Here is a 142,999-nt window from a genome sequence, read left to right on the forward strand (position 1 = left end):
ACCCATATTTTCCTGACAATTCAGGAATGACAACTCACACGTAGGCCTGTCAATGGACCAGATCTGATCCGGATCCGAATCCGATAACGTCGATCCAATAATCCGAATTCGGTAATCCAAATACGGATCGGATCGGATCGGATTAAATCCGTTATCGATCCGAATCCGAACTTTATTTTTTTTTAAAAACAATAAATTTTTTATTTTGAAAAAAAAAAGTTTAAGAAGTTGTATTTTTATTTTTTACTTTTTGTTTTAATTTTTTTTGGAAAATATTTTTTTTTGAAAAAAATTGTATTTTTTTGAAAAATATAGTTTTTTTTTTCTAAAATTTTTGAAGTAAAAAAGTTTTCGGATCGGATCTGGATTTTTCGGATCCGGATTACCACTATCGGATTCGAGTCTTATCGGATTCGGATCGGATTTGGGTCTTATCGGATCCGGATTTTTCGGATTTCGGATCCGGATTACCACTATTGGATTCGAGTTTTATCGGATTCAGATCGAATTTGGGTCTTATCGTATCCGGATCGGATCTGGCCCATTGACAGGCCTACTCACACTGTATCCTAACTGGGTCACCAAATGTGGTCACCATAGTATTGTTGTTAGAAAATACTAAAAGGATTGAAAGCACGATATTGTCGATTTGCTGACAACGTAATTTACAGATCGAGGGTGACTTCATGCTAAATTTTGCTGTCTTCAGAATAACGTCAAAATACCAGTTGTTTTCAGTAAAAATTCCAAGGTGCATCTAAATGGTATTTTTGAACCTTCCATTTTGACAATTCAGACAAGATCTAGTCTTCACAGTGTAGACAAGAAATCAAAAATACCATTTTACACGAGTTATATGTATTTATTTCACTAAGATGAAAATTAAAAAGATTTTAGGGCAAAGTCTACTTTTATCCTCTGTGGTTATCGCTATGTGCGGATTTTCCCTCATGGTTCAAAACTGACCACATAACCTACTTGTGGTTTTGAAAATATGCGGATAGACTCTTTACCGTCATGTTTTCCATCCATATTAATGGAGGTATATCTCATACACTTTTAGAATGTAATTTGAGTCGTTCATAATGTATTAAATTAAAAATAGAGTATCTCTGTAAAAAATCATCTCGATCAGGCATCAATAATCCAGTGATCTAATTTTTAGTAAATTCAAATTTGAAATTTTAATTTCATAACAAAATCGATTCGACCATGAGCTTTTCATTTTTTGATTGACTTGAATTTTGGCATAGATGTAGTACTCGTCAAAATTTACAATATCAATGGTTTGGATTCAATTTTTGATATAGGGGATGGTGTGGTTAGATTTAAAAAAGAAGAAGAATCAAGGGACATGATGAGGGTATATCAGTCTTTTAACCTTGTGTCCGTTAATATGGAGGAAAACATAACGGCAGGGGGGTTATCCGCACATTTTCAAAACCACAGGTAGGTTATGTGGTCAGTTTTAAACTATGAGAGAGATATCCGCACATGACGATATCCACATGGGATCAAAGTGGACTTTGCCCAAGATTTTAATCGGGTCGTGACGAGAAATAGCTAGGCATACATCACAGCCCATAGGTGGAGCGTTGACCCGCAAAGCTCCAAAAACTAGTTAGATTCGCGACTCGTGTAGCACGGATCTTGTATCGGTCAATGAAAAACACATGCATCATACAAATCAACTGCATTTCAACCACACATTTTAGAGCAAGCCGTGCGAGGGAGGGCACGTACAAGTTGACAAGCCTTGGCTCAAACGTTTTTCTCGCGGATGCATCAAAAACCAAAATTTTCCAAACTGATGTTACATTGTATTTGACGTTCGATACTAGTACAACACTCCCAATTAATAAGGGACATCAGAAGCCAGAACGTAAGATAATATTCTCCTGTGTATAGGTTCATTACATTTTGCAAATCCCCATCCATCTTCACACGTGTACAAATAGCTACCTGGGAAAAGTGAGATACGAGGTTTGCTCGGAAACACGTTTGAAAGCAATGGATAGTGCTATACTTGTAGCTCTACATGCAGGAAGGACAAGCTGCCATTTATCAATCTGAATGAAAATTAAGGTTCCAATTTGGGATACTATTTGCAGGAGTTTTGTGGGTATAATAAGGTGGTGTTCCAGTTTCTTCTGAAAAAACCTTCTTTTTGAAAAAAAATGTAATTTCAAGTTAAAGAATTATGTGTTTACGCAAATAATTTTACTATCAATATGAATCTTGTTTAATAGATCTCATTGGGATCTTTTAAACGGTGCAAAAAAATTGAAAAATTATTTTTCATTTTTGTTATATTTGATTTTGAAATTACCTTCTTTTTGAAATAGAAAATTTTGAAAGAAAGCGGAACGGGGCCTAAATCAGTCGGCCACGTTTTTCGTGAGGAAGTAATTATTCATTGATTTTGGGCACCAATAAGCAATGCCCCAACCCCATTTTCTACCATACATTACTGTAAGCCTATAAGATTCAAGTATTTATAATTGGGTCTCGCAAAAATGTGCGGTGCAGAAAAGTTGTGGGTCACCGCCACAACCCTAAAAAAATTTCTTGGAGGTGGGTGAATGGGGATGGAGAGAGTTTGAATTCTGGTTCTTTTGTTTGTACTGTGGTTGGTGCGGAATATCAATTCTAGGTAGACTTTTGTAGACTATAATTAAGACGAAATTTGTTGGGACACGTATGGTACTCCTTGTTTAACTTTAAGATAAGACAAAATCGTTAGTACCGGTAGAAACTTATTATTCACGGCTCCTTTCGGCCGTCCATTTCGATATTGGACGGTTCAGATTTAAATAAAAAAAATTCAAAAAAGAGTTTAATTATTAACATCTTGACCTTCCAAGACACTTTTAGACGGCTACGACTAGTGCCGTATGTGGGGCTTCATTCCAAATGATTCGCTCTTTTAGACCAAGGGTTTGAGATCTGCTCCTACCCTCCAGTGCAAGAGTCAGTTCACTTGCAACGAGAAATTAAGAACCAAGAGTTAGGGTTTTTCTGTGCATACCTCTTCCAAGAAGGTATAATGGGATATTTATAGAGAACCTCTTTGCTTGATCTCCAAGATTGCACCAACGCTCAACATGCGTCGGCTGATGTCACCATTACGTCATATTTAGGGTTTTGTAACCGTTTGTAGGATGAGCTGGCAGTTTCACGTGCCCCTATCCTTATCCCGATAACCGCTCGGATGACGTCACGAACGTCACCACGAACAAGGTTGTTGTTCCCATGCGGGTGAGCTGGAATGATGGCCACGCTCATTCGGCACCGAGCGTGCTGTGTGACCATTGGAGGGTTTGCAATCGAACGTGTTTCCCGTCCGTATGGGGGCCGGAGGCCGAGGCGATTAAGCGAATCATAATTAACAGGGCCCTCGGCTATGGAGGTCGTCAGCATGCCGAACGTTGAGGGTAAAATGACTTAGAGTTGATTGGACCACTGGATCATGTTCGGAAATGGCACGAGCTATTTCGCTCGGCCTGCTACAACAGCCCCTCAACTCATGCCGAGGCCCTATGCTCGGTATGGATTGAACTCAGATCAAGCCGAGCTTCGACCCAGATAAGGATCCTCTTTCGGAAGGTGCAACGGTCGAGTTCGAGCCCCAATGATTGAGTGACAGATGTCGAACATTCAAACGGGCTTGTCAGTTGAGAGGACGTCCTGGTAGAGGGAAGGACGGTTGGCACGAAGAGCGCTCTGGGAGGCCACGTGCATACTGCAATTGGCCAATGGTTCGGCGATGGAATATGGGTGGGAAATTTGAAATGGCTGCCCCGCCTATAAATATCGAAGAGGGAAAAGAGAGAACGTTCTTTACGTTTTCTCTCTCTTCCATCTCAGAGCTTCTCACTCTAGGATCTTCTGTTCCAGCTTTCAATCGCCTTCTAGATCTTCATCTCCAGGCTTGATTCAAGCAGCAAAACTTCAAGTAAGTAATCGTTTATCATCATTCTTCGCTTTTCATGCATTTTCTGGGATTTTTGGGACGATTTTGGGTTTTTTTTTGTTCTAAATGAATAGTGGAAACTAGAGTTGAATAGTGATGTTCATCCCCAAATTCAATCTGTTCTTTCGAGCCCCAATGGGGTGCTAGAGACTATCTGAATGACTTCTTTTGATGGGGATAGATAGCCGAACGTGATCCACTTCTAACTGTTTGACCGAAAGTAGAACGACTTTTAGGAGTACCGAACCCCTTCTAGGATAGCTGTAACTCATGAGCCGATAGGACGAGCCGAACTTCTTGATTATTTTCTCTGCCGATGCAGATTTCGACTGCTTATCTCCCTTTTGTTCTTCTCCTAGGTCTGGCTCAAGAGGTCATCGACGTGTCTTCAGACTCAAATTGCTCGGAGACAGAATCTAATCGACAATTCATTAACGAACTTCTTGAGCAGCGTAGAAGGAGGAGCGGCCGAGCGGTCGAATCTATTTCTACTAGGATGTCGGCAACTTCTCCCGCATTCGATGATTCGAATGCTGAGCGTGATCATGAATACGCCGCGGATGACTTTTTGACTGACCCCGAGATCAACTTCACTCCGGAGACACAATCTGAAGCTGAACCTCAGATGGGCCACGAGGCCGAATCGAGGTTCCTGTCAGGTGTCGAAGCTTCGACGTTGGCTCCAAGCGACGTCAATCTTTTTGATAAGGGTTTGCTTTGCCCCTACGCTCATTACTTTAGTGGAGTTCTTAGGGAGTATGAGGCGTTTTGCCTTAAGTACCATATCCCTGATGATGTGCTGCGTCATTGAGTCAGGAGCATGGAAATTAAGGATAAGAGGGAACACCGACCCGAACATATTACCGTGCCCCTGATGGCCATCTGCGAGGCTGGGCTCTGCTTTCCCCTCCATCCCTTCCTTAGGGAAATAATTTGGAGGTTCAATTTGGCTTCTCATCAGCTGGCGATTAATAGTTACCGAATAATTATGTCGGTGATCGCCGTAATTGAGAGTCAGGATCTCAACTTTACAGCGACGGACCTTTTCTTTACATGCGCCATGTCTCGGCATGGCAAGTCAAGCCATCGGTACCTCATGACGCACCCCAAAAAGAGTCCTTTGATAGACGGCTTGTCTGACACGGATAAGTGGGCCGACTTTTATCTCAAAGTTCATGGGAACTATGAGTTCGGCGATGGTTTGCGTCGGTTCTCCGTTCCTAAAATTAAAGACACGAGAGGTCATACCGAACCTTTATCTCTTCTCTGAAAAATATCTTTCCGACTTGTCCTTTTGTTTCTGATGCTTTCACTCTTTTTTTTTTTTTTTTTGCAGAGCTCGGTCCAATTTCAAAGGGCCTCAATACCAATTCCCGGGAAAAAGCCTGTGATACGCTTCTCGCCTATGTTTGCCGACATGCCCCAACCCTTCTCGATTATACACCCTCATACAAGGGTGTGCTTAGGAGGAAGGAGAGGAGCAAAGAGGTTGTGCCGAGAAAGAAAAAGATAAGTGGCCACTCGAATACCGAAGCTATTCGGAAAAGAAAGCAGCTTCAAATGCAGAAGGCATTCGGAAGAAGCGGCAACAGGGGATAAGGTTGCCGAAAATTGGATTTACTGCCGAGGAGTGGCTTACACCGCTCGAATCTAACGACGTAATCGAACCTGCGGTCCCAGGCTTAATCGTACCACTTCAATTCATAGATCCTACTGCCGAGGATACGTCAAGAAGAAACATTCCTAGGCCGGTGATCCCAACGAAGACTGCTAACCCAGCTCGGTCAAGGGCTTCATCTGACCAATTGCAATCTAGGGAGAAGAGGCAAAAGACCTCCGAGGATGCTCTCCCTCCAAGCGTCTCCGATCACACTCCTTCCGGGAATGTCCAAGCCTCTCCTGCGAAGGAAAAGAAATCAAAATTGATCCTGAAGTCAATCTTCCCGACCCTCAGGCAAACATGGCTATTCTTGGGGAGTTTAGCCCTTCTTACACTTTTCCCGATGGCAGGGTCGTGCTCTTAAAGGACTCTGTCAAGGAGGAGCCGAGTCTCGCTGTTACGCTTCTTAGAGGGCTGGCTCTACCAAGGGATGTGGATCAAGTGCCAACAAATCTTTTCCTAGGGCTCGGTGAAATGTGCTCGCACTTGGTGCAGGTATTCCTTGTACTTAGTTTATTCCTTATAACCCAGCCTTAGAATTTTCGTGGTCATCTCTGACTTCGTGTTTTGTCAGGCCAGGCAAGCTGCTTTGAATGCCTATGACAAGGCCACCAAAGTTTCCGCCAAACGTGAACGATATAGGTCTGACCGAGATTCCTACCGAACCAAATGGAGGATCTCAGATCAGCAGGCTAAAGATGTGAAGGCTGAGGTAGATATGTTGAAGAAGGAACTTGCCAATGCTAGAGCTGCTGCTAAAAATGCCGAGGCCAATGCGAAAAAGATGAAGGAGGAGGAGAAAGAGAAGCTTAGGGCTACTGATGCCAAAGGTTATGAGGCTGAGATCAATCGAGCCGCTTTGGAGTACACCCAAGTAGCACACAAGATGGTGAATGACGAGCTTGAGGCTCGGCTTCCTGATTTTTATAAGCTTGGGTATGCTGCTGGTGCCGACGCGATGGCTAGGGTGATGGCTATAAAGCCAGATTCTGGTTTTCTTAAGCAACTTCTTGAGCCAGTGGTGCCTGATCACGAGCTTCCATATACAGAGGAGGAATGCCAGCCACTGCCTCCTGAGGATGATGATGAGGAGATGGCCGATGCTGATCATCAGGAGAAAGTTGGTGATCAAACAACCGAACTTCAAGAGAAAAATGCCGAAGGTGATCATTTTCAAATCGACTAAGGTGAACAAGTTTAAATCGGCTGCCGTTGATGAAGATCTTTAACTTTTGAGGAATTTCTCTCAAGTCTTTTTGCTTTCCAAATGCTTTGAACTTTGTTTTGGACTGGATGGCTCCGAACATTAGGAGTTTACCATGCCAGATGTAATAGTTTGAAGGGGGACGGCATCAAACGATTTACCACGCCGAGCCTTCTTGCTAGGATTTTCTAAATTCTCTGTATATCTTCAATGCTTTAGAAAAAATCTCAAATGTGTTGCTTTGTTAAATATTCCTCTATGCCTTAGAAATATTTTCTCAATTTGGCCAAAGGTCAAGCAACCTTGGCTTGTTTCCAAGTTTTTGTTATTTACTCATAACAGCCCCTACGTTGGTATAAGGCTCGGCTCAAATGCCAGTCTTAAGCCAAGGTAACATGTTAAGTAAATGTTTCAAGTGGCCAATTAGTTCAAGTCAAAGTATGAACATAGCCGAGCCAAGAGCAAACTTGTAAGTTTGTTGATCGTGTTGTGGCTGGACGTCAAGTTGTCCGAGCCACGATGTGTTTTGTGGATGATTGATCCGAACGTAGTTGTAAAGGCCAGAAGGCCGAGCTTAAGTGATCGAAGTTTGAACAATTCAATCGAATAATAAAGAACATTGATGCTTCAGAAATAGGTGGGACTTCTCATTAAGTAAAGAGTTGACCAAAATAGGTACAAAATTTTGCTAAGTAATAAACTGGTAGAGGCCGTGATAGACCAAAACTAAGCAGAAACTTCATAGGTATGCCTTCCTGAGGTTTAGAGCATTCCAGGGTTCTCAATCTCCCGTCTGTCTTTGTCTTCCAACTTGTATGAGCCATTGCCGACCTCTTTGACCACCTTATAGGGACCTTCCTAATTAGGTTTGAATTTTGTCTTCTGGTTGGCTCGGACAACCTTCCTTCAGACCCAAGCGTCGATTCTGAACTTCTTGAGCCTTACGTTCCGATTGTAGCCCCGAGCGACTTCCTGCTGATAATTAGCTAGTTTGAGCGGGGCATCGTCCCACTTTTTTTCGGCTAAAACAAGCTCGGTAGCTACTGCTTCATCATTAGTTTGTGGATCAAAAGTTTTCAGTGCGCAGGGTTGGGAACCTGAATTCAAGTGGAATAACAGCCTCCATGTCGAAGGCCATTGCAAAGGGAGTTTGGCCAGTGGAGCGTCTTGGGGTTGAGCGATAGGCCCAGAGAACCTGAGGCAGTTCCTCGGCCCATCTTCCTCATTTGGAATCTAGCCGACGCTTGATGCCAGCACATACTGTCTTGTTTGTGGCTTCAGCCTGGCCATTGCTTTAGGGATAGGATGGGGTAGAGTTAAAAAATCGAATGCTGAACTCAGCACAAAGTCCTGTTAACTCCTTGCCGATGAATTGAGAGCCGTTGTCCGAAATGATTGCATGAGGTACTCCGAACCTTGTTACTATGTTCCTCCAAATGAATCGCCGAACGTCTGCTTCAGTAGTTGTGACCAGGGGCTCGGCTTCCACCCACTTTGAGAAATAATCAGTTGCAGTTATCAAAAACTTGAAGCCTCCGGGGGCAATGGGTAGTTTGCCTACTATATCCAAGCCCCATTGAGTAAAGGGCCAGGGGCTGGTGATAGGCTTGAAGGCCTGAGCAAGCTGCTTCGGTATTGGAGAAAAAAGCTTGCAAGGTTTACACTTCTTGACCACTTCTTCACAATCCTTCTTCATTTCTTTCCAGAAGTATCCTTGACTTAGAGCTCGCTGATAGAGGGAACGACCACCGGAGTGATAGCAGCAGCTTCCAGAATGGAGCTCGGCCAATATTGATGGTACTTCGTCAAGATGGATAACACAGAGGTACGACCCCGTGAAGCTTTTTCGGTAGACTTGGCCGCCTTCAGAAATCCAGTAGTAGGCCTCTTTGCTTCAAATTCGATGGGTTTCTTTCTTGTCCGAGGGTAGCGTATCGTTTTTACGGCAACTATCTCGTCTATCCAGCTGGGACCGAGACTAATGCTAAGAATTTCCTCTGGGACTTCAAAGCTTGGCTGGGAGATCTCGCCGAGGTTGATGCTTCTGTATTCAGATGCTTTGCTTGCCGAAGCTAAACTTGTAAGGGCATTGGCATGAGCATTGTTCTCTCAGTTGATCTGTTCAATGTGGAATCCCTTAAACCTTCGGATTAGCTCAAGAGTTGTAGCCTAGTACTTTAGTATCCTGGGGTCCCGAGCTTCATAACCGCTTGTCACTTGGTTAACAATTAGTTGAGAATCACAGAAAATATGTAGGTCTTCAACTTGTAAACGTGCAGCGGCTTGGAGCCCAGCGAGCATTGCTTCATACTCAGCCTCATTGTTTATGGCTGGAAAGTTGATTGTGATAGCACTTTCATGAAGGACGCCACAAGGAGTTACAAGGACAACCCCTACACCCGCATCGTTGTTGTTTGATGCTCCATCAACGTGTAGCTTCCAGATGTCTCCACTAAATAGGTTCCATGTTTTTCGAGCCCCGTGTTATTCCAGCATTCCATAATTAGGCCTAACCAAAGCTTCTTCATCTGGACTTCCTAGAGTGAATTCAGCAATGAAGTCTGCCAACACTTGGGCCTTGATCGCGGTTCGAGGCTCGAAATGAATATCAAAGTTTGCCAATTTGACTGCCCATTGGGAGACTCGGCTTGATAGATCGGCCTTCCTTAAGAGGTTTTTTTTAGTGGAAACTCCGTGAGGACGATGATGGGATGCTCCTGAATATAAAGGAGTAACTTTCGAGCAGCTGTAACCAATGCTAGAAAAAGCTTCTCCAACGGTAGGTATCTGGTTTGAGCTGGGAGTAACGTTCTGCTAGTGAAGTAAATGGGTTGGTCCTCAGGGCCTTCCCATCGAATAAGTGCGGAGCTAACAACATGTGGAGAAAAAACCAGGTAGAGGTACAACGTTTCAAAAGGCCTTGGTTTGACGAGGAGTGGAGCCGAACTAAGATAAGATTTCAGCTCGGTTAGGGCTGCGTCGCATTCTTTTGTCCATTTGAATCTTCGTCGGCTTTGCATTTTTAAGGTTTGGAAGAAAACATGGCATTTATCCGAAGAGCGGCTAATAAACCTGTTAAGGGCTGCGGCCATCCCTGTCAGTTTCTGAATTTCCCGAGGAGTCAATGGTGGCTTTAACTGCTAAATTGCCGAGATCTGGTTCGGATCCGCTTCGATGCCCCGCCGAGTGACAAGATAACCTAGGAATTTTCTGGAGCTAACGCCGAAGGCGCATTTTTCGGCGTTAAGTCGTAACTTGTACTTCTTCAGTATTGCAAAGACTTCGGCAAGATGAGAGGGGTGGTTCTCAGCTTTGAGACTTTTGACGACCATGTCGTCAATATAGGTTTCCATGATTTCACCGATGAGCAGGCCAAACAAAAGGTAGACCATTCTTTAAAATGTGGCCCTTGCGTTCTTCAGACCGAACGACATAACAAGGTAGCAAAAGATGCCCCTGGGGGTGATGAAAGCTGTTTTTTCCATGTCGTCTGGGTCCATGGCTATTTGGTGGTAGCCTCGGTAAGCGTCGGAAAAACTAAGCCAAGCATGACCCACTGTTGCATCGACCAACTAATCTATCTTCAGAAGGGGAAGGCAGTACTTTGGGCAAGCGTCATTCAAATTGGTATAGTCCACGCAGACCCTCCATTTTCCATTTTTCTTCTTTACCACCACAGGGTTTGCAAGCCAAGTGGGGTATTGCACCTTTTTGATAGCACCTGCTTCAAGGAGCTTGCCCACTTCTTCGTTTACCACTTCGGCGTGAATGGCTGCCAATCGTCGAGGCTTTTGAATCACCGATTTTGCCGACTTGGAGACATTGAGTGAGTGTTGGATGAGCTTTGGATCGATACCTGGCATGTCGTACGGCGTCCAGGCGAAGACTTTAATGTTGTTTTTCAGGAACTGAATCATTTTTTCACGCTCGGCTTCCGACAGACCTATGCCGAGCATGAAATATCGTGATGCATCTTTGTTAAGTGGGAATTTCACAAGGTCTTCAATTGATTTTTGTTCGGGTAGAGATCCGACATCCTCTAGAATCGGCTTGTCTGGGACTTCAACCTAATGTACTCGTTTGGAGCTTGGTGTCTTTCCAATGGCTGAAACATAGCATTGTTTGGCCTGTAACTGGTCTCCCAACAGATCTTCCTATCGGCTGTGAGCACCGATGTATCAAACCACCTGGTGGTAGGTTGAGGCGACAGCTTTTATAGAATGGAGCCAATTTCGGCCGATGATTGCGTTGTAGGGACTCGGGGCGTCCACGACGACGAACTCCAAGTTAGAAGCGACCGAGCCTGTGACAACGGGAAGAGTGATCCTACCGAGCGGCCAGACAGGCGTTCCACTGGATCCAATTAAGGGAATCTCGGCTGGGAGAAGGGATGACTATGAGATTTTAAACTCCTTGAAGAGGGATAAGTACATCACTTCTGCCAAACTTCCCTGATCTACAAGCACCCTTTTGATTGAGTGAGTTGAGATCTGCACTGTGACCACCAAAGTGTCATTATGGGGTGTTTGAATTCGTTGAAGATCTCACTCGGTGAATGTGATTAACCAGGAACGCTCAAGCGTCTTTAGCCGTTTAGGAGCACTGCCAATAGAAAAAATGTGGGTAAGTTTCTGAGCTTTATCAAGTTCTGAACGAAGCTGCTTTGGTGCTTCTTTTGTTGTTGATCCATGAATAACGTTGATGACTCCGACCAGACGAGGAATAGGGTTTTGTCCACCGGTGTTCGGTTGTCTTCTCAGCATTTTGGTCCAGTCAATATGATCATCTAGAAGCCCTTGGGCGGCCAGATTCTCCAATAGGGCTTTGTATGGAGTGCAAGCCGTAGAGTAATGCCCAAGCTCGTTATGGTACGAGCACCTCTTCCGATTATTATCGTTCCCATCTTTAGTGTTAAGCTTTGGAGGGTTCGGCCAAACAACGAACGGCTCTCTCTCAGCTATGTAGTCGTGGGCTTTGGGAACCTTCTTGTTTGCCACCTTGACTGTATTAACTTGTTTCTTCGGCTGGGCTGCAACCACAAGCTTAGGGGCTACTATTTAGGGAGTAGGGATATGAAGGCTTTAGGGCACGGTGGAATTTTGTCCTCCTTGGAGTTCTCGTTCGGCGAGGAACTGTTCGTAGGAACAGAACTGTTCGACCGTCCTCATTAGCTCGTTCATGCCATGAGGTGCCCGAATCGCCAGTTCGTCCAGAATTTTGCTTCTTGTCTCCAATCCATTTTTGAAGTTCCTTGATGCCCAGTACTAATCAACACTAGGTATTTCGTTAAACAATTGCCAGTAACGCTCGGCATACTTCCGAAGTGTTTCACCTTGCCTCTTCCTCATCTGTGCCAAGGCATCTTCTTCCTTGGCTTGCTTGTTGCCTGTGATAAACTGATAGTTAAAAGCTCTTTCGAGCTCTTTGAAGCTATGGATCGACCCTGCTTCCAACTGATTAAACCACAATAGGCCGAGGCGTCCAAGGCTTAAGGGAAATGCCTTACACATAATGGCGTCTTCATTGGTTACGCATGAGATAGTGCTTCGGTAACTGATGAGATGGGTGTAAGCCTCGGTTGTGCTGGGGTTGAACTTCTACAACTTCGGGAGGTGGAGCCCGGGCTTCGGCAATGTGGCTTGACAAAACGCGTTCATGGTGTCCTCCAAAGATCTCCGCGGAGGCGGTGCTTGTTGTGGCTGAAACTGGTGCTGCCCTTGAAATTGACCCGGTGGAATGAATCCTGGCGGGCCCTGAGGCGCAGGGAACCGTGGTGGGCCTTGAAATTGAGGTTGCCGCCAAGTCTAATTTTGATTAGGAGGAGGAGCTTGAGCAGTTGACGAAGTGCCTGCTTCATTCTGATTACCCCAACGAAAAGCCGGATTCGACCGCAACCCCGGGTTATAAGTATTAGAATATGGATCCCAATGTTGGTTCATAGCGTACACCTCTTCTGTGGGGAGTTGACTATAGTGGTGTCGGAGGGCGGGAATGGTATGGCAATTGTCGGTCGAATGGCCCACAGTCTCACAAATGACGCACACTTCCTCCACTTGTCGAACTTCTTTCACCTCTTTCACTTCTTTCACCTGGACCGAGTCTAATTTCATTTTGTCCAACTTCAAAGATAATTCATCCAACTGTGTCTCAAGACCGTTATGCTCGTTCAACGAAAACTTACCGGAGCCTCTCGGACCTTGATTCCTCATTGCTTATTCGCCTGGATCAATGTATTGCCAGGTTTGATCCCTTTCCGCCAAAGCATCTAAGAACTTCCAAGCAGCATTGGGATCCTTCCCCATAAAGTCGCCGCTCCCCATAGTATCAAGAAGCTGATTGGACTCCCGATCACAACCCAAATAGAAGTAGTTAATCACAAGGTACATGGGAAAATTATGGTGTGGGATAGCTGCGAGTAAATCCTTGTAACGCTCCCAATACTTATAGAAGACCTCCCCATCTTTTTGCTTCAAATTCTGAATTTGATCCATGAGAAGCTTGGTTCGGCTAACCGGGAAGAACTTGGTGGTGAAAACATCTTGGACGTCAGCCCAAGTTAGCAGGGATCGAGGCTTCAAAGAATGGAACCATTGCTTGGCCTTGTCTTTGAGCGAGAAAGGGAATAACTTAAGGCGAGCTTGATCGAGCTGTCCCGGTCCTGTCACAAAAGTGCTAACAATGGTCTCAAACTCCCGAATGTGAGCATAAGGATCCTCAAGTTCACGCCCCCGAAATTTCGGTATAACTCGGTGATATTCTGGTTTGAAAGCGAACGCATTAGCGGTAGTGCAATTTGAAATAGCAATCGGGGACACATGTGGACCTCTCTCCGGAGTTAAGTAATCACGTAAAGTACGAGCTGGTTGTTCTGCCATTGGCCTTGACGGAGGTGATAACTCACGCGGGGAAGAATACAATTGAATAATACTATGAGTCCTTGGAGGAGAAGCAGACCTATGCAGTCGATTGGAAAAAGGGCTACGATAGATGTTGAGCATATAACCTGCACACGTTAGTCAAACACACTAGAGGGGCTATGCCACCGCCTCGTTCTCAAACAGTCTCGTGGGGTTATGCCACCGCCATGGCTATATAAAAGCAATAAAAACAATAAAAAGACAATTGATACTCAAATTAGCTTCTTTAAACCTCAAGTCGAATTGGTGGCTCAGTTAGAGGTATCCGCTAAGTTGAGTTCAATACACACAAAAGGAAAAAAAAATGGGGTACTTACAGTGGTTTGTCGATCCTCCAAATATGCTTATAATAAGAAATCCCCGACAACGGCGCCAAAAATGCTTAACCTCCGAACCTCGCCTTCAAATAAGGTTGAGAAAAATCCCAAGCGTAGGGCTAGATCGTCGGTAGCATAATAAACCGGTAAGACCTGGATCGTACCACAGGGAATTCGAATATAACTTAATCAGATTGTAGGTTTTATATGATGGTTTGTGGCATTTAAGATGGCCAACTTGGTTTTGCTTTGAATGGTGGAAAGGCTAAAGCAACAGATTAGAAAAGAGCTTTATAAACTAAAAAAGACAAGTCTTGGGATCGTCTAACCCTTGACTTAGGCCGTTACTGGTTCTCGATTATAACTCAGGCAAGAGTCACGACCACGTGCTCACGCCCGGAGAATTTAGCTTTAATGACTACGTTTAACGAAAGATGTGATTAAACGGAGATGAACTAACTTATTTTTAATATTTGTCGAACACATAGGAGGCCACGAGCCCTCGGTAAGCTGCTTGCCAAGACCGCTTGACTAAACATCTTACCAAGGAGTTAACACCCATTGTTTAGACCAAAAATGCAAGTTAAGCTCTATTCCGAAAATCATGCTTTTAAGCCCGATGATTCAAGAACCAAATGACAACCTAAGTCCTCGAGAAAGGGTATCCCGAGACTCAGCCTAACGACTACTCACACATATTTAAAGCATAGAAGAAAGCATAAAAACAAGACATGAAATTTAACCGAAGAAATAGAAAATAAACTTGATATTACCAAGGATCTAGTCCGTACAAACAACTTTTGTAATGCCCCCAATTTTTGGGTACGTTAAATAGACAATTTTATTGAATATCTAAATAGAGTCTGGCTCTTTATTAGATCACAACCTCCGTAAGAGTACTTTCATTACACAAGGAAAGGAAAACTAAGGTTCCTAACTACAGCTCCGCCTGTTCTTCCATCTTAGCCAGCTCTTTGGCTCCAAAAGCCTCCAAGGTGTACAGCTCACCCTGTTCATCTACAAAGTCTGACACATTATACCAGCGTCACCGCCGATATAATATGTCAGGGTCACCAAAGGTAACACCATGGGCTACAAAAGCTCAATAGAATAACCTATACCCACTAACCCTTAGCTTACAAACAATAGATCATAAAACTAACAATTTTCACATAGATCATGCATACATAATGAAATGGTTAACAATGACACATTCACAGTCAATATTCAACTAACGTTGGTGTCCAAGATTCTCTGTATTTCTCCTACGCGACTCATCGTAGACCGTGTCACTGGTTTCACCTTTCATTTACCAAATCAACATTTTCAAATTCGTTTTAACACACCCAACCTCGGTTCCACCGTTCCGGTCTCCCGAGTATCCTCACAATGGTTCTGTCGTCCCAGGTTCCCATTAGCACACAAAACTTTGCATTGGCTCCTCTCCGCGGATAACCAAGCCATATTACCAATGAAGCTACCACGTCCGGCCCCATTGGCAATCTTCACAATGGGCTACCATGTCCGGCCACATTGCGGTTTTCACAAACATTAAATTACCTCCAATGAGACTACCACGTCCGGTCCCATGGCAACACACACCACACAATGGGCTACCAAGTCCAGCCACACTATGGTTTTCAAAATCCTTACATACAATGGGCTACCATGTCCAGCCACATTGCGGTATCGAAACACATCTTTTCATTAACCACACCCTAGGTGTCATGTTTTTACTTTCTCGATTTCCGTGTCTCGTTTTCATGCATTGACTCCGCGGTTGGACTTTTCACGTACGTAATCATAAATCATTCATTGTAATCTTGAAACTAAACTAGCAAGATCATCCAACTCTATATTAATCATCATGCTCAAACCTCAACTCAAAGCATAACGCCGCATGTACGGACGCCTTTGGAGTGAAGATCACTTATGCTTTACAACAAGGCAAGTAATACAAACAATTCATAATACATGTTCATATCCATCTTAAAGATCAAAATACGAATACTTCCATGCATTTCGATATACAAACAACATACAATATACGTAGAGTAGGTAAGTAGAGGTATTGTACATATACTTAGAGATAGGGGATGAGAATAATCTACCGTTCTTCTTGGCGGTAGGACGGCTACGGAAAAGTAAGTCGGCTATCGGACGGAGTGACTTCCTACAGTAAGCTTTCGGTAGCTTTGAAAGAGAAAGATTTCTCTCGAAACTAGTTCTTGACTAAAAACTACTAACTTTTGGATCAAGAGGGTGGTTGGGTGGCGGTTTAGTGGCGGCTTGGGATGAGTTTCAAGAAGAACTTCAAGAAAAACTCAAGAACACCAAGAACAAGAAAGAACAAAGTAAGAACTCAAGAATTTCTAGAGAGAGAAGTTGAAAGGTTGGAAGGTGCGAGTTAAATGGCAAGAATGGGGTGCTATTTATAGCAAAAGTCTTGGCTATTACCCAAGGGATAAAATTTTCCCTAGCAATTATTGTCCAATGGGTATAGATTTTTCTAGAAAAATAATAGGCCAAAAGGTACATGTACCCATATATATATATATTTGTGTACTTAGAAAATCTAGTAAAATACTTTACAAGGTACTATATAATCTTTTAAGACTTCCTAGGCCAAGATTTTCCTAATAAACTAATCTAATAAGCACATGTTCTTATTATATTATTATATTAGAGTACTTTAGTACACATATTTATATAGAGTACTGCTATGGGTACCGACGGTACCCATAGGGAAAATGCACCGACGGCCACCGGACGGCCGTCTCCGGTCACCGGACGGCCGATCCGAGCCGTCCAAAAATTTTAAAAAATAAAACCGAGTGGCCTTACGCGAGAATCAATGGCATCCGAGGTGTGTAGGGTACTTGATCCGAGCACCCATTTTTCGTGTATATTTGTATATACGTGTATATACACGAAAAAGGGGTACTCGGATCAAGTACCCTACACACCTCGGATGCCATTGATTCTCGCGTAAGGCCACTCGGTTTTATTTTTTAAAATTTTTGGACGGCTCGGATCGGCCATCCGGTGACCGGAGAAGGCCGTCCGGTGGCGTCGGTGCATTTTCCCTATGGGTACCGTCGGTACCAATAGGATTTCTGTATTTATATATAACAATATCTTTAGAAAATCTATGGCAATAGATTTATAAGGTACATATACATATTTTTAAAGATATAATCACATGAAAAATCTAGGAAATGACTATTTAATAAAATCCTAGTACTTATTGGTAGACTAACCTTATTATCCAAAGGGTAATATTTATCCTAGCATGTATTGACCAATGGTTAAAAAAAAGATAAGACTTGAATGACTACATGTCCTTTTAATCAAATATATATGTAGGTACTATTAGGTACCATATAATCTATCAAGATTTCCAAGTATCCAATAAAAAATTATAAGATCAAAATCCCTTATTAAAATAATCTAAATTAGCACATGTTTCTTATTAAAATATTAAATTAAGTACTTTAGGAAATCTAGGCTTTAATATAATATGATATATATATATATATATATATATATATATATATATATATGTACCCATGTCCACATATTCAAATATATAAGTAGGTACCAAGGATCCAATAAAAAAAATTATAAGATCAAAACCCCTTATTAAAATAATCCAATTTGACACATGTTTTCCTATTATAATAATGGATTTTGTACCAAGAGAATCCTAGGGTATTTTATTATAAAGTACATACACATATATATTATCTCATGGGAAATCTAAAAAATGATTTATTAAATAACCCTTGTACTTATTGGAAAGACCAATGCTATTATCCAATGGGTAATAATTTTTCTAGCGGTTATTGACCAATGGATAAAAGGGTGAGGTACTTTATTCATTAAAATAATACCATAGTCCTTTAAGCATGTGTATATATAACAATATATAACTATATATATGTACCTTTAACAAATCTAGTAAAGTACTCTTGGTAGAAATCTAGATTTAATCTATTGTCCAATGGATAAAAGTTTTCCTAACTTTTATCGACCAATGGGTAAAAGTTCATCTAGGGTTAGGTTCTTCAACTAATTGGTTAGAAACTAATTCTGTTTGCCATGTAGGATTTCTAGTCAAGAAATATAATTTTAAAAATATTATTTACTCACTTAGGAAAATACACAGATGCTTTTACAAACATACTTGTCTTTAGAAGATGACCATATTGTCCGTGCAAAAAGATATAATTTTATAAGTCTCAAATCTAATTATGACGGATTATTAAAATTAAAAAAGAATTTCAAACGCAATCCAAGTAATTAAAAATAAAAATTTAAATTTTTAACGAAATTTTTATTTACCAAAAATCAGGGTTGTTACAACTTTAATAAACGAGAAAAGAACAAACGAGAAGTACTTACTAGTGTTCTTGAAGAAATGAACTAAGAAAGCTTGGAGACCATTAATGGAGTTCTAGAAATTAAAAAATGACTTAAAGTGAAAAATGACAAGAAAGATAAAGAGGAGAGAGGGAAGCCTTAAAGTGAAAAATGACAAGAAAGATAAAGAGGAGAGAAGGAAGCCTTATTTATACAAAGATACCTCTTCTCTCTCACAAAATATCTTATAAATATCCTAAAAGTAGTCAAAAGTGGAAAATATCCGAAAAGTGGAAGGTTGAAAAAGGTAGCAAAACGTGGAGAAATTCTGCAACATGAACCGGTAATGGCCAAATCCCAATACCGGTACAAGGTCTTCAAAAACTGCCAATAACAAAACTCTAATCAGCACGTACCGGTATTGGCCAAATCCCAGTACCGGTTCATAGTCTCCAAAACTTATATTTTGGGCTTCCCTTGGTCTTATCAGCCCGACGACGACCCGACGCTCTACCCCTTCTCCAGTAATCACCCGAGGGGACTTAATGGGGCGTCGCCACAAAGCCTTGGATGCTTGGAAACTTCCGTGAGCAATCCTTAGCTATAAAAACCGCTTTAATGCCACATATTTCCTAAAACTATCAAAACACAACCTTACGTGCAAAATGGAATAAAAATAATAAAGTAAGAAAACAAACGCTACAAATCAAAGGATTTTAAGCGCCAAGACTTTACAATCTTGGCCGCTTATCAGCGCCGTCCCTGAGAGCCGGAGTGGGAGGCCGCCGGGCGTTCATTGGCCTTGATTCTTGCGATCTCCATCTTGAGAATGGCGACATCAACGTTGGTTTGTTCCTGCTGCTATTCTAGCATTTGTACGTATGCTAGAGTGTCTTCACTTAAACCAACCGGACGCTGAATGGAAGCGCTTACGCCCGGTAGAGCAAATCCAGGGGTGGGATGGGGAGGCGGCGTTGATACCGGTTTTAGAGGTGATGTGTATAGAGGATCCGAGGGGTTGAAAGAGAGAAGGTGGTGGTGCTCCGCCCATTTTTATTAGGGGGAAAATGGTGGAAATTTGGTGGAAAGAGATCTATGGGACAAAAGAGGTGGAGGACACGGAGGAGCCGCCGTGGATCTGAGAAAAAGGGTTCACGTCGGGTTCACCAAATTGTGGGGCTCCATTCCAGATGATTTACTCTTTTGGACCAAGGGTTTGAGATCTGCTCCTAGCTTTTCTCTTTGCCCTGCAAAATGAAGCACGGCTAAAGACCACACCGGAGGTTCTCCGGAATGGCCCTCCGGTGTAAGATTCAGTTCACTTGCAGCGAGAAGTTAAGAACTAAGAGCTAGGGTTTTTCTGTCCATACCTCTTCCAAGAAGGTATAATGGGATATTTATAGAGAACCTCTTTGCTTGATCTCCAAGATTGACCAACACTCAACACACGTCGGCTGATGTCACCCTTACATCATATTTAGGGTTTTGTAACCGTTTGTAGGATGAGCTGGCACCTTCACGTGCCCCTATCCTTATCCCGATAACCGCTCGGATGACGTCACGAATGTCACCACTAACAAGGTTGTTGTTCCCATGCAGGTGAGCTGGAATGATGGCCACGCTCATTCGGCACCGAGCGTGCTGTGTGATCATCGGAGGGTTTGCAGCCGAACGTGTTTCCCGTCCATATGGGGGCCGGAGGCCGAGGCGATTAAGCGTATCGTAATTAACAGGGCCCTCGGCTATGGAGGCCGTCAGCATGCCAAACGTCGAGGGTAAAATAACTTAGAGTTGATTGGACCACTGGATCACGTTCGGAAATGGCACGAGCTATTTCGCTCGGTCTGCTACACCGTAAACAACAATTCACGGCAAAACCATGAAAAAGAATTTCTCGTACCGATATAGTATCATAGTTGTAAAACACCAGATAAGAGCAATTAGACTTGTGCTTCTGAGCTACCTCCATCGGAGAAAGAGAAGGGCATTTTACTATTGCACAAAGAAAATTCTTCATAATCATTCATAATTGTTTGGTCACAAGAAAAATACTCCACAATCCTTCATAATCGTTCTTGTACAGTCCCCGATACGCGTACTTGTGAAACGCAATGTAGTACACAAGATATTTCCACAACAGCTTGGGGAGATCATTTGGCAACCGAAAGAACCCGGATCCTAACATCATTAAACCTTGAATTCCTCCACCTGCGATTATGCCCATGAGGAAGTTTGGCACGATGCTCGCTACGGTCATCATTAGGCTCTCGACCAGCATCATGAAGGTGAATAACACCAAATCAAAGCACACGAAGTGTTCAAATCCTCTTTGGAGTCCGGTTAGGTAATAGGCTAGTGCTCCGGGAATTAGTGAGATCAGGAGCAAATATGGCACAGAAGAGAGTGTGTTGCCCTTGACAAACGCAGTGGTGCCATAGTGACCATTTAGTCTTTCCACTTCAAAAACCTGGATAGATTTGGGGAAAGTTTATAAGTAACAAGAAAAAGATACAGAATTCGTGCACATGACACTCCCAAGGCATAGGGGCTGCTGGCCACAGAACCATGGGCTTACACCGTTTGAGTTTTCTTTTAATTTTTACTAGAGCCGTGACAAAACTTAGTTGAAGATAAGGTCGCGACATGCATGACATTCAACTAATTTGGAACCATACATTACTAGTACAACTACGTAAGAGAGGGGATCGCGATCTTTTCCTACCTTCATATCTTCCACGAATGAGGGGAAGCCACCAATTGCCATGAAATTAAGGAATGAAGCTAAAAACATGAGGAGCGCACATCTGGGCTGAAAATAATCACAACCATACTTATCAATATTGCCTTTCTTGTTGCAAAAATCTGTAAAAGATGGAATCACACATTCTATTTGTTGCATCCTGTTTACACCATATTTCACCGCCTGTCGATGATCGACCGAAAGGTGGCAATTATGAGAATGCTTCCTATTTTATTATTATTAAGTATTCGTATTAATATTAGAACTAATATTAGTATTCCTTTTATTATTATTTGCATGCAGGACACTTGGCTTGCTCCTACACATGTGGAAGTTAAAAGGACACTTGTCATGCTCCTACACATTTGAAGGGAAGTGGGAAGTTATTTTGACAAGTGGAAGCAAAAGATTGAATGAAGACTAGTGGAGAAGTTAGGAAGTTATTTCCTACGTTTGTTGTTTTCTATAAATAGTCTTTTAAGACTTCATTGTAATTCCTCTCCAACAAATCAAAGTCTATCTTTATTTGTCTTAATTTTTGGCATTACTAACCCATTCGGGTTATAATTAGGAGTAGGAGTAGAATTTCATATTCTAAGCTTAACTTAGGATCTTCGATGTGTCGCTCACGGCGATAAATCAATCGTTGAAGATTGATGGAAGTCTCTTCTATTTGTCTTCAATTTCGTTCTTAATCTCACATTTGACTCGACTGCCATTTCTCTTCCGGTGAAGTCCTGAAATACGGCGTGGAACCACGGATCCGTCTTGTGGAGACATGGCCGCATTCGCCCTTATTTTTGTTGTTGGCTTTGTTTCCCAAAATCTCCGTCGATTTCGATTGAGGAAATATTGGTAAACAATTTTGGCGCTAGAAGGAGGGCATCATTACTAAATCAGAAGTAATGGTGAAATCATATGTGAAAAGAAAACCTTAAAGGTTTTTGACATTTTACGTAATAGATAAACGGCCATTTGTTGGCCAATTGGAACAGTCAGGTTCCGGATCAAATGTAAAAATAATAATTTTCAAGCTTTGCATGATGGGCTTGAAAGCAATTTATTGTTCAAAAGAAGCCGGCCAATTGTTGGCCAACTGTTTGAGGGATTTGAACCATGTCTCTGCCTTTGACAAAAAGGTTCAAAAGAGACATTGATTTGCCTCGTAAAGAATTTGTCTTTGCTTCTTGTTAAAATTTCAGCCTTGTATGAAGGCTTGAACGAATGTGAAATGTGTCATTTGTAAAGAAGATTAAATAAACAACTGGCCATGAAGTAAATCCTTTATTTAGACCCAAATGTGAGGGTCTCCAATAAAATTTAATTTGCCATAAACATGGAGGCTTCGATAATCTTTTGTAAAAAAGGCCATTAGTGAAATTTGTCCCTAAATTGGAACAAATGTAACTGTTAATTTGGCCATTAATGTGCACAGAAAGTCTCGTTGGTAAGAAATAGTGCAGGAGACTATCATATGGCTTAATACGTTAATCCAATTTTGGATTAGTGTTAGCCTTTTTAATTCAAACATTAAATGGAGTGAAGACCTCATTCAGGTATGCATAAAGCCACTGTGATTGGCTGTGTTGCAATTGCTCCTCGACAGGGTACATGGCTTTGTTTGTTTCGAATATGAACCCAAATTAGAGGGTTCATTATAAACAAATGTAAGAGATGAAAAATTCTAGCCTAATACAGAGGCTACACTAATTTATGTGTTTAAAGAATGTCATCCAATAGGAAGATTAACCTTATTAAGTGGGACAATCTGTGAATTCTTGGCATCATTGAAAGGCTATACCCATGAGTCTTGGGGGGCAAAATTCGTCCCTCTTTTCGATGATGAATTTGGGGGGCAGAAATTCAACTTTGGATATATGGCAACAATTGGTTTGGTTGCTTGGTCTAGTCGACTTTGAACACTTTGCAGTCGATAATGGACATGTAGAGACTTGTAATTTTGGGCGCCACCTGTGTTCCTAAAGGCCTTCATAGTTTATGATTTTCAACTGTTTTAAAAAGAGGCCATGGTTCATCGTTGGCGACTGGAAAATTTTCAAAGGTCTTGTTGGCATCTATGTCTCCTTCATCCAGATTTTAGTAAGGATGATTGAAATGGATGATTGAAATGAGAATTAGCCCTCTTTTGATATCGAGTTTGCAAGGGGGGCAAACTCATCTTTAGAAGAGCCAATTAGGGGCTCGAAAATTTGAAACTCAAGCAAGTCGAATCATGAAAATAGTCATTCGACTAGAGTTTTTCAATTTAGACCATAGATGGTTGACGTAGAAAATGATCCTCCCATTCCTCCGTACTGGTTAAGAAGAGTAATGGTGAAAATTTAACCATGGAGAATGTTTTCAGCCAAACATGGCTATAAATACTCTGCGTATTGATTTCTGTCGATCAATATACATTTTTGGAGGACACGGAAAATTAGTTTTTGATGGAGTTGGCTAATAGATGTTGGTATTTGGTATTAATGCATATATATAGTAGCCAACGTGTGAAGCCAAATGATGCCTATTAATTGGCTGTTGTTTGTGACTTTAAAATTCATTATTGTGGGGTTCATTATTGTGGGGATTAGGCAAGGCTCATGGCATATGCGTAGTGCTCTGATCGACTAACCATGTTTCGACGTTCCCGGTTTCCTTCCTGTAGGAATCAAAGCCTAAGGGAAACTAATCGACTGAGGCATGCCACCATTCGACGGTGGTTATTAAGCCTTGAAGGCTTTATGGTACCAGTCGAAAAATGAAAAGATTGGTGTAAAATTTATCAAAAACTCTTCGAAAGTTGGGGGCATAAATGTTTTCACTGTAAAAGGTTATTACTTGCTTTTGGCCCTTACTCTTGTTTCAACTTTGTTTTCCGAAATCTCGGATGAATTCGATAGAGGGAATGTTTGTCGTTTGCTACGAGCGTGTTTTGGCCTTTTCTTTATTGAAAGAATCTCAACTCCCATAATTTGATCAAGGGGAATGTTTGTCGTTTGCTACGCGCGTGTTTTGGCCTTTTCTTTATCAAATGTTGGGGGAGAAATTAAGTAAACAAATGCTTGTGCTTGATTAAGGCTCATGGCATAAATCCTTTTATCGATATGCCATTCGTAGAGTTTTGATATATAGGCCTTTATTCGATAGGCCACGTATGTCCAACATGATCTGTTTCTGGTATCAATTGATTGCCCAATTGAGTTGGAGGGCATAAATGTTTACACCATAAAGAGTTATTACCCGTCGATATCGACAGAGGGGTGATTTAAAACTAGTGAAATTATTCACTTGGGTTACGTTAGCTCTTCACCCAAATGAATAAGGGGGGCATTGTTTACACCATATTTCACCGCCTGTCGATGATCGACCGAAAGGTGGCAATTATGAGAATGCTTCCTATTTTATTATTATTAAGTATTCGTATTAATATTAGAACTAATATTAGTATTCCTTTTATTATTATTTGCATGCAGGACACTTGGCTTGCTCCTACACATGTGGAAGTTAAAAGGACACTTGTCATGCTCCTACACATTTGAAGGGAAGTGGGAAGTTATTTTGACAAGTGGAAGCAAAAGATTGAATGAAGACTAGTGGAGAAGTTAGGAAGTTATTTCCTACGTTTGTTGTTTTCTATAAATAGTCTTTTAAGACTTCATTGTAATTCCTCTCCAACAAATCAAAGTCTATCTTTATTTGTCTTAATTTTTGGCATTACTAACCCATTCGGGTTATAATTAGGAGTAGGAGTAGAATTTCATATTCTAAGCTTAACTTAGGATCTTCGATGTGTCGCTCACGGCGATAAATCAATCGTTGAAGATTGATGGAAGTCTCTTCTATTTGTCTTCAATTTCGTTCTTAATCTCACATTTGACTCGACTGCCATTTCTCTTCCGGTGAAGTCCTGAAATACGGCGTGGAACCACGGATCCGTCTTGTGGAGACATGGCCGCATTCGCCCTTATTTTTGTTGTTGGCTTTGTTTCCCAAAATCTCCGTCGATTTCGATTGAGGAAATATTGGTAAACACATCCTAACTTCTGTGAATTCTTTACCTCTCCAATAATGACGAATGAATGAATTAGTAGCTAGACAAACTTTTTCAATGAAAACACTTCCAGGATGTATACATGGAATTTCCTTTGCTCTTACCTCATTTGTTGTGCTAGCAGGGCCAAAGTACACCACTCTACCCAAAGACAAGAGACAAAGGTTGTCGAACAGTTCAAACACTTCACTGCTCGGTTGATGGATGGCCGCGATGATAGTCCTCCCCTCTCTTTGCTCTAGTTGGGTGATTCTACTCATGACATAGTAGGAAGCTGCACTATCTAGTCCGCTTGTTGGCTCATCGAGGAAAAGAAGCTTTGGTCATTTCAGGATCTCGATGCAAATGCTCACCCGCCTCCTTTGGCCCCGGCTGAGGCCCTTGGTGCCCCAGCCTCCAATTCTCGTGTTCATACAATTGTGCAATCCCATTTCTCGTATCGTGATTTCTGCTCTCTCCTTTTTCTCGGATTTGGACATGGAGTTCGGTAGCTGAAATTGAGCAGAGTAGTAAACGGCTTCTATGACCGTTAACGTTGCAATCAAGGTTTCATCTTGAGTCACATAAGCCTGATTTGATGACAAACAGGAAAAAAAAAGAAGTAGTTATTGAAGGGATTGGAGTTTTTAAATAAGTTGAGGAATTTTTATTTATTTTAAATCCTTACTGATGTTCCATAAGCCAGAGCCTGTTTGTGACCATTAATTAGAATATCACCAGTGTGTCTAGTGTTGGCTCCCAATCTCCCTGCAGTTTGTGATATGTTACTAAATATACCAAGAGGAGAAAAATCTTGTTTACGGACTCAATCGTGACCGTCCAAAAGTGTTCTGGACGGTCTGGATTTTAATGAAACTTTTCCGGGAAAGTATATGAGATATACTTATTTACGGAGGTGCCGTAAACATGCTGTTTACATCTCCGACCAATCACAGCTGTTCAGAACACTTTTGGACGGTCAAGATTGAGTTTGTTTACAGCACCTCTGTAAACAAGATTTTCTCATAAGTAAATACATTAACGCATAAGTTGTGACATTTGAAAAAAAAAGAAAGGGATTCTGACATTGGTTTTTATCGGTGCATCCAGTGGCGGATCCAGGAATTTTCTTAAGATGGGTCACTTCTTTAGAACCAGCTCTATACATTTGAAAGTTGTAGGTGAACTCACATCAATTTTTATTATTCAATTTGAAAATGAGTATATAATATATCACATATTTTTTTGTTAGTGTTAATTAATTTTGAGCTAACATAAAAAATAAACAAACAGTAAAATATTAAAGTAAATAAGCATTTTTGTTCATTTTTACGTAGAACTTATAGTTATCCTAATTGATTTGTGTAACAAATAACATTAATTTTAATGGGTTTGTGGTACCAATGCTACATATGTTAGTTTAAATTTAGGTTCGAGTTGCAATAGACTCAAAATTTTGGGGGAGAAGTGTGTTTTTTAACTTCTGAAAAGACAAAAACAAATTTGTAAGCACTGGGTTTCGAACCTCCACCGTGCATGCAGAGGTGCCATATTTTACCACTGGAACAATAGAATAGGCTTGTGTAGTTTTCAGGAGATTAAATATACTCCATATTACCTCCTCAAACTTGGGGGCCCTCCTTTGCAGCCCTATTTTCAGTTGGGTCACGTGACCCATCTAGGCTTATACTATATCCGCCCTTGGGTGCATCGCACAGGAGATACGTGCACTTGTTTGTTAGTATCAGAGTGTATATCATTGTCCTGAAAATGGGAAAATATTACACGTACCTGCTAAGGCATCGAGTAGGGTAGTCTTGCCACAGCCGGAAGGGCCCATTACGGCCAAGACCTCACTGGGCTGCGCGTAACCCGTAAGGCCTTGGACGATGGGTCTCCGTCTACCTTTTATATCTGAAACCGTGACCCATAAATCCTCCCATGTCGTCGTCCAACAGAGGCTCAACTCTAACGTCCTCGTGATCTACCATTACTCCATGGTACTCTGGCAATATTGGACTAGTGCTGGTTTCCACCTCCACTGAGTGAATCTTGATTTTCGTATCGGTATGTGTGTCTGATGAGTTGAAGTTGATCAGTTGAGAGGTACCCACATTAGGTTCCATGGAGTGTTGAAGTGTGGACATTGTTCTGTCGTGTGTATTTAAGAGAGAAAAAAGAAAGAGCTGGTGAGGGCATGCAGTGACAAGGGAAGGCAGAATTCTGCTTATATTAACTTATGCTCGGTTATTGAGAAATCTCAGTTATTGAGATTTCTTCTTGCATTCAGTGCGGTTCTTTATTAGTCGGTAGGTGCGACGGTGAGATATCACAATCTGGCCCGAACACCTAAGTTATAAACCAACAGTTAGAAGATTTTCCAGGACTAATAGATCTCCGATTTATGTCTACCACGTTATTTGTGCAGTGAGCCACAGAAGTCCAATTATTTTTGGCCCTGTTCTGATTGTTCTAAGGTTGGTGCGAAGTATAAATTCTCGACAGCAGAATTAATGTAATTTGTATTGTTAGCATTTATGTTTATTTATTTATTAAATCGAACCCACAGATTAGGCCTAGATTTTCCATTAATGGGTTGTTAACTTTTTAAAATTGAACTAAAAGAGAGTTTGTCCTTGATCTCCAACTTTCTGATCAATTTAAATGTAATATAGTTATTGTTAGCATAATACAGTATTATGAAAGATTATTTTTTTGAAGGTATATTATGAATGATAATCTTACCAAGTTAGGTCTAGGTTAATAATGGCTATGTCTTAATACAATGAATGAATGAAGTACTTGACAATCGATTTTTTTTTTTGTTAACAGTCATAAGAATGCACATAACTGGGGAAATATATACATCCTTTTCATTTCGTTGTGTAGGGCTTCTGTTTAGTTGCTTATTTCGTAGGCTTAACCCTTGAAATTGCTAAGTCCTCGCTCATTGAGGCAAAATCACGAACCATCACTATGATTTAGCCCTCAGGGTCGCAACACTCTCGCTCAGGGTCAAGAAGTCAGAAAAAGGGCATCCAGTCCTTTACGTTAGACGCGACAAGTCCAGGCATGCTCGTGCTCAGTCCTTGAGCCATTTTGTGACCAAACAGGTTCCACCATCACTTGTGAGATAGGATATAATTAGTATATAAGATTGAATGTAAACTTAGATATGCGCCCATGGCAGTTTCAATTGGAGGTAAAATGCGAAAAACCAGAAGTAGATCAGTCAACACACTCACAAAAACACAGGTTTGGCTGCCAATTGTAGGTCTCTAGAATAACTTGAGATCAAAGTCTAATCGAAGATGAAACCTACGAACTTAACTATATAGAAAAACGCAAGTGCAATGACTACATATTTAGGTTGATGATTACATGAAAACTCAGTAAACGCGGAAAAGGGAAGAAATGGTGAGAAAAGCTAGTTCATGTGAATTGGAGTAGCAGTGGGAGTCTCCATCACTTGTATTTTCTGCTTAGGCTTCACATACATGAATTTGCTAATGGCAGGCTTCACATTTTCCACAATCTTGATTATCGCCAAAACAGGACCTTGTACAAAATCACCATACCCAGCAGTATCCCAAGATCAACCCACTTGGAATACCCCATTTCCACCTGAAATTCATTTTTCAAAATATATTCACCGGTTTTACAACAAAACGTCCCTGTAGCTCCTCGGTTCTTGGAGGTTTAGGGGGGCCACTTTTTCAGTGGTATTCTGAGAGCAGTCACTTTGTGCATATATTGCCAAAGGTTAGGTCTGTTTTCAATCATCCCCCGCCCATACCCCCAATGATTGGGGACTAGATGGATTATGTTATGTTGTTGTTGTTGTATATTCACCGGTGATCACGCCCCTTCGCCCTGTTTGGTTACTTGGAAAATTCAGTCCTTGAAATTCGTTCTTGTACATCCCTTGATACGCGTACTTGTGGAACCCATTGTAGTGCAAAGGGTATTTCCAGAACGGCTTGGGGAGATCGTTTGGTAACCGGAAAAATCCTGCTCCTAATGCCAGTACTGCTTGGATTCCTGCACCTGTGATTATGCCCATGAGGAAATTGGGCACAATGCTCGCGACGATCATCATTAGGCTTTCTACAAGGACCATGCAGGTGAATAGAACCAAATCAAAGTACAAGAAGTGTTCGAATCCTGGACGAAGTCCGCTTAGGTAATAGGCTAGCGCTCCGGGAATAAGTGAGATTAGAAGCAAATATAGCACGGCAGAAAAGATAGGTTTTAAAGGTATTTGCTTCGTTACTTATTTACATATTTCAGAAACTTGTCTTTTAACTTCTTGGTAGCCATCAGAAGATTTAAACGATGTTAACGAGAATTTCGATCACTTCCTCTGTTGCTCTCTTTCCTTTCGAACCCTGTTCTATGTCCTGGTATAATATCACATGATCTAGTATAAAATATACTGCATAAACTTGCATACTAATAAGAAATTGAAATGCAATTAAAACCAAGTTGCAGTACTAATTGGTGTGTTACCTCGTCAAAATCCTTGTTTATTGTTCTAAGGAAGTGGTCTGATGGATTCTGAAGAGTTGGGCAAGGGAAACCATTCGATGCAAAAAACTACATCAATCAAAATCAAGACCAATTAGTCATACCAAATGGTTCGGAAAAAAAAAGTATGCCTGCAATTTAAGGAATTCTCTGTGCTTTTACCTCATTTGTCGCGTTAGCACGGCCAAAGTACACCACTCTACCCGAAGACAAGAGACAAAGGTTGATAAACAGACCGAACACTTTGCTGCTCGGCTGATGAATGGACGTGATGATAGTCCTCCCTTCTCTCTGCTCTAGTTTCGTGATTCTGCTTATGACATAGTAGGAAGCTGCACTATCTAGCCCGCTGGTTGGCTCGTCGAGGAAAAGGAGCTTCGGGCGTGTCAGAATCTCGATGCAGATTCTCACTCGCCTCTTTTGGCCCCCGCTGAGGCCTTTGGCTCCCCACCCTCCGATTCTCGTGTTCATGGAATCCTGCAATCCCATCTCTCTTATCGTCGTCTCCGCCCTCTCCTTTTTTTCAGATTTCGTCATTGAGTTTGGGAATTGGAGCTGAGCGGAGTAGTACACGGCTTCCTTGACCGTTAGCGTTGTGATCAAAGTTTCGTCTTGAGTCACATAAGCCTTGTTTAATGAAATGCAAAACAAGTACTATGTTCAAGTGATGGTGAGAATTATAAAGATTACGGACAATTAATTTTGAGATGCTGATTTTCGCGTTCCTTTTTTTTTTTTTTTTTTTGGCTAAACAAAGCACTCCACTTTAGCATGAAGTGAAGCGTTTGCATACAAAAGCGAAGCGCAAAAATCAATTTCCTTGATTTTGTTAGTAGGTTTATATTTTGCTTACTGATGTTCCATAAGCCAAAGTCTGTGTGCGACCATTAATCAAAATATCACCCATAGTTTTAAATCGTGGTATCGGTCATTGTCGCGGTATCGGTCGTGGTATATCGGTATCGGGACGTATCGGTGATACGTCGCGAGAATCGGGTGTCGCGGTCATGAATTTTTAAAAATCATCAGCAACATGTATAAAACTTGAAAAATATACTTTTGCCCCCAACATTGGCTTAAATTATCACATTTTAATTAATTTAAAACATGTAATAGCCCATTCTCTTCATGTGAAATATCCGATAATTTATCAAAACCCGCAAGTCAATAAGATTTTACAAATATGAGAAAAATGCAACATTATGAGTTTCGATATAATTGACATAAATATCAAAAATAAGATGAAGACATTAAAATAAACACACCATAGAGGTTTTACATTACATAATCGCTAGCCACAACTAGTTTCAAGCTCATAGCTTTTAAGTCATACATAATTTTGCCCCGCACATTCATAAGTCACTAACGTACTAAACTACTTTTTTTTAAAAAAAATTATATAATAGTTGCTCCGGTCCTTGACAGAGGTGGTGAATAAAGAAATTGGTTTTGTAACTTTTACTCTCGTGAGTCGTGCCATGCAAAATCAACAATAGAAGAGAATATAGAAAATCTATTACTCTTGAGCCACGCAAAATTGGTAGCCGCGGCTCTCTCTCCTCCCCGCTCCGGTCCTTGACAGAGGTGGTGAATAAAGAAATTGGTTTTGTAACTTTTACTCTCGTGAGTCGTGCCACGCAAAATCAACAAGAGAAGAGAATATAGAAAATCTATTACTCTTGAGCCACGCAAAATTGGTAGCCGCGGCTCTCTCTCTCCCCCCCCCCCCCCCCCCCCCCCCCCCCCCCCACAAACAAAAAAAACCCCAAATCAAAGTATCAGGGGAAAGAAATACCTTCAAAGTTCTATGTACAACCATTCATTTCTTCTCCTCTTTCCGCTTACTTCACCAAATCAGCAATTGAGCACCAAATGCTCTGCATCAGCAATCAATACCATCCGTTTCTCAAGAATCTTAAACTATTTTTTTGGAATTTTTTTCCTTTCTTGAAATATGTTGAAGAGTGACTTGTTGAAGAAAGAAATTTGTGAAAGAATGAAGATAGAAGAGAAGATAAGAAAGCCACGGCAGGTAATGATCGGATTTGGGTTTCAACTTTCAATTGCTGTGTTATTTACTTATTTTCCAAGACAAGATCCAAAATTTTAGGGAAAAAGCAGTGAAAAGTGGAAGGAGTTGATGTTTGATGCTCTGTAGAAGGAGCTCTGTTTTTTTTTTTTGGCCGAACCGGTTCACAAATCCGTTACATACCGATACGTATCGGGAATCGGCCGGTTCACCTGTGATTTTCAGTCTCCCCGTTATACCGGCCTATATTCGAACCGGAACTCTCAAATTTCGGTACGAACCGGCCGATATGGTTCGTACCGGCCGATATTAAAAACTATGATATCACCATACTGTCTAGTGTTGGCTCTCAATCTCCCTGCAGTTTATCAGCAGATTTCAACAAACAGTTCCTTAATTATTTACTAATTTATCAAAATTTGCACTCTTAACTGATTGTTTAGTACCTACTAAGGCATCAAGAAGAGTGGACTTGCCGCAGCCGGAAGGGCTCATTATGACGAAGACCTCACCTCACCGGGCTGAGCATAGCCCGTGAGGCCCTGAATGATGGGTCTCCGGCTACCCTTAGCATCCGGAACTGTCACCCATAAATCTTCCCACGTCAAGGAAATGCCGTTGTCGGCATTCCACGGAGGTCCAACTCCAACAACCTGATGAGCTGCTTCTCCATGGTTTGGCATTGGAGTGGTTTCCATCTCTAGTGGGTTAATTTTCATTTCGAGGCTACTATGTGTGGCTGATGAGGTTGAGTTCAGTTGAGAGTCAGCAACATATGGTTCCATGGATTGATGAAGGGAAGCCATAGCTAGGTGTATTCACAAGATGTAGAGGGGCTATATATGGAGAGAGAGAGAGAGAGAGAGAGAGAGAGAGAGAGAGAGAGAGAGAGAGAGAGAGAGAGAGAGAGAGAGAGAGTTGCTTGTGGCTTTGAGATGGCGCGCAGAGTTTATATAGACTTAGCTTTGGAAAGGAAGTGCGTACATGCAGAACATCAAAGAGAAATTTCCCATTACTTCCTAGGTTACTGGAGGATAAATAGAATAGCATATACTCAGTTTTAATTTTAGTTGGTAACACCACCTAGGAAGGAAGTTCGTCTTTAGAAATTTTAGAAATCTGCAGAACATAATTCACACAGGATTTAGGGAATCAATAATGCTATGGTGACTATGTTTTTGGATACATTGCGAATTGTCATAAGAAAAAATTATTTTGTGCTCAAGAGCATTGCTCTAGAGTATCGGATAACCTTTATGTCTTTTGTGCATGGGTGGAATACAATGAAATGTGCCCCACCCACATTTTCCTTACAATTCGGGAATGACAACTCACACAGTATGCTAACTGGGTCACCAAATGTGATCTCCATAGTATTGTTGTTAGAAAATACTAAAAGGATTGAAAGCACGATTTTGTTGATTTGCTGACAACATAATTTACAGATCGAGGGCGAGTTCACGCTAAATTTTGCCGTCTTCAGAATAACGTCAAAATATCAGTTGTTTTCAATAAAAATTCCAAGGTGCATCTAAATGGTATTTTTGAACCTTCCGTTTTGACAATTCCGACAAGATCTAGTCTTCACAGTGTAGACAAGAAATCAAAAATACCATTTACATGAGTTATGTATTTATTTTCACTAGGATGAAAATTACAAAGATTTCAATCGGGTCGCGACGAGAAATAGTTAGGCATACATCGCAGCCCATAGGTGGAGTGCTGACCCACAACGCTCTAACAACTAGTTAGATTTGCGACTCGTGTAGCACAGATCTTGTATCCGTCAATGAAAGACACATGCGTCATAAGAGCAAGCCGTGCGAGGGTAACAAGATGGCAAGCCTTGGCCCAAACGTTTTTCTCGCTGATGCATCAAAAACCAAAATTTTCCAAACTGATGTTACAGGTGTACAAATAGCTACCAGGGAAAAGAGAGATTCCTCGGAAACAAGTTTTAAAGCAATGGATTCTATATTACTTTTGGCTGCCATTTATCACTCTGAATGAAAATTAATGTTCCAATTTGAGATATATTTGCAGGAGTTTTGTGGGTATAAGGTTGTGTTCCAGTTTCTGGAAAAACCTTCTTTTTAAAATAGAAGGTAATTTAAAGCTAAAAAATTATGTATTTACGCAAATAATTTTATTACCAATATAGATTTTGTTTAATAGATCTCATTGAGATCTTTTAAATGGTACAAAAAAATTGCAAAATTATTTTTTATTTTTGTTAAATTTGATTTTGAAATTATCTTCTTTTTGAAAAAAAAAAAAGATTTTGGGAGAAAGCGGAACAGGGCCCTAAATCAATCGGCCACGTTTTTCGCGAGGAAGTCATTATTCATTGGTCTTGGAGCACCAATACGCAATGCTCCAACACCATTTTCTACCCTACATTACTAAGTATGTAAGATTCAGATACTTATAACTGAGTCCCGCATAAATGTGCGATGCAGAAAGATAGTGAGTCACAACCACAACCTAAAAAATTTTCTTGGAGGTGGGTGAGGTGTTGGAGAGAGTTTGAATTCCTCTCCTTTTGTTCGTACTGTGGTTGGTTCGGAATATAAATTCTGGGTAGACTTTTGTAGACTAATAAGACGATGGGACACGTATGGTACTTGTTTGACTTACAAAAACGATAGTACCGATAGAAACTTACAGTATTATTCATGGCTACATGTGATTCCGGCCGTCCGTTTCGATATTGGATGGTTCGGATTTAAATGAAACTTTTTCGAGAAAAAATTTAATCATTAACATTTTGACGGTCCAATGGATGGCTACGACTAGCGCCGTAAACAGCCATTCACGACGGAACCGTGAAAAAGATTTTCTCGTACCAATATGGTATCACGGTTGTAAAACACCAGATAAGGACAATCAAACTTGTGCTTACGAGTTACGTCCATCGGAGAAAGAGAAGGGCATTTTACTATTGCACAAAGAAAATTACAACGCTCTGCTCTCGCCTCAAGCTCTCAATCGCTGCAAGTTCTTACCTTAAATCACAAGACCATACATTATGCTTGCCACTAAAAATTTGAGTCAAAGGCTCTGCTCTTGAATCCCCGATGTGCCTCAATCCATCTACGGAACATCCTCGATAACTTAGAGATTATACCAATAAACGCGAGACACCTGATCACTGGAATCAGTATTTTTTTTTCTTGGCAAAACATACTTGAATTGTTTCTTTGCTTCTTTTCAACTTGAGGCGTGTCACTAGCTGTCTCTTTTATCAATAGCTCGGACCAGGCAGCCGTCGACAATTTGGCCCATTGCAGGGGAACGTCCATTGTCATGGACATGACTTCCTAGCTAGGGCGCAAGGAGCCCTAGCTACCTCAAATTCCTCAAAATGAATAGGACCCACCAGCCTTTGGCATTGTTTTCTACATGGAAAACCCAAGTGCGTATCACATTCTATACCATTCTAGAGTGTTCTGTTTTGTTTTGTGATTCTAAGAGAAGATATTTTCTAGTCACATGTATGGTGCATCAGAAATATTAAGAATGTATATAATTATATGGGATTTCAACTCGAATTCAATTTTTTAAAAGTTCATTCATTCAAAAGTGGCACTCCTATCGCAATTGTTTTCTTAATTGACCTAAAAAAATAGAAAAACAAAATAGTTTCAAAGATTACATATAAACAAGTAAGGAGTAGAGTTTGAAACTCTATCTACCCAAAAGGCTCCAACAAAAAACTTATAATCTTCAATCTCAGACAGAAACTCTAAATCATCTAAACCAATAGCTCAAGTTATATTGAACAACAATTTTGTTCTCATACCTATTAGTTGAAAAGAAAAAGAATCTGACGCAAAGAATTATTATTGACCGCAAAAAATTACTTCTTACTCATGATCTCAAAATATTACTGCTGGCCACATCGAATTACTCCTGCCGCAAAGAATTTCTCTTAGCCGCGAAGAATTACTCTTGGCCACTACGAATTACTCTTGGCGTCAAAGAATTGCTCTTGGTCGCATCGAATTGCACTTGACCGCGCAGAATTACACTTGGCCGCAATCCACAAATAATTGCGGCCAAGTGCAATTTGATGCAGCCAAAAGTAATTCGAAAGGGCTAAGTGCAATTCGATGCGGCCAAGTGCAATTCATAGCAGCTAAGTGCAATTAGATGTGGGCAAGTGCAAGTCAATGCAGGCACGGGTAATTAATCGCGGCCAGGAGTAATTTTTTGGGACTAGGAGTAATTCTTTGCGGCCAGTAGTAATTTTTTGTGAACTTCTAATCTTAGCCATTGGCTTCAATGGTTGAGATGGAGTGTCTTTTTTGTGTCCCCGGAATGCTCCTTTATATGTATATTCTTCAAATTAGAACAGAATTTGAAATTTTTTGGTATTCTTCTCTCTCTTTTTTTAAAAATCATAAAGACATTAATGTACAGTTGTTAGGTATAAATAAATACACACGACAATTGTTTAATATGTGCAAAAAATGTGAGCGTTTTACTCAAAGAAGGAGAATGAATCTAAACCATTAGATCAAAATAATCATGCATTGCAATAACTTGTCTTTTGTTAAATATGGATGAGCCCTACACCCTTGTGTTATGTACTATAGAAAATTGTGTTAAATAAGAAAATTAACTTCAATGCGAAAACACAGGCACGTGTATATTTTCGTTGACTTCAACTTTCAACCTAATGAAGGCGAAGATGAAAATATAACTTAGAATCAAGATGCAACAAAATCAATACACTTGCCGCCACCAACATATTGCAATGAATCAAATAACCAAATATATAATTAATCAATTTTTTTTCTCTCAATCACTCAACCAACTAAATATTTAGCAATCTGAATACATTTCAAAAAATAACAGGGCCATATATATATATATATATTAAATATTTAGCAATCTGAATACATTTCAAAAAATAACAGTGCCCATATATATTGTATACAGTATATACTGTATACCAGAAAGCTTCTAATGTAGACGTCCGCATCCAAGCAAAGTGCGGATTTCTTTTTTGAGCCGTTGGATCTCATCCAACGGCTAGGATTTTAAAAGAGATCTCGCGGGTCAAAATCGCCCATGGGTCGGGTAAAATGGTTTCGGGTCATACCAGGTTTACCCACGCGCGGATCCTCCTATTTCTTTTCCAGCTTCCAAAACACGCTTGACTGGAGAGAGAAATACCTTCGACGAAGACGACGACGACTGGAGAAATACCTTCGACGACGACGAAGACGACTGGAGAAGAAGAAATCCACTAAGAGCAAGGTTTCTCTCTATCTTTCCCTCTCTCTCTCTCTCTCTCTCTGTTTTTTTTTCCTTCAAATCGACTAAGAAATCAACTGGGTTTTTTTTTTTTCTTCAAATCGACGAAGAAGAAGAGGACGACGACGACGAAGAGAACGATTGAAGGTATTTATCTCATTCCCTCTCCCTCTCTGGCTTCGAATCTGTATTTTTCGTGTTAAGGTTTTGCAACTTACATGGTACGACATTTTCTGCATTCTTAGGGCTCGATTACTGAAGATTAGGGCTCCATTACTGCTCGATTTGAAGGTCTCTCCCTCCGAATCTGGTTTTTTCTCTCTGAATCTGGTTTTGGATTAGTTAACTTACGACTAATCCCTATGGACGGAGAGTGAATGTAAGATCAATGTTCAGTGTTATGCACGGAGAGTGAATACCAACCACATCTATCAAACCAACTATGGAGTAAATTATCAACAGCGAGATAAAATAGTGGAAAAAAAAATACCCTTAAATGCTCCTAAACCAAGAAAGAAAGCGAGAAAATTTCAAGAAATCATTTACACGTCCAAATTTACAAGTAAACTGGAGTAATTAATTTAGACACAGAATATGAAATGGTAAAATGCTAGAGACACCAGCATAGTTTGTGTTTGAGACCTTTATTTGTAGAGGGATTTATGGAGATGGAGGGTAAATGAAAGACACTTAGTCTGTGTTTGAGACCTTTATTTGTAGAGGGATTTATTTGTGTTTGAGACCTGTGTTTGAGACCTTTATTTGTAGAGGGATTTATGGAGGGTAAATGAAAGACATTGAACAATAAAAGAAGTTAATTGATGAAGAGAAGAAGCTCTTTTATTCGATCCTCGTCGGTTCCTTTCCCTTTATAGAAGAACCGCCCATAAATTCATAATCCAAACACAGCCTTAGAGCAATGCAGCCTGATAGAAACTTTTCTCTTCTCTTCTCTTCCAAAATAAATTTTTTTTTTAATTGGGGAAAGTCAATATTGTTAGAATAGTTAGATTAGCACCTTAGAAGATGAGTTGAACTCTCAACCTCCTTTCTCCTAGTACCTAAGTGTGTTCTTGGCGTGAATTCTGAGATATTGCTCATAAGACTATTACAGAGTTTGTTATTAGCAAGGTAGTAACTTAGATTTTTCAAATGTTTGTTGCAGTGGCAATAGTTTGAGAATCAAAGAACCCATTTCCTCCTTTTTGTCCCCGTAATGATGCATTCAACCACAAGCAATTAATACAGCTTAGTTTTATGAGTCCCATTGATACAATTACATACTTCACCTGAAATATACAAAAGAAGATTGCAAGAAGAAACATAACAGTACAATTACTGCTAAATTGCACACTTTATATTTCTATGGAGAAGATGAGTGGGTACTTGTATTAGCCTACTCTCTCTCTCTCGAGATAGATGGGTGCATAGAAACAGAGCATGCGCATGTCTTCGTTTAAGAAATGCGTCTGATCTTCTCCAGCTAGTCTTATCCAGTGCGTTTGGACCTCCAACGAAATGTTGACATGTAGGCGTAATAGAAGCGGGGAGGATTTGCGTTTCATGTTTTTAGGTTATTGGTTCGTTTTTTGGTTTATTTTTATTGAATTTTTTTGAGTTCAGATTAAATATTTTATGATGTAGAACACGTGTAAGTCCAATTTTATAATTAATTGAACCGGTCGAAGTTTTGAAAGCCCAAACGATACTTAATTGCAAAAACGGGCAAGCTCGCATCAGGCCCAAAATTTGTGGGCTGACTTATCTTTCGTGCTGAGGTCAATACTCACGACCCTAATTCATGCAGATGTAATTTTTGCGGACTAATTCCCTCGTTTAGGTCATCAACTTCTTTTGGTTGTATTTGGTTGAGAGTTTAGTTTAGTTTAGTTTAGTTTTGGTAGTGGATGGAGAGAGAAATAGAATAATGATTGGAGAGAGATAGAGAGAGATGTGAAAGTTATAATTGGAAAAATAGGGTAATGATTGGAGAAAGAATTAGGGTAATGATTGGAAAACAAAACTAAAATGGCAAACGAACAAAGCCTTTATTGTTCAGTGTCTTTCATTTACCCTCCATAAATCCCTCTACAAATAAAGGTGTCAAACATAGACTAAGTGTCTTTCATTTACCCTCCATAAATCCCTCTACAAATAAAGGTCTCAAACACAGACTAAATGCTGGTGTCTCTAGCATTTTATCATTTCATATTCTGTGTCTAAATTAATTACTCCAGTTTACTTGTAAATTTGGACGTGTAAATGATTTCTTGGAATTTTCTCTTGGAATTTTCTCGCTTTTTTTCTTGGTTTAGGAGCATTTAAGGGTAGTTTTTTCCCTCTATTTTATCTCGTTGTTGATAATTTACTCCATAGTCGGTTTGATTGATGTGGTTGGTATTCACTCTCCGTGCATAGGACTGAGCATTGATCTTACATTCGTTGTAGGTACTATGCATTCAGAGGGCTACCAATGGCATCTACATTCTGTAACCTAATAAGCATTGGATCTGGTCAAAAGAAACTTGGCCATTACCTTTTGAATCAGAACAACAATGCAAGGCAAGTTTCACTCGCTTGTATGCCAATTCTTACAAGACATGGATTCGGATGTCAATGGTGAAACACGGCCACTTTAAGCATCTATTATCTTTGTTTGGCCCTTTTTTACAGTTTTTAGGATGCGTACTTCAATAGAGAACTAAGCTTTACTATGACTAACTGGTTTATAGATAGTTAAGCTTTATACCTATGGGATGCTTTTGGAATCCACAATAAATTAGGGAATTTGCTTCATGTCATCTACAAGCATGAGGTTAATTTCCGTTGCCATTTTTTTTTTTGGTCAAACGGAAAGTATTTCCATTGCCATTTGATTGTTTGTTTGGTTGCATAATGTCTGGAGAAATTCAATCTCAATAGGTGTTTTTGTTATGACGTTTGAATTTCCAATCTGTCCTGTCATAGCATATATTTTGTAATTAACATATGACCTTACTTTCTGGAATGCATATTTTTCTTCTCAGGCATTGTCACAGAGTCCCTTCGTCGTATGTTGTCCAAAGGTCATCTTCTTGTCACCACAAAACAGAAAGCTGTCTGAATAGAACTCATAAAAGACGACTGGCAACGCGGTGGCGTCAATGTAGGTGCACTTCCTTCAAGAATGGAGAAGAACATCTTCAAACTACTTCTGAATTGAAGACGGAGGAGTACATTTCAAGAGCAACCTTGATATGGAGGGCGATCAAACTACCAATTTACTCTGTTGCCCTGGTTCCTCTCACTGTGAGTTTCTTTCTAACACTTGATAGTGTTGACGAAACAAGAAAGAAGCTTATTTGATGTTATCATATAGATTTAAGTTTGTGACGAACTAGTGCTGCAATTCACATTGGTTGGACGCTTGTGAATACGAATCTATCTTTGTTTTTCTCCGCAACCAATCTTCTCATTTATGCTCAATATCTTCTGAAACCTTTATAGAATGAATCTCTTTCTATAGAAAAATAGAACGAGAAGTCTTTACTAGGGATTTTAAGGCCAAGAATCAGCTGCAATTCACATTGGTCGGACGCTAGTGATTGATTGGGAGAGAACACATTTTATAGTTGGTCAAAGTTTGAATTGACTAATGGATAATGATTGCCCCCTTGTGCGTTCTTCTACATTGCTTTTCCTAGAAAGCACATTGGACATGGCTGCTTTCTTGTGGTAGATAGCAAAATCATCATTTTCAAGCATTAAATTCAGCATGTTAGTCATTTTACCGTGTTAATTTTTGCCAAATAGCTTAGTATCTTGAACGGAAACTCTTCAAATCAGTATTCTCTTAACCTCACATGGTTTTCCACCCACAATCTGAATGACACGTGTAATGTTTTTGCTTCATTCTCTATTGTTTGTACCATAACAGGTTGGAAGTGCAGCTGCTTATTTGCAGACTGGCCTGTACTCAGCCAAACGTTATTTTGTGCTCTTGGCTTCTTCAGTTCTCGTCATTGCTTGGTTAAATTTAATGTCAGATGCCATATCATTTCATGTAGTTCAGTCTATGATGTCTTGCTATTTATTGGGTTCCCTCCCTCCCTGAATGTTTGCTATTTGCTAAGTGCTAACATGTCAACAAGGCATCATCAACAACTGTTGACATCTTCATACCAGAATTATTTTTCACTTTAGTTTTCTTTTCCCATAATTTGTGCAGCAACGACGTTTATGATTATGATACTGGTGCAGATACGACCAAAAAAGAGTCAGTTGTAAATATGGTTGGCAGGTAGGGCTGTTGGAAAGTTTCATATTTCTATACTAAACGACTTCTAGTTATGATTTGTCTCGATTTACGGAGAAACTATTTGGCTAACTGTGTCATGTATTGCATTTTTCGAAGCCGGACGGGAACTCTACTTGCTGCCTGTATGTTACTTGCTCTGGGTTTTGTGGGACTGGCTTGGGTTTCTGTGGGGGCTGGAAATGTGCGTTCGATGTTATTACTGGCTTGTGCAATCACTTGTGGTTATATATATCAGGTACTAAACATCCCTGCTGGAGCTGGTTAATAGGTGACAATGTTAGGATTGCTGAAAATATATATCACTCAGTCCTTTCTCCATTTATCTTATGCCTGATAGCTATGAAGCACCGACACCTCTAGAGGTCGACGTATTGTAGTGTCGGACACGGGGACACGTATGGGACACGCCACGTGGCATGTCCCATAATTTAAATTAATTTTTTGAGAGGGACACCGATGAGGACACGGTGGGGTCAAAGTGTAATTTTTTAAAAAAATTGGGGGTTAAATTGCAATTTTGTAAAAATTTTGGGGGCCAAACTGTAATTTTTCAATAGGGTTGTAGTGAACTTATGGATGTCTTGTTTTGTTTGAATGGTATTGCAACTATGGATTTTTTTGTTTTGTTCTCATTTAAACTTGGAAAAAATTGAAAAAAAATATAAATAAATATACATGTGGCGTGTCCCCCACCGTGTCCGTGTCCTCATTTTTTTAGAATTCCCATGTCCCCGTGTCGGTGTCCTTGTCCGTTCATCACAGCCTGATAGTCTGATACCAACATCACAGCCTATCCTTGCCTTTGCACCCTAATGGTACAATCCTCCCTCCCCCCCCCCCCCCCCCCCCCCATCTTTTCCAGAAGACCTTCGTTATCCGAAATGGGTATACTGCCGGATTTGTGTTGGGTATACTGTGGGGTAAACCCATCACTAACTATCCTAGCAAGATCTATTTCTTGTAAACTTGACTCTTCTCCATATATTTCTAATGGTACTGATGGGATTTGTACTTTAAGCTTCTGGTTTTGTGACACTCTTCTGGTCAAAACATGAACTACACAAAGTTCCTCACAATGTAATGAAAATTTCTATGACTTAATGGTTTTGTACACAAATCAATGTCTCCAAGTTTTCGTTTGACCAAATTTAAAAAGAAAAAATGAATGTCTCCTATTTGAATATCCTTAAGAGGACTCTCAAGCCACGTCATTATAACATCTTTTAGTAGTCCTACGAGCAACAACTACGAGTGCTTCCAAGGAGTCATTGCCATCATTTTGCTTGGTGAAAATACCCATCAGGTTTTGGTAATGGAAGAGACCCGTTTTGTGTTTTACCAGTTTGAAACTGTCATTGTTGCAGTGCCCACCATTTCGGTTGAGTTATCAAGGATTTGGGGAACCCCTGTGCTTCACAGCATTTGGCCCGTTTGCTACGACTGCTTTTTACTTACTGCAGAGCAGCACAAGGTTGTAGGCTTGTAGCTACATATTACTTGATAATCTTAGATTTCAGGTCACAAACCTTTTGTGAGTTGATTTTGGGTGATTGATACAGTGAGCTTCCCATAACTGGCACAATCCTTTCTGCATCACTCCTTGTTGGCCTCACCACAACCCTAATCCTCTTCTGTAGTCACTTTCATCAGGTAACATTTTTTTCTTCTGTTTTCCTCTCCCCCCTTCAGTATATCCACATCTTCAGGCCATCTTTGTATCAGGTAACTAAGTGATGTACAACTCAGGTAAAAGGAGATAGAGCTGTCGGAAAAATGTCCCCTCTGGTAATTACCCCTGCGTTGAAACTGAGAAACAAATCCGCATGTAATTTTTGTTCACTGTTTGAAATTTTTGAATTGTTACCTGTGTTCAGGTTAGGCTTGGCACAGAAGCCGGTTCAACAGTGGTAAAAGTGGGTGTGGTGACCCTATATTCACTTTTGCTTATCCTTGGTCTTAGCAGAGCTCTTCCTTTTGCTTGCATGGTAAGTTCTCTCATTTCGCAGGGTATTGTTCAGTACAAAAAATGCTTAATTTAGTGGTTATATGATCCCCTAGCCCCTTACTATTCTAAATATGATCATTGCTGTGTTTCAGTTTCTCTGTTCCCTGACCTTGCCCTTGGGAAAACTAGTGGTCAGCTTTGTTGAGGAGAACCACGAAGTGAGTAGTGACATACTAAGCATCAAATCTTAGGAGTGGTTTGAATTACTACAATGCTGTGTTGTTGAAAAAATGTTAAGTAAACAAATAAAAGGATCATTTTTGCTTCTCAACGCAACCAAAGAGCGCCTCTGGGGCAAACTCTGAATGAAACCATGAAAGAACTGTGGAACTACAAATTATATGGTTATGGACACAGCTTCTTGTTCTTTCATAGCAGAATCAATTTTCTTCTTTATAATGGTGTTGGGACTTCATTCTTGTAGGACACAACAAAGATCTTTATGGCGAAGTATTACTGTGTGAGGTTGCAAGCTTTATTTGGAGCTGCTTTGACAGCTGGGCTGGTAGCATCCAGAATGATCGTTGAGAGATCCCTGTGATTTTCCGGATACATGGATTGAAAGTTTTACCAGGTGAGAAACCAGAGTGAATGTCATTAGAAAAGCTTTACTTCTACTGGTCACTATAAATCTCCAAAAATTAGGACAACTTTGTCCCAGTACCAAACCAGTAAATGATGCATTTTGGGTATTTTTACTGTTTTTTATTTGGGTATGCGCGCACAGGTTGTATGCCTAAGCTGCTCAACCCAAGAGATAGTTCAAGTTGACATTTTTCTACGAATCCTGAATGAGGAGCTACTGATTCTTAACGTTATGGTATTTTGGATGTATTTCCCAAAGAGAAGCCGACACTTGCGCTCCAAAATTTTGAATGACGAAACCCTTCATAGATGGATGAGAATTCGAGGTTTACTTTCTGCTTCTAGGTTAAAGGACAACACTCTACAGTCTCTACTTGGAAATTTGATTATATGGGTACTAGTTATGTTTCCTACCATTTTTTTGCTCAACAATCACTCCAGTATCCACATTCGATGTATTGGAGGATATAACTGAGACTTGGGGTCCAGATACTCCTACATTTTTCAACCTTGTTGAAATCACTTTACAGGATTGTCTAGTGTTTTGTTATCTTTCCTTGCAGGATTGATAACCTGTGTTGGCACTTTTGAGACACAATGTTGTTTGCATCTTTTGGAGAGAGAGAGAGAGATGTGCATTGCTTTAGTTCCTGCACTAATGACTTTCCACATTATGCTTGCATAATCTTTTTTACCACTACTACAATATGCCTGACCCACATAATATTTACCCTTTGAGATCGACTATTGTCATCAACTGAACCAGAAAAGTGTTTGGTAAAGCCGGTTCTAAGCGTCCCGCAGAAAGAGTAGTAGTCATGAAACTTATGGACCATACCCATGCCCTTAACTGCAAGCCTGTCCTATCAGAACTCTAGGTCCTAAAGAATTGAAGGAAGCACGGCCTTGGCACATACGGGAGGAAGCCGGTCTGCTCTAAGTCCGATTGCTCCTTCGGATCTTTCCAGAGGAGACACAGTACTTATCCAATTGATGAACTTCTTGGTGTCATTAGACTCTTTGTTTTGGTTGGTTAAAGGTTCAATGCGTCTACTAGCTCTTATAGACGGCAACCGGGATATATGGATCCTTTTTCATGTGTCACATATCAAGGGCAAAACAGTCAACGCGATCCAAAACGGACTTACATATTCATAATTATTCGGAATGGCAGTAAGTCCCTACATGTAAAAATGACAGTCTGGCGAAAAAATCAAATGTCATCAAGTTTCTTACTTAATAGTCCGTATCTATTTCGTTATGTCACAATCATATTGATAATACATGACCAGTAGGGAAAAAATTGGATGTACCATTGGATGGATGGATGCATGCCACGCGGTCTTCCAAAAAAATGAAGCCTCCCACGCGGTCTTTTTCCGTTTGTAAATTATGTTCAGGAGCTCATATTAAATACGCAAAATGACAAATTCTTATGCGAACGATTTTAACATTTTGAAGAAGTATTAAACAATTTTAACATTTCGTTCTAATGTTAATGCATGAGAATTCATATTGTTGATCAGATTTTATAAAAGAACATAATCAAATCATATTTCTAGGTCAATTGAATCGGGCAAGCTTTTTTTTTTTTTTTTTCCCCTTCTGATAACATAGTCCGAAAAATGAATCATCATTCCTTTTAAAGTGGGTCACATGCTCCAATTATAAGGGCCTTATTAGTTTTTCTTTTTCGTAGTCAGACATCTGTTTACAAGAAAAATGAATCATTTTCCATTTTTCATGCTTATGTTTTCATCATTGCATTATGTAAATTACCATTATTACCCTTTATTCCATTTTATATACAAATATTGTGTGTATATATATATATATATATATACACACACACACACACATTTATAGAGAGAGAGAGAGAGAGAGAGAGAGAGAGAGAGAGAGAGAGAGGACGGATGAAAACTGTTTCCTAAATCTATGAGAATAGATTGGTTGAATATGGAAGCACCTATGGAATTAGGTGAGATATAACAAGGGAAGAGATGAGAATTTTCAAATTTCCGACAAAGAAAATCCCACTGATTTCTTGTTCCATTTATATTCCACAAAGCAGATACCCAAAGCCCTGTTCATCATGAATCGTTCTAGTGATTCCACTGCGCAACATGTATCAAATACGTACATGAACGTTCATTACAGAATATTGTTAATCATGTTACCTACATGGTAAATTAACCATGTTACCTACAAGTTTTGGTGGTAAATTAACCATGAAACGTTGGCCAATACATGGTCCCGAGCCAAGCATATTTCATAATCAGTTCCCCATATCTCAAATGCCCACAAACAAATTAATACATTCTGAATGCCAATCAAAATAGTAGTGAAACAACTACACAAAACCACCTGCACATATTATATTATACCAATTGAAAAGTATCAATCCAAAAGTTAATGGACACTCCAGTTAGGTACATGCAAAATATGAAAATAACATCCAAACTTGCCCGATATGCTGTCTCACGTATTTCTCCCTTAAATCTTGCCCGTGTCTTCGAGGACCCTTCCACATCAAGATTTTCTTGGTCTTTCAAACATTTTAAATTATTCTTCGCTATCTTCGAAGGTGGCGTATCCTCAACTATTGCATCATCTAGAATCATTTCCCTTCCACATTACGAGGCGTAACTCCTGAAATAAAGTAACACAAACCATTAAGGTTTCATGACCACACAAGACCGTATAATTCAGGAAACATGGACAATTTACAATCAAAACTGGTATTGGCCAAACTTAGTCAATCGCCATGGATTATTTTGCAACAAAATGGGTATTTGCCATTTTTTCATGGTCAGTTGTCAATATTATGCAAGAATTGATTAAGTTGGCCATCCAGGCATGGTTAACTGTCCATGTTTAAAGTGTCCATGATAAAATGACCATGTTATATGAAATACTTACCATTCAATATTGGATAATTTTCAATTAAATTGCTTATGCCCAATTTAAAAAGAAAAATATACCAGCAACTAGCATCACTTGGCAATGATTTCTGGTTTTCAAATTCATATCATGGAACACGGAATATATAGAATCAAAACTCATTGCTTGGTATAACATGATAAGTTGACCACAACTTCACATGTTTTCTCCCTTTATCATCATTTTGGCCAACCACACAACAAAAACTGATACTTTCCTTTGATCTTTAAATCAAGGAACGTGGCTAAATTACCATCACAAGCGGAAAAAACATGAACAACATTACATGATTAAATTACCATGACGAATACAACGTTTCATGACCATTCATAATCTACCTTCAAACGGATTATAATAACATCACATACTCAAACAATATAGCATTGAAATCATAGAACGTAACCCGTACAGTTGAAGATTTGATTTTTTATAAAAACATGACATATCTACTACATTACGAAATCATGAATTGATGAATACAGGCATCAAATTTGAATAGAACACACAGGAAGACATTTTCCAGAACATGGTTATATTATCAGCAAGAAAAGCAACCAATGTAATTAAAAAACTAAATCGAATTCATGAATTGAAGAAGATCGCCATGAATCTCACTGAATCATGACATGCAACTTATTAAACAACTGATTCATGACTTATTGCAACACACAGTATCAAAGTTAGCACAATGGCCACAAACAAATCAGTTTTATAAGCATAACCTATCTCCAACCTTCAAATCCAAACCAAAAAAACGAAAAAAAAATCGGGGGTTTGACAGATAAACTTACGAATTTCGGCCATTTCAGTTTCGTCCCCTTCTACTCCGCCAATTGCTTCAACCACGAAGGACTTGATCGATATGTGGCATCGCATTTTTTTCTGCAAAAAGCCCCATTCGGAAAGGACGGGGGAATGCATACACAGTTGTTCGCCGCCGAAAATCGCAACAATGGACGACGGGATTGAAGGTTGGGTTTTCCAACTGGTGTGGGTTTTGAACGACTAGGGTTTTACAAAAAATTTGAGCTCCAAATTCGAATGGAGGGGTTCGTTATAGGTCGATAGGATCGATTAATATCTTCCACGCCAATCTCCGGATATGATCGCGAGATTTCCGCAGGACAGCCAGATGGTTGAATCGAGATTTTCGGGAGGACGGAATGGATTAGGAAATCGTCCCAAATTTTGACGCTATATATATATATATATATATATATATATATATATATATATATATATGTGTGTGTGTGTGTGTGTGTGTAGCAAGAATATAAGGGCATCACGGGTATAAAAGATAGTAGGAGGACGGAAACATAAGTACTTTAAGAGGGCAGGATGAAAACATAAGTGTGTAGGGGTTTTAAGACGATTTATTAAGCCTCCCTATTAATAATTGTGGTGTGAATTTATATGAAAATTAATATTGTTAATTTAGAAAAAAATTAACACTGTTAATTGTGGTGGCGGCAGCGACAACGACGTGGTGGTGATTTTTGTGGCGGCGGCGTAGTGGTGATGGTGGAGTGATGGTGGTGGTTGTGGTGGCGGCATTATGGTGGTGGTGGTGGCGGCGTTGTGGTGGTGGTGGTGGTGGTGGTGGCGACATGGTGGTGGTCATTGTAATGGCTGTGGTGGTGGAGTGGTGGTGGTGGCGGCGTGATGGTGGTGGCAGCGGCGTGGTGGCGGCAGTTGTGGTGGTGGCGTGGTGGTGGTGGTGGCGGCGGCATGGTGGTGGCGGCGGTGGTGGCTATGGTGGTGGCGGCGATAGTGGTGGCGTGGTGGCGGGGGCGGTGAGGGTGGCGTGGTGGTGGTAGTGGTCATTGTGGTGATGGCGTGATGGTGGTGGCGGTGGCGGCGGTGTGGTGGTGATTTTTGTGGTGGTGGCGTTATGGTGGTGGTGGCGACGTGGAGGTGGTCATTGTGGTGGCGGTGGCGGTGGTGGTGGTGGTGGTGGAGTGGTGGTGACGGCGGTTGTGGTGGTGGCGTGATGGTGGTGGAGGTGGTGGCGGAGACGGCGTGGTGGTGGCGGGGGTGGTGGCACGGTGGTGGCGGCGGCGGCGGTGGCCGTGGTGGTGGTGGTCATTGTGGTGGTGGTGGCAGCGGTTGTGGTGGTGGCGCGACAGAGGTGGTGGGGGCGACAGCGGTGGTGGTGTGGTAGGGGGTGGGCTGCATTCATTTAAAACCCTAAATGATAGGCTGTGTTTATTTGTTGTTATTTAAAGTGGGGTAAAAAAGTAAAATTACACCCACAGAACTTAGTGAGCATTGCACTTTTACCCTATAGCACTTGGTGGGCTATCCAATGTTAGGACCGGCCCAGAATTAACTCAAGGTCTTTTGTTGCTTTGGGCTATTGTTTTGCAGGCCTTTTGCTTTAGTTTGGGTACTTTCTTGCATTCTCATTGGGAAAAATGACGGCCAACGATGTGTTTTGATAATTACTGCCCGCTTAGGACATTTTCAGCATTAACAAATGTTTTCAGTATGTCCTTGACGGGTATTAATTATCAAAACACGTCCTGAACCGTCATTTTCGCTTCTCATTGTGGCTTCAATCTGCTTCTTGCACTTAAATTCATCTTCCCATCTAGTGATGTTCTTGTATTTTCAACCAAGGAAAAGAAAAGGCACAGTGGACAAATTATTTGAAGAAAGGAATATTGTGCTACTATGTTTTCAAAGCCGAGTTTTGATATTTGTCTAAGCTAGAATTTTTTTTTTTTTTTTCAAAAAAGTGTGCTTTCTTGTGGGTATTTTCTTGAAAGTTTCGATTAAGTGTTTGTGATACAAATAGAAACAAAATTGTGTACCAATCATTCCCACAAAAACCCAGAACTTATACAGAACATGAACCAAACAAGGCCTAAAATACCATAATTTATTTGAAGGAGTTTGAAAGCTTCAAGTGATTGAACCTATTTCGTAAGAGAATATTGTTGGGAAATTTGTTTTAGCTTTCTCAGAAAGCAAAGAACAATTTATCTACAGGGGTGAAAAAAAGGTGGTGGAGGTATGATACCTAGTAAAGTGATGGTGATGGTGGTGATCACGGTAATCAAGTGGTGGTGGAGGTGTGGTGATAGTTGTGATTAATTATGGTGGAGCAAGGCCGGCTCAAAAGTTTTGGAGGCCGAAAGCGAATCTTTTGAATGAGGTCTCCCTATATTTTTCATACAAAAGTTGGTCTACAAAGAGTTTCATAAAAAAAACTATTACAAAAGATTTATCATTGCAAAATATAAGTATATAGTTATCCCAAAAAATGTAACCATTATAATATCTCAAAATCTATCCTTTGAAAATTAATCTTCTCAATTCCATTACATGCATTGTCAATTCCATTCCATTGTCTATTCCATTCTATCGAACTAAACATACCCTAATGGGTTATGGCCTATGGGAGTTGATAATCAGTGTATTCCATCGTTGGGCTTATTTTATGGTTCCTAAATTTCAATTGGCCCTATTTTGTGTAAAGGAGACTAGGAGCAATTTTTTTGGGGGGCCATATATATATAGGGGTCCTAGGATTTTCTTGGGGCCCCAAGCACATGCTTCTCTCGCCTATCCTCTAAGCCGGCCCTAGGTGGAGGTGGAGGTGGTGGTAGAAGTAATGAGATGGTGGTTGTGTGGTTTGGTGGTGGTAGTAGTTGCAGTGGAGGTGTGGTGGTGAAGTGAAGGTGGTGAGGGATTGGTGGTAGAGGTGAAATGATGACGTTGGAGGAATTGTGGTTTTAGTAGTGGTGAAATGATGGTAAATGGTGGTGGTAGAGGGGTAGAAATGGTGGTGGTAGGGTAGATATTAGGGTGGTCGGGTTGGGGGTGAAGTTTTAGGTGTTATAACAATAATGTGTTGCGTTGTCACGATAATTCCCTTTTGTTATCACCTTTTCAATCCACTGACTATCCACCGAGGAGTTTACCATGCTGGGATTACAAATTTAGTGGAACCGCGGGCCTCCAAGCAATTTCTTATAAATTTATTTTTCAAAAAAGAAATGATTTTGATAATATTTATCTTGAGATACTTTTACAAGAAAAAAATGTGTGGGGCTAATTAAAAGATTGTGAAAGGTCTTGAATTTGCTTCAATTGTTCTTCGTCTTAATTCTGGGCCAGTCCTAATATTGGATTTCATAGCCCACCAAGTCCTATGGGGTAAAAGTGCAATGCTCACTAAGTTTTGTGGATGTAATTTTACTTCTTTATTCCACTTTAAATAGCAACAAATGAACACAGCCCATTATTTAGGGTTTCAAATGAATGCAACCCACCCCCCACCACGCCGCCACCACCACCACCACCACCATCACCATCACACCACCACCATAACCGCCGCCGCCGCCGCCACCACAATGACCACCACCACCACGCCACCCTCACCGCCCCCGCCGCCACCGCATGGCTACCACCGCCGTTGCCACCACCACCACCACGCCACCACCACCGCCACCATCACCACCATCACGCCGCCACCACAACCACCGCCACCACCGCCACTCCACCACCGCCGCCGCCGCCACCACAATGACCACCACTACGTCGCCACCACCACTCTACCACCACAACGCCGCCGCCACAACCTCCACCATCACCACTACGCCTCCACCACAAAAATCACCACCATGCCGTCACCGCCACCACCACCACCACAATTAACAGTGTTAATTTTCATATAAATTCACACCATTATTAATAGTGTTAATTAACAGTTGGCCGATATAACCTCATACACCATCACCGCCACGATTAACAATGTTAAATTTTGTCTAAATTTATAATTAACAGTGTTAATTTTCATTTAAATTCACACCACAATTAACAATGTTAATTTTCATTGTCTTCATTTCTTAGCCAATTATCAATTAAGGAAAGGATAATATATGAAAAAATCAACGGTACACATCCCTGTATATAAATGATTATTAAATTTGGACAGAATTTAACACTGTTAATTGTAAATTTAGACAAAATTTAACACTGTTAATTGTGGCAGTAGCGGTAGTGGTAGTGGAGTGGTAGTATAGGAGGTTATATGGGCCAACTGTTAATTAATATTGTTAACTGTGGTGTAAATTTATATGAAAATTAACATCTGTAATTTAGAGAGAAATTAACACTGTTAATTTAGATAGAGGGCGGCGGCGGCGTGGCAGTGGTGATTGTGGTGGCGATGGTGGTGGCGGTGTGATGGTGGAGTGGTGGTGGTGGCGGTGGTGGCGGTGTTGTGGTGGTGGTGGTGAAGGAGGTTATATGTGTCGACTGTTAATTTAGACAAAAATTAACACTGTTAATTGTGGTGGTGGTGGTGGTGTAGGAGGTTATATGGGTCGACTGTTAATTTAGACAAAAATTAACACTGGTGGTGTAGGAGGTTATATGGGTCGACTGTTAATTTAGACATGGGTCGACTGTTAATTTAGACAAAAATTAACACTGGTGGTGTAGGAGGTTATATGGGTCGACTGTTAATTTAGACAAAAATTAACACTGTTAATTGTGGTGGTGGTGGTGTAAGAGGTTATATGGGTCAAATGTTAATTTAGACAAAAATTAACACTGTTAATTTTTTTTTGAGGGAGGGCAAGAAGGTAATGTCACATACCAAACTCATCTAGGCAATTGCTGACTAGGGAGAGGTAGAGTGAACCCTTTAAACACACACACAAAAATCCAAACTCTCGATGTGGGAGCCAACCCAACTGACGCAAGCCCAAGAGTCTCGCCGCGAAATGCAGCACAACGACAGCGGGCCCAAGTGGCATACACTAGAGGTCGGATCCCTCCACAAAGAATGGGCACGACTTTGTTTTTTTTTTTTTTAAAGGAGGGTAAGAGGGTAATTTCACATACCAAACTCACCTAGTCAATTGTTAACTAGGGAGAGGTAGAGTGAACCCTTTAAACACACATACACAAACCCAAACTCCCGATGTGGGAGCTAACACTGTTAATTATGGTGGTGGCGGTGTGGTGGTGGTGGCGACAACATGGTGGTGGTGATGGTGGCGTGGTGGTGGTGGCGGTGGTGTTGGTGACATGGTGGCGGTGGTGTTGGTGGCACAGTGTTGATGTGGTGGTGGTGGTGGCGGCGGTGGTGGTGGCGGTGTGGCGGTGGTGGTGGTGGCAGCGTGGTGGTGATGGCTGGATCGTCTCTCTCCAATCGTTTTTTTTTACGAGGGGTATTTTTGTCAACAAAATAATGAAGAGGACTTACTGGGCTATGGGCTATTTGGGCAGGACCTAATAAGCTATTCTTCACCGAGACAGGACCGGCCAAGAAGTACCCCTTGTTCTTCTACTTGAAATGGAGGTAGGCTAGGTCCAATCGAGCCCAAGAAGCCCAATTTCTGACCCAAGATCTAACATTACGGCCATGACATACGACTTTCGGGCTATATGGTTCAAAAGTTGCGTCATGATAAAACACTTTGCATCGTCCAGGTTGTTAAAGTTTGCGGTTGAAATCTCCATATAAAAAACCGTCTACACTCTTCCTTCCTCATCCTCTCTCCTCTTCACTTCTCCCACCTCCACCTATCATCCTCCACGTCTATCTCTCTCACGCCCCGCCCCTGGGAGTTCAAGGCAGTAGTTGACCAGCTTGAGGGCGGTTAGGAACTGTGCGGAGCTGTTTGACCGGTGACGAGAGGGGTCAGACGAGATGGTCTCACATCGCTTGGTGAAGTGTGAACTGCATGCTATAAAATTATAAATAATATTTAGATCGTCGTCCTACCTTGCACAAGACTTTTTTAAGTCGTGACGGCGTTAAAATCCATTGAAACTATTTAGTTAAACATGCTCGTCAAGGGATAATAATATTGTACTGGGCGGAAGCGGGTTCTTACACTCTCTCTCCTCCTCCTCCACCTCGACTCAGAGCCAGTGCGGAAGAAGAACGTCCCATAATGACTATTTGGCGAAGAGACTTCAAAGTTGAAGAAACCCTCATTCAACGGATTCTCGGTAAAGCTTCCATCTTTCCATTTCTGAAAGTTCTATACGTACATCTGTGTGTATGGACTGTTAATTTGGGTCTTTTTTGCTACTTTTTGGGCTCATGAAGAATTTCTTGAAGGAAAATTGTGAGTCTTTGGTTTTCCAGGAAGCCCCGTTCAACAGATTGTCTGTTGATATTTAAATTCAACAATATGTGAAGAATGTTAAATTCGGCAATTCTTTGTCTTGGAAAATATTTTACATCGATCGAAGAGCCTGACTCAGGGCTTGTTCGGACAAAAAAGCCATTGGCTTTCCCGCCAAAAATAAGCTAAACAAACCCATATAAAAACAAAAATAAGCCAATAAGTCACTTTTTTCGTTTTTATTCAAAAAAATATTGGATTTCGATCAAAATTTTATACTTTTTAGATTCCTCTCGTCATGAAGATGCAATAATCCCCAAAAAAATGAGAATAAGCCAAGTGATACGAAAAAAATTTGAATAAGGACAAAAAATAAGCCACTTTGGCTTATTTATCCGAACACCTTCAGTCATTCTCCTTGCTTCACCCTACTTTTTAGGTGCATAACTGTACATGCAGATAATATATTGCCCATGTAGCATGACCCACTTATGTCGGGGCTGAAGTCAAGGTTTCATTACCTGCTACTATGCTTGAATTCAAGCACCAATTGAGCGAGAAACTCAAATACTTATCCATTCAACTAACCACTTGGTTGTGTTGCTTCACCCCAGATGCATGCTGTACTTAATTCCTTCGTCTTCTCTGTGAAAGTTCTTGAATTTTCAAACGATAGTAAAACGAGAGACAACGATGAGATAGAGTACCAATAAACGTCCAAGATCAATCCCAGGACTAACTGTGTAAGATTACGAAGTACAAGTACAATAAACGTCGGAGACGAACAGGTGAGAAAGTTGATCAATTCATGTGGATTGGTGTTTACACCATATTTCACCGCCTGTCGATGATCGACCGAAAGGTGGCAATTATGAGAATGCTTCCTATTTTATTATTATTAAGTATTCGTATTAATATTAGAACTAATATTAGTATTCCTTTTATTATTATTTGCATGCAGGACACTTGGCTTGCTCCTACACATGTGGAAGTTAAAAGGACACTTGTCATGCTCCTACACATTTGAAGGGAAGTGGGAAGTTATTTTGACAAGTGGAAGCAAAAGATTGAATGAAGACTAGTGGAGAAGTTAGGAAGTTATTTCCTACGTTTGTTGTTTTCTATAAATAGTCTTTTAAGACTTCATTGTAATTCCTCTCCAACAAATCAAAGTCTATCTTTATTTGTCTTAATTTTTGGCATTACTAACCCATTCGGGTTATAATTAGGAGTAGGAGTAGAATTTCATATTCTAAGCTTAACTTAGGATCTTCGATGTGTCGCTCACGGCGATAAATCAATCGTTGAAGATTGATGGAAGTCTCTTCTATTTGTCTTCAATTTCGTTCTTAATCTCACATTTGACTCGACTGCCATTTCTCTTCCGGTGAAGTCCTGAAATACGGCGTGGAACCACGGATCCGTCTTGTGGAGACATGGCCGCATTCGCCCTTATTTTTGTTGTTGGCTTTGTTTCCCAAAATCTCCGTCGATTTCGATTGAGGAAATATTGGTAAACAATTGGAGTGGCAATTGGATTCTCTATCACTTGTGTTTTCTGCATAGGTTTCGCAGACGTGAATTTGCTAATGCCAGGCTTCACATTTTCCACAATCTTGATTATCACCCAAAAAAGGACCCTATACATTACCACCATACCAAACAATATCCCCAGATCAACCCAACCCACTTGGAATATACCCCCTTTCCACCTGAAATTCATTTTCCAAAATATATTCACCAGTGTCTCTCCCTGTTTGGTTACTCGGAAAAGTTTGTCCTTGAAATTCGATCTCGTACATCCCTTGATACGTGTACTTCCGGAAGGTATTGTAATACATAGGGTATTTCTAGAACGGCTTGGGGAGATTGTTTGGTAACCGGAAAAATCCTGCTCCTAATGCCATTACCGCTTGGATTCCTGCACCTGTGATTATTCCCATGAGGAAATTGGGCACGTTGGAATTCGTCTTTTTCTTTGTTTGTATCACCGATACACCCACCCGAAGGGCCGGTCATATGTACCTTGGGAGGCCCGCCCCATTCAAATAAAAATAGAACTAGCACCTATGACTAAAGGGAATGGAATGTCGACCACAAGGGAGATAATCTTCAAATACGAGGGCGAGTGACTGGTAAAGTCATTAAACTTAAGCATTTTGAGAAAAATGGCTGCAAGTGGACTGGGTTTATTTGGTTAAATGGACTACGACCAAAGTTGTGGCTACTTCAACCAAAATAAGGGTGACTCCCTATTCAAACCGAAAGAAATACCTCAACTCACTTACGAAGAAGTAGTAGGAGCTGGGCTCCGAACTATGAGAGTTTGCTTTTGTTTCATGTTTCTAAGCCATTGTTACTGCGCCCGCGGAAGCGTACACACTTTTTTTTATTGTCCTGAATGACCAGTTCATTGGCATCGAAAGTTAGAACGCATTTGTTATCCTTAGCAAACTTCTGAACAGAGATGAGATTTTTAGAGGGTGGAGGCACATAAAGAACATATTGAAGTAAAAAGGTGGAACATAGAGTTGGGAATGGCATTATCAGTATTTTGAATTGGAAGAGATTTTGTCCATTGCCCCCTGCCACTATATTAGACCCTTGATATAGAGAGAAGCTGCTATCAATAGAAGGTGGGTGGAAGAGTTTATATAGACAGCTCGACAGTAACGGACTTCAACTCAGAATTAATAGAAATGGATAAACAGTTTATTGATGGGACTGCATATACTTAGAAAAGGACAACTAGAAGACCGTGGTATGGTATGTGATGGGGAAGAGGCCCTATTTTCAGTCCATAGTTCCGGGATTGTTTCAACTTAAGATTGTGATTGATCAGGTGATAAGTAATGTTATGAGGGTACCACGACTTAAGCGCTAGGTCTGGCCTAGTCTACTTGAAGTTAAATAAAATTGACAAGGAGGTGGGAATTCGATGAAATTCAATTAGATTAAACACGATTCAGAGTTAGTGAACTAAGGAAGGGGGCTACTATGTTGAAGGAGAGTGCGCGCTTCCCTTTACTGATAAGACGGTGCAGACGTTAGACTTTCAGTAACATCATCTTCTCGTCTGCATCTGCTTTTCGGACTAAAAAAGTGTCTTCCCCGCTTGAAGGTATCTCACGACGTGGATTCGAACCAATCAAGCTACTTCCGGTGAACAGCTGATAACGGCTGCCGGATAGGCGGAAGCACTAAGCCTGGAATTACTTTCGATATATGGAAATTTTTCGATAGAAAAGAAAAGTGAAAAAGTTCTGATATAGGACACCGCAAGGAAGATGCTCAAAAAGGCTTTATAGCTTGCTTGCAACGATCATCATTAGGCTTTCTACGAGCATCATGGAGACGAATGGCACTGAACCAGAGTACAGGAAGTGTTCGAATAGTAATAAGAAACATAGGTACACAAGAGAATCACCTAGAACTAGCATAGTGGGAACTAGCATAGTGGCCTTCCCAGGTACAAACACCTGGACCACTATTATCTCTCCTTGCCAAAGAATGAGTCATCCCATTCCTACTCCTACTCGCAAACGTAAACTCACACTGATTAAAATCCAAACACCCATAGCAGCGAGGCCGACAAACGTATCGATATGATTAGTCATAGGACCGCCACCACCATCGTCTTCCTTCGTAAGGGAAAGACATTGAGATTAATGATTATGGACAAAAGATTAACTCATGTGATTTACCAGGGGAAATAAAAAAGATCAACTCATGTGAACTGCAGTAGCAGTTGGATTCTCCTTCACTTGAGTCATCTGTTGAGGCTTCACAGAAATGAATTTGCTAATGACAGGTCACAGGCTTCACTTTTTCAACAATCTTGATTATAACCAAAAACAGGACCTGGTAAACCACCACCATTCCCAACAATATCCCAAGATCAACCCACTTGGAATACCCCATTTCCACTTGAAATTCATCTCTCAAAATTTCTTCACCGCTGATGATCACAACGAATCCCCCTGTTTGGTCACTAGAAAAATACAATCCTTCATATTCGTTCTTGCAGACTCCCTGATACGCATACTTGTGGAGCGCGATGTAGTACACAGGGTATTTCCACAACAGCTTGGGGAGATCATTTGGCAACTGAAAGAACCCTGATCCTAACATCATTAACCCTTGAATTCCTCCACCTGCGATATGCCCATGAGGAAGTTTGGTACGATGCTCGCAACGGTCATCATTAGGCTCTCGACGAGCATCATGCAGGTGAATAACACCAAATCGAAGTACACAAAGTGTTCAAATCCTCTTTGGAGTCCGGTTAGGTAATAGGCTAGTGCTCCAGGAATTAGTGAGATCAGGAGCAAATATGGCACAGAAGAGAGTGTGTTGCCTATGACAAATGCAGTGGTGCTATAGTGACCATTTAGTCTTCCACTTCAAAAATCTGGATAGATTTGGGGAAAGTTTAAAAGTAACAAGAAAAAGATACAGAATTCGTGCACATGACACTCCCAAGGCATAGGGGCTACGGGCCACAGAACTATGGGCTTACACCGTTTGAGTTTTCTTTTAATTTTTACTAGAGCCTTGGCAAAACTTAGTTGAAAATTAGGTCGTGACATGCATGACATTCAACTAATTTGGAGCCATACATTACTACTACAACTACGTAAGAGAGGGGATCACAATCTTTTCCTACGTTCATATCTTCCACGAACGAGGGGAAGCCACCAATTGCCATGAAAGTAAGGAATGAAGTTATAAACATGAGGAGTGCACCTCTGGGCTGAAAATAATCACAACCATACTTATCAATATTGCCTTTCTTGTTGCACAAATCTGTAAAAGATGGAATCAAACATTCTATTTGTTGCATCCTAACTTCAGTGAATTCTTTACCTCTCCAATAATGACATATACACATCGAATTTTCATTGAAAACCTTCTACATTGCATAAGTTCTGATGGCACGCGTCTTTTTAGCAACAAATGCTATCCTACCTTCACAATATTAAGTGTTCACTTTTTCAACAACTACAACAACAAAACCCATTAGTCCCCAATCATTGGGGGTATGGGTGGAGGGGGATTGGAGATAGACCTGACCTTTGGCAATATGCACAAAGTGGCTGCTCTCAGAATACCATTGAAACAGTGCCCCCCCCCCCCATACCTGTTTTGCTGCGGAATTATGCCCCCAAATCAAAGCCAAATGGTATCAAAGAGGGCAGGCCTAAAAACTCAAATCAATTTATATGCACGTTACCATACTTCCTTTGGCAATATGCAAAAAGTGTTCACTTTTTCAAAAAAGAAAAAATGGTGAAATTGTTTTGCTCCTCTGTTTCTTTCTTGGATTGAACTGTAACTCGTGCCAACGTCATAGTAGAGAGTTCCCAAACTGACAGCCAAAGCGATATAGATTGCTGGGCGCAGCCAGTAATAACCAACATAGCGAGACATGTTGATAGAAGACCTTTTGGTGAGAACAAGACATTGAGTAGAGAAGCTAGCATGGCTTCTGTTCGTCTCAAGTGATCCACCTCCCTGAAATACTCAGGAACAGTTGCCGGTATATTATGTCCATCAGATTCACAACAAAAATGATAAATTCCAAGTTTTACTTTTTTCCTGAGTTACCTTTTTGCATATGTCAGAAACTTGTCTTTTAACTCTTTGATGGCTATCAGATGACTTATAGGATGCTACGAGAATGTTGATCACTTCCTCTTTCACTACCTTTCCTGTAGATCCATGCTCTATGTCCTGTTAAAATGTTCAATCTTATCTAAGTACGAAGTTTTTCCGATAATTAAACAATTTATTAGAAAGATCAAACACTAAGTATGAAGTTGAATACATCAAAACAAAGGTGCAGTTCAATAAGGTTGTTACCTCGTCAAAATCTGTGTTTATCATTCTAAGGAATTGATCAGATGGATTCCGAAGAGTCGGGTAAATGAAGCCGTTTGATGTGAAAAACTTCAACGAATCAAAATCAAGAATGAATGAATTAGTAGCTACACAAACTTTTTTATGAAAACACTTCCATGATGTATACATGGAATTTCCTTTGCTCTTACCTCATTTGTGGTGCTAGCAGGGCCAAAGTACACCACTCTACCCAAAGACAAGAGACAAAGGTTGTCGAACAGTTCGAACACTTCACTGCTTGGTTGATGGATGGCCGCGATGATAGTCCTCCCCTCTCTTTGCTCTAGTTGGGTGATTCTACTCATGACATAGTAGGAAGCTGCACTATCTAGTCCGCTCGTTGACTCATCGAGGAAAAGAAGCTTTGGGCGTGTCAGGATCTCAATGCAAATGGTCACCCGCCTCCTTTGGCCCCTGCTGAGGCCCTTGGTGCCCCAGCCTCCAATTCTTGTGTTCATACAATCGTGCAATCCCTCGTATCGTGATTTCTGCTCTCTCCTTTTTTTTGGATTTGGACATGGAGTTCGGTAGCTGAAATTGAGCGGAGTAGTAAACGGCTTCTATGACCGTTAACGTTGCAATCAAGGTTTCATCTTGAGTCACATAAGCCTGATTTGATGACAAACAGAAAAAAAGTAGTTATTGAAGGGATTGGAGTTTTTAAATAAGTTGAGGATTTTTATTTATTTTTAATCCTTACCGATGTTCCATAAGCCAGAGCCTGTTTGCGACCATTAATTAGAATATCAACAATGTGTCTAGTGTTGGCTCTCAATCTTCCTGCAATTTTTGATATGTTACTAAATCTACCAAGAGGAGAAAATCTTGTTTACGGACTCAATCGTGACCGTCCAAAAGTGTTCTAGACGGTTTAGATTTTAATGAAACTTTTCCGGGTAAGAGTAACTCTTCCCCGGAAAAGTTTCATTACAATCTGTTGGAAATCCGGTCTTCAGAATGATGAAAGTAATGTGATCGTCTCTTCAAAATCTGGAAACAAAAGAATCCATTCGAGTCGCGTTGAAGAACGTTTTCCTAAAGACAGTATTTGTCCCCACCAGAAGGTGTGCACTGGGTTACAGCAAATCCGCCTTCAAGATAAATCGAATTCGAACTCTAGGTTCTTTCTGTTTGCGTTTGCACAAACGAAGACAGACAAAATATCCACTTAGCGAACGTATAAGAACCAAGGACTAATATTCTATTTCTGTGGAATAATAGAATATCGGTTTGTCATTTTAGGAAGAGAATGTGTAGAGAGAAATAGATCAATTCAGCATGGAATTTTTCCGATGTCTCGAATGACTTTACAAATGGCCTATTTATAGACTTATAGGCACCCTTGTATGAAAGGTTGTGTGTTTTGGAAGAAACACACATTAGAATAGTCATGTCTTTTAAAGACACTAGTTAGGAAAGGTCATGTCTATTGAATATATTTAATTAGAAGGAAGCATGTCTCTTGGTAGGCACCATTTCATGAAACATTTAATTAGAAGCTAGGGTCATGCCTCTTGGAGGCACCCCCATGTTTCACATCATTTCCCAAACGTACAAATCCTAATTTAATGGGTGTTACAACCATTTACATAAAGTCACAACTCATGAGAAAATATGTAGCAACTTTTCACAAAAATCTCACTCAGCACCTTTCCAAAAATTCCAAACTAAAATCCAATTTATTTTGAAAAAAAACTCCAACAAAATCTGGACCATCGAGAACACTTTTGGATGGTCACAATTGTTTACAGCACCTCCGTAAACAAGATTTTCTCATAAGTAAATACTTTTACGCATAAGTTGTGACATTTGGAAAAAAGAAGAAGCGATTCTGACATTGGTTTTTATAGGTGCATCGCACAGGAGATACGTGCACTTGTTTGTCAGTATCAGAGTGTATATCATTGTCCTGAAAATGGGAAAATAGTACACGTACCTGCTAAGGCGTCAAGTAGGGTAGTCTTGCCACAGCCGGAAGGGCCCATTACGCGGCTAAGACCTCACCGGGCTGCGAATAACCCGTAAGGCCTTGGACGATGGATCTCCGTCTACCTTTTATATCCGAAACCGTGACCCATAAATCCTCCCATGTCACAGAAATGCCTCCGTCGTCGTTCAACAGAGGTTCAACTCTAACGTCCTCGTGATCTACCATTACTCCATGGTACTCTGGCAATATTGGACTAGTGCTGGTTTCCACCTCCACTGAGTGAATCTTGATTATCGGTATGTGTGTCTGATGAGTTGAGGTTGATCAGTTGAGAGGTACCCACATTAGGTTCCCTGGAGTGTTGAAGTGTGGACATTGTTCTATCGTGTGTATTTAAGAGAGAAAGAGAGAGTGGTGAGAGGACATGCAGTGACAAGGGAAGGCAGAGTTCTGCTTATATTGACTTGTGCTCGGTTATTGAGAAATCTCATGCCTTGTTAATTTGGATCACTTCTTAGAAAATTATTTTTCAACTCAAAAAAAACTCATTATCTATACTTTCAATCATTATTCTAATTTCTTTCTCATTTCTCCAATTATTTTTCTCATTTCTCTCTCTATCTCTCTCCACTCACCCTACCTTCAATCATTACTTTAATTTCTCTCTCTATTCATTACTCAAAAACCAAACTCAAAAATTTTCAAAATATCATCCAAACAAAACATCAGTTATTGAGATTTCTTCTTGCATTCAGTGCGAATCTTTATTAGTCAGTAGGTGGGGTGGTGAGATATCTTCTAGTATTAATCGAATTCGATGTAAGTGGCCCGAACACCTAAGTTATAAACCAACGGTTTGAGGATTTTCCAGGACTTGTAGATCTCCAATTTATGTCTACCACGTTTTTTGTGCAGTAAGCCACAGAAGTCAATTATTTTTTGCCCTGTTCTGATTGTACTAAGGTTGGTGCGAAGTATAAATTCTCGACAGCAGAAAGTGCTCCGCTTACTTTCATCACCTTGGGGCAAACACAAAGAACAAATTTTATTTTTAGTTTTTTATATCGAACCCACAGATTAGGCCTAGATTTTCCATTAATGGGTTGTTAACTTTTTAAAATTGAACTAAAAAAGAGTTTGTTCTTTATCTCCAACTTTCTGATCAATTTAAATGTAATATAGTTATTGTTAGCATAATACAGTATTATGAAAGATTATTTTTTTGAAGGTATATTATGAATGATAATGTTACCAAGTTAGGTCTAGGTTAATAATGGCATGCTAAGGCTATGTCTTAAGTAATACAATGAATGAATGCAGTACTTGACAATCAACTTTTTTTTTTAAGAGTCATAAGAATGCACATAACTGGGGAAATATACACATCCTTTTCATTTCGTTGTGTTGGGCTCTAGCCTGCTGGTTGGCTCGTCGAGGAAAAGGAGCTTCGGGCACGTCAGAATCTCGATGCAGATGCTCACTCGCCTCTTTTGGCCCCCGCTGAGGCCTTTGGCTCCCCACCCTCCGATTCTCGTGTTCATGGACTTCTGCAATCCCATCTCTCTTATCGTCGTCTCCGCCCTCTCCTTTTTTTCAGATTTCGTCATTGAGTTTGGGAGTTGGAGCTGAGCGGAGTAGTACACGGCTTCCTTGACCGTTAGCGTTGTGATCAAAGTTTCGTCTTGAGTCACATAAGCCTTGTTTAATGAAATGCAAAACAAGTATGTTCAAGTGATGGTGAGTATTATAAAGATTACAGACAATTAATTTTGGGATGCTGTTTTTGGCGTTCCACTTTTTTTTTTGGATAAATAGGGCACTCCACTTTTAACATGAAGTGGAGCGTTTGTATATAACAGTGAAGCGCGAAAATCAATTTTCTTAATTTTGTTGGTAGGTTTATATTTTGCTTACTGATGTTCCATAAGCCAAAGTCTATGTGCGACCGTTAATTAATCAAAATATCACCAGATTGTCTAGTGTTGGCTCCCAATCTCCCAGTAGTTTATCAGATTTCAACGAACGGTTCCTTAATTATTTACTAATTTATCAAAATTTGCACTCTTAACTGATTGTTTAGTACCTGCTAAGGCATCAAGAAGAGTGGACTTGCCGCAGCCGGAAGGACCCATTATGGCCAAGACCTCACCGGGCTGAGCGTAGTCCGTGAGGCCTTGAATGATGGGTCTCCGGCTACCCTTAGCATCTGGAACTGTCACCCATAAATCTTCCCACGTCAAGGAAATGCCGTTGTTGGCATTCGACGGAGGTCCAACTCCAGCAACCTGATGAGCTGCTTCTCCATGGTTTGGCATTGGAGTGGTTTCCAACTCTAGTGGGTTAATTTTGATTTCGAGGCTACTATGTGTGGCTGATCAGTTGGATTTCCGTTGAGAGTCAGCAACATATGGTTCCATGGAGTGATGAAGGGAAGCCATAGCTAGATGTATTCACAAGATGTAGAGGGGCTATATATGGATGGAGAGAGAGAGAGAGAGAGAGAGAGAGAGAGAGAGAGAGAGAGAGAGAGAGAGTTTGGCTTTGAGATGGCAGAGTTTATATAGACTTAGCTTTGGAAAGGAAGTACGTACACGCAGAACATCAAAGAGAAATTTCCCTTTACTTCCTAGGTTAATATACTCAGTTTTATATGCTATTTAATTTTAGTTGGTAACACCACCTAGGAAGGAAGTTCGTTTTTAGAAATCTGCAGAACATAAATGTTTTTGGATACATTGCGAATTGTCTTAAGGAAAAATTATTTTGCGCTCAAGAGCATTGCTCTAGAGTATAGAATAACCTTTATGTCTTTAGTGCATGGGTGGAATAAATTGAAATGTGCCCCACCCATATTCTCCTTACAATTCAGGAATGACAACTCACACGGTATCCTAACTGAGTCACCAAATGTGGTCACTATAGTATTGGTGTTAGAAAATATTAAAATGATTGAAAGCAAGATATTGTTGATTTGCTGACAATGTAATTTACAGATCGAGTTTATAGATCGAGGGCAAGTTCACGCTAAATTTTGCCGTCTTAAGAATAACGTCAAAATACCAGTTGTTTTCGGTAAAAATTCCAAGGTGCATCTAAATGGTATTTTTGAACCTTCCATTTTGACAATTCGGACAAGATCTAGTCTTCACAGTGTAGACAAGAAATCAAAAATACCATTTACATGAGTTATGTATTTCACTAGGATGAAATTTACAAAGATTTTAATCGGGTCGCGACGAGAAATAGTTAGGCATACGTCGCAGCCCATAGGTGGAGCGCAGAGCTGCAATGCTCCAACAACTAGTTAGATTTGCGAATCGTGTAGCACGGATCTTGTATCCGTCAATGAAAAACACTTGCGTCATACGAATCAACTGCATTTCATTCACACATTTAAGAGCAAGCCGTGCGAGGGTAACCAAGATGACAAGCCTTGGCTCAAACGTTTTTCTCGCGGATGCATCAAAGACCAAAATTCTCCAAACTTGTTAGGATCGTCATACACGCACGATATACGAGTATAAACAGTAAAAAAATCAACACAGAGATATATGTGGTTCCCCAAAATCGGGTACGTCCACTGGAGCGAGAGCGACTGCTGTTCGTTGTTATCACAGTATGGAATAGGGTTTACAACATAGAGTATTTATACCTACTCTATTCTAACCCTAACCGGATTTGGCCTGTATCTCAAAAATACCCTTGTACGATACCGTACCATACCGCGGGAGGCGTAGCGCTTTGCTCGACTCGTTAGCGATGAGCCAGATGTAGTCGCTCCTCTACGCTCCACTCATTGCGCTTCGCTCTACTCGTTCCGCACTGACATCTGACCTTCTTTTTAGAACTCTTTAGTATCTCTTCATATTTAACATATGAGCCATAATTCTAACACTGATGTTACATTGTATTTGTTCGATAATAGTACAACACGCCTAATTAATAAGGGACATCAGAAGCCAGAACGTAGGTTCATTGCATTTTGCAATCCCCATCTTCACAGGTGTACAAATAGCTACCAGGGAAAAAGAGAGATTCCTCGGAAACAAGTTTGAAAGCAATGGATACTATACTTGTAGCTCTACATGCAGGAAGGACAAGCTGCCATTTATCACTCTGAATGAAAATTAATGTTCCAATTTGAGATACTATTTGCAGGAGTTTTGTGGGTATAAGGTGGTGTTCTAGTTTCTGGAAAAATATTCTTTTTGAAAAAGAAGGTAATTTCAACCTAAAAAATTATGTGTTTATACAAATAATTTTTTACTAATATAGATTTTGTTTGATATATCTCATTAAGATATTTTAAACGGTGCAAAAAAAAATTGAAAAATTATTTTTCATTTTTGTTATATTTGATTTTGAAATAACATTCTTTTTGAAAAAGAAGATTTTGGATGAAAGCAGAACGGGGCCTAAATCAGTCGGCCTCGTTTTTCATGAGGAATTAATTATTCATTGGTCTTGCGACACCAATACGCAATGCCCCAACACCATTTTCTACCATACACTACTGTAAGTCTGTAAGATTCAAATACTTATAACTGAGTCCCACATAAATATGCGATGCAGAAAGGTAGTGAGTCACCGCCACAACCCTAAAAAAATTTCTTGGAGGTGGGCGGTGGGTGAATGGTGATGGAGAGAGTTTGAATTCCGGCCCTTTTGTTCGTAGTGTGGTTGGTGCGGAATATAAATTCTGGGTAGACTTTTGTAGACTATAATTAATACGACGAAAACGAAATTTGTTGGGATACGTATGGTACTTGTTTAAAGTTAAGACAAAAACGATAGTACCGATAGAAACTTATTATTCACGGCTCCATGATATTTCGGCATCTGTTTCTATTGGACGGTTTGAATTTAAATGAAACTTTTCAAGGGAAGAGTTTAATCATTAACATCTCGACTGTCCAAAATACTTTTGGACGGCTACGACTAACGCCGTAAACAACTATTCACGGCGGAACCGTGAAAAAGATTTTCTCATACCGATATAGTATCATGGTTGTAAAACACCAGATAAGAGCAATCAAACTTGTGCTTCCGAGCTATGTCCATTGGAGAAAGAGAAGGGCATTTTACTATTGCACAAAGAAAATTACAACGCTCCCCTCTCTCGCCGTAGCTCTCAATCTCTACAAGTTCTTAACTTAACGGCCCGTTTGGATGCGGGGAAAGAATTTGGGGTATTAATTAATAAGGGGATAAGATAGTAGGGGATATTAGTTAGTAAGGGATGATCCACATTGATGTGATGTTTATGAAGGATGTATTAAATAATAGGTTATTTGGATGAAGTATTAGAGAATAGGGATTAAATAGTAATTCGTTTGGATGGAGGATTAATAGGGGTATAAGAAAGGTGGATGATGCAAAAAGCTGTTAAATGACTATTTTTCTCTTGTGCAGTATTAAATTAGATTATTCATTAAATTAAATATATAATTATAAAATTCAACTTCTATTTTTTTTCACACATGATTAATAAAAAATTATTTAACTAATATAATAATTATATAAAATATTAACATTTCGTTTTTTAAGTGCTTTATTATATTTATGTTATACTTTTAAAAATTATGAAATTTTAAAATGTTAAATTACATACCTATTATATGGATAAAATAAATTCAGTTTAAAGAGGTTGAAAAAAAATTTAACTATTTTTTTTAATATATAAACTGTCTAAAGAGGTTGGAAATTAAGTGTTCCAAATTTCAATCCGTTTGAATCGGTGGAAAGATTTTAGTTTTCTGATCATTTTATTCTAAATTGTCATAATTAAATTTTGACTCTATAACTCTCGTTAATTAGCCTCTAAGAGATATTTAATTCTACAACTTTCTTAGAGCTAATCAATGAGAGCCCCAAAGTCAAAATTAAATTATGACCATTTAGGATAAAATGATTATAAAACTAAAATATTTCAATTGATTCAAATGAATTGAAATTTGAAACACTTAATTTTTTTCTCGGCTTTTCCCACACCAAGCCTTACGGTGTTCATTTTAATTTTTTTCCGGTCAAACTGTTCATTTTAATTGATTAGTGGTGGGGCACTTTCCTTTGTTATTTTCTTTGTTCTTATCGCCAAAGCCCAAGAGGGAGAGAGAAAGAGAACGGCGGCAGCAGCAGCAGCAGCAACAGTAGCAGGAGGAGGAGGAGGAGGAGAAGAAGAAGAAGAGAGAACGGCTACGACACACTCCCTCTCTCCGATCCCAGGTGAATGTCACGACCAGATTAGTCCTCCCTCTCTCCGATCTACTGTTCTTTTTCTTCCTGTTCTTGTTTCGCTGTTCATTGTCAAACTCAGGCGGGTTGGGGGAGGGGGATAAAGAGGGGTAAAATCGTTCAATTTGCAGGGGTATTGGGAGATAACTTAATAACACCTCAAACACCATCCATGACTTGGACCCCCGAATCCCCCCTTCTCCGGTCTTAGTTAAGGAGGAGGATAAACCAGTACCCCTCAGTTTGTGGCATCCAAACGGGGGGTAAAGCGTGGGCTCCAGGTCTTATACAGAGGTGGAAACTAATCCCTCCTCCTATGGACGCATCCAAACGGGCCATAAATCACGACACTATACACATTATGCTTGACACTAAAAAATTGAGTCAGAGGCGCTGCTCCTGAATCCCCGATGTGCCTCAATCCATCTACGGGACATCCTTAATAATTTAGAGATTATACCAATAAACGCGAGACACCCGATCACAATGTACTTTTTTTTTTCTTTCTCTTAACACAACATACTAGCTTTGAATTGTTTCTTTGCTTGTTTTCGACCTGAGGCATGTCACTTGCTGTCTCTTTTATCAATAGCTCGAACCAGGCAGCCGTCGACAATTTGGCCCACAGCAGGGGAACGTCCATTGTCATGGAAATGACTTCCGGGGAGAACACAGAGCAGCCATACGCAAGGAGCCTTGGCTACCTCAAATTCCTCAAAACGAATAGGACCCACCAGCCTTTGGCCTTGTTTGCTACATGGAAAACCCAAGTGTGTATCACATTCTACTATTCTAGAGTGTTCTGTTTTGTTGCGATTCTAAGAGAAGATATTTTCTAGTCATATGCATGGTGCATGGTTCTCTTTTCCTGAGGCCCCGATTTTAAATTGTATCCTTCAAATTTTAGTAACAGTCAGAATCTTAATGCGTGTATGATATGTATACCTCTTGAATCATCTTGAATTCATAATAAGTTGCATAGAAATTTATACTATCACTAGAAATTGTCCGTGCCTAAAAGCACGGCGCAATGCTTTCTAAACATAGTCTAAATGAAGTATCAAACCCTATTTTTTTTAAGGTTTTTTTTTTGTGTGGATACAACGGAAAAAGATGCTATCTCACATGAGGTGAGTTTCAGATATGCGTATGGTCCCACCTTATGTGAGAGGAGTATTACAAATAACCGTGAATTAGAAAAAAATTTCCTTCTCCCAACAAAATCTACTTCTTGAAAATTTTCATTTTGAGAATAAGCTTCAAACATGGTGCATCTAACCAAATTCATAAAATAGTCTAACACAATAAATATTACCAAATCTGTTTAATCCGTTAGTTGCATTCAAGGATAGCATCAGAGATATTAAAAATGTATAATCATACGAGATTCCAACTCGAATTCAATTTTTTGAAGTCTACTCACTCAAAAGTGACACCCTTATCGCACTTGTTTCCTTAACTGACCTAGAAAAATAGAAAATAGTTCCAATATTACATATAACCAAATAAGGTGTAGAGTTTGAAACTCTATCTACCCAAAAGAACGAAGATGGAATCACCAACGAGGGGAAGCCACCAATTGCCATGAAAGTAAGGAATGAAGCAATAAACATGAGGAGTGCACCTGTGGGCTGAAAATAATCACAACCATATTTATCAATATTGCCTTTCTTGTTGCACAAATCTGTAAAAGATGGAATCACACATCTATTTGTTGCATCCTAACATCTGTGAATTCTTTAGCTCTCCGATAATGACACATATACACATCGAATTTTCGTTGAAAAGCTTCTACATTGCATAAGTTCTGATAGTGTGCGTCTTTTTAGCAACGAATGCTATCCTACCTTCACAATATTAAGTGTTCACTTTTTCAAAAAAGAAAAAATGGTGAAATTGTTTTGCTCCTCTGTTTCTTACTTGGATTGAACTGTAACTCGTGCCAATGTCATAATAAAGAGTTCCCAAACCGACAGCCAAAGCGATATAGATTGCTAGGCGCAGCCAGTAATAACCAACTTCGCGAGACATGTTGACAGAAGACCTTTTGGTGAGAACAAGGCATTGAGTAAAGAAGCTAGCATGGCTTCTGCTCGTCTCAAGTGATCCACCTCCCTGAAACACTCAGGAACAGTTGCCGGTATATTATGTCCATCAGATTTTCGAAAATGATAAATTCCAAGATTTACTTATTTCCTGAGTTACCTTTCTGCATATGTCAGAAACTTGTCTTTTAACTCTTTGATGGCTATCAGATGAGTTATAGGATGTTACGAGAATGTTGATCACTTCCTCTTTCGCTACCTTTCCTGTAGATCCGTGCTCCATGTCCTGTCCAATATTACACTAAGTATGAAGCGAAACGAAGGTGCAGTTCAATAAGGTTGTTACCTCGTAAAAATCTGTGTTTATCATTCTAAGGAATTAATCAGATGGATTCTGAAGAGTCGTGTAAATGAAGCCGTTTGATGTGAAAAACTTCAACGAATCAAAATCAAGAATGAATGAATTAGTAGCTACACAAACTTTTTCAATGAAAACACTTCCAGGATGTATACATGGAATTTCCTTTGCTCTTACCTCATTTGTTGTGCTAGCAGGGCCAAAGTACACCACTCTACCCAAAGACAAGAGACAAAGGTTGTCGAACAGTTCGAACACTTCACTGCTCGGTTGATGGATGGCCCCGATGATAGTCCTCCCCTCTCTTTGCTCTAGTTGAGTGATTCTACTCATGACATAGTACGACGCTGCACTATCTAGTCCGCTCGTTGGCTCGTCTAGGAAAAGAAGCTTTGGGCGTGTCAGGATCTCGATGCAAATGCTCGCCCGCCTCCTTTGGCCCCCGCTGAGGCCCTTGGTGCCCCAGCCTCCAATTCTTGTGTTCATACAATCGTGCAATCCCATTTCTCGTATTGTGATTTCTGCTCTTTCCTTTTTTTCGAATTTGGACATGGAGTTCGGTAGCTGAAATTGAGCGGAGTAGTAAACGGCTTCTATAACGTTGAAATCAAGGTTTCATCTTGGGTCACATAAGCCTGATTTGACGACAAACAGAAAAAAAAAAAAAGTAGTTATTGAAGGGATTTGAGTTTTTAAATAAGTTGAGGAATTTTTATTTATTTTTAATCCTTACCGATGTTCCATAAGCCAGAGCCTGTTTGCGACCATTAATTAGAATATCACCAGTGTGTCCAGTGTTGGCTCCCAGTCTCCCTGCAGTTTGTGATATGTTAGTAAATATACCAAGAGGAGAAAATCTTGTTTACGGACTCAATCTTGACCGTCCAAAAGTGTTCTGGACAGTCCGAAACACTTTTGGACGGTTGTGATTGGTTGGTGTTGTGAACAGTATGTTTACAGCACCTTCGTAAATAAGCATATCTCATTTACTTATTCATATAAGTATATCTCATTTACTTATACTTATTTACGGAGGTGCCGTAAACATGCTATTTACAGTACCAACTGAACCAATCACAGCCGTCCAGAACACTTTTGGACGGTCACAATTGAGTGCTCCATAAACAATATTTTCTCATAAGTAAATACTTAAACGCATAAATTGTGACATTTGGAAAAAAAAAAAAGGATTCTGACATTGGCTTTTATTGGTGCATCGCACAGGAGATACGTGCACTTGTTTGTCAGTATCAGAGTGTGTATCATTGTCCTGAAAATGGAAAGTAGTACACGTACCTGCTAAGGCGTCGAGTAGGGTAGTCTTGCCACAGCCGGAAGGGCCCATTACAGCCAAGACCTCACCGGGCTGCGCGTAACCTGTAAGGCCTTGGACGATGGGTCTCCGTCTACCTTTTATATCTGAAACCGTGACCCATAAATCCTCCCATGTCACAGAAATGCCTCCATTGTTGTTCAACAGAGGTTCTGTTATCCAAAAGTTTCAATCGGGAATCCAGAATACAAATTCTATTGCATTTACACAAGAATTGAAATACAATATAATGAAACTACAAAACCGAAATGAGAACCGAAATACTGAATATGGATTTGTGAACCGAAACCCGTGTTGCACACGGTGTCCTTAAAACAGATTCACCGCCTACCGGAGGGTGTTGAGATTACTCGGCGTCTGTCTCCCAGGATTGATCCGGCTCGGACCACGAACGTCGGAACACCACCGAAGAACGTCTTGGCGAACTAACTCAGCGTCTATCTCTCTCTCTCACAATATCAGAATGCTAGTGAATTCTTGGGTGAAAACTTGTGTTGAACAATGCTGTGAAAAGCTCCTTTTATAGGCAGAGCATGACCCTAATAATTCTGGCAGCCTTCAATACGTGGAGTAAATGGCATAATGAATGGGGGAAAAACCGCCACAATGAATAGAGGTAACCCCCACCATGAATATGGGGAAGTAAAGGCCTCCCAATCCATTCAAATTTCCAACAGGTTCAACTCTAACGTCCTCGTGATCTACCATTACTCCATGGTACTCTGGCAATATTGGACTAGTGCTGGTTTCCACCTCCACTGAATGAACCTTGATTTTCGTATCGGTATGTGTGTCTGATCAGTTGAGAGGTACCCACATTAGGTTCCGTGGAGTGTTGAAGTGTGGACATTGTTCTGTCGTGTGTATTTTAAGAGAGAAAAAAGAGAGAGCTGGTGAGGGCATGCAGTGACAAGGGAAGGCAGAATTCTGCATATATTGGCTTATGCTCGGTTATTGAGAAATCTCAGTGCGGTTCTTTATTAGTCGGTAGGTGGGGCGGTGAGATATCTTCTAGTATTAATCGAATTCGAGGTACGCGCAATCTGTGTTGGTAATCCGGTCTTCAATAAGATGAAAGTGATGGCGTCGTCTCTTCAAACTTGGAACGGTAGAAGCATTCGAGTCACGTTGGAGAATGCTTTTCTAAAGACAGTATTTGCCCCCACAGAAGGTGTGCACCGGGTTACAGCAAATCCGCCTTCAAGATAAATCGAATTCGAACTCTAGGTTCTTTCTGTCTGCGTTTGCACAAACGAAGACAGACAGAATATCCGCTAAGCTAATGTAAAAGAACCAAGAACTGATATTCTATTCCTATGGAATAATAGAATTTCAGTTTGTCATTTTAGGAAGAGAATGTGTAGAGAGAAATAGATCAATTCAGCATGGAATTTTTCCGATTTTTTAATGACTTTACAAATGGCCTATTTATAGACTTATAAGCACCCTTGTATGAAAGGTTGTGTGTTTTTGAAGAAACACACATTAGAATAGTCATGTCTTTTAAAGACACTAGTTAGGAAAGATCATGTCTATTGAAGACATTTAATTAGAAGGAAACATGCCTCTTGGTAGGCACCCTTTCATGAAACATTTAATTAGAAGGGTCATGCCTCTTGGAGGCATCCCCATGTTTCATATCCTTTCCCAAACGAACACAGCCTAAATTAATGGGTGTTACAACCATTTACATAAAGTCACAACCCATGTAAAAAAGTGTAGCAACCTTTCACAAAAATCTCACTCATCACCTTTCCAAAAATTCCAAACTAAAATCCAATTTATTTTGAAAATCTCCAACAATCCCCCACCATTTTTGAAATAAGGAAAAAGAGTTCTTGGTTCTTTCAAAAGGCTTGTGCATATATGAATAGTGTCTCACGACTTCAACCATCCACTTAGTAAACCATGTCAAAGCTAGTCAGGCAGCATAGTAGACATATGTTTGAACTAGTTGTCCTATAGTGACTAATCGGACTTGTCTCACACACAACTCTCCAAATAATGCAGATATCCCAATCGGTTGACCCGTGAACTGGCCTTGGGTCTTTATCTTGATTTCATGAGCGCTTTAAGGTCTAGCCCCCTAGACCTATAGAAAGCTGCACCACTTCCACACTCACATAGGTAGATTCTTACCGGTGCCCCTGTAACAACGGCACCTAAAATCTATTAAGAGCTAAGTAGTTCATCCTCCTTTATTTACACATTACAATTTCCAAGCACTCTACCGTGGGATGAATAAAATAATATTTTAAGTGCTTACAATCACGACATATGATGTAATTTCTCATTGAACTCAAGAGATTGAGAGCATCAACCAGCTGAGTTGAGTTTCCACCAGGAGTGATCAAATTAAGTGGGCAAAAGTCTCATCCCCTTTGATGTCATGTCTTCCACACCAAATCTCTTGCAAGAATAAATAAACCCATTGCTGTGAAAGCAATATTTTCCATAGCTATATCAACATAGTTTATGACGTGATTAACTTGTCCGGACTACCACCACAGTCATAACTATTAACCCTCTTTCTTAAGTGACTTACTGAGAAACATATCCGTGACAAAATACCATGTCACTCCATCTCATCGTAAAATCCTCACTTTAATCCAAGAGAGAACCCCCCACACGTACAAAATAGACATACTCCCTCCGTCCCTAAATGTTTGGCACTTTCATGCTTTTTATTGTCCCATATTATTTGTCCATTTTGAAAAGTCAAAAACAAAATATGGTAAATTTCCTATGTTATCCTTTTCTTTTGGGCACCAAATTTCAAATTCAAATTTTCAAGTACTATTTAAAGTACACTAGAAGGGTAAGATTGGATACTTGATTTTTGCACAATACAATAATATTTGTTCCTTAAAAGTTAGAACTCCCAAAAGTACCAAACATTTAGGGACGGAGGGAGTACTATTTATCTATGGTTTCCATACTTAAATTATATCAGGCGCCTTTGTATCCATCATAACGGACGAATACCAATTACAAGCATATAAACCAACTCCACCAAATAAACTAATTTGGATTTTATTAACTTGTGGGCCATAATTGTTTGGAACAATTATGCAACCAAAATAATAGTAATTTGTCATTCCACTCCATATCTTTGTTTAACCTCCAATATACATAGGAGAACATCTGACCGAAAGGCCACATAATCAACATTCCTTCCAATGAAAATCATATTTCATACTTCTTGGAATAAACATGACTCTTCATTTTAATCCAAACACCACATCCTTTGGTTATCCTCCAATGGGCACACCATTTAGTCTAAGACCAAGAGCCACACCTTTTGGGTTACACCCCTTGGTTAAATCCTTAAACCTCCATATATATACATATATACATGTATATATCAAAGTGTATTTTGGTAAAGGGCAACAGAAGAGTCCCGTCCGTTTTTATTTTCTCAAAAAACAAATTCATTCATATAAAGAATTCACAACACCCACCATTTTGATTACCTTATGCAAATAACATGCATATAAATTATGATGGTATGTTCAATTTTGGAAATGGCTTCCAAAACTAGGATTTCAGAATACTCTATATCTAGCAATTTGCATAAAGCAAAACATTCGAGATAATTTAAATAGCCCCCAATTCGGTTAACCACCGACCACGTGTTCAACAGTACTGTAACCTTGTACTTTTCCAAACACGATTCTATCAAGGCCGTCAAACACCGCTCATCAAGGGCCACATAACGAATTCCCGTGTTACCGAAACACTACCATGAGACAAATACCATGTCAGGCATCACCTTCGACAGGCCACATAAACCTTGGCTATAAAAATCTATCCAAAACTTTCATGAATAAAACCTTATACCCATGCATATAAACGAAACATTTTAAATAAAACCGTTGTATATGCACGGTCAGTTTACTCCTCCTCAATGGTCCAAAACCGAAACCATTCAAACGGTGCAACAATTTAAATATTAATAAAATATCAATAAAAGCCACCGATTCATATAAATTGAAATAACCGGAAAAGTACACTATTCCATCAAATCTCATCAAAGATCTGATACAAGCATTGCAACAATATCTCCATAGATATTAAAGGAGTAATGCAACAATTAGATAAATTTCTAATTAATACTTCACGAATAATCAGTCCCGAAACTATCAAAGTTCTGAACCACAACGAACTCAAACAGTTAATTATCGATTGATAACTACATAAAAAGTAGCAATAGCCGTGATTGTTCAGACAATCACACCGTTTCTGACTGTTAACAAATATGTTTTGAAACGGAGACAAAACCATTTGTCTACCCATGTGTCATCCTCACATTCACAACAACATTAACAATACTAACAAGCCAATAAGAGCATCCCTACTGCATGCCAATTCAAACGTCAAACATGATTCGGTGCGGTGGGAAAGAGCCAACTGAATCGTGTTAAGAGACAATGCAGTAAATTAACCACCAAGTGTCCATAATTATGAAATTACTATTCTAGTCATACCCAAATCAAAAATATAATCAACTCCATAATTGTGGACTCAAAATTATGCATACACCAACTAACGAATCATAATTGCCAACTTAACATCCTTTATTTAAGCACAAGAGTACACAACATACATCTCCAAATAAAAGAAATGTGGATCAAACCTACTTAGCATGTGGATACATAAACTATCACACATATTTCAACACCCTAATCAACCAAAAATTTAATCTTCTTTAAAGATCCAGGACAAGGAACGCTCTTGCGTGCCGTCCGCCTAATTATCGGCCCTTTATGACTAAAAACATCATTATGTTTCTTTCTTGCCATTTCCATTGTCTGCAATCCACACAAAGGAGTCAGAGCAAAAACACACTCGTTCACTCCTTCAAAACCTAGCGGAGGGAACAATTCACTGTTGACACCGTCAAGCAAACCTCCCATCGCTGCCATAGACTCATCGGAATCCTCCATATTTTCCAATGGAGCCATCTCCTTTGGACTATGAAAATCATCATACGCGGATGAATCCTTTCCAATTTCCTGAGACCCATGTTCCGATATTTCCTTAACCGGATTAGCCGCAATGTTTTGGACTGCTTGTTCTACCACAAAAGAGTCCTCTTCGTCAGAAGAGATATCAATCATCACCGGTTGACTCTCATTCAAGAGGCCTCGCCTTGCAAAGAACTCTTTCCATTCTTTAAACCAAAGAATATCCTCGGGACTTGGAGGTGTTGAAGAGTCTCCCAAAACGATGTTAAACGATGGAAGAAAATGAGCCGAAAGGCGTATGATGTTCAAGGGAATTTCGGAAGGCATTATTGTCGGTAAAATTCTATCCACTCAAATGGGTTTGTCGGTAACTCACACAAACAAGAGACAATTAGTGCTCTCGAAAGAATACTAATTAACATAACAGAGAGTATGTGAACACTTTTGAAAAAGATACTTTACATATTGAAAAAGCAACTGTTCCTAACCGATTAAGAATTCGAATTTTAGTAATACCGGCTGCTTCTAACTGTTCAAGTGCCGTTTGACCAAGAAGATGCCAATACCATGACCAAGAGGTGCCACATGGTTGCTTTTTAATCCCAAGCAGTGCCAATTCAGCTTCCCACCAAAGGGGCCATAAGACCTATGGGTCCAATTACTTATAATCCAAACGGTGCAACGGCACAGAAGATAAGCAACTGCTAATAACGATTTGTAACCAATATAAAACACATATCCTAGTAAAACCACATGTCCCTTTAACACATATCTCCAGCATACAAGTCATGCATAAAAATAAATACCAATCTGTTTGTACCACAATTAAGATTTCTATTTTTACCCGTCGATCAGGTGACACGTGGCAGGGGTAAATATGAGCAAATGTGAGGATAGAGTGGACTTAACTTAATGATTCAGAGTGGAGGTGAATCGATGGTGAAACTATAAAAAGTCTTGTCCATCGATTGGCCTACACGTGGCGTATTCTTGTGGCATTTTGGACCGTCGATCGGGTGACAGGTGTCAAATGGACGTGGATCCCATGTTTCCATGATTGAAGAGGATGGAAACCGCAATCAACGAGACAATTTTCTCAACGTGGGCATGATCGGGAGTTGAAGGAAGTTCATAATCAGAATCCGAGAAGTTTTCAACTGCCACTTTGGGGGGAAAGTTTTGAATTCAAATGTAATGTAAGGAGGCCTATTTAAGTACAAGTTAGTAGCAGTTTCAAGGACACACAAACAACGCCAATCAGGCCTTTATCTTTTCTTTTCTAGGAGTAGAATTAACTTGTAATTGTTCACTCAATCATCTCGATTGATTGTTCTTCTACTTTGAGGGTTAATAAAGTCCATTTTGTTAATCTTCTTCCATACTTCACCCACTTCATTGTTTGTTTCTAAAGAAGTCCTGAAATACGGCAAGGAACCAAACTCCACTTTTCACATCCACATTCCAGCAAGCTTTACAATACGATTTCCCGTCGATTCTCCGTCGATTGGAAAGAAAACAGGAATTTTGATAACACAATCCCGCACCATATACTCAAATTGCAATTAACTGAAGAACTATAATATGCATATTGCATTTTACTAATTCAAACCAATGTCGTAACTGTCCACACCCACTCATTTCACCCAAACGAATACATGGACCAACACCAATCCCGTGGATTGTCCGATCATGATCAACGACAACGATCGAATCATCCTAACCGGCGCACCAACCTGTATGACTTCCCCGTCACACGTACGCCCCGTGGTTTCTTCGTCAGTGACACGTCACCGCCAAGTCATTGGATTATTAGTTGAACCATAATCACAATGCCAAAATTGTCTTTTGTTTTGACAATTCTCCCACGTATTGATGAAACTATGAGTTTGCATTTCGAAAACTATAGTCTATAGGCATGACAAAAAGAGATTATAGTGTACCTTGCACCTTGAGGAAAAATAGTAAGGGTTTACGGCTCACTAGAAAATGCAGCCCCAAAAGTTAATTATTATTATTAACCCCTTTTGCCTTTAAGACTCCAATCACATCTATCCGTCTTCGTCATAAGGACCCATACCATAATCAATCCACTTTCATCTTTGCAAAAATACTGTCTTTAGATTGTTGGTAATCCGGTCTTCAATAAGATGAAAGTGATGGTGTCGTCTCTTCAAACTTGGAATGGTAGAAGCATTCGAGTCACGTTGGAGAACGCTTTGCTAAAGACAGTAGTTGCCCCCACAGAAGGTGTGCACCGGGTTACAGCAAATTCGCCTTCAAGATAAATCGAATCCCAACAACGGGACCCATCGCGCCGGCCAGGGAGCGTTGAAGAAAGAGAGAAAGGAAAAATACAAGTATTTAGTGTAACTAATTTGTCGTTACGTTTTTTTTCCAAAATATATTCATGAATTACTCTTTGCTGGTTTTATAGGCTTGAAATTAGATCACGGATCTGTGATCTGCTTTATACATGCAGAATTGTTGACGGTGATTTTAATTTTTGGTGATTGATTAGGTCATGCGCGATTTTAGATGGGGTGTTCTGTGCAGACCTCTCTTTTTTTTTTGTGAATTCACACTTCTTCTTCTTCTTTTTTGTAAATTCTTTTTTTGAAGGTGTGAATTTTGTTTTTTGAATGTGTGTGTGTGTGTTTTTTTTTTTTAAGTGTGAATTCTTTTTTTCCTGAATGTGTGAATTCTAAATTTGGTGTTGTGAATTCTGTCTTTTTCGAAGATCTGAATTCTGCAAAAGTATATGAAATTATGGGGGAGTGAATTATGCAAAAGATGTGGAAATGACTGTTTGTAGCCCCAAGAATTCACTTCCAGAATTCACACTCGCCAGAGTTGTACCGGGGCTAAATTCGCACCAAGAATTCACAGTTTGTGAAGTGTACATGGGTGTGAATTTTGAAGGGGGTGTAAATTATGCACAGGGTGTGAATTCTGTACATGGGTGTGAATTTTGAAAATGGTGTGAATTCTGCACAGGGGTGTGAATTCTCAGAATGTGAATTCTAGGGGGCATGAATTTTGCACTTGTAAATTCTGTACAGGGGTGTGAAATCTAGGGTGTGAATTCTGTAAAGGTATGTGAATTCTGAAAAAAGATGTAAATTTTGAAAAGATGTGTATTGAAATATTGTGTGAATTTTGGGGTGTGAATTCTGCAAATGGGTGTAAATTTTGTAGGGTGCGAATTCTAGAGTGTGAATTCTGTAAAAGTATGTGAATTCTGAAAAAAGATATAAATTTTGAAAAGATGTGTATTGAAAAATTGTGTGAATTCTGGGGTTTGAATTCTGCAAATAGGTGTAAATTTTGTAGGGTGTGAATTCTTGCAAAGGGGTGTGAATTCTGCAACGGGTGTGAATTCTAAAATGTGTGAATTCTAGAACTGGTGTGAATTCTTAGAGTGTGAATTCTTGATGTGTGAATTTTTCAAAGGGGTGTAAATTCTGGAGGTGTAAAAAGTGACAAGGACAAAATAGTAAAAGCATCTTAAAAAGGGTCTTGAGGGGATAGCAAGACAAAAAAGGGTTGGGATGGAACCCCAACAAAAAAATGGGACTGGCCTGTCATTTCCCGTTCCTTTTTTTTGGTGGAGCTAATAGGTAATGGGTCATTTGACTTGGTCAAATGGCCATGTGACAAATATTCCCATCAACTCGTTCTCTTTCTTCTTACGAGACTTCATCAGATTCATAACAAATCATGATATGCCTTTTGAACAAATTAACATGTACAAGGCCTTGTCCTCGTAATTAAATTAGTTGGGCCTCGTTTTGATCTTTACAGAATATTGCCCACAGCCCATAATTCCAATCTCTCGACCGAAATGGATTAAAATTAATCGGACCCAATTAATACTATCTTGGCTCATTAATTTTAGCCCAATACATCTCTATTTTTCGGCCCAATTTAATCAAATTCCAATTAAATGGCCCTACAGCGCTTGTCTAGGTCTGGGTGTCAAAAACGGATGTAAACAGTTGGGCTTCTGTTTAGTGGCTTATTTTGTAGGCTTAACCCTTGAAATTTTTTTGGTGCATGATGGGATATGCAGATTAGCAGATAGGATAATGTAGGTGTAACCATGCTCCATTTATATTGTCGGGGTAAGAGCATTGAAAAATATGTTTAGCTTCATCAAGTAGCTATAGAGACTTGAACCCTAACTGTGTTCGAGGAACTCAAATATTTACCTATTAGTACAATCACTGCGTGGTGTTGCTTCAACCTACATGTACTTGAATTCCGTATTACTGACCTCTATGATAATCCAGAATTATAAGGTCTACACCCTTTAAATATAGGAGTCCTCGCCCTACCTGAATTCTGCCTCTCCTTGGGTGAATCCTGGTTCTGTCACTGGCTCCACCCACAAACTTGAGACGAGCAATGCTACATCCGTCTTAAAAATTCTCTCAGAAGTGATTATAGGACCCAAGATACCGATTATAGGTTCCACCATCACTTGTGAGATAGGATATAATTAGTATATAAGATTGAATGTAAACTTAGATATGTGCCCATGGCAGTTTCAATTGGAGGTAAAATGCGAAAACCAGAAGTAGATCAGTCAACACACTCACAAAAACACAGGCTTAGGCTTGGCTTAGATCTCTAGAATAATGTGAGATTGAGGTCTAATCGAAGATGAAACCTACGAACTTAACTATATAGAAAAACGCAAGTACAATGACTGCATATATAGGTTGATGATTACATGAAAACTCAGTAAACGCGGAAAAAGGAAGAAATGGTGAGAAAGCTAATTCATGTGAATTGGAGTAGCAGTGGGAGTCTCCATCACTTGTATTTTCTGCTTAGGCTTCGCAGACATGAATTTGCTAATGGCAGGCTTCACATTTTCCACAATCTTGATTATCGCCAAAAACAGGACCCTGTACAAAACCACCATACCCAGCAAGATCCCAAGATCAACCCACTTGGAATACCCCATTTCCACCTGAAATTCATTTTTCAAAATATATTCACCGGTGATAACGCCCCTTCGCCCAGTTTGGTTACTCGGAAAAGTCAGTCCTTGAAATTCGTTCTTGTACATCCCTTGATACGCGTACTTGTGGAACGCTATGTAGTGCAAAGGGTATTTCCAGAATGGCTTGGGGAGGTCGTTTGGTAACCGGAAAAATCCCCCTCCTAGTATCATTAAGCCCTGGATTCCTGCACCTGTGATTATGCCCATGAGGAAATTGGGCACAATGCTCGCGACGATCATCATTAGGCTTTCTACAAGGACCATGCAGGTGAATAGAACCAAATCAAAGTACAAGAAGTGTTTGAATCCTGGACGAAGTCCGCTTAGGTAATAGGCTAGCGCTCCGGGAATAAGTGAGATTAGGAGCAAATATGGCACGGCAGAAAGTGTGTTGGCTATGACAAATGCAGTGGTACCATAGTGCCCATTCAATCTTTCCCTTTCAAACACCTGCGGTCATTTGGAGGGAAGTTCATCAGTAAAGCGATTTCTATGTTCTGAATTCTGATTCTTTTTTAGTCGGTCTGACTCACAAGACACTTCAAAGCTAAACCGGGGAAATATCGAGCCCTCACCCTCGCGGGCGTACTGAACAATTTCTGTGCATGTAGCACAACTGAAGCATCATTGGGTAGAAAAAGAATACTACTAATCACTAAGGAAACTGCGTAAAATAGTGGGCACATTTCACCAAATTTACATATGCACCACAAACTTTTTTAGTTTGAGCAAACCTTTTGGGTACTTGGAATGTCTGATCAATGGGTTCCACGAAATGATTCATTTGAGCAAAAGATAGGTAGAAGGAGGATTGTGATGCTTTATACCTTCATATCCTCCACAAATGAAGGGAAGCCACCAATTGTCATGAAAGTGAGGAATGAAGCAATGAACATGAGCATCGCACCTCTGGCCTGGAAATGATCGAAACCGTCATTATCAGCTGAAATTTATTGGTTGAAGTCTGTTTGTTTCAGCAGAAATTTAATGCTACCTGGATCGAACTGTTCCCCGATCCAATGTCATAGAAGATAGTGCCGACGCCTAACGACAAGGTGACATAGATTGCAAGACGCAGCCAGTAATAACCAAGATCGCGAGACATGTTGACAGAAGACCTTTTGGTGAGAACAACGCATTGGGTGAAGAAGCTAGCATGGCTTCTGCTCTTCTCAATTGATGATCCAGTACCACCCTGAAGTTATCCCACAAACAATAAGTGATCATTGTTTTAAGTATAGAAACTAGATTGAATTCACGACAGAAAAGATAGGTTTTAAAGGTATTTGCTTCGTTACCCATTTACATATTTCTGAAACTTGTCTTTTAACTTCTTGGTAGCCATCAGAAGATTTAAACGATGTTACGAGAATTTCGATCACTTCCTCTGTTGCTCTCTTTCCTTTCGAACCCTGTTCTATGTCCTGCTATAATATCACATGATCTAGTATAAAATATACTGCGTAAACTTGCATACTTATAAGAAATTGAAATGCAATTAAAACCAAGTTGCAGTACTAATTGGTGTGTTACCTCGTCAAAATCCTTGTTTATTGTTCTAAGGAAGTGGTCTGACGGATTCTGAAGAGTAGGGCAAGGGAAACCATTTGATGCGAAAAACTACATCAATCAAAATCAAGACCAATTAGTCGTATCAAACGGTTTGGAAAAAAAAAAGTATGCCTGCAATTTAAGGAATTCTCTGTGCTTTTACCTCATTTGTCGCGTTAGCACGGCCAAAGTACACCACTCTACCCGAGGACAAGAGACAAAGGTTGGTAAACAGACCGAACACTTCGCTGCTCGGCTGATGAATGGACGTGATGATAGTCCTCCCCTCTCTCTGCTCTAGTTTCGTGATTCTGCTCATGACATAGTAGGAAGCTGCGCTATCTAGCCCGCTTGTTGGCTCGTCGAGGAAAAGGAGCTTCGGGCGCGTCAGAATCTCGATGCAGATGCTCACTCGCCTCTTTTGGCCCCCGCTGAGGCCTTTGGCTCCCCACCCTCCGATTCTCGTGTTCATGGAATCCTGCAATCCCATCTCTCTTATCGTCATCTCCGCCCTCTCCTTTTTTTCAGATTTCGTCATTGAGTTTGGGAGTTGGAGCTGAGCGGAGTAGTACACGGCTTCCTTGACCGTCAGCGTTGTGATCAAAGTTTCCTCTTGAGTCACATAAGCCTTGTTTAATGAAATGCAAAACAAGTATGTTAAAGTGATGGTGAGAATTATAAAGATTACAGACAATTAATTTTGGCTTTCCAATTTTATTTTTTTTGGCTAAACAGGGCGCTCCACTTTTAACATGAAGTGGAGCATTTGCGTACAAAAGTGAAAAACGAAAATCAATTTCCTTAATTTTGTTGGTAGGTTTATATTTTGCTTACTGATGTTCCATAAGCCAAAGTCTGTGTGCGACCGTTAATCAGAATATCACCAGACTGTCTAGTATTGGCTCCCAATCTCCCTGCAGTTTATCAGCAGATTTCAACAAACAGTTCCTTAATTATTTACTAATTTATCAAAATTTGCACTCTTAACCGATTGTTTAGTACCTGCTAAGGCATCAAGAAGAGTGGACTTGCCACAGCCGGAAGGGCCCATTATGGCCAAGACCTCACCGGGCTGAGCGTAGCCCGTGAGGCCTTGAATGATGGGTCTCCGGCTACCCTTAGCATCTGGAACTGTCACCCATAAATCTTCCCACGTCAAGGAAATGCCGTTGTTGGCATTCGACGGAGGTCCAACTCCAACAACCTGAGGAGCTGCTTCTCCATGGTTTGGCGTTGGAGTGGTTTCCAACTCTAGTGGGTTAATTTTGATTTCGAGGCTACTATGTCTGGCTGATGAGTTGGAGTTCAGTTGAGAGTCAGCAACATATGGTTCCATGGAGTGATGAAGGGAAGCCATAGCTAGATGTATTCACGAGAGAGAGAGAGAGAGAGTTGCTTGTGGCTTTGAGATGGCAGAGTTTATATAGACTTGTTAGCTTTGGAAAGGAAGTACGTACATGCAGAACATCAAAGAGAAATTTCCCATTACTTCCTAGGTTACTGGAGGATAAATAGAATAGCATATACTCAGTTTTAATATGCAATTATGATAAGTGAAAAACAGAGTTACCTATGCTATTTAATTTTAGTTGGCAACCCCACCTAGGAAGGAAGTTCGTCTTTAGAAATTTTAGAAATCTGCAGAACATAATTCACACAGGATTTAGGGAATCAATAATGCTATGGTGACTATGTTTGTGGGTACATTGCGAATTGTCTTAAGGAAAAATTATTTTGTGCTCAAGAGCATTGCTCAAGAGTATCGAATAACCTTTATGTCTTTAGTGCATGGGTGGAATAAAATGAAATGTGCCCCACCCACATTTTCCTTACAATTCAGGAATGACAACTCACACGATATCCTAACTGGGTCATCCAATGTGGTCACCATAGTATTGTCGTTAGAAAATACTAAAAGGATTGAAAGCACAATATTGTTGATTTGCTGACAACGTAATTTACAGATCGAATTTACAGATCGAGGGCGAGTTCACGCTAAATTTTGCTGTGTTCAGAATAACGCCAAAATACCAGTTGTTCTTGGTAAAAATTCTAAGGTGTATCTAAATGGTATTTTTGAACATTCCATTTTGACAATTCAGACAAGATCCAGTCTTCACAGTGTAGACAACAAATCAAAAATGCCATTTACACGAGTTATATGTATTTATTTCACTAGGATGAAAATTACAAAGATTTTAATCAGGTCGAGACGAGAAATATTTAGGCATACATCGCAGCCCATAGGTGGAGCGCCGACCCGCAACGCTCCAACGACTAGTTAGATGTGCCACCACGTGTTGCACAGATCTTATATCCGTCAATGATAAGCACACGCGTCATAGGAATTAACTGCATTAATTTCATCCACACATTTAAGAGCAAGCCGTACGTGCGAGGGATCGAGGGTAACAAGATGACAAGCCTTGGCTCAAACGTTTTTCACGCGGATGCAAATTTTCCAAACTGATGTTACAATGGTATTTGTTCGATAGTACAACAACACTCCTAATTAATAGGGGACATAAGAAGCCAGAACTTATGATTAAGATATTCTCCTGTGTATAGTTCATTGCATTTTGCAAATCCCCATGACCCCATCCATCTTCACAGGTGTACAAATAGCTACCAGGGAGAACAGAGATTCCTCGGAAAATTAAGATTCCAATTTGAGATACTATATGCGGGAGTTTTGTGGGTATAAAAAAGGTGGTGTTCCATTTTCTTCCGGAAAAACCTTCTTTTTGAAAAAAAAAAAGGTAATTTCAAGTTAAAAAATTATGTATTTACACAAATAATATTACTACCAATATGGAACTTGTTTAATAGATCTCATTGAGATCTTTTAAACGGTGCGAAGAAATTGAAAAATTATTTTTTATCTTTGTTATATTTGATTTTCAAATGGGAAATGATAATGCCAAAACTACTTTTGTTCCTACCAAAACTCATTCATTACATGACTTAATTGCCCACCACTACACCACTTACTTTACAAAAATACCCCTTAAAATCTCATAATAATCCTCTGGATTTGAAAGGGCATTTTCGTAAAGTAAGTTATGTAGTAGAGGGCAATTAAGTCATGCAATGAATGAGTTTTGGCATGAAAAAAAAGGGTTTTGGCAGGAACAAAAGTGGTTTTAGCATTATCAGCTCCCTTTCAAATTACCTTCTTTTTGAAATAGAAGATTTTGGAAGAAAGCGGAACAGAGCCTAAATCAGTAGGCCACGTTTTTTCGCGAAGACGTAATTATTCATTGGTCTTGGGCACCAATAAGCAATGCCCCAACCCCATTTTCTGCCATACATTACTATAAGTTTGTAAGATTTAGGTACTTATAATTGGGTCTTGCAAAAATGTGCGTTGGAGAAAGGTTGTGGGTCACTGCCACAAACCTAAAAAAATTTATTGGAGGTGGGTGAATGGTGATGAAGAGAGTTCGAATTTCGGTTCTTTTGTTCGTACTGTGGTTGGCGCGGAATATAATTTCTGGGTAGACTTTTGTAGCCTATAATTAAGACGAAATTTGTTGGGGCACGTATGGTACTTGTTTAACTTACTTGTTTAACTTTAAGATAAGATAAGACAAAAACGATAGTACCGGTAGAAACTTATTATTCATGGCTCCATGTGATTTCGGCCGTCCGTTTCGATATTGAATAGTTCAAATTTAAATAAAAAAATTTCGAAAAAGAGTTTAATCATTAACATCTTGACCTTCCAAAACACTTTTAGACAACTACAACCAGTAACGTAAACAACTATTTACGACGGAACCATAAAAAAGATTTTCTCGTACCGATATAGTATCATGGTTGTAAAACGCCAGATAAGAGCAATCAGACTCGTGCTTGAGCTACGTCCATCGAAGAAAGAGAAGGGCATTTTACTATTGCACAAAGAAGATTATTTCAACGCTCTGCTCTCGCCTTAAGCTCTCAATCTCTACAAGTTCTTAACTTAAATCACAAGACTATACACATTATGCTTGACATTACAAAATTTGAGTCAGAGGCGCTGCTCTTGAATCCCCGATGTGCCTCAATCCATCTACAGGACATCCTCGAAAACTTGGAGATTATACCAATAAACGCGAGACACCTGATCACAATAATGTTTTTTTTTTTTTCTGAACAAAACATACTTGAATTGTTTCTTTGCTTCTTTTCAACTTGAGGCGTGCCGCTAGCTGTCTCTTTTATCAATAGCTAGGAGCCTAGGACCAGGCGGCCGTCGACAATTTGGCCCACAGCAGGTGAACGTCCACTGTCATGAAAATTACTTCCTGGAGAGTACAGACCAGTCGTACACAAGGAGCCCTAGCTACCTCAAATTCCTCAAAACGAATACGGCCCACCAGCCTTTGGCCTTGTTTTACATGGAAAACCGAAGTGTATATAACATTAATCTAGAGTAATTCGCAGCGGCCGCCGAAAATTACTCCTGGCCCTCTTGGCCGCATCGAATTGCACTTGGCCGCCAAGTGTCAATCGGTGCGGCCAAGTGCAATTCGTAGCGGCCGAGTGCAATTCAATGCGGCCAAAAGTAATTCTTTGCCATGAATAATTCTTTGAGGCCAAATGTAGTTCTTTTCGGTCAAGAGTAATTATTTGCGGTTAGGAGTAATTCTTTGCGGCAAATAGTAATTCTTTGTAAATTTCTAATCTTAGCCATTGGCTTCAATGGTTGAGATGGAGTGTCTTTTTTGTATCCTCAGAACGCTCCCCTGTATGTATATTCTTCAAATTAGCACAGAATTTGAAAAAATTTGGTATTCTAATCTCTCTCTTTTTTTGAAAAATCGTAAAGACATTAATGTACAGTTGTGATGAGTAAATAAATCCACATGACAATTGTGTAATATGTACAAAAAGTGTTAGTACTTTACTGAAATGAGGAAAATGAGCCTAAACCATTGGATCAAAGTAATCATGCATTGCAATAACTTATCTTCTGTTAAATATGGACGAGCCCTACACCATTGTGTTATGTACTATAGAAAATTATGTTAAATAAGAAAATTAACTCCAATGCGAAAACACAGGCATATGTATATTTTCATTGGCTTTCAACTTTTAACCTAATGAAGGCGAAGATGAAACTATGACTTAAAATCAAGATACAACAAAATCAATACATTTGTTGCCACCAACATATTGTAATGAATCAAATAACCAAATATATAATTAATTAGATTTTTTTCCTTCAATCACTCAGCCAATTAAATATTTAGCAATTTGAATACATTTCAAAAAATGACAGGGCCCACATATATATATATATATATATATATATATATAGAGAGAGAGAGAGAGAGAGAGAGAGAGAGAGAGAGTGCACTAAACGTATGTGTGTGAGAGAGGAACCAGTTTTGGATTCAAAATTGGAATTTGTTTTGGAATTAACGTGTGAGGGAGAGAAAGACAACCCTAATATTTTTTTACTGATAAATGTTGTTAGAAAAGTAAGGAAAAATCGAAAATAAGGAATCATAATAAGATTATGAAACATTAATTTTAGTTTTTCATTCAAATATTTATTTTTTTCAAGTATATTTCTAGTCTTACTACTCGTAAATTTCAGCTATAAAAAAATATGTACAAATCTGATGGTTCAAAATATAGAGAATTCAAAAATCGCTGCTCCATATTATATAGATTTGCCTAAAGTTCCTCTGTTACCAAAAAAAAAAAAAAGAGTTCATAATTTTAAAAACAAATACCCATACCTAATTCCTCCATCGAACCCTAGACCCTCGAATTCTCATACCCAAACAGAAATAAAATGAAGAGGAGGAGGAGGAGGTGGTGGGCGACTGTAGGGAAAATGGTATGGTGAGAGAGGGATGGAAACTGAGAGACACATGTCTCTCGGGTGTATGATTGATGGGTAATTATTCAGCATTCTCGAGTACCATGTGGCGTTGCTTACATGATACTCACATCCATTTACGTAGAGAAAAATTATTCAATAAGATATCATTCTTTTTTGTTTAGTGATTGCGAAATAAAGAGTAACCCACGAGGATCTATTATTTACAAAAAGTACACATAGCGATGTCACAGAATATTCAGAAGTAAATAAATCATAGAGGAGGGCAAGCTTTGATGAATCCCATTAGTTGGTGACATGGCAAAATTCAAGTTCATGTTCCCAAAGGGCCAAACCCAAGGATTTATTAAGGAAATTGATTTTTGCGTTTCACTTTTTATTGATGGCGATCCAATTTTAAAGTAAAGTTACTAGTAACTTCATAAACAAAATGGAGCGACATCAGTAAAAAGTGGAGCGCGAATATCAATTTCATTTATTAATATCTATAGGAACCGTGTTATGTATAGGAGAAGGGAAAGGGTCCTGTTCAGCTGTTGGACTCCCAATCGGTTCAGTCCAGTTTGGACCCGTTTGTGGGTCCTTTATGGGTCCGATACAATGATAATAGTTCATATTTTAGAGTTCATCGAGAACATTGACCACGCTAAAAATTATGTTAATCGGATATCGTTTGATATGGTTTCAAAATACATTTATCTTCGGCGTCAAGGAAAAATAAAGCCGAAAAATAAATAATTCTGAAAATTGGAGAAAATGCCAAAATTGCAAATGAGAAAGAAAATTTCCAAAAAGAACCAATTAAAAAGGAATTACCAACTCAGAGTTATTAACGTTTCAAAACTTTCCTAAAACGGTAAAAATATCAAATTAAAGACCTAAATGAGAGAATTAGGCCGAAAAATTACATCTGCACGACTTAGGGTCGTAAGTATTGACCGAATTGCAAAACATAAGTCAGTCCACAAAGTTTGGGCCCAATCTAAACTTGCCCGGATTTGCAATTAAGTATCGTTTCGGCTTCCGAGACTTCGACCGGTCCAATTAATCATGAAATTGGGCTTTCACGTGTTCTACGTCATACAGTAAAATATTTAATCTGAACTCAACAAAATTCAATAAAAATAAACCAAAAAACAAACCAATAACCTAAAAACATGAAACGCAAATCCTCCCGGCTTCTATTACGCCTACATGTCAACATTTCGTTGGAGGTCCAAACGCACCGGATAAGACTAGCTGGAGAAGATCAGACGCATTTCTTGAACGAAGACATGCGCATGCTCTGTTTCTATGCACCCATCTATCCAGAGGGAGGAGAGGAGAGTAGGCTAATACAGGTACCCACTCATCTTCTCCATATATAAATATAAAGTGTGCAATTTAGCAGTAATTGTACTGTTATGTTTCGTCTTGCAATCTTCTTCTGTATATTTTAGGTGAAGTTTGTAATTGTATCAATGGGACTCATAAAATTAAGCTGTATAAATTGCTTGTGGTTGAATGCATCATTACGGGGCCAAAATGAGGAAATGGGTTCTTTGATTCTCAAAGTATTGCCACTGCGACAAACATTTGAAAAATCTAAGTTACTACCTTGCTATTAACATACTCTGTTATAGTATGAGCAATATTTCGGAAAAAGGAGGTTGAGAGTTCAACTCATCTTCCAAGATGCTAATCTAACTATTCTAACAATATTGACTTTCCCCGATAAAAAAATTATTTTGGAAGAGAAGAGAAGAGAAGAGAGAAGTTTCCATCGGGCTGCATTGCTCTAAGGCTGTGTATGGATTATGAATTTATGGGCGGTTCTTCCGTAAAGGGAAAGGAAAATGACGAGGATCGAATAAAAGAGCTTCTTCTCTTCATCAATTAACTTCTTTTATTGTTCAGTGTCTTTCATTTACCCTCCATAAATCCCTCTACAAATAAAGGTCTCAAACACAGACTAAATGCTGGTGCCTCTAGCATTTTACCATTTCATATTCTGTGTCTGAATTACTTACTCCAGTTTACTTGTAAATTTGGACATGTAAATGATTTCTTGGAATTTTCTCGCTTTTTTTTTCTTGGTTTAGGAGCATTTAAGGGTAGTTTTTTTTTTTTTTCTCTATGTTATCTCACTGTTGATAATTTACTCCATAGTCGGTTTGATTGATGTGGTTGGAATTCACTCTCCGTGCATAGGACTGAGCATTGATCTTTACATTCGTTGTAGGTACTATGCATTCAGAGGGCTACCAATGGCATCTACATTCTGTAACCTAATAAGCATTGGATCTGGTCAAAAGAAACTCGGCCATTACCTCTTGAATCAGAACAACAATGCAAGGCAAGTTTCACTCGCTTGTATGCCAATTCTTACAAGACATGGATTCGGATGTGAATGGTGAAACACGGCCACTAAAAGCATCTATTATCTGTGTTTGGCCTTTTTTTTTACAGTTTTTAGGATGCGTACTTCAATAGAGAACTAAGCTTTACTATTACTAACTGGTTTATAGATAGTTAAGCTTCATACCTATGGGATGGTTTTGGAATCCACAATAAATTAGGGAATTTGCTTCATGTCATCTACAAGCATGAGGTTAATTTCCATTGCCATTTTTTTTTTTTGGTCAAACGGAAAAGTATTTCCATTGCCATTTGATTGTTTGTTTGGTTGCATAATGTCTGGAGAAATTCAATCTCAATAGGTGGTGTTGTTATGAAGTTTAAATTTCCAATCTGTCCTGTCATAGCATATATTTTGTGATTAACATGACCTTACTTTCTGGAATGACTAGCATATTTTTCTTCTCAGGCGTTGTCGTAGAGTCCCTTCGTCGTATGTTGTCCAAAGGTCATCTTCTTGTCACCACAAAACAGAAAGCTGTCTGAATAGAGCTCATAAAAGACGACTGGCAACGCGGCGGCATCAATGTAGGTGCACTTCCTTCAAGAATGGAGAAGAACATCTTCAAAGTACTTCTGAAGTGAAGACGGAAGAGTACATTTCAAGAGCAACCTTGATATGGAGGGCGATCAAACTACCAATTTACTCTGTTGCCCTGGTTCCTCTCACTGTGAGTTTCTTTCTAACACTTGATAGTGTTGACGAAACAAGAAAGAAGCTTATTTGATGCTATCATATAGATTCAAGTTTGTGACGAACTAGTGCTGCAATTCACATTGGTTGGACGCTTGTGAATACGAATCTATCTTTGTTTTTCTCCGCAACCAATCTTCTCATTTATGCTCGATATCTTCTGAAACCTTTATGCTCAAATCTTTTTCTATAGAAAAATAGAACGAGAAGTCTTTACTAAGGATTTTAAGGCCAAGAATCAGCTGGAATTCACATTGGTCGGATGCTAGTGATTGATTGGGAGAGAACACATTTTATCGTTGTTCAAAGCTTGAATTGACTAATGAATAATGGTTGCCCCTTGTGTGTTCTTCTACATTGCTTTTCCGAGAAAGCGCGCAGGATATTGGCTGCTTTCTTGTGGTAGATAGCAAAATCATCATTTTCACTTCAAGCAGTAATTCAGCAAGTTAGTCATTTTATCAAGTTAATTTTGGCCAAATAGCTTAGTATCTTGAACGGAAACAATATGAATCTCTTCAAATCAGTATTCACTTGACCTCAAATGGTTTTGCACCCACAATCTGAATGACATGTGTTATGTTTTTGCTTAAATCTCTATTGTTTGTACCATAACAGGTTGGAAGTGCAGCTGCTTATTTGCAGACTGGCCTGTATTCAGCCAGACGTTATTTTGTGCTCTTGGCTTCTTCAGTTCTCGTCATTGCCTGGTTAAATTTAAGGTGAGATGCCATATCATTTCATGTAGTTCAGTCTATGATGTCTTGAATATTTGCTATTGATTGGGTTCCCTCCCTCCCTGCATGTTAGAATTATTTTTTCACTTTGGTTCTCCTTTCCCATAATTTGTGCAGCAATGATGTTTATGATTATGATACTGGTGCAGATACGACCAAAAAAGAGTCAGTTGTAAATATGGTTGGCAGGTAGGGCTGTTGGAAAGTTTCATATTTCTATATTAAATGACTTCTTGTTATGATTTGTCTCAGGCTAACTGTGTCATGTATTGCATTTTTTGAAGCCGAACGGGAACTCTACTTGCTGCCTATATGTTACTTGCTCTGGGTTTTGTGGGACTGGCTTGGGTTTCTGTGGGGGCTGGAAATGTGCGTTCAATGTTATTACTGGCTTGTGCAATCACTTGTGGTTATATATATCAGGTACTAAACATCCCTTCTGGAGCTGGTTAATTGATGACATGTTAGGAATGTTGAAAATATATATCACTCGATCCTTTCTCCATTTATCTTATGCCACAGTCTGATGCCAACATCACAGCCTATCCTTGCCCCTGCACCCTAATGGTACCATGCTGCCACCGGCCCCCCAACCCCCCCCCCCCCCCCCCCGGTTCCTTCCAGGAAACCTTTGTTATCCGAAATGGGTATACTGCTGGATTTGTGTTGGGTATACTGTGGGGCAAACCCATCACTAACTATCCTAGCAAGATCTATTTCTCGTAACCTTGACTCTTCTCCATATATTTCTAATGGTACTGATTGGATTTGTACTGTAAGCTTCTGGTTTTGTGACACTCTTCTGGTCAAACCATGAACTACACAAAGTTCTTCACAATGTAATGAAAATTTCTCTGACTTCTTGGTTTTGTATGCAAATCAATGTCTCCTATTTGAACATCCTTAAGAGAACTCTCAAGCCATGTCTTTTAGTAGTCCTACGAGCAACAACTACAAGTGCTTCCAAGGAGTCATTGCCATCATTTTGCTTGGTGAAAGTACCCATCAGGCTTTGGTAATGGAAGAGACCCGTTTTGTATTTTACCAGTTTGAAACTATCATTGTTGCAGTGCCCACCATTTCGGTTAAGTTATCAAGGATTTGGGGAACCCCTGTGCTTCGCCGCATTTGGCCCATTTGCTACGACAGCTTTCTACTTACTGCAGAGCAGCACAAGGTTGTAGCTACATATTACTTGATAATCTTAGATTTCAGTTCACAAACCTTTTGTGAGTTGATTTTGGGTGATTAATACAGTGAGCTTCCCATAACTGGCACAATCCTTTCTGTATCACTCCTTGTTGGCCTCACCACAGCCCTAATCCTCTTCTGCAGTCACTTTCATCAGGTATCATTTTTTTTCTTTTGTTTTCCTCTCCCCCCTTCAGTCTATCCACATCTTCCGATTCAGGCCATCTCTGTATCAGGGAACTAAGTGATGTACAACTCAGGTAAAAGGAGATAGATCTGTCGGAAAAATGTCCCCTCTGGTAAGTACCCCTGCGCTGAAACTGAGAAACAAATTCGCATATAATTTTTGTTCGCTGTTTGAAATTTTTGGATTGTTACCTGTGTTCAGGTTAGGCTTGGCACAGAAGCCGGCTCAACAGTGGTAAAAGTGGGTGTGGTGACCCTATATTCACTTTTGCTTATCCTTGGTCTTAGCAGAGCTCTTCCTTTTGCTTGCATGGTAAGTTCTCTCATTTCACAGGGTATTGTTCAGTACAAAAAATGCTTAATTTAGTGGTTATATGATCCCCTACCCCCTTACTATTCTAAATATGATCATTGCTGTGTTTCAGTTTCTCTGTTCCCTGACCTTGCCCGTGGGAAAACTAGTGGTCAGCTTTGTTGAGGAGAACCACAAAGTGAGTAGTGATATACTAAGCATCAAATCTTAGGAGCACGTCTGTTTTAAAGTAATCTGATGGTTTGAATTACTACAATGCTGTGTTGTTGAAAAAATGTGAAGTAAACGAATAAAAGGATCATTTTTGCTTCTCAACGCAACCAAAGAGCGCCTCTGGGGCAAACTATGAATGAAACCATGAAAGAACTGTAGAACTACAAATTATGTGGTTATGGACACAGCTTCTTGTTCTTTCATAGCAGAATCAATTTTGTTCTTTATAATGGTGTTGGGACTTCATTCTTGTAGGACACAACAAAGATCTTTATGGCGAAGTATTACTGTGTGAGGTTGCAAGCTTTATTTGGAGCTGCTTTGGCAGCTGGGCTGGTAGCATCCAGAATGATCGTTGAAAGATCCCTGTGATTTTCCGGTTACATGGATTGAAAGTTTTACCAGGTGAGAAACCGGAGTGAATGTCATTAGAAAAGCTTTACTTCTACCGGTGACTATAAATCTCCAAAATTAGGACAACTTTGTCGCAGTACCAAACCAGTAAATGATGCATTTTGGGTATTTTGGTTGTTTTTTTATTTGGGTATGTGCAGGCAGGTTGTATGCCTAAGCTGCTCAACCCAAGAGAGAGTTCAAGTTGACATTTTTCTACGAATCCTGAATGAGGAGCTACGGATAGTTGACCTTAAGGTTTTCTGGATGTCTTTCCCTACGCGAAGCCGACACTTGTGCTCCAAAATGTCGAATGAAGAAACCCTTCATGCATGGATGAGAATTCGAGGTTTACTTTCTGCTTCTGGGTAAAAGGACAACACTCTACTTGGAAATTTGATTATATGGGTACTAGTTATGTTTCCTACCATTTTTTTGCTCAACATTAACTCCAGTATCCACATTCGATGTATTGGAGGATATAACTGAGACTTGGGGTCCAGATACTCCTACATTTTTCAACCTTGTTGAAATCGCTTTACAGGATTGTCTAGTGTTTTGTTATCTTTCCTAGCAGGGGTTGATAGCCTGTGTTGGCACTTTTGAGACAATGTTGTTTGCATCTTTTGGAGAGAGAGAGAGAGAGAGAGAGATGTGCATTGCTTTAGTTCCTGCAGTAATGACTTTCCCCATTATGCTTGCCTAATCTTTTTGACCACTACTACAATATGCCTGACCCACATAATATTTACCCTTGGAGATCGACTATTGTCATCAACTGAACCAGAAAGGTGTTCGGTAAAGCCGGTTCTAAGCGTCCCGCGGAAAGAGTAGTAGTTACTATGAAACTTATGAACCATCCCCATGCCCTTAACTGCAAGCCTGTCTAATCAGAACTCTAGGACCTAAAGAATCGAAGGAAGCACGGTCTTGGAGCATACGGGAGGAAGCCGGTCTGCTCTAAGTCCGATTGCTCCTTCGGATCTTTCCAGAGGAGACACAGTACTCATCCAATTGATGAACTTCTTGATGTCATTAGACTCTTTGTTTTGGTTGGTAAAAGGTTCAATGCGTCTGCTAGCTCTTATAGATTAGACAGCAACCGGGATACACGGATCCTCTTTATGTGTCGCATATGAAGGGCAAAACAGTCAACACAATCCAAAAGGAACTTACATGTTCATAAATATTCAGAATGGCAGTAACTCCCCAAATGTAAAAATGACATAGTCTGGCGAAAAAATCAAATGCCATCAAGTTTCTTACTTAAAGCCCGTTCCAGAATACTTTCTTAAAAAATAAGTACTTATTTTATATTTTTAAATTAAAAAATAATGTAAATGAAAAATAATTTTTTGATTTTTTTTGCACCGTATTAAAGATCTCAATGAAATCTTTCAAATAAGATCTATATTACATATTTTTAAATTTTAATAAACTCATCATTTTTTAGCTTGAAATTGTCTTCTTAAAAAATAAATACTTATTTCACGTTCTGGAACGGAGCCTTAATATCTACTCTGTATCTCGTTATGTCACAATCATATTGATATTGATAATACATGACCAGTAGGGAAAAAATTGGATGTACCATTGGATGGATGGATGCCCACGTGGCCGACCAAAAAAAAGAAGCCTGCCACGCGGTCTTTTTCCGTTTGTAAATTATCTTCAGGAACTCATATTAAGTACGCAAAATGACAATTTCTTATGCGAATGATTTTAACATTTTGACGAAGTATAAACAATTTTAACATTTCGTTCTAATGTTAATGCATAAGAATTCATATTGTTGATCAGATTTTATAAAAGAAAATAATCAAATCATATTTCTAGGTCAATTGAATCAGTCAAGCTTTTTTTTTTCTTCTTCTTCTGATAACATAATCCGAAAAATGAATCATCCTTCCTATTAAAGTGGGTCACATGCTCCAATTGTAAGGGCCTTATTAGTTTTTCTTTTTCGTGGTTAGACATTTATTTATAAGAAAAAATTAATATTTAAATTGGACAAATAAATTGAGATAAAAGTAGTAAATAAATAGTTATTCTACTAATAAAATTTGATTTATAATAATTTAATTATCCAATAAAGAAAAAGCACAGCAAAGCCAAGTCAAAATCTCTCCTATACATTCCTAATTTTCTTCCCCTTTCTCTTTCTTTAATGGGAAAAATTTCACTCAAACCACGTGAGGTATCTGATAATAATAGACCCCTCAGTTTTGAAAAATGACAAAGAGCTCCCTTGTTTCACACTTCAGGTTTCCTTTGTTAGTGAAAAAGGGCGTGAGAGGGACGGCAAAGGACATGAGCTGATTCATTTGCTTCTACGGCTCTCTTAGGGCTCTCATCGAAAGCCCTAAAACCAAAAATTAATTATGACCATCTAGGATAAAATGACAAATATATATATATATATATATATATATATATATATATATATATACACAGTCCGTCTCCCGTAAGGACCACCTTATTTTAGTTAAAATGCGGACCTCCTCGTTTCTCCCATTTTCCGATCGAATTTCGATGATCAGAGCCGCTCAATGTGTTCAAAACGTGATTTTAAGGGTACCCGCGAGAAATCGGCAAAAAAAATGACCGGGAAGGGCTTCATCCGAGCAGTTTTTGTTTGAACCGTTCGATAAAAAACAAACAAAAACTGCTCGGATAAAGCCCTTCCCGGTCATTTTTTTTGCTGATTTCTCGTGGGTACCCTTAAAATCACGTTCTGAACACATTGAGCGGCTCGAATCATCGAAATTTAATTGGGAAAGGGAGGTCCGCATCTTATTAAAATGAAGTGGTCCTTACGGGAGACGGACTATATATATATATATATTCGCAGTAATTCAAACGGATTAAAAATTAGAGTACTTTTGTATTTGCTCTTCATTTAGTTTAATGGCTCTCATAGGGCTTTTATTGAAAGCTCTAGAGTCAAAAATTAATTATGACCCTTTAAAATAAAATGATTAAAAAAATAAGATATTCGCATCAATTCAAACGAATTAAAAATTGGAGTACTTAAGTATTTGTTTTCATATAGGTCTATGGTTCTCGTAAGACTCTTATTGAAAGTCCTGGACTCAAAAGTTAATTATGACTCTTTATGATAAAATAATCAAAAAATAAGATTTTTTACTGATATTCAAACGAATTAAAAATTGAAACACTTAAATATCTGCTTGTCGTTTGTACAGCTTACCATAGAACAAAACGAATAGCAAATACTCAAGTGTTCAAATTTTTAATCCGTTTGAATCAGTGCAAATATTTTTTTATTTTTTATTTTTATCATTTTATTCTAAAGGATCATAATTAGCTTTTGGCTTTAAGGCTTTTAATGAGAGCCCTAAGAAAGTCGTAGAACCAAATGAAGAGCATATATTTAAGTGCTTCAATTTTGAATCCGTTTGAATCAGCGTAAAGATCTTATTTTTCTGATCATTTTATTTTAGAGGGTCATACTTAATTTTTGACTTTAAGGTTTTCAATGAAGGTCCTAAGAGAGTCGTAGAACTAAATGGAATTTAAAATGCTTTTTTTTTATAATCATAAAATTTAAGAGGCTGCTCACATTCTTTTCCGTACCTCTTATGCCTTTTTCGTCCCTCTCACTAACGGAGGAAACCCAAAGTGTGAATCAAGGGAGGTCGCTGTCATTTTTCAAAACTGACGGATACTGTCTGTCATTGTCAGATACAGGGGGTCTGAGTGAAATTTGGCCTTCTTTAATTGACGAAAAACTAACATAGATAAAAAAAAAAAAATTAAAATAAAGAGAAAAAATTACTCTAGAAAACTGAAACACCCCTCAAGAATTAAATAATTTGGTTTGTAATTTTTTTAATTAAAAAACCTAAAAAGCGAAGCCAAGTCAAATCTCCCTACACACCCCCAATTCCTTGGCTTGCCCTTTTCACCTTTCCCTTTCTCTCTCTGATCTCTCTCTCAAAAACCAACCCCCCTCTCTCTCTCATCTCAGATCTCCCCCCAACTCTCATCCCCAATGGCAGCCCCCACCCCACGCGAAGACAACGTCTACATGGCCAAGCTAGCCGAGCAGGCCGAGCGCTACGAGGAGATGGTCGAGTTCATGGAGAAGGTCTCCGCCCTCAACGACTCCTCCGAGGAGCTCACCGTCGAGGAGCGCAACCTCCTTTCCGTCGCCTACAAGAACGTCATCGGCGCCCGCCGCGCCTCCTGGCGCATCATCTCCTCCATCGAGCAGAAGGAGGAGTCCCGCGGCAACGCCGACCACGTCGCCGCCATCAAGGAGTACCGGGCCAAGATCGAGTCCGAGCTCTCCTCGATCTGCGACGGGATCCTCAAGCTGCTCGACTCCAAGCTCATCCCGTCTGCCGCCTCCGGCGACTCCAAGGTGTTTTATCTCAAGATGAAGGGCGATTATCATAGGTACCTTTTTTTTCGGATCATTTTTTTTCCGAAGAAGTTACATTACCCTGATCCTTTATAATGTGCATTTACAATGTCTCCAATTGTTAAAAATCCACTTATAACAGGCTAACCATGTAAATTTATCTCAAGATGAAGGGCGGTTATCATATCTTTTTGGATCATTTTTCCGAAGGAGTTTCACTACCCTAATCCTTTATAATGTGCATTTACAATATCTCCAATTGTTAAAAATTCACTCATAACAGGCTAATCATGTAAATGTACGTACAAAAAGCAAAAAAAAAAAAAAAAAGAGTGCTCCCTTTTTTCCCCATATTTTACAAGAAGTTGCATTACCCTAATCTCAACGTACAATCTAAATCCCTTAACGAGGATCTATTGGATGACAAGTCTGGTGCCAGCAGCCGCTGTAATTCCAGCTCCTATAGCGTACATATATTTAACTTGTTGCTGTTAAAAAGCTCATAGTTGGATTTTGGGTTGGGTTGATCGGTGCGCCCCTACCCATTTTCGGGTGGTGTTGGCGTATACATCTTTCAATTAACTAAACGACTCTCGGCAATGGATATCGCGGCTCTTGCATTGATGAAAAGCATAGCAAAATGCGATACTTGGAACTTATTAACAAGAGTATCAATGTTCTCTTTAACTCACAACCTCACTACAATTAAGTATAACCACACAACCATTGGGCCAACTGTCCCGGTTTTTATCATTATTGTAGGTACTTGGCGGAGTTTAAGTCTGGGGCTGAGAGGAAGGAAGCTGCGGAGAATACGCTCAATGGATATAAGGCTGCTCAGGTTTGTGGATATATACCATGTGAAATTTGTGACTGTTGTTATGAAATGTGGAGGCGGATGTTACTGTTCATTGAGCTATGCGTGGAACCCTACGGAATGGTACTTAGGGTGTAATTGGGTCTATATGAACAGAACCATCCTCTGTCACGTGTTGGTGTGATTTGCTATGATTTGCTGAGTTATTTGTTTTCAAAAACCGATGCGAATTTTGTAGTTGGTGTTCCACAAGTGCTGTTACAATGAATGGGCATTCTATCGGTTGAATTCTTGTATCAATGTCGAGTTCTAGGCCTCAATTTCAGCTTTGCGTAAAGCCCCGAAAATGGTGTTGCCAGATGAATGGGTGTTCTATCGTTTGAATTATGGTTTTGCTAGATGTTTAATGTTGAAATTTGGATTTAGTTTTCTTCTATCAAGGTTTACATTCATGTATCAATTTTGGGTATGATTCTTAGTACTTTGTCGATGTTACGTCGGTTACTATCTTTGAGTCAAAATTGAAAGTATTGATTTTATAATTGTTATATTGGCGTTTGCAGTGAGATATGTTGGAATATATTGTCCTTGTCAGTGCTGTATTTGGAATAAATTGTTCTTGTCAGTGCTGTATTTGGAATAAATTGTTCTTGTCAGTGCTGTATTTGGAATAAATTGTCCTTGTCAGTGCTGTATTTGAATGTCATCACTTTTGAATTGCAAATGAAATTAGATTGGTACAAACAGGGAATCCCTTTTCTTTTTTCTTTTCAACATTCTTGTTTTTAAATAACTGTAATGCCCTGTTGACATCCATTATAATACTTTCAATTTCAATATTTCATATGCAGGATATTGCCAATGCAGAGTTGGCTCCAACCCATCCAATTCGGCTCGGATTGGCTCTTAACTTCTCTGTGTTTTACTATGAAATTCTGAATTCACCAGATCGAGCATGCAGTCTCGCAAAACAGGTGAAGGGACATCTTAATCCCTAATTTTGACTTCCACTTCATGTTTGTTGTTAGAGGTATTGGCAGAAAGCATCATCCTATCTCAAAAAATGCATAACAAATTATTTTGATATTGATGATGCCAAGGACGGGACAATGATGCTGCTTTGCTGTTGCATATTTGACCTGAATGATTATTGTAGCCTTTCTGTTATTATTTAAAACGATGGGTATGATGCAAATGCCTACCAGATACAGGTGGCATGTGGGCCTGCCTTCAAAAGTTTTGGAGATTTCTAGATCTGGCCTTTGCAACTAATGAGATATTACAAACAGAAAATATATGGGTGAAGGCTGTAACTCTGGTTGTATCTGGGGCTTTAAGGAACTGGAAATTAAATGAACAAAAATAGTGAGTGAATTATAATCTTGACATCCTTTTGCACAGGTGTAAGAGGCAGGCTCTTTAGATGCACAGTGTGGTGCCTCTTGACATTCTTACCCTTGTGGTATAGGATGGTATTCTTTATAAGTTATTAGAGACTAATATTGCTGTAATTGCTATTTGGTTTGTATCAGGCTTTTGATGAAGCCATCGCAGAGCTGGATACACTCGGAGAGGATTCGTACAAGGACAGCACCTTGATAATGCAACTTCTTCGTGATAATCTGACTTTGTGGACCTCAGACATGCAGGTTTCTATCCACTCTTTTTCTGATTGTTTTTGTACCTTTCAATTTTCACACTGTGTATTGTATTCTTTCAATAACAAATGGTTAACCCATTTATAGGAGGATGGAGGAGATGAGATCAAAGAAGCACCCAAGCGTGACGACGAGCAGCATTAGTGGTCTCATTTGTTTCTATTTTAGCATGTCTCTTCTCCTAAGTATGTTTTTGACTGGAGAAGTTGCCTATCTATTCCCCTACGAGTCTCTAGGATTTGATGCCCTGATTTATGAGTACCTAATTTTTTAGTTCACCTTTTTCATTTTCAAGAATCTTGTTGTTTGGTCTTTGGATTATGAAGTTTTACGTTTCTGGTTAATGGGGTGTGGCTTATTTTGATTGCTGCCAACATCTTATCTTGGGGTGGAATTGATGCCTCCACAAGAACCATGTTTCCTCCCTTGCTTTGATATTGGGGATATTTCTTGAATCAAACTTGGCATTTGTTTGTATCTCTTTCGTTACATGCATAGTTTCTTGTTGTTTGCTCATGATTCATCTTGTTTGAGTTGCTGTGGGATAGTACTTGAGCATTTCGAGTAAATTAGCCTTCGGCATTTGTTCTGGAAGATGGATTTTATCTGGATTTTCTGTGTTCAGAAGCCCTGGTCAAGGATGAAGTTTACATTTTCGTTTTTGCTATTGTTGAACATTGGATTCTCAATTCTGTTGAAGATCGAAGGCTGAGGCGCAGAGGTTTTCTTGAACGATATCAAAGTCTATTGCTGTAGACAATTCTTGACTGATGATTAGCTTCTTTAACAAGTGTTTCGGGAGGAATTTTCTTCTAAATGGACCAAAACATTTTTTTTAAGCGATAAAGTTAACTTTCGGAAAGCGCAAATAGAAGGGTTTCTGCAATGATAATGTACATTACTAGTGGTTCTTGACACAAATGGGTAGGTCAAGTTGGAGTACATCATCAAATCATTCTTGGATCATTGGATGTTTGTTCGCTCATTAGTTTAAAAGAGTCGCAAGATTAATTCATTTTTGGATCATTGGATGTTTGTTCGCTCATTAGTTTAAAAGAGTCAGCAAGATTAATTGTGATTCGTGTAAGCTATAGATGGCCGTGTAGTAAGCTGACTTAAGACTAAAAGAAGAATGCGTTTTGAAAAGATCCGGCACGAGCCCGAGAGTCAACTGCAAGCTAGCTTTGAGTTTGATCTGTTCACTTTGGGTGTAGACCATGGAGCAGCTTTCGGGTCACAATTTGATTACTTTATCCAACCCGGTCCAATACGACATCAGTACGTACTACGCTACTACGCATACGTATGAGACGTTACTCGTGCGTATCGTATGCATATACCCTACTCCCGCCCCGCCCCGCCCAAACTCTCTCTCTCTCTCTCTCTCTCTCTGCACATTGCGAGGAAAAATGGCCGACGTCAGTCCAGTGCGTGCGGTGCACAAGAAAGACATGGCGAATTATCTGATAAAGCACCACTTCGATCAGCTTCGTTCCATCAGTCTCTCCCCTGACTCTCGCCTCCATTACCCTCTCTACATCGAGTATTTCCTCCCTCTCTCTCTCTCTCTCTCTTTCTCTCTCTCTGTATCGCAGCATGTAACACGTATTTTTGGCCCTAGCTCTCTCTGCATTCTCCTCTCTCTAAACGCACTCGCTGTCACTTTCTCAGTTTTGCAGAGTTTTTCGATTACCATCCCACGCTTGCGAAGGTCATTTTCTTCAAACCAATTGAATACTTACACCTGTTCGACGAATCAGCTACCTTCGCTCAGGAGGTATTCCTGTTTTTATATTTTCATTCTATAGCTCCGTAAAGTGGCGGCTCCAGAAGTTAATATTCCCTTAATCCCAAAAAAATTAGCCGATATCACGAAATGACGTTAATTTTTGAATGAGAAAATAGAGTTCTTCGTGCATAGTATTTAAAATTTCGATAAGTTCTTTAATTTGGTGTCTAGAAATTTAAAATATTATGCACGGTAAAATTATATATTTTGATCCGAAGATAATACGTCTTTTTGTGATGGACTAACTTTTTTGGGACAGAGGGACGGACTATTGTCTTATGGGTTCAAAAAGTTCTCCGACAAGTTATATTTCGTTTCGCGTTAAACGAAGTTTTTATGACGTAGGAACCAACCCATGGCAGAGCCACATTGGACCCTCCAATGCAATGTAAACCTAGGTGTTTGACAAATTTATACCACCTCAATTCCTACTTAACCTATCAGTAAATCTTAAGATGGTCAATTTTTCTTGATTCTTTCTCCAAAAAAGACAGTAAATTTTGTTAATTTTTTTTTAGAAGAAAGCCAAACATACCTTAATTTTTGCACACTGGAATGGGGTCAGTGTCAGTTTTTCATGAGTTCATATTTTGGGCAATTTAGTTTATGACACAGTAATAGTATTAGAGTTTTTTCCTCATGGGGTCACATGATACCAATGGCTATTGGTTGCCGTTGTCTCTTTCTTGGTATGGGTAGAGGATTGTTGTTGAGTTGGTTTAAGTCAATTTTGGTTTGTGTTTGTGGGAATTCAGAAAGTCATAGATTCAGGTTCAAAAGGTTGGAACAATGCTATTGTGAAGAAGTTTGTGCATGTTCGGATCAATGTTTGCGGTTCTCCTCTTGAATTACAGGGTTAGTTTCTTTCTGTATATCTGTTTTTGGACATAGATTTCAGCTTTTAGTGAAATTGTTTTGTTGGAATTTTGGTTATTTTTAGAAACTTTTCCAAGCATTGGGCGGATTAGAGTGAAGCATCGTGGGAAACTTATCACTCTCAAAGGAACTGTCATACGGTCTGGAGCAATCAAGATGATCGAAGGGGAAGTGGAATTTGAGTGCCGGAAATGCAAACTCAGGTGGTGATTGTGTGCAGATTTGCTGCATTGTGCTTTGGTTCAAAATAGTTTTTCAGCATTATATAAGTACATCAATTATTAGGACAATTATGAGGTACTTTCACCGTTTCACGAACTACAGTTTTAAGATCAGATTTTAGTTCAAGCAAAATTATGAACAATTGTCTAGCGGCTTGTAGTTTTGGTTCAAGATGCTATAGTTTTCACAAAGACTAGCATGATTTGACCTTCCAACAGCGAAATGATGGTCGCATTAATTATGATACTCAGAATAGAACTCCATATCCTGCATATTACATCTTTCTCTGCGGATTTATCTTTAACTCTACTGTTCATCTCAGTGATAGTATTCTTGCTACTCGTAGAAATTCTGTTATTTGATGTTCTTGGCTAAAGCTCATATTCTGCACAATGGTTTTGCTACTCATTTTGTTTTGCTAATCTTGTATTCGCAAACAATCATCTGATGTAGCAAGAAACCCCTCAAGCCAAACGAAACATAATAGCATGCGAGGTTTTTTGGTTGGTGCTTTCAATGGTAAATTTCCCTAGAAAAAAATTGGTATTCAAACAGTTGCACAAGCTGAAGACCGTTGACCATGTCAACAGCAGGCAGCAGCAATGTCGGTATGGGATCAATGATACACAAGACAATTGTGTTTTGTTTGCTGCGTCTGTTGGATGGATAGGCTTATACACTAGGGGCCTGTTTGTTTGAATGGACTAATAATCTCATAGGACATGTAATCCCATCAGATGAATAGAGATGGGATTTGTAGTTCCACAACTCCCGTGATAGTTCATATATCAATCATTGTGGGATTATATATCCAATAGGTATTAATCTGTACCAAAGGAATTTTAACAAACCCCATATATGCGGTCTACCTAGATTTATAGTCTGGTCAAACAAACATGTGACGCCCCGTAGTTAGGGAAAAGACCCGAGTTGAGGCCGTGGTGACCCTAGGGCTTGATGGGAGGGAAAAGACCCAGGTAAAGCTGTGATGACCCTAGTCACCAGTCCCACATCGCTTGGTGAAGTGTAAGTTGTGAGCTATAAGTAATAGATTATGACCCTACCTTGTACAAGGCCTTTTAAAGCCGTGATGGCGTTAAAACTCATTGGAACTTCATAGTTAAGCGTGCTCACCCTGGAGTAGTCCTAGGATGGGTGACCTACATGGAAGTCCATGGAGCTTGGGCGGCTAGAGCGGACAATATTGTACAAGGCAGGAGCGGGTCATTACAAAACAAGCCCTATGGGCTGGCATCTTAGATGCTCAATCTAACCTTAACTACCGGGTTCAACAAACCTATAGTAGAATGCTCATATGTAAGTTATTGGTAATAGGAACCACTAATTAAATGTGAATTACTCCCAACTTAATCTTCTTTCTGAATCAAGATCTGGTAGTTGTTGATCATCCTTTCTGCCTTTAGATGAACACAAGTGTTATCCTTTGAGAATATTTCTGAATATACCACAGATACGATGGTCTATGATAGTTGGTGTTTCACAATCACAACTAATTGTGTTAAAGTTGACAATGCGTGAGCACAGGTTCACAGTTTATCCGGAGTTGGAAACAAGAAATACGCCGACAAAGCCATCAGTTTGCCCATCCCAGGTATACTCTTTACTCTTTTTGTGAAAACATATATTCTTCTTTCTTTTTCCGACTACTTGATGTTTCTAGGAGGATGTGTGCAATTAGGTGGCGAGAAATTGGCAAATAAACCATGCCAGGTGTTACATACAAACCATGTGTTGCATACGAAATAAGAAGGCCATCGTTTTCTTTTTTCAGAATGACATTTGCTTCTTTATCATGAAATTATTTTTACGTATCTATTTCTTAGTTTCTTAGCTTTTTTTGGCAGACTCAACAGGGTTGGATTCAGGCTTGTAAATATGACATTTGAACTTTTAGCTAAACTTTGCTTTTCAGACACGGTTTCAAAGTTTCTTGTGTTTTTCCCTACAGTGTCTTGCTCTTGGAAGCATTTATTGGGAAATTTTGTGCATGAAGTTCCGTCTTGATTTGCTATTCACCGTGGATAATGACTAAATTCATTTTTTTCCACAACAGGGTGATGAAATTTGTGGAGGCACCAGTTTCCTACCTGTAGATGGCCCCGTGTGCCATGATTATCAGGAAATTAAGATCCAAGAAAGTACACAAGTGTTGGGTGTTGGGGCAATCCCTCGTTCGATTCCTGTCATTTTGAGTGATGATCTTGTTGACATTGTCAAGGCTGGAGGTAACATGTTATACAAAGCTCATATTTGATTTCCTAGAGAGGCTTGGTTATACCAGTATATAATAAAGGCATTCATTGCGAGATCTTTAGCTATTGCAAAAACCTGTTCTTCAGGTCTATATTTACCATGAAAGGAACAAGTGTTAGCCCGCCTCACAAGCTCTTGAACCATATATGTTACTGTACTCATTCAGACATCAAGTTGTACATAGGATACCCACTTACGAGGTAGTGTATCCAGCAGTTTAGTTGAATGATATGTCATAGGAAGACGAGAGGGTCTTGACCCACAAGTTCTTTCTTTACTGCAGCTTAGGCATGTCATCTTGAGTTGCGTGGAAGATGAGGTTGTGTTTGGAAATGTACCAACTGGGAAAAGTTCCTATCTTAATTATTCCACGGACTGTCTTTAGATTTCATGCTAACTAACTAATTACATGTAGTGTGTAGGAAAGAATTATGCCTTTGTTCTTACAATAATGGTGAAGAAGCCTTTGAAATTTGGACACTACTTAGTTTATTCTATGAGCCTCCTAATTACATGTAGTGTGTAGGAAAGATTTTTGCCTTTGTTCTTCCTATAATGGTGAAGCCTTTGAAATTTGGACGCAACTTAGTTTATCCTATGTTGCCTCCTGCCTCTTGGGCTATTAATGTTCTCTCTACGATGTACAAATAGATAGAATTGTTCGCGTTATTAGCTTAGAATTTGAGACAAATAGTACATTAGTTTGAAATAAGATTAAGATAACATATTTGTATATGAAGGAAAAAAATGTTGCAAGGAATAAAACATACAGCTGAAACGATGTTTTACATGAACTCTTCAAAATGACCAATTACCCATGTCAAATACTTATTTTACGTCCAACAGTTGTTATATAGTTGTATTTAACATTCTCCTACGTGTATATTCAATTGCACTGTTGATATAAAATGATTTTTTTATCAGAATTGCTACAAAATGATTGAAATGTCCATTTTCATACTTTCATTGACGACACGTGTTATCCCAGAAAGTAGACTAGCATACAAAAATATTGACTCCTTTTTGCTGAGTCCGCATACCATTCAAATTGAATTTTGATGGGTCCAAAACTTTGAAACCTACAAATGCTCCTGCACCTACTACGTACCACAAGTCCATGGAAAAGGAGATTTGGTTCAGGGATTGACATGAAGGGATCAAATTAATGGTTGTTTGTGGCAACTCAAAAAGATATAAGCAGTCTGAGTTTCTTATGGTCCAACGAGCATGATCACAAACACCTAAATTTTTTTATAATGGGGATGCAATTTGTTGGCTGACCTGCGCAGAGTGCATCAAGTGGAGTTAGAATACAAGAACATGTAAGCATTAGATGATGAGACATGATGTGTAAAGGACTGCTATGGAATAGAATGTCCTTGCCCCTTGTTCTGCACCTGGCAGGTGAGAAGTTAATGCAACATCAAGAGTTCAAGACAATAATCTTCTGTCCACTTCCTGTATTCTAATTATGGGGTCTTAGCACAAGTTTTGCGGTTTAAATCCATTCTCAGAAAAATAAAGAGAGTATTGTGATGTCTCCAGCACCTTCACAAAATAAAGAACTGTAACCTTAATATGAAGTTGTGTGGTATAGTGATAGCTGATAAATTTTATGGTTTTTTGCCATTTGCATCATGCTCCTGCTATGTATTTTGTCAAACTTTGTGCTCTCCAAGCTGAGAATGATGCTTTTGAGTTGTATTCAGATGATGTTATTGTTACTGGGGTTTTGACGGCCAAATGGTCTTCGGATTTGAAGGATGTGCGTTGTGACCTTGATCCTGTATTAATTGCTAACCATGTGAGGTAATCAGAGTGCTTTCTTCGTTATGATATTGAATACCGTTTGATTGCTATTACACTTGGGGAACATGAGGAAGCATTTTAAAAGCAATGATGAGAGAGCTTCTGGCATTCTGCACTTGATCGTTGGTGTTAATATGGCACTGTTGAAGTGGGGATGTTAGTTAAATTTCTCTTGGTGGTATGCATTATATTCATGATCCTGTTACGGCATATATTTGTTTTCTGTAGCTGAATTTGCAAATAGCTCTATATAGTTACATAATGAGGTAAAAGAAAATTTGTGTCTGATTTCCAAAGTTAAGATGACTTCCTTAACGCTTTATTTAATGAATCGTGACCTTGTGCTTACAAGTTTCTGTTAAACTACTCAAAATAGGACTCCAAATGATATTATTTGCATACTTTTGTTCCTTGCACTTCCATGGCCAATTTGAAGAAGTAAAGTGCAAGTGTGGAATGAAGCTTTAACCTTTATGTACTTCCACTAACCAATATTGGCGTCTATATTGCAAATTTGTAAACACTTGTCTCGATTTCAAAACCTTGGGTGAGGTCATATTCAACTTTTGTGTCGCTGTTAACTAGTGGATGCGCAATTATCTTGCTCATTTGACAAATACTTTCTGTTTTGATCCTTTACTCCTTTTCCATACGGATGCGCAGTCCTTAGCAGTTTGAAGCATAGTTTTGGTGCTTTTTCGCCCTTATGCAAGGTTATTCAGTGAATGTAGTCATGTGTCTATAATGATAAACAGGTTGAGACATAAGTAGATTTTCTCTTTCCCATAAAATTATTTTGATGACTCTTCTCCTTTTCAGGAGAGTTAATGAGCTGAAGTCAGACATTGATATTCCAGATGATGTTCTTATGACGTTCGAGCAATTCTGGTTGGATTTCAAAGATAAACCTTTGAAAGGTACAATTGTCTTATTTAATCATTAAAGTCCATTTGCTTCAACACCACACAAGGTTCTTGTTTATATCCCGTTTTCACTTTTGTAGTTTTTCCTTCAAAGATTTCAATACTATTACAGGGAGGAATGCCATTCTGCGAGCTATATGCCCACAAATTTTTGGTCTCTTCACTGTAAAGCTTGCAGGTAACCTATCATTCCATAAATAATTTGTTTTGTATTTAACTTCCAAGGTTAACACTGCATTGCATACTTCAGCTTGGATTTAGAAGTTCAAGGAAATTATTAATGTTATTCCTTCAATCTAGTGGCATTAACACTTATTGGAGGTGTCCAACATGTTGATGCTTCTGGGATGAAAGTTCGGGGAGAGTCTCATTTCCTTCTGGTTGGCGATCCAGGTGACCTTCAATTGTCCCATGTAACCCATATGTAGAACTTAACTGCCGTTATTCTGTGCGTTTTCTTTTGCATAAATTTTTGCTATACAGAAGCACAGAAGCAACTATGGTTGATCATATTAACTACTCCGCCCCACCTATGGTCTTCCTTGGGGAAGTTTATCTTTTCTAAAGTACTGTAAAACTATGTCCACCTTTTGGCTACGGTACATAAATAGTTAAATCTGATGGATGACTTGAGCAAAGGCTGTTTTCTGTTCTCAGACATCTAAAGGAAAACAAGCAGATCCACATTACATCATTACAGTATGTGCATGTATATTCCTGATTTCAACTCCACACAAGATTGACTTTACCTTTTTGGAATGTGCGCTTGAATAAATGACTGTATAGTTTTCTGCTCCATTATCTGGTTGCAGAGGTTGTCTCAGGTACAACCTTCATCTGTTTAAAGAAAACTGATCCATTGACATTTCTCTCTAATTCTCTTACTCTATAAGGTACTGGAAAGTCTCAGTTCTTGAAGTTTGCTGCTAAATTGAGCAACAGATCAGTTATTACTACTGGGTTGGGAAGCACTAGTGCTGGATTGACAGTTACTGCAGTCAAGGATGGTGGTATGTGCTTTCACCTTCTGGCTTAATATTTATTCCGAACTATAATATACCTACCTACGTATCTGTTGAGTGTTGATGTACTTGTCTCCCCATATGCTTTCTTGGTCATTGTTCTTTTAGCATGTCAGACGCATTTACAGTTGCCATCTCTCCAGTTCTTACTTCTCCTCTTTCTCCTGTGTTTCATAAAATTCCATTTTTAACTTGGTGCTATGCTAATATGGACTTAGGAAACAGTAGCAGAGTGCTTTAGAGGACTCTGTCAAGTGTCAACATAGTTGTCTACTAATCTCAGCTGTAAGACAACTAGGATGATTGTGTTGACTAATGTCAGCCTCCTGCTGGCAGAACTGTGGTAGTTGTCCATAAATTTTGAACATTTAGTAGAAGTTATCTAAAAGCTTAGTGCAGTCGTGCAGAAGACTTCAAAATTTTGTCCTCCCCAAACTCATAAAGGTTTATTGCTTGATCCCACGAAGGGCATTTGACATGAAAGAACTGTCAGTACGATTTTCAATAGTCCATGTCAGATTTCAGAAATAGTGGCAGGTAGTCTTTCTTGCTCTGGCATTGACTGCATATGTTTGTTGCTGAAATACATTGTCATTCTTATTGATGGAGCTGTGGCTAAATGATTTTACCAAGGGATGGCTTTGGAGTTTGGAATGTGAGACTCCTTATCACCTCTCATATTGCAGAAGTCCCACCAGACTACAATTTCCTTCTTGTACTTCGTATTATCTATTATTGTGGTTTGATGGCTCTGGAATGTGAGATTCCTTATCACCTCTCATATTGAAGAAGCCCCACCAGAATACAATCTCCTTCTTTTACTTCAGATTTCTTGGCATCACAAAACAAATGGCGCGTGTTTGTAAAATTCTTTTGAGTTCCCCGAGAAGTTTTCTTTGGACCTGCTTTTCACGTAACAGATATGGAAAGTTCAGCTCCATAGAATATTGTAAAATCACTTGGTACGAAAAACTAATCAAAATGATTACTAGATGCATTTATTGAATTTTCAGGTGAGTGGATGTTGGAAGCTGGGGCCCTTGTTTTAGCAGATGGTGGTCTTTGTTGTATAGATGAATTTGACAGGTATTACTTTTGAGATGGGCATTATACTCCTTTCTTCACTCTAATCAACGCTCACAAGAAACCAACTTATCCTGAGTGTTATCGTGCCTTGGTAAGAGGTACTCCACTTCTGCAGTCTATTTTGTTTTGAGATTTCTATTTTAGTAGGAAACTGGCGTATGCCACAAGGTGATTATTTGAGCTTCGCCCCCTGGTTATTTAAGAACTTAGAGATGATAAGATAACTAGTATATGAAATAAGGATCCTTAATCATAGTATTTAACAAGTCTAGACATTCTCTATGTTGTAGATATTGAAAATATATTCCATATTCCAGCATCAATTCTTGAGTTTTTCTCTTACTTTGTTTATTCAGTTACGGCTCCCCAATTTCCATTGCGATCATGGGTTCCATACGTATCACAATATCTTATTTGGACAAAAGTGAGATATAGCATATCGAGCTCCCTATAGTAAAATGGAAAGTTTTGTCATAACATTAACTCGTGAGAAACCTCAATAAACTCCAATTGTGCTTGGTTCAATAAGGCATGGAGCTTTTTTTTAGCTTAAAGTTGCTGTATACTTTTATAATCCTTTTGAGCTCATGTATGGTGTACTTTTCACTAGGGAAATCTATCATTCCTTGTGAATCATTTATTTGAGAAACTATTCTACAATCGGTGATAGAGTGCTTCTTGGAAAACCCTTCTTATCAGCGAAAGGAAAGACGTGTTATGGTATTTAATTTGACCTGAAATAACTCCTGTTTGACAGCATGCGAGAACATGACAGAGCAACAATACATGAAGCGATGGAGCAACAGACGATAAGTGTTGCCAAGGTAGGTTAATTTATTACTCCCTCTGTCTCTTTTTAAGTGTCCACTACGGTTCTGCGTGCCATTTTCCGTGGCTTATATCTCAACGTATATTATGTTTTATGTTTTTAAAATCATTGTCTTATAGAAATAATTAAGATCTATCAATCAAGATCCATATTGCATATTTTTAGTAATATAGATTGATAGATATAGGCAATTGAAAATGGCACGCAGAATCGTAGTGGACATTTAAAAATGGATGGAGGGAGTACATTGTAACTAACTGGAAAAAATTCCTGATATTTGAAACTAGAATTACATGTGAATGCCCTGTGCAGTCTCCAATCTCCATAGTTTGATAGAAATTTTTATTGCCTTTACTGTAAAAGATGAGTCGTCCAAGGAAACACCAAGTTGCCCCTACATATCCCACATTCCAAGTACCAATGCTTTATATCCAATCAGTGTAATTCACAAGCTCGAACAAAATTAGACGAAAGCTTCATCCAATTTACTTCATGATGCTATCTAATAGTTGTTAATTGGAAGTTGAACATTTGATTTCTTCTGTTAAATTTCTAGTTGAATAAGAAGATCTTGACTCTGGTGGAATCATGATTCCTGAATGTTCTGCAATTTTTTTCAGGCTGGTCTTGTAACAACTCTCAGTACTAAGACAATTGTCTTTGGTGCAACAAATCCCAAAGGACATTATGATCCTAGTCAACGTATCTTTGTGAGCACTTTTGTTGGATGTTTTTATTTACCTCTACTAACAACTGTTAACTGATTGATTAACATGGGTTATTGTTCACCTACGAAATGTCCACGTATTTTTTAGCAACGCCGAAGATGTCTGGTGGTCTCAAATTCAAGCTACAGTATCAGTCTTTTAGCTTATTGTTATGGTTAAACTTTTTGTTCATACTTAACACAAGCTAGCTCTGTCGGTCAACACGGCACTCTCTGGACCCTTGCTTAGCAGATTTGATATAGTCCTAGTCCTACTGGATACCAAGAACCCGGAGTGGGATGCAGTGGTTTCGTCTCACATACTTGGCCAGGTGATGTTGAATGGCTTTAATGAAAGCATCGGAATAGGTCGAAGTAGTGTTGATTTTTGAATAATCAGCAGGCTGAACCAGAGAAAGGAAAGCATGATGAGGATTTAGCAAATGTCTGGCCACTTCCAATGCTTAGAAGGTGAACATTTTTAAAGCATATGCATCTATAGTGATACCATTTGGCCCAGTGAGTAAACACAGACCAGCATATGATTTTGTCTCTACATAAAACAAAAGCAAATTCTTCAGACTCTTGATCAGCTAGCAATACACTCTCTAACGAGGAAACGGTTTTAATTGCATGCCCCTTTGTTAATAGAAGAATATGTCGAGGTTATTATTGAACTCCTGATTACGAGAAAAGATATTTTGGTTGGCTACATGAATCCTATTTTTCCATTGAGCTCTGTCCAGGGCTACTTGTTCACTTAGATTTAGTAAGGCCAAATCCTTCTGTAACATGGCATCCAAAGTCAGTTTAGGTCTTCCTCTTCCCCTATCCCTACTATCCACTACTATCATAGTATCATGTCACTCTTCTTGACATTTGTCTGTATTTGTTCATCTATGAAATTAAAACTATATAGCAACTGAATTTATGTTTATCAAAATGAGTTAGTTTCAACAAAACAGTGTCAGATTACATTCTGATTACTGAGGACTTCTTGCAGGTACATTTATTTTGTCAAAAGATACTTCAAGCCGGTTCTCACAAAGGAAGCTGAAAAAGTCATTTCGAGCTATTATCAATTGCAACGACGATCTGCGACTCAAAATGCAGGTTTCACAAAGACAACAACCATTTTACACTTCCTGAACATCACCTCGTTTCCTTAAATCATGCATTGTACTGCAGCTAGGACAACCGTGCGCATGCTGGAAAGTTTAATAAGACTTGCTCAAGGTACATTTTTTTTCCATCTATAACATCCATAGAGCATAGACTTCCTACTTTCACCCCAAGTAATTTTTTATTTTTTTTTTATCAGACCCCCTAGTATTATATCTGCTAATGTTTTGTGCTTTCAGCACATGCAAGACTAATGTTCAGAAATGAGGTCACACGATTGGATGCCGTAACTGCTATTCTATGCATTGAATCATCGATGACTACCTCAGCAATAGTGGACAGCGTTGGGAATGCATTGCATTCCAACTTCACTGAAAACCCTGACCAAGAATGTATCCTTTTGGTTTGGGTCTCGGGTGGCGTCTTGCCAATGTGCCGTTGATCCATTTAATCTTTGTAATCCTTTTCAAAGATTAATAAATCTATTTTGCTGCCGTTCAAAAATAAATAAATCTATTTTGCTGCCGTTGATCCATTTAATCTTTGTAATCATTTTCAAAGATTAATAAATCTATTTTGCTGCCGTTCAAAAAAAATAAATCTATTTTGCTGATAAAAAAAAAATACATTTGTATCAACCCACACTCCCCCAAACGATCATTATCTTATTTTTCTCACATAGTTTGTCATACAACATATAGTGTTTGGGCTCATTCAAAATCTCAATAGTTGTACTTTCGTTTGTCAAAGTTTTATAAGTTTTTGACCTGAGTCTGCCAACAATTGTGACCTGGAGGTCACGGGTTCGAGTCGCGGAAAGAGCCTCTCTGCTTGCAGGGGTAAGGCTGCGTACATCAACCCTTCCCCAGACCCCGCAATGGCGAGAGCCTCGCACGCTGGGTTTGCCCTTCATATGAGTCTGCCAACTCTCAATAATTTGGCCTTTGGCCCCCCACTTTGTGATATTTCTGCATCTGGCACTACATGAGGCCCTCATGATGAGGCACATGTACGTGTAGTATGTAGGTTTGCCAAATATGGATATAAAACGTTAAAGTTGTCTCATAATTCATTTTAATTGATTTATCATGCACTCCTGCAAATAATATTAGGCTTCTAATTAGTGAAAAAGTTTCATATAACAAATGGGGGTTCCAAAGCTTTGATTATTTCCCAAAAGTGGTATTCAATATTCATCGTAGTTAGGTGCTGCATATGTTTTGCCGTTTGAAATTATGGGGTTACGTAATCTCAAGATGGTTTGATAGATGGATATTGATGACTACTGCACAAGTAATTAAGAGTCATTTTCCTAGGATCATGTTTCATCTCCATGAACTGATATTCTCTTGTTCTCTCCAGAAATACGAGTTCTTTAACTGTCTTTCCTAGATTCTAAACAGGAAAGGCTGATCATTGAGAAGCTAAGCTGTATTGACGATTTCCCGGACATAGGAAATCTAGCAGGATCTTTAAGAGGATGAGATTATACAGAAAGCAAGGGGTAATCCTGCTTAGTGTAGAAAAGTTGATTTCAAGCTGCTGCTCAAGACCATGGGAAATTGTTTGTCCAAATTTCTATTGGAAGAACCTCATGTGTTGCCTTGAAGAGGTAATATCTTAGACTCTTAGCACTTAACAATCTTATTGTGTTGAAGTGCTAGTAAATATCTTCGAACTACTATTTATTATAGTTTGGATAGTATACCCATTATTATGGTTTTCATCACTGTATTTGGTTCAACTATTTCAACTTTTATTTCAGAGAGTTATAAAAACACAGACCCATAAAGATGACGTCATTCCACATGGGACCCATCCATCCACCCACCCAACTCATTTGTTTCTTGTTCTTGAGCCAGGCCCCTCACCTCAGAGTACTACTCCTCTCTCTCTATCTCTCTTTGTGCAAAGCTTCCAAAGGGAAGGGGGACCGTCTTTTTTCACGGTGATCAAAACCTATTTTAGAGTGTTAGCAAAGGCCCGGAACTTTCACACTTAAAATCATGGTCTTTCTATATTTATTTTTGGTGAATCCTTCAACCGATTGAGAAGGCTTGGTCCGGACTTCATAATTGATACCAACAACTGAAATCCGAAATAATTTACGATTTCACTTGCACTGTGCACTATACGAAATTAGAAATCAGCAAATCTTTCACTTGCATTGTGCACTATACAATTTCAAATTCCACAATCTCTCCAGCAACAATCTTTTGGGTTTCGAGATGAATAAATGAGAGATTTGTTGAGTTGGAGAAGATGACGAACGAACAGAGATTCAACTATCCAGATCTGGTTTTGAACGTCTTCCGTATCTGGTTTTAAACAAACTTGAGGTTGGTGGCAAGAAGCAAATCACAGGTCAGATTGGATCGTTTTTTTCCTTCTGAGAGGGGGACCCATTCATCTTTGAGATGAGGCATCCAATCACATGTTTTTACATTTTAACTAAAAAAATTCACTCTAAAATTGTTAACCAAACACAGTGCATACCTTTTGTTGTTTAGATTGCCCACATGTAGGTTTTGGCCATTGTATTACGGTGAAATCCTCTTGAGTTCTATTTATTTGGCCCTGGATTGAAATCTCCACGGATAATATACCCATACAATATCGTTTAGAAACTCAATACGTTACGTGAGTCTTCATTATACTTCAGTGAATAAACTCTGAAGTGTAGTACAGTCGTACTTCTTTCTTTTTTTTTGTACATTTTCAGAAAAGTTTTTTTCAACACCATGCGTTGATATTTAAAAATCTATATATTTCAATGTGGTAGACTGAAATGATTTCCATCTTTTCTCGGTAAATAATTATTCCTATCTCAAATCGTAGACAGAAATAACATCTACCCAAACAGTTATATCGTATACATTCAAACTTGTACGCAGACTACTGATTGGATGATCATGAGATTCACAATAATCATGGTTCACTTTCCCTTGCTAGTATAGGCAGTTTTCAGATCTTAGACTTGCTTAGATAGTCCAAGGAAAAGAAGAAAAATGGATTTATGAAGTTGACATTTTTCCGTTTCCTTTTGTTTTAAACTTGCCACATTTTTAAAATCCAAGCATGGAAAAGGTTAAACGTTTACGATTAAGAAATGCCCCTCTTGTACAGATCGTGTATAAATCTAGTATAACTATTAGATATCCATTCTTTGCAAATTAACGAGTTTCACAGAGAGACGGACTATACAAAACCAAACGTGGATAGTATCATTTCTAGTATATCTATGGGGTTGGCTCGGACACATTGGTCATGGGTTGAGAACGGAAAATAAACTCTATGAAATCAATTATCTAAGTCATTTTTTTAATGATTTTTTTTTTGTTCAATTCTCTATCGTAACGAAATTGAGTATCCTATTAATCCAGGATTTCATCACTTATATTTCTATATAAAAAATCAAGATCTAGTTATATAACAGAGGGTCTTCCAAAAGTGGAAAAAATATTCGATCAGGAACGAAAGAATCTTTTACCTTTTTTTAACAAAATAAGAAATGGTCCATCCAAAGCTGGTTATAGAAAATTAACTATGGACTTGTTCATCTCTTTCATTATTCGTTAGTGGGTAAGACATACAAATGAACATTCAAACTTTCCCAAAACTAATTATTGTATACGTTCAAGCTTCTATAAAATCTTAGACCGAAGCGCATGCGCGCACACATAAGCTCATTCATCTCCTCTGAAATCGTAGACCGAAAGTAAAATCTTTCCAAAAACTAATTATTGTAAACATCCAAACTTCTGTGGACAGCTGAGTGGTTGGCCACAAGATTCAAAACCATGAGATCACATCCCCCGCGTTGTTATTCGTCACTCTCCAGATCTTGGATTTTATGAAGATAGTTTAAGAAAAATTAATTAAGAAGTTCGACCCTTTTCCTCCTCCTTTCCAAACATGGAATTTGGAACAGTTCAAACGTGAAGTAGAATATTACTAACTAGGACTCATTCATCTCCTCTTTTCCTTATGGAAAGACGATTTGATGATCGCAACCATAATATCACGTTAACCCCAAGCCCAAGGGTTGGCCTGGTGGGTGATGCTTGGATTTTAAGGATTTGCTCCTTCATAATGTCTTATGTTCGAAACCACTCAGCTATTATCAAATTCTTTGCCGTTAGACCGTACGAAGTAAAGCCTCTGGCCTTAATTGAATTCTCCGTAAGTGGACAATGGAATTGAACCCCAAAATTAGTTCAAGAGTTAATCTGAACACCTGAATAATAATAAAAAAAAAATCATAGGATCACGTTCAATTGTAATTGCTTAGTGGCTAAGAACAAACATAAAGTAGTAGAAGATTAAACCGACCAACACCCATTTTCCAATTTACAAGCACAAACAAAATTTGGCCTTTAATAGCCGTACAAATTAGTGACCAACTATGGTGGGGGGGCATCACAACCGTCAGATTACCTGACTTACGGGTCAAACTTTACTTTATAAACACCCCAGAATACGAATAGCATTACCACACATCTAACTGTCAGTGTGTAAGCCACGTGTAGGGTGGTGATGGGTAGCGAAGACCGACCCAACTCCGGAAACAAACAAACAAACCGCGTTTTTGTCTTATTAAGGAATGTTTCGTTTTCTTCTTCATACGTTGATCGCTTTCAGATTGTCCCCACCGTCGATTCTCAAAAGCATTCATATCCAACGGTGAATCGTACACACCGGGTAACGCGTCCTTTGAATTCCAGTACTACGTAGTCTTGTTCACGTAAACCTCTATATAAACCTCCTCGAATTCCTCTGTTTATCCTCATCAATCCCATCGTTCAACCCTCTCTCTCTCCTAACTTCATTGCAAACCTTCTCTCTCTAGAAACAAACTCCTACATTCCCTTTTCAGTTCTCTCTCCACTCTTTCTCCAATGGCTTACCCCGGCGTCGTGATTGTAATGCTGACGACACTCTTGATCGGAACCGCGATCGCTCAATCGCCATCCCAACCGCCGACGATGGCGCCACGGGCCGCCGCTCCCAAGCCGTCGGCCGCCTCTCCCACTCCGTCTCCCGCCTCGGCGGTTCCGCCACCATCTGATGCTCCGGCACCTTCCCCGGCTTCCGTCCAGTACCCGCCGCCTCCCGCGGTCTCACCGGCCCCGGAGACGGCGACGCCCTCCCCGACGTCGTCGATCGCGACCCCTCCTGGCGCCGAAGCCCCCGCGTCCGATGCCGCCGTTTCGAACAGACTCGCCCTGGGAACCTTCGCTGTTGGTTTGCTAGTCATCTCCCTGGTTGCGTAGATTTTGGTCGGAGAATTCTTTTGCATAATACTCCAAGCGGATTATAATTTCATTTTATAGCTATGTGTTCTTTATTAGTGTGTGACAAGGTCCTATATAACTATTGAAGCGTACAGATATGATTGTTGGTGCATATGAGACTCTTTGTTTGTTTCTAATTGTTTGTGATTCTTTGTTCGTTAATAGCACTACTTTTCATTAAAAGTACGTATTTTGTATTTATTGTGTTTTCGTAGATCAAACCCATTAAAAAAATTATTAGTACTACTACTCCCTCCGTTTTATTTTGTTTGTCAATTTTTGTTAAGTTTGTGTTAATCTTTAAACGCTTCTATTTCTCAATTTATAGTGTTTTTCATAATTTTAAAAATTTTGTATTATAGATTTAATCGAGAACTATTATACAATATTTTTAAAGATTCATATTAAAAGATATAAGTGATTGAAATATGACACGAATATCTAAAAAATAAAAATGAAAAAATGAAACAGAGGGAGTATTTTTTTTCATCAGTTATTCTTTGTGTACTTTTTTTTGACAAGAACACCTCCAGATCCCTTAAATCAGACATCAAGTATGTGCTCCAATAGATTCCTCAAACACCCGATAATCTAAAGTTACCTTCAAATCAAAATCACCTTTCTCTCTCTTTAAATTTAAAAAAGGTCCCTCCCCCCTCAAATCTGCAAATAATATACTCCAGTGGTGCCAACACTAGAGTACTCCTTGGATCGTAGTTAGACACTAAAGCTCCGTTTGATAACAGTGATAGATTGATGGAATTCGTAAGAAGGTGAAATTGGGATTGGTAATGAGAAGGGATTGATAATTGGTATGTTTGTTTAGGATGAAATTAGATGATTGGATATCATGTTTGTTTGAGATGAGATTAGATGATGGAATTGGATTGATAGAAAAAATTGATAATGATAAGGGATTGATAATGAGAAGGGATTGGGATTGGACTATGAATACCAAGTCCTACGGGGTATTGCTAATATCCCTTATGGAGCTCACTGCTCATCCCAATGGAGTAATAATTCGGTTATCAAACAGGGGTTTGGGAAGCCCTTGGGATTGGTAGTCCAATCCTAAGGCATAGTTCGGTTATCAAACGAGGCCTAAAAGAGGAGGACAAGGAAAACACAGTAGATCTTAGATCTATAAATAGCAAATTTCTTTAGGGTTTCTCCCTTGGGGTTTTATAGGAAAAGTGGTCTTGAACTCCAGGTAAATCTGTGCTAGGCATGATGAGTCTTGTAATGTCTCCCGTAAACTTTTGGGTAGGTGTCATCATGCATGACACTTGGTGTGCATGTGATCGAGCATGCCCGAAATGTGCCATGTGAAATTCCACTGATAGATGAGCTGTCTACACAGGCCCGTCACGAACCTCCCGCCCAGCTCATGAGCTGAGCGTGCTGCCCATTCGAGGCGGACCCGGGAATTTGAAACAATAGGGTCAATAAGTTGGCTTAGGTTGGATTAATAAGGGCCTAACTTTTGATACGAAATCCAAATTCTTAATTTGGAAATAACCAAAGCAGGTAGTAAACAATTTGAAAATTTGACTCAAGAATTGTATATATTTACTATCAAACTTGGGAAGAAAAAACTTCTCTAAAAGGATTGACTTGCAAATACACGACCAACTCGAAATAAAAGTTACCAACTGAAAAAGTAATCAATTTTGCCAAGAGTCTATGTCAATCACTTTCAAATTAGAGCATTCAATTGCTCATGGGGCCATGGTATTCAAATTTGTTTGCTAAAGAAGATAGAGAGAGGCGGTAGAGTAGGAGATAGATCTTGCATTTAAGAGGAAGCAAAAGCACATCTCATTTTCCATTGAGCTACACTGTTTTTCCAGATAAGAGAAAAAGCGACATTTTAATGATAGGAAGTGATGTAATTTCTATTACATACGTAGAGCAACCATAAAATCTGTGGGGGCAAGAACCATAAAATTTAACATCACGTACAAAATTTGTGGGGCAAGAACTACAGGGTATGGAATCTTTAGGACAAAATTATCTAAAACATCCAAAACAGTACACTTATCCGAGGAAGATTTTACCACAGTGGGGTCAGCCGTGGTGTCAAGTCTCTATGGCTAGCCGGAGTTGGCCCACTACAGGAGGACTTGTTGAAATCATGGGTTCAAATCAAACAAACAAAAAACTCATGGCTGATACTGTGGCACGGGCACCATCGAACATAAAAAGCTTGACATGACACGATTCTTAAGTCTTGGGTTCACATGCTTTTGAAGGCCCATTAATATTATGGTTCTTGTTCCGAAGACACTCAAATTGGAATCTGTCGTATCGTTCCACTAACATTTTAAAAACTAGGTACGGGGCGACGTGCAAGGCACGTATGTCATGCCCGTTGAAGAGAATGAGTTTGGATTTTGTAGAATCAAAATATAGGTTGTGGTCACAATGATAAAAACAAATGAGTTTAACAAAAGCACCGCCATATTTATGAATGATCAGTATGAATTTGATTACAAGCATTTTATCAAACGCACCTGACTAAGTAATTTCTTGCACCTAGACCGAGCCTACTACAACTCCAGTGCCACACCTAAGACAAGTTTTCATAACAACAAAAATTACTCCCTCGGTCCCTATACTGTGAGGTTCAGTTCAAGGACTTGTGCTGGAGTTCTTCACAATGGGTAGGACATGTCAAAATACAAATCGTAAAGTGACTAAGAACAATTATGCTAACGCCATGTCTAACTTAGGGAATACCAGTTCACTAGCAAATATAGTTGTGAATCCATCAGCTATCTGACCAAAAAGCATGACCGCAGCAGCATCCCTTATAACTTTACAAGTTATGATTAACCTTCAAATTGCTCTGAACCTGCAGTGGTACATACCTTCTTTATTATGGGCAACTGGAGTCAAAGATGTCACATGGAAGTTATATGAAACTTATCGAGAAATGGACAACCATCCCATCCGAAGCAAAGAACAGTTTGTTTCTAATACAACAAAGTTCATGGTTAAGTAATCGAAGACCAACGCACAATAAAGGAACATAATATGAATTATAAAGAGAAATACTTTGGATTACAAGGGTCCACAACTACATACTATCCTAATCTCTTTGAGTCAATGTTCACACTTCCACGATTACAAGAAACTCAGCCGAGGACTCGAATAATTTATTGAACACTCCAGCCTTAGAGGTACACATATGCATGTGCAGAAAGTGTGTCCTAGGTACAACTGGATGTAGTGAAGTGAATCCATCAAGGTTTTGAGTATTTGAAATGAGTCATGCGCAATATTAGTCAGCTGAGCATCTAATGCCTCAAAATATTGCATAAAAAAGGCCACCAGGTAATCATAATCTCAGCTCCATCAAGAAATACAAGTGATAAACCGCACAAACTACCAAGGAGTGATCAAGTGAGAAATACTGCACATCTGCAATGAATTGCAAGCTAGGCTCGTGCCGGAGAATTCATTAAATGAAAATTATATTTTTCTACTGCAAAAGTTCTTGAAAATTGCATACTAAACATTATGAAGGACAAATATGTAGCCACAAAGATAGACCACCCGATTCTGGAACTATTGAATAATTGCTTAAAACTGTTGTATTCACACCGTGAACCATTTTCTTCACTCAACAAGCCCCTAAAATCTTCAATGTTGGAGTTCGAATGACTCATAACTCACACAAGTAGCACCTCTCTCTTTGCTCTATCCTTTTTTCTTTTTCTCAATTTGGGGTTGCTGAGAGTGTGTCAAGGGAGGATAAAGTGAAGCAAACAGTTCTTTTGCAATTAATAGTCTATTGCTTGAACCAATGGCAAAAGATTTGTTCTCAAATATGAGAAAGTTTATAGTCTAAGGCCAACAACTTCATCTAAATAGAATCGAAAGCCTAACTTGCACCCAAACACCTTCTAATAACTTCTCAAAGTCTTGGTAGGTTTGGTTCATTCTTGTATCTTTTGATGGAATCCGTATTGCCTTTGGGCTTTGTTTTGAAATGAATTGAATGTGTTAAAAAAAAAAGCCAACACCTGATTCAAGTTTAAACTTAGAAGTGCTAGAAGGACAGGGCAAATGCCAATAAAAAATAAAGGAGACAATAGAAAATAATCAAGCATGGGTGAGCCGGTGAGGTACATGACATGGCATAGAAACCTTGAACTTTAGAGCTAGCTTGTTGGACTGGACTCATATTGAAGGTACTTAGACCCATATGATATTTTGTCCATGGAACTGATAGCTATAGGTTTAATAATCCTGCATTACCATGGTACTATACATCCCATGCTTTGTAAAATTAGATATCATAAGTAGATTTAATCCAGTCTGTAAGAGTTGTAGCGAAACACCAGACATGTGGTCCCATTGGCTAAACAATTAAGTCCTATCCAATGCTCGTATCAGGTAAAACAAATGGACCCTTAGTATTGATATGGCTTTTGCCTAATGCTTTACCAATATCCATGTCACCAAACGCAAGTTTCTCAATGCTTCCTTATTAGCATTGAAAATAGCATCGAAACTGAGGCTGAAAAACTGGGTGTAATTGGTTCAAGGCAGAAAATGGAAAACTGATTATCAATAATCAAATTGCTATGATTATTGATCAATCAGAAAAAACTAATTACTACTTATGTCGTTCACAAGTTACATTAGTGGAAGCTTAGCAAAAAAAAAAGTTACATTAGTGTAATCGAAACCCTAGCATGCATATAAGTATACAGATATGTAGGCTTACAGCTTACCAATTATTTTGGTAAATCAGACTTCCTTTCCGTTGTGTACATCGATCGATCGTCTTTGAAGATGCTCGCCTGGAACACGCCCGATTTTGTACAGATTGAGACCCAAACAAGGAAACAAATCTCTGCTATTAATTTGTACCAATCGCCTCCGCATGGCTAGTGCTAGATCCTCAAATTTACTCTGCAAAAAAAAGTTACAAGAGGAGAGGAAGGGAAATGATTTGAGATCAGTGAGACATGCAGAACCTGTTCAACTTTTATAGTGCGACTGTGTGAGTGACTCACCGGCATGGTGATAGGTAGGCGGCCGGAAATTTGGACTGCTCTGGAATAGAGTTGCATGTCCTGATCTGGAGAGAGAGAGAGAGAGAGAGAGAGAGAGAGAGAGAGAGGCCATGGAAGAAAAATCGCTGGTGAGAGAGAGACGACGCGAGGGAGTAGAACTATAGAAGGCGATCGTGGTTTCAACGCCTACGTGGCTGTGCGTGACGCACCCATCTGGGCCATTAAGGCAAGGAGGGGAAATTACCATTATGGACACCAGACTAAACTGCATGCCCCCCAATTAGGGGGTAAAATTGGAAAAATTGGCCAATTTGTGGCAAGCGGAAATTGAATCAAAGTGTTTCTTCTTAAGAAGGAGTAGGAAATACTCTTAAATATTTATTTACAATTTTAAAAATAATATGCTAACGAAAATAATTTTTCAATTTCTTTTGCATCATTTAAAAGATCTCATCGAGATCTGTTAAATAAGATTTATATTGCATATTTTTAGATTTTCAGTTAACCCATTATTTTTAAACTTGAAAATTGCAAAATAATTACTTTTTTGGCTTGGTGGAATGGAGTATGTTATCTCATAAAAATCATCCCGACACACGTCGATTATTGTATTGTCAAAATTAGAACATGATTTATTATGCTATGTAGATTTTTAATTTGAATTTGAACGCATAAAACTTTGACTTTGAACATATAAAACTTTGGCTAATTTGGATTGTCCAATAAAGTACTTTGCAAAATCCGAAGCACATTTCGATAAAATGCCAAACGGCACTTATAGTGAATATATCCGAATACAATGAAAAGGAATACTGTAGCCAATCCATCACAGAGAAATACACAAAAAAAACAGGGACAAAGAAACAAACTAATGTCTAGATCCTAAGCCGAGCCAAAGACTTACTACACACAGCCTCTAAGGGTCGGGACATGTAGAGCTAGCAATCTATCCATTCAACCGCCTCGGGATGTCGCATATTCTAAATCAACTGCAGCAGATACAACACCGATGGAAACAAACATAAACATAAGCAAGGAAAGGGAAACCATCACCTTGGACTGCTCCAATAAGCATGTTAGCCTACTCCGGCCAAGGAAAGGCACTGTCGCCTAAGGCTCAGGCAGATCCATGGACCAAAACGATGGATATAAACTTCGGCAAACGATGGATATAAACTTCGGCAAGCCCACACTGTCACGATAGCCTCCGAGCGTGAAAACTGGAATAGAAATTCGTTGTGGGCTAGGATTCCGATCAAACGCGACCACGATTACCGACGATTGAAACCTTCTCAGCCATTTCATGTCCCAAAGCTCACCAAACCAAGAAAAAACAGATCCACATGCAGGCAAAACCCTAATCTTTATTCACCCACCACCGCAACCCATTGGATCTCCGGGAGACCCAGACCGGTAACAAACCAGACTGAGCCAGTAGCAAAACGACTAGAAAGCCAATCGGAACGGAACAAAACCAAAAACACAGAACCCTCTAGCCCAACTGCACACCTTATTGACTCATCGATGGCCCAAAGACTACAGATCTGAAGACGCCGGAAGAGTATGTAAACTTCAAGAACTTTGGCTAATCTGGATTGTCCAATAAAGTACTTTGCAAAATCCGAAGCACATTTCGTTAAAATGCCAAACGACACTTACATCGAATCTATCCGAATACAACGGAAAAGAATACTACAGCTAACCCATCACAAAGAAATACACAAGAAAAACAGGGACAAAGAAACAAACTAATGTCTAGATCCTAAACCGAGCCGAAGATTCACTACACACAGCCTCTAATGGTCGGGACATGTGGAGCTAGCAATCTATCCATTCAGCCCCCTTGGGATGGCGCAGATTCCAAATCAAAGGCAGAAGATACAGCACCGATGGAAACAAACATAAACATAAGCCAGGAAAGGAAAACCATCACCTTGGACTGCTCCAATAAGCATGCCGGCCTACTCCGGCCGAGGAAAGGCGCCATCGCCTAAGGTGCAGGCAAATCCACGGACCAATACGATGGATATAAACTTTGGCAAGCCCACGTTGCCACGACAGGCTCCGAGCGGAAACCATAATAGAAATCTGCTATGGTCTAGGATTTCGATCAAACGTGACCACGATGACCGACGATTGAAACCTTCTCAGCCATTTCATGTCCCAAAGCTCACCAAACCAAGAGAAAAACAGATCCATGGGCAAAACCCTAATCTTTATTCACCCACCACCGCAACCCACCGGATTTGGGGGAGACCCATACCGGTAAAAAACCGGACTGAGCCGGTAGCAAAACGATTAGAAAGCCAGTCAGAACGAAACAAACAAAAAACACAGAACCCTCTAACCCAACTACACACCTTATTGACTCATCGCTGGCCCAAAGACTACAGATCTGAAGACGCTGAAAGAGTATGTAAACTTCAAGAACTTTGACATGAAAAGTAACTCAAAGATAAAACACAAGGGACTTTTATGAGAAAACAAATGAAAACATAACAAGCTGAAATCCATCGGGCAACAAGTAAAGCATTTTATAATTTAAAAAAAAAAAAAGCCTAACTATTTCATTCAGGCAATTCAATATCTATAAGAAAGGACAAATATATCCCTTACAACTACTGTGTTGGGATAAATTGCCATGGATCTTGTATCTGAGAAGGATACAAAGAAAATGATAGAAGAAAAAAAAAACCCTAAAACTCTTTTAAATTTTCACCTTATATTTTCCAATTTTCCCTTGGTGATCCAAAACACAATCTTTTGGTTTTTCGCTCAGCAATCCAAGCGCAACCTTGACAATCTAATAGTATATCTCACCAGGGAGCTTAACTTTGCTATGAACTGAAGGCCAATATGTCTTGATCCCGTTCAAATTCAGCCATATCATTCTCGTACAAGCTCACCCAAGCATCAACTCCATCCCCACACCTATTCTCTATCAAATGAATCACTTCGTACTTGTTCGAACTGCTCACCCAAACCGGCTTCCCCCACCCGAAATCGGCTTCGTACAAAGGCAATCCACACCAGCTAGCACACAAATGCACGTCCACTCTCTCGTTATGCATCTTCTCCCTCCTTGCTTCCCCGAACGATTCGCTCACCATCACGCAAAGATCGTCGGCGTTGCTCGTCCTTTTCGGGTCCGTTTCCCTCACCGCGTTTCCTATCGAGCCTGCCAGATCATTCAACTTCATCTTGCCCTTTTCTGGCATGCATCGTTCCATAAACAGCATAGAGAAATTCCCGAATGAATTTCCCGGTATTGAAATGCTGATATTGTCTCTCAAGTTTATTGGGTAGACTAGTAGAGAAGGTCGCAAGCGTCCATGTTCCGATCGAGCCGCACCGATTAGAGCCTTCCATAAGAGCGCGGCCAACACCGCCCCCTGGGAGACTGAGCCCCCGGCGGCCACCACCAGGGACTGGATCGCCACCCTGCCGAAGAAGAACCTCTTCGTGACGATTTTAACACCGTTTTTTCCCGAGGGTGGAGGGTTTTTCGGCAGTAGGTTGCTTGTTGGGAACATAGAACCTAAGCTGAAACTTGGGGAGAACACTTTCTTGATGCTAGTTTTGTTTGCAGTGGCCCATGCATTAACGAATGTTATGATTGAGAACGCATCAGCTACTTTGTGGGAAACTCGCACGCCCACCACTATGCCGCCGCAGTCGAAGAGGTTGATCTGAACGGCCGCCAGGGGAGCGGTGGCGGGATCTGTTGAGGAATTAAACCAAAAATAGTTAAACTCACTGGTTTGTACACGAATGCATGAGTTATACAGAGTACTCAGAATCAAATCAAACAATATAACGGATTTGTAAATTCAATTTCATGAAGAGATTTTGTGACAAAGTGGTCCCCTGTGTTTTTTTTTTTAATAGTCCTATAGTCAGGCCGCTAAATGGACCCGATTGCGCAACCCAAATTTCCGGAGAAACTAGCGTGGTCACACCAGTCATGGCACTCCACTTACTTTAGGGTACTCAACCGATAAGAAATTAAATCCTAGACTTTGAGAAATACTTCAAAAGTCTGAGCATCGCCCGAATTACTGGAGCGATACCTGGGTGTGTAAGTGGTCCCCTGCCTTCCAGCTAGTACTATTTTGTGAAGTGTTTTGTACGCCAAATCTATTACAGTGCGTAGATTTAGATATTTCACACTGTTCAAGAAACAAAACTCTGAAACAATCACCTGCACCACACTCCCACGGGAGAAACTGATCCAACTGCTCAGCCATGGAACCACCGTGAACAAAATCGGCGATTCTCCCGCAAACTTGGGCTTCGGAAAACTCCACCCCTTCGTCGGTACAGTCCACCAGGAGATCCTCCACCGCCAACCTCCCCGCCAACGGGTAAAACTCGGTTAACGTGTCCGACAACGACTTCTCCAACTCGACGCATCTCTCTCTGCTTTTCTCTCCGGGGGAGTAGTAGAAGATCATGTTGAGATACGTCGGTGGGATGAGCTGGTCCATGATGGACAGTTTCAGCTTGTGGAGGTGCCTCGGCGTGGGGGCCGATGGTTTTACGAGTTTTTTCGAGAGGATTTGGGATTTCATTGGAGCCATTGTACTAGTAGTTAGTGGCTTGATTAAGTTGCTTCGTGCTTGTGTTGCATATATAGGAGAAGTTGGTGCCTCGACGGTACTATAGTGGGGACATTTTGTTGGCCTAACGTTGTAATGTGAAAATGGATGTTTTTTTTGATGTCTTGTTGAATTAGGCACGTTTAAAACGGAGGATATTTTCCAGCCATAAAATGGGCAGGGTTTGTGGTGGTGGGTCTATTGAGTTTGAAATGAAAAGCAGGGCGTATCGACATAACTTATCACCATGTGCTGCTTTTTTATTGTCACAATCAAATAAAGGTATGTGTCTTTAGGGCAAGCGGGAGACGAAGGCCGTCAGATTTAATGTTATGGAGGCGGAATCTGAACCACGTGCATTTTTGCTATCTATAATGGAGGCCGAGGCCAAACCTGAACCACGTGTTTTCACTTGGTTGGTTTTTGACAGAGAGTCGAAATTTTGTGGGTAAATATCATTGATCGTTGGGTTACCCGCCTAAAGGACTTGTAAGAGCCAATGCTATGAATCTTTTCCAAATTCCATGGAAACTAGTATAGTGAGGGAATATATTTGGAGGTGTGCAGGGGTGAGTACCCCTAAGCACACCCTTGTGTCCATAGCCGACGCATGATGTAGCGGTCCTAAGTTCGGCCATGTGGCAACTTAGCCATTGTTTACATCACACGACTGTAGAATCAACAATAAGGTGCATGAATCTTACATGATTGTGTAGTGTTAAAGGAAATATATCACATATAAAAACAAGAACAAATTACAAGGCCAAAAGGCCTAATAGAAAAACAACTGGGAAAAAAAAAAGCGTGAAAAAACCCACCAACAATAGTAAAAAATCAACGAGTCCACTTAAGACAGGGTTTTGTGTAGGTAGACAATGTTGCGACAAAGGTTTAATGGTATTTTGGCCCAATTACCTACGCTACACTATTTGATCAATGGAGACTGAGATCAAGACCATTAAATACGATGAGGCAAGTTTGTGAAAGTTATTTTTACAATTTGGCGCTAGAAATAAAAAATAAGATATTTTGATAAAAAATGTGCCTAATGAGTATTTGGTTAGGGTTTGTTCCTTTTCTTGTTTGCACGGAAATTAAAGAGTAATCAGCTTCAAATAACATTGACCTATATATAAAAACAAGAACCACTCCAATTTGGCTTCAGTTAACCGATTTGCCTTGCTCAAGTTACAATTGAGTGTGAACTTTGTTCATTTTCTTGTTTTCACGTGTTTTAAAGAGTATTAGGTTCAAATAGCCGTTATAGATGATAACTTGGCACGATTAAGGTGTTGTTGCATGTGTATTTACATTTCTTAGTTCTTAAGGAGGACAAGTAGCAACCGTACCGAGTATGGTGATACTCACAATGCATTTTTCTCGTTGAACGATATTAGTACTTCTATTGCGAAGTTTCTATTTGATTCTTCAGGAATTTTGATTTAATAGGTTCCTTGATTTGCTTTTTGACGATGGGAGGGCAAGAAGAAAAACGATCTTGGATGGGAGGAGGGAGGGATTCTAGAGATCACTTTGAAATGCGCGTGAGTTGACCCGAAACATCCTGCATTACTAAAAAAATAAATGATCGATCCCAACATGATATATGGTCTTGGTTCTTTAGTTACAAAATAAACTCGTGTCGACAAATACTGAAAAAAAAACTCGTGTCGACAAAGATGTATCTATCACCACTTTTTCGGCTTTGACGTCTTTGTTCTTGGTGAATGAGTGGTCCCTCACAACAAAGGACCCACCATGGATTCAGATTGGGGAATTGGGCCGACTTATTATAGGTCCAACCGTACCTCAACAATTTTGGAAAGCAGTAAAGTGGTCTTTAATTCCTCCTAATTTCGGTCCAATGTTTCTTTATCTTTTGTTTACTACATGCGTTTCAAAATATTTGCCCGGTCTGCAAAACAAAGACTCAAAAATAATGTATTAATTTTATGGAAAATTTTATTTATTTTCATAAATTAAAAAAACTCATTGATATATAGTAGATTGTTGAAAAAATTTCAAATATTTCTTACAAAGATTATATTATTTTTATGTCATCGTTTTACAGACCGAACAAATATCATAGAATGGAAGGTAATTTTTTTTTGGACAGGTGAGAAACTCATTCTAAATGAACATGGTATTTAATTGGAACCAAACCTATAAAGAGTTTCTTTTGGGGTGTTATGGTACACAACAGGCATATGTGGCACCGTTTTCGTTAGTGTGTAGATTTGAAAATTTCTCACAGATAACTGGCTCGAAACTTAAACTTAAAGAATGATCCTCCAAATCCTTCTAACTTAGAAATCCATCCTGATCATTTTAAAGTGTTATGTTTCCATCCTCAATTCATTTTTTGTATCAAAATTGCCCAATTCATACATATACATATATATATATATATATATATATATATATATATATATATATATATATACACACACACACACAGAGAATCTCCTATGGGATCTCGGATGAGGAGCTGGTGCGGGACTCCAAGGACAGTCGTTGGATTAAATCCAACGGCCACGGTTTTAAAATGCTTAAAACCCATTCTTCCCAATTTTTTCCCATTTTTTCAAAGGCAAAAGAGAGCGAGAGAGAGAGAGAGAGAGAGAGAGAGAGAATATGAAGACGAACAAAGAAATCGATGGAAGCCCAAAACAAAGAACATCGAAGCCTACCAAGTATCTCTCTCTCTCAACCGGACTGTAAATTAGGGTTTTTTCCCCTAAGATCGAAGAACGAAGACGTAGCTCTGGAAAACGAAGACGAACAACAAGGTCTCTTTCTCTCTCTCGATCTCGACCTTTGTCTCTGTCTCTCTCTCGATTGAACTCGAACTCTATATTTACTGCGATTTAGGGCTTGAAACCAGAATATTTAGTTTTCAGAAACCCAAAAATTGGTCTCTATCTCTCTTTGTCTCTCTCTCTGGGTTCCAACGGTTGTCCTTGGAGTCCCGCACCAGCTCCTCATCCAGGATCCCTTAGGAGATCCTTAGTGTGTGTGTGTATGTGTGTGTGTGTATATATATATATATACACACACACACACACTAAGGACACATACACATACACACATGCGCGGACATACAGTGAGCGTCCTGTAAGGACCTTAAATAAGCTCCTTAAGTGCGGACCTCCTCATTTCTCTTATTTTTCGATCGAATTTCGATGATCCGAGTCGGTCAATGTTATCAAAATGTAATTTCAAGGGTCCTCGCGAAAAATCGTCAAAAAAAAAAGACAAGAAAGGGCTTCATCCGAACAGTTTTTTATTGAACGGTTCAAAAAAAACTGTTCAAATCAAGCCTTTTCCGGTCGTAGTAGGGGATCCCTCATAAGAATGGGACTCTCTCTCTCTCTCTCTCTCTCTCTCTCTATATATATATATATATATATATATATATATCAACGTTATCAATACCGTTCCATACCGGCTGGTACGTACCATTTTAGACAGAATCCAGTACCTTGAACCCCATATTTCGTTCCGGTCTTAATACCGGTGCTTACCGGAGAAGACCGGCGAGATGGTGTTACTGGGGATTTCGACCAATATTTTGCAAAGCTGGACCAGTTGGAAAAAGAGAGGAAATGGAGGGGAAAAGAAGAAGATGGGAGCAGAGAATCGTAAAAAATGGTCGATCTGTGGGCCGGGTGAAGTCTTCTTCTATCTTCAAATTTGCACGCCTCTTGAACCTTTGGTCGATCTTTCCCCACTGATCGTGATCTAGTTTCCCACTCCATTTTCAGTAGTTTTCCTTGGTTTTGGAAGATGGGGAGAGAACGAAAAAAGCTGGTTTGGATCTTTGGGAAGATCAACATCACGTGAAACCAGCTGGAGTTTTACTTTTGGAGAAAAGTTATATTGTGCATTTAGAGCACACCATTTTATCCTCTCTTGTCTTTTTTTTAGCCTACTACTTTTATTGAAATTGTAAAATTTATACAAATAAATTGTTTTTAGCCTACTGCCTTTTTTAGCCTATATATACAAATAAAACTTAATTTTATAACTAGAAATATAATTTTTAATGGATATTTGTAAATAATGGCAAATCCGAAATGGTACCTGGTATCTCACCGGTATTCGTACCAGTAGAAAAATCGGTACCATGTCCGAAACAGTATTCAAAACCTTGATATATATAGGTACCAAATTTTGGAATGAAATTTTAACAGTTAACAGTCCAATCCCAAAAATTTCTCCCTCAAACCCGAAAATTTCTCCCCCAATCCTTCCCCCGTAAATTCCCTTCTCCCCATCATCTTGTTCCACCAAAAACCCCTCCCTGCCGCATCCAAATCCGTTCCTTCCAAACGATCGCTTCGCCAGCGTTTCTCTTCCTCGGCGTCCGACCATGTCCGTCTCTTAGCACTAGACTGTCATCTTCATCCTCTCCAACGGTCCCAGCGCTATCGCCGACGTTCCTTTTTTCGGCATCTTCAGAAGTCATAAATAGCAGCAACCACATAAGCCAAGAACCATCTAGAAATATAGCAGCATCAACAAGGCATGGCGTTGAAAATTTATTTGATGGAGGCGAGGTCCGGAATTTTGGGAAATCTGCAACCCAGTACCGCTTTGATGGGGTATTCATGTTTTTTTTATTAATTTAGTCATGTTTTTATGGTTTATCAATTAATTTAACTGAAAAATTCTAGCTCGCCTAGGTATATAAATATTTGCTATTTTTATTTTTTAATAAATCAATCAACCAATCGATAAATAAGCTAATCACACGAACGAGAAGCAGTAAAAAGATGAATACCAGATATATGTGGAAAACCCTACTAAACGGGAAAAAACTATAGGAAGGAATCAAGCACTATAAACATTGTGTAGTTACAAGTAATCTTACTCTACGATTTGAATCCTCACAATCGAGCTTAAGACCTACTTGCCGAATCCATGTTCACCACACCCAATACTTGACGGACAGGGGGTGTGCGCTGTGCAGCTTCGTGCTGCACAACGTGCTGCACGGCCTCCGGCGAGGCTTTTCCGGCATCGGTCCGACGATCGGAGACGTTCACCGCGTAGAGCTCGTCGAGTTCTACGTGTGCACCAAAAATCAGCTTGATCAAATATCGTTAAGGTCCTCATCCGAACATATATAACTTGAAAAAAATGGATTTAGTGGTTTTGATCCAGTGTTTCGTATCCATTAGGATTCATTTTTTTTCAAGTTATATATGTTCGGATGAGGCCCTTAACGATATTTGATCGAGCTAATTTTTGGTGCACATGTAGAACTCGACGAGCTCTACGCGGTGAACGTCTCCGATCGTCGGACCGATGCCGGAAAAGCCTCGCCGGAGGCCGTGCAGCACGCTGTGCAGCACGAAGCTGCACAGCACACACCCTCTGTCCATACTTGACTGCCGCTGCTTTGAATCCACAAGTCTTCCAAACTAATCACCCTTCAAACTCCACGAAAGGATTTTGAATGTTGATGGAGAAAACCACTTGAAGTTGAACTTTGTGAACCGAGATATTAGATCTCTTTAAGTCTTCAAGGTACACCAAAAAGCTAATGCACTCATCAGTTGTGTACTCTGAAATATATCTAGAGCACCAAGTATTTGTCAACCTCTCGTGATCTTCCAGAATCCAGAGCACCACCAAACTCACTATTTAAAGGAGTTTTTATACCAGAGAATATCCCACGGCTTAAGAACGGAGCCCGACCTTTTTTGATGCCCTAATGGGTCGATCCATTTTAAGGCCCCAAAACACATTCGAGCAAAATATCATGTTTTCCAACTCTTTCACCAACCGGCCTAATAAGAATTTGACTAACATCTACCGCACTTAATTACGAAAATTGAGATTCATTTCCACATCCTAGTACAGACTCTCTAAGAATAAATAAATAAAACATACAACTCGATTATATGGGATACACGCCAATATGTGTTTTGTCATGAAATTGCCAAATAAGAGTGACCACAAAATATAGACCTTTCATTAACTATGTGTTTTCATAAATAAAACATGGTGTATTCATGAAAAATATGATTGATTAATGTATCATGTTTTTTATGGTCTATTAAAAACATGGTGTATTCATGTTTACGAAAATTCAAAAAAATTAAGAATTTGAAAATTCACGAAATTAAAGAGAGAAAAATGATTTAGAATATATCTATTAAGAAATTGAAATTTTCAAAAATTTTCCATTCCTATCCATTAATCATCCCATAATTTTAGGTAATATAATTACTATAATTCCACTAATTTAGGAAGAAAATATACACCTACATATGAATATCTTATTAAAAGGGTAATATAGGTAATTCACTATCTGAAAGGATGAAAACATAATTGTTCAAAAAGTGATGGATGAATACTTACATAAAATGAGATCTGAGGATGAATATTTAAAAACTCCTATAATTTGTTGTATTAACTCAAGAACATATTGAAATAGATTAGGTAGCTCTTTTTCTTGGATGTGCGATGTGGAAGACCAACATTTCTATGTTATCTAAGGTATGGACCGAAACCTGTCCAATCAAGTCTGGTTCATATATTTTGGAGGTCTAAAGTGAATTCTCTATATTGAGCCCATTATATACTCATGAATTTCTTTAAAAAAGTATAAAAGTATAAAATAACAAAAAAATCAAACTAAAAGGATACACTTGTATCAATATAAATGTAAAAAGATATGATAGCAAGAGTTTTTGAAGAAAAAAATAAGTTGCAATTGTGTTTTTATTTGGAAACATTCTAATAGTAATATTTAAGTTACATTACATTACAGTAGGACCTCAATTTTGGTCCAAAATTCGAGGGCCGGAAGTGGTTGCTTCTCTCGCTTCCCCTATGAGCCGGCCCTGGGTCCAACTGGTCAAGAAAGCGTGTGGAAGCTCGTGGTTTCTGCGCGATCCAGTTGGCCTTGAAAACAACTTTGGAACTATTTACGCGAATTCGATACATAGGTTATGGTTGCTAAATTGTAAGGGGAAATGACGGTCAATAACGTATTTTGATAATTAATACCCGCTAAGGATATTTTCAGCATTAATAAATGATCTCAGCATGTTCTTGACGAATATTAATTATCAAAACATGTCCTGGGCCGTCATTTTCCCAAATGTTACGATGATTTGATGTCACTGTATAGTCAGATTAATAATAACACGAAGCCTTAGAGTCCGTTCCAGAAACCTTCTTATTTTATAAATACTTATTTTGGTGCTTTATTCCACAAAACCCAAATAAGCAGCTTATTTTCACATTTTCAAACTTTAAAATAATGTAAATGTCAATTTATTTTTGCACCGTATTAAAGATCTCAATGAGATCTATCAAACAAAATCCATAGTGATAGGAAAATTATTTGCGTAAGCACATGATTTTTGAGCTTGAAATTACCTTTTTAAAAAATAAGTACTTATTTACCATTTTGTGGAACACACCTTATTATTAGACAAAAAATAATTTCTTATTTCGGTTCTGGAACGGGCTCTAAATAAGTACTGCATATCCGAGCTCTTCGTTTCATGCATTTTGCTTTTTAGTTGGTGGGATGGATTCAAAAATAATACATATAAAAAAGAAAACAGATCCAAAATAATTTCAGTCAAATACTAAAATAGACCTGTAACCAGACTGGATTTGGACCGTTTTTAGTCAAATACTAAAACAGACCTGTAACCAGACTGGATTTGGACCATATTTGACGAAAAAATAGTTTAGAACTGATCTAAATCTTTCTTTTTTTTGGCAAATGTGAAAAATTGTATTCAACTGTGAGGCGAAAGTCGACACAACAGAGAGGAATCTCATAGGGGCAAATGAGCGTCTACAAACCGGACAAACCATTAGAGAGGGCAATCGGAACACAATATGTGTGCAGCCTTATAACAAACTCGTCAAGCGAGATTAGGTATGTAAAAATAAAACTAATATCAAGCACATGACCAATAAATCACCAGACGAAATCCGAACATAAATCGGACTAATCCGGACAGAAACCGGACTATAAATCCGGACATAAAAGAAATGAAGCAAAAAATACACTCCCCTCCATCATTGTTACATTGAGCAGTCTTTCTCTTGCCTACCCCCTACCAATCAAGCTCCCAAGCGGGTGACCACGTGGCTGCAAATCCAGAAGTGCGGAGCGGCGATGAACGGCAAGCGATTTTGGTGGAAAAGAGAAAAGGGATACCATATCTGAAGGCAGGATTGGTTCCTTCCCTCCCGCTGCCAATATTTGGGTATAAACCCAAAAAGGAAGGAGGCGAAGAAGAAGAGAAAATGTGGTGACTGTTTTAAGATTAGAGAGAGGTGCTCTCATTTTTAGAGGATTTTAGAAGGGAAAAAACGAGTGAATTCCAGTACCGATCTAAATCAGACTTCTGCAAAATTGTTTGAAGTCAATCCGGATCCGAAGACAAAATATGTCCGATAATCTGTCATTCACTTTGTGTTCTTTTTGCCAAAATAGGCACATTAGGGATTAAGTACTGTGTAGTTAAATGGACCCAAGGGCATGCTGTGCAGTGTGTGCTATGCAGCATCCGAACCGTTCATCTCGACAATCAATGATCCAAATTTAAATAGAACTTTTTTGGGGAAGAATTTAATTTTTCCTTGTAAAAGTTTTATTTGCATCTGGACCATTCAAAACACTTTTGGACTGTTGAGATTGCACAGTACACTGCGCAGCACACACTACACAGCACGCTCCCCGGGTTGTAGTTAAATGAAGGTGAATTATAGCATCTTGGATTAGATTAGTAACTAGTACATCGAATTGGATAAATCTGCGGCATGTCACATAGTAATTTTCAAACTTTTTGGAGTAATAAGAATTGGCTTGGTTTTCCAAATTGTGCTTAGATCGGATCCGGATCTTATCCGTGTCCATCGCAAAAACATATACACGGGATTCTACCAACTTTCTTTACAACTGTAAAAATCCAATCAAAAGGAGTTGTGATTCACGAAAAAGCGATACGAAATAATTTTGGGAAACAATCCCCACCACTAAAATAAAAACTTTGACTAGATAGATAATAACAATTTAGAAACCAGGACTATCTCCTGATCTCAAACAAGGGAGACAAGGTTTGTGCCTCGTTAAAGGCATTTGGGGTTCAGAGTTATAAATAACTTTTAGACTCTATGTGAACCACTAACTAACTCCTCGTCTAACTTTACTAAAGAAGAGGAAAGAAACTAGGAAATTAAGAATTTGCCTAATGACTATTTGGTTAGGGTTTGTTCCTTTTCTTGTTTGCACGGAAATTAAAGAGTAATTAGCTTCAAATAACATTGAACTATATATAAAAACAAGAACCACGCCAATCGGATTCATGAGTGAGAAGATTTGGGTTCAGTTAACCGATTTGCCTTGCTCAAGCTACAATTGAGTGTAAACTTTGTTAATTTTCATGTTTTTATGAGTTTTAAAGAGTATTAGGTTTAAATAGGCAATATAGATGATAACTTGGCACGATTAAGGTGTTGTTGCATGTGTATTTACATTTCTTAGTTCTTTAGGAGGACAAGTAGCAACTGTACCGAGTATGGTGATACTCACAATGCATTTTTCTCGTCGAACAATATTAGTACTTCTATTGCGAATTTTCTATTTGATTCTTCAGGAATTTTGAATCGATAGGTTCCTTGATTTACTTCTTGATGATGAGAGGGCAAGAAGAAAAATGATCTTGTATGAACGGAGGGAGGGACTCTAAGAATCATTCCGAGATATGCATAAATTGATCTAAGACATCCTGCATTACTAAAAAAGAAAATGACCGATCCCGACATGATATATGGTTTAGGTTCATTAGTTACAAAATAAACTCGTGTCGACAAATATGTATCTATCACCACTTTTTCGACTTTGACGTCTTTGTTCTTGGTGAATGAGTGGTCCCTCACAACAAAGGACCCATCATGGTTTCAGATTGGGGAATTGGGCCGACTTATTATAGGTCCAACCGTACCTCAACAATTTTGGAAAGCAGTAAAGTGGTCTTAATTCCTCCTAATTTCGGTCCAATGTTTTTAAACTTTACATACATTCAAAAATGTTTGTCCGATCCGCAAAACGATGATTCAAATAATATTTATTTCAAGGAAATTTATTTTATTTTCATAAATTAAAATAACTTATCAATATCTAGTAGATTGTTGAAAAAAATTTAAATTTTTTTTGCAAAAATTATACTATTATTTTAACGTCATAGTATTGCGGACCGATCAAATATTATGGGACAGAGGGTATTTTTTTTTGGACAAGTGAGAAACTCATTCAAAATGAACATGGTATTTAATTGGAACCAAACCTATTAAGAGTTTCTTTTGGGGGTGTTATGGTACACAACAGATATGTGGCATCGTTTTTGTTAGGGTGTAGATTTGAAATTTTCTCACAGCTAACCGGCTCAAGACTTAAACTTAAAGAATGATCCTCAAAACCCTTCTAACTTAGAAATCCATCCTGATCATTTTTAAAGTGTTATGTTTCTATCCTCAACTCATTTTCTGTACCAAATTGCCCTTACTCTTTATATATATATCAAGGTTATCAATACCGTTTCGTACCGTTCGGTACGTATCATTTTAGACAGAATTCAGTACTTTGAACCCCATATTTCATTCCGGTCTCAATACTGGAGAATACCAGCGATTTCGGAAAATACCAGACGAGATGGTGTTACCGGGGATTTCGGCCGGTATTTTGCAAAGTTGGACCAGTTGGAAAAAGAGAGGAAATAGAGGGGAAAAGAAGAAGATTGGAGTAGAGAACCGTAAAAAATGGTCGATCTATGGGTGAAGTCTTCTTCTATCTTCAAATTTGCACGCCTCTTGAACCTTTGGTCGATCTTTCTTCACTGATTGTGTTCTAGTTTTCAGCTCCATTTTTAGTGGGTTTCCCTAGTTTTGGAAGATGGAGAGAGAACGAAAAAAGCTGGTTTGGATCTTTGGGAAGATAAACATCACGTGAAACCAGCTAAAGTTTTACCTTTGGAGAAAAGTTACAGTGTGCATTCAAAGCACACTATTTTTTCCTTTCTAGTCTTTTTTTAGCCTACTACTTTTATTGAAATTGTAAAATTTATACAAATAAATTGTTTTTAGCCTACTGCTTTTTTTAGCCTATACAAATAAAACTTAATTTTATAACTGGAAATATAATTTTTAATGCATATTTGTAAATAACGGCAAATCTGAAACGGTACCCGATATCTCACCGATACTGGTACGTATCATACTAATAGCAAAATCGATACCATGTCTGAAACGGTATTCAAAACCTTGATATATATAGGAACCTAATTTTTGGGATGAAATCTTAACGATTAACGGTCCAATCCCCAAAATTTCTCCCTCAAACCTGAAAATCCTTCCCCCAATCGTTCCCTTGTAAATTCCCTCCTTCCCATCATCTTGTTCCACCAAAAACCCCTCCTTGCCGCATCCAAATCCGTTCTTTCCAGACGATCGCTTTGCCAGCGTTCCCTCTTCCTCGGAGTCCGATCATGTCCGTCCTTTAGCACTAGACTGTCATCTTCATCCTCTTCGACGGTCCCAGCGCTATCGCCGGCGTTCCTCTTTCATGGCATCTTCAGAAGTCATAAATAGCAGCAACCACATAAGCCAAGAACCATCCAGAAATATAGCAGTATCAACAAGGCGTGGCGTTGAAAACTTATTTGATGGAGGCGAGGTCCGGAGTTTTGGGAAACTGCAACCCAGTAACGCTTTGATGGGGGATTTTGATAGTCGGAGCATTGGCGGCGCGGCGAGGACGAAAATAGTGTACGCCGGAATAAGAACAATGGTTTTGTTGGTGGGTCGGCGACTCAGCGGAGTTTTCGATCCAAAACCTGCCAAATGAAAATGGAAAGGGGGGTTGTTTAAATGGTTGTGGCCTGAGACTTGAGAGATTTATGGTAGATTAAAAACATGGGGTATTCATATTTTTTTTTATTAATTTAGTCATATTTTCATGGTTTATCAATTAATTTAATTATGTGTTTTCATGAATAAAACATGGTGTATTCATGAAAAATATGATTGATTAATGTATTCATGTTTTTTATGGTCTATTAAAAACATGGTGTATTCATGTTTTCCATTTTTTTATTATTAATTTAGTCATATTTTTCATGATTTATCGATTAATTTAACCATGTGTTTTCATGAATAAAATATGGTGTATTCATGTTTACAAAAATTCAAAAAACTTAAGGATTTGAAAATTCATGAAATTAAAGAGAGAAAAATGGTTTAGAATATATCCATTAAGAAATTCAAAAATTCAAAAATTTTCCATTCCTATCCATCAATCATCCCATAATTTTAGGTAACATAATTACTATAATTCCACTAATTTAGGAAGAAAATATACACCCACATATGAATATCTTATTAAAAGGGTAATATAGGTAATTTAATATCTGAAAGGATGAAAATATAACTGTTCAAAAAGTGATGGATGAATACTTATATAGAATGAGATCTGAGGATGAATATTTAAAAACTTCTTTAATTTGTTATATTAACTCAAGGACAGATTGGAATGGATTAGGTAGCTCTTTTTCTTGGATGTGTGATGTGGAAGACCAACATTTCTATGTTATCTAAGGTATGGACCAAATCAATCCAACCAGGTCCGGCCCATATATTTTGGAGGCCTGAAGTAAATTCTTTATATTGAGCTCCTTATATACCCATGAATTTTTTTAAAAAAGGATAAAAGTACAAAAATAACAAAAAAATCAAACTAAAAGGATACAATTGTAACAATATAAATATAAGAAGATATGACTGCAAGAGTTTTTGAAGAAAATAAGTTACAATTGTGTTTTTATTTGGAAACATTCTAATATTAATATTTAAGTTATATTATATTATAGTAGGGCCTCAATTTTGGACAAAAATTTGGGAGCCAGAAGCGGTTGCTTCTCTTGCTTCCTCTATGAGCCGGCCTTGGGTCCAACTGGTTAAGAAAGCGTGTGGAAGCTCGTGGTTTCTGCACGATCCAGTTGGCCTTGAAAACAACTTTGGAACTATTTACGTGAATTCGATACATAGGTTATGCTTGCTAAGTGTAAGGAGAAATGACAGCCAATGACGTGTTTTGATAATTAACAGAAATGATATTGGTACCGACCTCCCGGTACCGAAATCGTACCGCCGGCCGCCGGTGGGCCGTCTCCGGCCACCGGACGGCCGATCCGAGCCGTCCAAAAATTTAAAAAAAAAAAAACGAGGGGGCCTACGCGGGAATCAACGGCATCCGAGGTGTGTAAGGTGCTTGATCCGAGCACCCTTTTTTCGTGTATATA

General features: G+C 39.3%; 8 protein-coding genes, 2 long non-coding RNA genes, 1 other non-coding gene and 3 pseudogenes across 15 annotated transcripts; 7 read left to right on the forward strand and 7 right to left on the reverse strand.

Moving 5' to 3' along the window:
- Positions 1-20,456: 20,456 nt before the first annotated feature.
- Positions 20,457-28,301, reverse strand: LOC131307110 (ABC transporter G family member 1-like; annotated as a pseudogene).
- Positions 24,509-24,878, forward strand: LOC131308918 (uncharacterized). Its single transcript, XR_009194600.1, has 2 exons — positions 24,509-24,547; positions 24,647-24,878. It is a non-coding gene; the product is annotated as an uncharacterized LOC131308918 (long non-coding RNA).
- A 1,169-nt stretch (positions 28,302-29,470) lies between the features above and the next one.
- LOC131308915 (ABC transporter G family member 1-like) lies at positions 29,471-30,637 on the reverse strand. Its single transcript, XM_058335962.1, has 4 exons — positions 30,584-30,637; positions 29,893-30,357; positions 29,713-29,799; positions 29,471-29,603 (listed from the first exon to the last, which is right to left on the reverse strand). The coding sequence occupies exons 1-4, from the start codon at positions 30,635-30,637 to the stop codon at positions 29,532-29,534; spliced, it is 678 nt and encodes a 225-aa protein (XP_058191945.1). The 3' UTR covers positions 29,471-29,531.
- Positions 30,638-39,475: 8,838 nt separating this feature from the next.
- On the forward strand, positions 39,476-44,441 carry LOC131308913 (2-carboxy-1,4-naphthoquinone phytyltransferase, chloroplastic-like). Of its 2 annotated transcripts, none has more exons than XM_058335959.1 (12): positions 39,476-39,583; positions 40,048-40,309; positions 40,938-41,041; positions 41,229-41,300; positions 41,415-41,553; positions 42,683-42,789; positions 42,878-42,968; positions 43,065-43,103; positions 43,193-43,303; positions 43,416-43,481; positions 43,748-43,897; positions 44,051-44,441. In XM_058335959.1, the coding sequence occupies exons 1-11, from the start codon at positions 39,495-39,497 to the stop codon at positions 43,862-43,864; spliced, it is 1,197 nt and encodes a 398-aa protein (XP_058191942.1). In that variant the 5' UTR covers positions 39,476-39,494; the 3' UTR covers positions 43,865-43,897; positions 44,051-44,441. The 2 variants fall into 2 exon arrangements, with proteins under 2 accessions (XP_058191942.1, XP_058191943.1); XM_058335960.1 differs by having other exon boundaries at positions 39,478-39,593; positions 40,058-40,309.
- A 10,321-nt stretch (positions 44,442-54,762) lies between these two features.
- LOC131308919 (uncharacterized) lies at positions 54,763-55,132 on the forward strand. The gene is made up of 2 exons (XR_009194601.1): positions 54,763-54,801; positions 54,901-55,132. It is a non-coding gene; the product is annotated as an uncharacterized LOC131308919 (long non-coding RNA).
- Positions 55,133-57,390: 2,258 nt separating this feature from the next.
- LOC131308916 (ABC transporter G family member 1-like) lies at positions 57,391-64,295 on the reverse strand (annotated as a pseudogene).
- LOC131309080 (small nucleolar RNA snoR100) lies at positions 59,081-59,188 on the reverse strand. Its single transcript, XR_009194752.1, has one exon. It is a non-coding gene; the product is annotated as a small nucleolar RNA snoR100 (small nucleolar RNA).
- A 1,350-nt stretch (positions 64,296-65,645) lies between the features above and the next one.
- LOC131307111 (uncharacterized) lies at positions 65,646-68,915 on the forward strand. The gene is made up of 5 exons (XM_058333522.1): positions 65,646-65,773; positions 65,929-65,990; positions 66,793-66,959; positions 67,823-67,995; positions 68,597-68,915. The coding sequence occupies exons 1-5, from the start codon at positions 65,646-65,648 to the stop codon at positions 68,841-68,843; spliced, it is 777 nt and encodes a 258-aa protein (XP_058189505.1). The 3' UTR covers positions 68,844-68,915.
- Positions 68,916-69,419: 504 nt separating this feature from the next.
- Positions 69,420-72,523, reverse strand: LOC131307112 (ABC transporter G family member 1-like; annotated as a pseudogene).
- An 8,837-nt stretch (positions 72,524-81,360) lies between these two features.
- On the reverse strand, positions 81,361-84,744 carry LOC131308912 (ABC transporter G family member 1-like). Its single transcript, XM_058335958.1, has 8 exons — positions 84,269-84,744; positions 84,101-84,180; positions 83,430-83,894; positions 83,249-83,335; positions 83,014-83,139; positions 82,710-82,910; positions 82,543-82,629; positions 81,361-82,165 (listed from the first exon to the last, which is right to left on the reverse strand). Exons 1-8 carry the CDS (start codon positions 84,621-84,623, stop codon positions 81,485-81,487), a joined length of 2,082 nt encoding a protein of 693 aa, XP_058191941.1. The 5' UTR covers positions 84,624-84,744; the 3' UTR covers positions 81,361-81,484.
- Positions 84,745-90,245: 5,501 nt separating this feature from the next.
- On the forward strand, positions 90,246-95,767 carry LOC131308920 (2-carboxy-1,4-naphthoquinone phytyltransferase, chloroplastic-like). 3 transcript variants are annotated; one of them, XM_058335963.1, is made up of 13 exons: positions 90,246-90,442; positions 91,324-91,494; positions 91,909-92,170; positions 92,812-92,915; positions 93,048-93,119; positions 93,215-93,353; positions 94,001-94,107; positions 94,188-94,278; positions 94,382-94,420; positions 94,510-94,620; positions 94,733-94,798; positions 95,089-95,238; positions 95,388-95,767. In XM_058335963.1, the coding sequence occupies exons 2-12, from the start codon at positions 91,349-91,351 to the stop codon at positions 95,203-95,205; spliced, it is 1,254 nt and encodes a 417-aa protein (XP_058191946.1). In that variant the 5' UTR covers positions 90,246-90,442; positions 91,324-91,348; the 3' UTR covers positions 95,206-95,238; positions 95,388-95,767. The 3 variants fall into 3 exon arrangements, with proteins under 3 accessions (XP_058191946.1, XP_058191947.1, XP_058191948.1); XM_058335964.1 differs by having other exon boundaries at positions 95,392-95,767; XM_058335965.1 differs by having other exon boundaries at positions 91,324-91,437; positions 91,921-92,170; positions 95,392-95,767.
- Positions 95,768-99,111: 3,344 nt separating this feature from the next.
- Positions 99,112-102,565, forward strand: LOC131308921 (14-3-3 protein 6-like). The gene is made up of 5 exons (XM_058335966.1): positions 99,112-99,648; positions 100,376-100,454; positions 101,282-101,404; positions 101,963-102,079; positions 102,176-102,565. Exons 1-5 carry the CDS (start codon positions 99,242-99,244, stop codon positions 102,230-102,232), a joined length of 783 nt encoding a protein of 260 aa, XP_058191949.1. The 5' UTR covers positions 99,112-99,241; the 3' UTR covers positions 102,233-102,565.
- Positions 102,566-103,391: 826 nt separating this feature from the next.
- Positions 103,392-116,475, forward strand: LOC131308922 (probable DNA helicase MCM9). 2 transcript variants are annotated; one of them, XM_058335967.1, is made up of 20 exons: positions 103,397-103,631; positions 103,760-103,865; positions 104,633-104,732; positions 104,818-104,956; positions 106,521-106,587; positions 107,050-107,221; positions 108,959-109,058; positions 109,878-109,975; positions 110,094-110,159; positions 110,282-110,374; positions 110,875-110,991; positions 112,017-112,089; positions 112,847-112,913; positions 113,539-113,620; positions 113,835-113,956; positions 114,028-114,095; positions 114,628-114,737; positions 114,813-114,860; positions 114,986-115,138; positions 116,139-116,475. In XM_058335967.1, exons 1-20 carry the CDS (start codon positions 103,498-103,500, stop codon positions 116,228-116,230), a joined length of 2,007 nt encoding a protein of 668 aa, XP_058191950.1. In that variant the 5' UTR covers positions 103,397-103,497; the 3' UTR covers positions 116,231-116,475. The 2 variants fall into 2 exon arrangements, with proteins under 2 accessions (XP_058191951.1, XP_058191950.1); XM_058335968.1 differs by lacking the exon at positions 116,139-116,475 and having other exon boundaries at positions 103,392-103,631; positions 114,817-114,860; positions 114,986-115,125.
- Positions 116,476-127,579: 11,104 nt separating this feature from the next.
- Positions 127,580-129,709, reverse strand: LOC131308924 (acetyl-CoA-benzylalcohol acetyltransferase-like). Its single transcript, XM_058335969.1, has 2 exons — positions 129,269-129,709; positions 127,580-128,788 (listed from the first exon to the last, which is right to left on the reverse strand). Exons 1-2 carry the CDS (start codon positions 129,645-129,647, stop codon positions 127,905-127,907), a joined length of 1,263 nt encoding a protein of 420 aa, XP_058191952.1. The 5' UTR covers positions 129,648-129,709; the 3' UTR covers positions 127,580-127,904.
- Positions 129,710-142,999: the final 13,290 nt, after the last annotated feature.

The sequence above is a fragment of the Rhododendron vialii genome, chromosome 11a, assembly GCF_030253575.1.
Source record: "Rhododendron vialii isolate Sample 1 chromosome 11a, ASM3025357v1".
NCBI lineage: Eukaryota > Viridiplantae > Streptophyta > Magnoliopsida > Ericales > Ericaceae > Rhododendron > Rhododendron vialii.

What these genes read in the sequence shown, in the direction of transcription:
- LOC131308920 (XM_058335963.1), top strand. Translation starts at nt 91,349, where the DNA reads ATGGCATCTACATTCTGTAACCTAATAAGCATTGGATCTGGTCAAAAG. An exon ending in CATGGATTCGGATGTGAATG is followed by an intron (nt 91,495 to 91,908) that starts GTGAAACACGGC and finishes TTTTCTTCTCAG; the next exon opens with GCGTTGTCGTAGAGTCCCTT. An exon ending in TCGGAAAAATGTCCCCTCTG is followed by an intron (nt 94,421 to 94,509) that starts GTAAGTACCCCT and finishes ACCTGTGTTCAG; the next exon opens with GTTAGGCTTGGCACAGAAGC.
- LOC131308924 (XM_058335969.1), bottom strand. Translation starts at nt 129,647, where the DNA reads ATGGCTCCAATGAAATCCCAAATCCTCTCGAAAAAACTCGTAAAACCA. An exon ending in CCCGTGGGAGTGTGGTGCAG is followed by an intron (nt 128,789 to 129,268) that starts GTGATTGTTTCA and finishes ATTCCTCAACAG; the next exon opens with ATCCCGCCACCGCTCCCCTG.
- LOC131308913 (XM_058335959.1), top strand. Translation starts at nt 39,495, where the DNA reads ATGGCATCTACATTCTGTAACCTAATAAGCATTGGATCTGGTCAAAAG. An exon ending in TTGCCCTGGTTCCTCTCACT is followed by an intron (nt 40,310 to 40,937) that starts GTGAGTTTCTTT and finishes GTACCATAACAG; the next exon opens with GTTGGAAGTGCAGCTGCTTA. An exon ending in TCGGAAAAATGTCCCCTCTG is followed by an intron (nt 43,104 to 43,192) that starts GTAATTACCCCT and finishes ACCTGTGTTCAG; the next exon opens with GTTAGGCTTGGCACAGAAGC.
- LOC131307111 (XM_058333522.1), top strand. Translation starts at nt 65,646, where the DNA reads ATGAGCCATAATTCTAACACTGATGTTACATTGTATTTGTTCGATAAT. An exon ending in TATTCTTTTTGAAAAAGAAG is followed by an intron (nt 65,991 to 66,792) that starts GTAATTTCAACC and finishes GTAAAACACCAG; the next exon opens with ATAAGAGCAATCAAACTTGT. An exon ending in CTCCCTCTCTCCGATCCCAG is followed by an intron (nt 67,996 to 68,596) that starts GTGAATGTCACG and finishes TTTTATCAATAG; the next exon opens with CTCGAACCAGGCAGCCGTCG.
- LOC131308922 (XM_058335967.1), top strand. Translation starts at nt 103,498, where the DNA reads ATGGCCGACGTCAGTCCAGTGCGTGCGGTGCACAAGAAAGACATGGCG. An exon ending in TACTGCAGTCAAGGATGGTG is followed by an intron (nt 110,992 to 112,016) that starts GTATGTGCTTTC and finishes TTGAATTTTCAG; the next exon opens with GTGAGTGGATGTTGGAAGCT. An exon ending in TTTAATAAGACTTGCTCAAG is followed by an intron (nt 114,861 to 114,985) that starts GTACATTTTTTT and finishes TTGTGCTTTCAG; the next exon opens with CACATGCAAGACTAATGTTC.
- LOC131308921 (XM_058335966.1), top strand. Translation starts at nt 99,242, where the DNA reads ATGGCAGCCCCCACCCCACGCGAAGACAACGTCTACATGGCCAAGCTA. An exon ending in ATGGATATAAGGCTGCTCAG is followed by an intron (nt 100,455 to 101,281) that starts GTTTGTGGATAT and finishes TTTCATATGCAG; the next exon opens with GATATTGCCAATGCAGAGTT. An exon ending in CATGCAGTCTCGCAAAACAG is followed by an intron (nt 101,405 to 101,962) that starts GTGAAGGGACAT and finishes GGTTTGTATCAG; the next exon opens with GCTTTTGATGAAGCCATCGC.
- LOC131308915 (XM_058335962.1), bottom strand. Translation starts at nt 30,637, where the DNA reads ATGGGTGATATTTTGATTAATGGTCGCACACAGACTTTGGCTTATGGA. An exon ending in CTTTGGCTTATGGAACATCA is followed by an intron (nt 30,358 to 30,583) that starts GTAAGCAAAATA and finishes TCATTAAACAAG; the next exon opens with GCTTATGTGACTCAAGACGA. An exon ending in GTGCTAACGCGACAAATGAG is followed by an intron (nt 29,800 to 29,892) that starts GTAAAAGCACAG and finishes TGATTGATGTAG; the next exon opens with TTTTTTGCATCGAATGGTTT.
- LOC131308912 (XM_058335958.1), bottom strand. Translation starts at nt 84,623, where the DNA reads ATGGCTTCCCTTCATCACTCCATGGAACCATATGTTGCTGACTCTCAA. An exon ending in TAAACAAGGATTTTGACGAG is followed by an intron (nt 83,140 to 83,248) that starts GTAACACACCAA and finishes ATATTATAGCAG; the next exon opens with GACATAGAACAGGGTTCGAA. An exon ending in CGGGGAACAGTTCGATCCAG is followed by an intron (nt 82,630 to 82,709) that starts GTAGCATTAAAT and finishes GATCATTTCCAG; the next exon opens with GCCAGAGGTGCGATGCTCAT.